General features: G+C 43.7%; 1 protein-coding gene across 1 annotated transcript; it reads right to left on the bottom strand.

Annotated features, from left to right (window-relative positions):
* Positions 1-35,739: 35,739 nt before the first annotated feature.
* PLB1 (phospholipase B1) lies at positions 35,740-112,802 on the bottom strand. The gene is made up of 40 exons (XM_035111500.3): positions 112,773-112,802; positions 111,841-111,914; positions 109,070-109,113; positions 107,237-107,345; positions 102,055-102,106; positions 99,501-99,581; positions 97,291-97,356; positions 96,404-96,504; positions 94,175-94,256; positions 91,323-91,427; positions 90,231-90,326; positions 88,652-88,723; positions 87,742-87,865; positions 84,393-84,451; positions 82,720-82,793; positions 82,125-82,168; positions 81,402-81,510; positions 79,273-79,324; positions 79,042-79,122; positions 77,697-77,762; positions 75,812-75,912; positions 74,488-74,569; positions 73,965-74,069; positions 72,562-72,657; positions 71,603-71,674; positions 70,156-70,233; positions 68,120-68,180; positions 67,217-67,275; positions 66,397-66,464; positions 64,171-64,214; positions 62,980-63,079; positions 58,234-58,285; positions 52,530-52,610; positions 52,140-52,205; positions 49,205-49,299; positions 47,801-47,882; positions 45,672-45,776; positions 43,484-43,579; positions 38,450-38,524; positions 35,740-36,462 (listed from the first exon to the last, which is right to left on the bottom strand). Exons 5-40 carry the CDS (start codon positions 102,067-102,069, stop codon positions 36,241-36,243), a joined length of 2,967 nt encoding a protein of 988 aa, XP_034967391.2. The 5' UTR covers positions 102,070-102,106; positions 107,237-107,345; positions 109,070-109,113; positions 111,841-111,914; positions 112,773-112,802; the 3' UTR covers positions 35,740-36,240.
* Between the last annotated feature and the right edge of the window lie 7,121 nt (positions 112,803-119,923).

Raw genomic sequence — 119,923 nt, 5'->3', positions numbered from 1 at the left:
CTGGATCTTGCCATCCAGAGAATTCTCTTTTTTATCACATACCAGTGTATTTTTTCTTTAACCAAAAATACAAAAACCAACAACCTCCACTTCTTAACATTTTATCCCCAGCATCATATTAAAATGTTTTAGGCACAAGCAGATGCAAGGAAGAAAAAGCTGATTATGTGAAGAGTATTATTATTTTTTGCATTTGTAATATGCTCTGTTTTGTGTGCAGTAGAAAAGAAAGGCATTATCCCTGTAATCCCCTGTTTCTCTTTGTCTTCACTAAAATCTAGGCTTTGCATGAAGCTCTGCCCTAGGAAAGCCATGAGCAAGCATGGAACAATTTGTGTTTCTTTGTTAGCCTTTCAATAACCCATTTCCATTTAGTGCCTGCCTGCCTCTCTCGCTCTCTCTGATACAAAACCATTCTAAATAGCATAATGAAACCCATCAACCCACTGCCAAAGGCTTTCCTAGGGAGATTAATAGTAATATTATAATTGTTGTTAATTGTATTATTTATAAAACTATTTCAACAGCAAGGGCATAGTGTGTATCTCCTTTTCTTAAAAAAAAATTAAGTGACAAAGCTTATTTAAATTTTACTGGATTCTTTTTACACTATTGATAACACACTGTAGGGTTTTTCTTTAATTGCAATACATAAATTATGACTCTGGGTAGTATGACAAAGTTAAGTACCTTGAGTTCCACTGAAATCAATGAGATTCATAAACAAGATATACCTTTGAGTTCAGTAGGGCTCAATCCCAGAAATGTGCAGCCTTAGAACAGCACCATAAATAAATCCCACCAGTTTCAATGATAAGGTTAAACTCGCATTTGAACAGCTCACACTCAAATCATAGGGACTTAAAGGGGTTTAACTTTAGCCAGGTTATATTTAAAATTATTTGGCCCAGGACAGAACAAAACAAATGGCATTCTAAACACAGGCAACTGTTTCACACCAAATCAGGCAATTGGACAATCTAGCTCTGTTTCCAGCACATCGTGTCCTCCCTCAAAGAAGGCATGTGTTGCGGTGCGACCTGGCAACCAAACCCTGTGTTGTGGGTGGGCACGATTGGATAGCCACAACACCCTATTGCTAGGTCCCTTGATGCTGGGTTGAATCAGGCCAACGGGACGCTAGCCAAACCAATCAAGGGACCTATATATGCCCATGCACGTGGCTCAGAGCTTCCTCTTCTGGTCAGTGCATCGGAACACCCGCCCACCTCTCCCTGCTTTTAAGGCTTGTGTGCTTGACCTTGCTATGCCATCGTGTGTCGTCTGTCATTGGGACAGGGGCATGGCAGGAATTTCCCCCACTTGGCTAATTGGCTGGTGCCACTTGGGTTTCGCCTGCCGCGTAGCAAATCATCACAACTTGTAAGGTTGCAGATAGGCTCTGGTTCAGGTGATAGGAATGGGGGAACGCTCCATCCCTATGTGAAGGGTATTCCGTTAAAGAAATTCAGGGACTCAATGGTTTGGTCAACCCTGAGAGGGGTTGTGCCCGTGCCTGAGTCCAGGGGGACACCTGGGTGGTGGACATAGCATGTCCCCGGCTTTCCGCCATTCCAGATGTTCACCCTTGGCTGACCTATGTTGGTGCCCTGGGTCAGCGCTACCTGCAATGATGCAGGGAGCTAGTCAAACCAGAGCCTATGCAACCACTCACTTGATGTAATCAATAAAGTTGTGGCCTAAATTCTGCCAAAAACCAAACCAAAATTTGAGTCTTGTCTGAATTTATTCATAGGGGGAGGTTTAAAGGTCTAAACACGCAAGCATCAGTTTCTGAAAATGCTAAGGAGTGCAGACTACTGGAGACATTGTTATTTGGATTTATTCGTAACTTGTTACCTGAAAGGTATTCAAGTGACTTACAATTAAAAACATAAGCATATACCCATTATACAATGGGGGGGGCAGTAACCATATAAATTATAAACATTTTCATACAAAACCTACAATTCATATATATGCACATAAATCTTCTTCTTTGGCGATCACTCGTAGCCGAGTAAGATTGTCTTCCATGAACACAGTCTTAACAGTGAGTCCGTAAGTGACTGTGGAGGCCAATTCTGGATCCACACGTCCTTCCACAGTGAGGACATAGATTTCTGGGCGGGAGTTGATCACGGTGAGCGTTTGCCAAGTGTGCCTTCCTCTTAGCACGTTTCTCCCTTTTGTCCTGAGTTCTAGTATCTTCAAAGCCCACGACACCTTGGGTAAAGGCTGTTCTCCAATTGGAGTGCTCTCAGGCAAGTGTTTCCCAGTTGTCTTATATTTTGGAAATGTACATCTAGTTTTTTTTCCTTTTACATTTTTTTGCCCCCCCCCCCCGAGAGTGGGGCCCTAAACTATAGCTTGTTTAGCTTATACATAAATCTGGCACTGCCCCGGGAGACTGTCCCAAGTGTCATAGGATACATCAGATCTCTCTCTGCCTCTCTGACATTGAAGAGGGAGCTCCTGGGTTGGATCCCACCTCCCTATCACTGACTCAGACCTCAGATCCTACCAAGAGTGCAGTGCCAATTATCTTCAGAGGGGGCCTTGATGGCCGTATAAGCAGGTGGCAGATTATCGCCTCCTGATACCACAAAAAGCAGGTCTTATCTGTGGTGGCACTACGACTCATGAAAGGTTGCTTGTTCTGCCAAGCTCTTAATTTTCTGATCAAATGTTCCGTATTTCTGCTTTAATGTTTTGTTGCATTTTGATATCTTGCAGTTAGTTTTTGGCTTGTGATTTTATTACAGCAGTTTGTGTCAGCTGCCTAGGAACACTGTTACCAAACCACTGCCACCCAGGTCAGAAAAGAATGGCGGTATGTAAGAGCTGTGTGTACTTGAAATGTATGGTTTTGTGTCTATCTTCCTGAAGCGATTAAAATATTTACTTTACTTAAGAAAACTGCTTTCTCCATTAGGATTGCCACCGCTTTCTTCTGGCATTCAACATCCTAATGGCAAGCTGAAACTGAACAAGTACAGCTTTTCCAGCATGTTTGGACATTCTGTCCCTCACACAATTATTAAATTACCCAGGATATCTACCGGAAGGAAAGGAGTAAAGACCCTTTTCAGAAAAGAAAGTTGGAATTTTAATTATTTTAACAACACGCATGTGCAGCTTCCTACCTGCCTGCATGGAGTCACCCGCTTTTCAGATTAAAAATAAAATAAAATCTATCACATTGTTAGTTCTGCAATCTGCATGCATTGCTTATTTAAAGTCCATTTTGCTAGGCTACTGTGGGACAAAGCAACATATATCAATCGGTATTACAGTGGGACAATTCCCTCCTTTTTTGTGCCCATGAGTTCTTGCCACCATAGCAGAAATACTTTTCTCTCTCCCTCCCTCTCCTACCCGTCTCATAAAGAGACAGAGGGATATGTTTTGTAATTTTCAATAATACATCTTTTTCATAATAACCTATTTCTCTGGATTTCACTGCAACAGAAGCTTCTAAAACAGCAACCACACAAGATTAGAGCAACAGCTATTTGAGAACAGCTTGAATCTTATAAAAAAAAAGGTTTATAAAGGCACAGGGCACTAACAGTGCATATCAACCCACAGCATTCATTTCCACTAGTCGAATATTTGTCCATCCAACCAACAAAGGATGCATACACTGACCCCTTAGATAATAGTCATTTAATGGTGCTTGTTTCATTATTTTTTCTTGCTTTTCTTCCTGGAAACCACATTTTGATTATATTAGCATTAACATTTGGAAATGTTAGTTGCCAAGATCAAAGGTGTATAATATATAGATAGATAGATAGATAGATAGATATTGTTGATTTACATTTCATTTGGGTTTAATTTTAATTGGGCATCCATTAATTTTTGCTATTGTGTAAAACAGGAAAAACTGCTCCCTATTTTCTTTTCTTTTCGGATTATAAGCCTGACGAACCTGCACAATATAATACATCTGAAGTGTGATAATTACTGTAATTAGAATATGAAACTCAGGGTGTATGACACAGATAATAATTATAGTAATGATCATTATTACTACTTTTGTCATGAATACCCTTAGTCCCATGTTCTATGGTCTCTGAATCTTTTCAGCTTACCGATATTTGAGTACAGTAGGCATTGTCTGTATACCACATTATTTTTAATAATTCATAGTTTTTATCTTTGGAAATGAAAGTGTATTCCCACATCTATAATTGTCACACTTTTTGCTCTTTGGTAGATCAGAACATAATTAATTGTAATGTCGAAAGTATTCTTATTTAACTGTATGCATACCACCATTAGACTTGAAAAGCCTTATTATATTATGGAATGAATTTTTATATAAATGTTTGATTTTATAATCCAATGGAGATGTTGTTTATAGAAACTGTGGTGTTCAATAAATCATCCCTATCCCCAATAAGGAGCTGTATATGTCATTAAAATATTTCTGGTATAATTCCTCTGTGTATTCTTGCCACCTCTTCTTGATATCTTCTGCTTCTGTTAGGTCCTTTTCACTTTTGTCCTTTGTTATGGTAATCTTTGTACGAAATGTTCCTTTCATATCTCTAATTTTCTTGAACAGATCTCTGGTTTTTCCCATTCTGTTGTTTTCCTCTATTTCTTTGCATCTCTCCCTCGCTATTTGTAAGGCCTCATTGGACAGCCACTTTGCTTTCTTGCATTTCCTTTTCATTGGGAACGTTTTCATTGCTGCCTCCTGTATAATGTTACGAGCCTCCATCCATAGTTCTTCAGGCACTCTGTCCACCAAATCTAAATCCTTAAACCTCTTCCTCACTTCCACTGTGTATTCATAAGGGATTTGATTTGGATTGTGTCTTACTAGCATCATATAACTAGCACAATAACTAGGTTGTTGGTTCCTTCAGTAGCACCTTAAAGACCAACTAAGTTTATATTTTGGTATGAGCTTTCGTGTGCGTGCACACTTCTTCAGATACACACATTTTTTAATTTTGCTTCGACTCAGACCAACACGGCTACCTACCTGTAACTAGGTTGTTGGTGAAAGAGGAGAGAACATTAAGCGTTCTCCAATATCACTTTGACACGTTGCTAATCACAGCAGTATTTTTTCCTTTTCATTCTGCATAGCAGTGGAAATTGCTGCAATTAATTAAATGCAATTAAAAGTTAGAATGTATAGGTGATTTAGTAAAGGCATGATCCGATAGTCTTTGGATCGCTACACTCATTCAAAATATGCAAATATAAAAAGCAGCGGACAGTGGAGGCCATGACCGCAGCACACATTGATGGCAAGGGGGCAGGGCTGTGGTGGCGGGGGAAAACGTAGCCCTGCCAGCCCCCGCTGTCCTAAAAATTTGTCCAACACACAGAGGGGTGTCTGTGAGAATCTCACTAATGCTGATATTGAAAGGCCTTCCTCAGTAGAATAAATAGGAAAGCATAGGGGAAATTAGGTGAAATTAGCCTGTATGCAGTATGTTGAAATGTTTTATTATTCGTTTATTCCTATACCGCCTACTACCTTTGTCCTGAGATGGTGTGCAAAAATTTAAACAACACCAATATTAAAACCACCACACTGAATAAAATACAGCTAATAACCCGATCAGAGTTAAAAGGAAAGGAAATGTTTCTTTATGAAATGGTGCAAACATCATTCAGTTCTCCATATGGCACATATCTATCTATATATTACATTTATCAGTTTATTAATACCCCGCCTTTCTCTTCAAGGCCGGATACATGGTTCTCCCTGTCCCACAAACTTTTATCTTCACAACAGTCCTGTGGCGGTGGTTAGCCTAAGAAGATATGACTAGCCACCCAGTGAGCAACATGGCTGAACTTAGATCTGAACATGGGCCTCCCCAGTCTATGTATTGCTGAATGTCAAGAGGCAGGAAAAGGAAAGGTCAACTTAGCCTTTTGTACATGATTATGCTACATTATAGATAAGGCAAAGATCCATTCAAAGTGAGGGAAATGTTATAACTGTTGATCATTAATTTCATATCCTGTAACAATGAAACTTGCAGCTGAAGATAACCACATGCCTGAGTAAGAAAATAAAGTATTTGTTTATCTAAAGGTAAAGGGACCCTGACCATTAGGTCCAGTCGCGGATGACTCTGGGGTTGTGTTCAAACAAAATAAAATTGTTTTGTTCCATCAGGCTAAGCCCTGCATAGTCTTGAATTGTCAGGGGAAAGCATAATTGTTGGACAGGTGTATCTCTGAGTTAAAATAGAGTTCATAATGGGAAGAAGCATATAAGTGAGTTCCTGTAACAATGCAACATCTCCAGGACTAAGTCAGAAAACACTCCATGAGAACTAGGAAAAGGAAGCTGCAGTATACTGTTTATATTTATTTTATTCTCCAACCTTTCCAACAACACATATATGCACAGTTGTCCTCACAGCACCCCTGTAAATTGGAAACAAATTATTCCCATTTTACAGGTGAGGAACATGACACCTGAGACCACCCTGTTAACAGGTGGCCCACTGGACTACACTACGTTCCTGGGGATATCACCTTTTGACCCAGAATGAAACTCCCTCATTTCAACTTCAGATTTAGTTACATTGTGAAATGGTAAATCAAAGGTTGCAGCCTCCTTGCCGTATGTCATTGGGTCAGGTTGCCCAACCTGCCAGCATTCTGACACAATTTTGAGGTGGTATTATTGTCTTGATGAAATAGTAGGCCACACATTGTAGTCAAGCTCCGTTGAGAGGAAGAGCAGGATTTGAGTTGTTGAAAAATACATATTCCAGAAGAACTGGATTTAATCTTACCCAATCAACACAGCGGGGTGAGGTTGCTAGAGATTCAGGGAAGGGAATGAATGTCAGGTAACCTATTAAGATCAAAATTATGTAACCTTGACAGTGTTGCATCAATTATTGAAGGAAAAATGTTGGGCTGGTTCAAACTCAAATTTTACTGTTGACCTCTGCTTCCTGAGCTGAATTTTAGTATGGCTCCTCTTTCTCATTTCACTGCTGTGAAAATTTGCAGGGAAAGATGACCAGTCCTCAGAAAAACAGATTTTTACCAAGGAAAGATCTGTGAATACAAAGCCACCAACTGTCCCACCAGATAATTATCTCAAGTTGGGGTCATATCAGAAGAAATGGCATGAGATACATGGTAGCAACTGGATCCTGAAAGTCTGAAGTCCTATTTGGATATTATAATGCCCCATATTGTTAGAAGTGCATGAGGATGAATATGCTAGCTTCACCCCTCCAGAGCCAGCTCAAGACATTTTACAGCCTGAGTTGAAGGACAATATGGCTTCCCACCATATGGATGGCAACCCTACCTGTATTGCTAAGCTAGCCTCCATTATTTCCCCACCAGCACAATGCGCCAGTGCAGGGTTTCTCAGAAGTCATTCTGTTCCACCTAACTAGTGTGACTTGAGGATGGGATCACTATGTTAATTGTTTGTTTATCTGCCCAAGAAAGAAAAGAAAACTGCGGGAGCATCACTCATTTTGAGAGGAACATTGACATTCTAAGTCTCAGATTTGCATCTACCGACCACTTCCCTACATGTGTGTTGGGAGAATGAGTGGTAGAAGTGACTTTTATCTTCAATTAGTATCCAGCTTCTTTCAAATATTACAGGCAGTACCTAGATTAGATGAAAAAGAGAAACAGAACTGACTTTTGTAAGTGTACATATCCTGGTTGCACAGAAAGAAATGTGCTTTCCTGTTATAGTGGGTGGCAAGCTTAGCTTTTCCCCCCCCCCCCCAATGCTTTTCAGTGCCCACAGAAAATAATAACAAAACCTTGCTTGTTCCAGTTCCCAAAGGTGGGTTAAAATTAGACTCTGGCCAAACTGAGCTCTGAAGAACGTTAGCTTCTTGTGAGTACAGGATTTGCTGCTGATACAAAGCCATACCACTGAGTAAAATCAATAGTTTGTTCCTAGAAGAAACAGTGATCTCCAAAAGCACATCACAGTCTTTACTGTCTTGGAGAGTAAAGACAGTGAAACAAAAATCTCACAGTGTCTTAGCTTTTTCACTGCAGAATAGTGTGCCAAGCAGCATTTGACATATTTCTTTTAATAAACTAGTTGGCTCAATTATGCAGAACTTGGAATGGGTGAATCTGTCAATTTTGGTTTCTGTGCATTTCTCATTCTTCCAATCTTAAGTTCAGTTCCACATCACTGTGCAATATCATTTCATTTTTATAAAAAGAAAACTCACCAGCATTTTTGTGTGAATTTCTGCAAGTACCTATACACTTCTGCAAGTATATATTTTGCATAATATGCCCATGTTTGAAAAACAAATTTCCCCTAAGATGATGAAGTTTGGTATGTTATCTTCACTGTTATGTGCATTTTTATACACACTTTGGTCCAGTGCATGCATTTCTATACAAACTACTTAGCTGGAGAACAGCACTGCAAAATTCAGAGCAGTGAAATGTCAAAGGATGGCTGTGTTTCGGCTCACGTATAGTTTAACAAAATGCAAATTAGTTAGGGCTGCCTTTGAATGTGAACTGAATTTAATTTCTCCCCCTTCCTTCTGCACAATCAGTTCTCTTTTGCACCTTTCAGTGAGGCATTGAGCTCTCTACAGCAGAGTTCTGGGCAAATAAGCTGTCCTAAATTTGTGTGAAATATCCATCTTCATGCCACTCTTCTGATGCTAAATGAATATGCCTACCCAACACTGAAAGTGAATCATATGCTAAGACTTTGGCTTGCTGCTCCCATTCTGACTGTAGGAGGGTGGCTGGCTGCATGTCTGAATGCTCTAACGTTTGTGGCGGGCAGAGAGGAGCACACACACCATCTTTGTAAAGGCTGCTTCTGGCTGCGAGGTTCCTAGTGCTAATGATAATTGCTCTTCCACAAGTGGAATTGCAAAGGACTTTCTACACTGTTGGAGATACTGTACTTTTTCCATATGTAAGTTCCCACTACGTTTAACCCAGTGGGTGTGACATATATAGCCACTGTCCTTGGGGAAGGAGAAGCTCCATTTCACTTAAGCCGTCTGAAGCTCAACATGCATGTATGGTGGGGACCATTTCATCACGTGCGCCCCCCACTTACTTTTAAACAAATTTATACTTAAAGTCAGGGGTAGTTAATCTGTGACCCTCCAGATGTTTCTGAATGACAGCTCTCATCCTCCTCTCATCATTCCTGACTTGGGCCATGCTGACTGGAACTGATGGAAGCCCAACGGCACCTGCAGGGTGTGTCACATTTTAGGTAGTGCTAAAATGTGCTTCTGGCAATAATATTTAAAATAAAAGAATGTTGTAGCACTATAACCGTATGTGTTAATTTTTTTTGGGGGGGGGGACTGTTGGAAGCAAACCCATCCCAGTCATGGCCCTTAACCACATTGTTAAAATGACAGTGATCAAAATGATTTGAGTGTGATGTCATCCCTACTCTTTCTGTGGTATGGGAAAAGAGGAGAACCACAGAGAAAATACAAATGACAGTAACTCGATGACAGTGTCATGCAGATGATCCATGAAACGTGAAGGAATGGAACAATTCACAATCCAACTGAAATATACTCAGAGTCGAGAGTGAATTTCATGCTGTTTATTTAGCTTGTAGTAGCCTTGTCGCAATAGAGGAAGAAGAGAAGAACCGCTCTTTCCCGAAAAACGTCTGCTTATATACATTATTTACACAATGGGCCTTGCGTGATTGGCTACTCCAACCTGTGGGCCAATCAGGTTGCGGATTGACTTCTGCCAGCAGCCTGATTGGCTGCTCCTGTAGGCCAATCAGGTTGCGGATTGACTTCTGCCAGCAGCCTGATTGGTTGCTCCTGCATTGGCTCAGACTGCTGCATTCTGGATCCTATTGTTCTAGGATTCAGCTCAGTACATAACACCAACACGTTTCATCTGGGAGCACCTTCAAGTTCTTTTCTTGGTTTTTTTAAATGTGCAGTAAAGTGGGGTTTGTTTCTTTGTTTTTGTATGGGGAAGCACCCAAGTCTTGAACCCCCAGCATTAGCAGCCTAAACCAGAGATGGAATTTGGGCTCTCAAATTTCTGTGGCTTCCTATGTGATGCTAAAATTTGGTGCCCCCCCAACCTCTCGTGCTCTGTTCTTCAGCTTTGTTTTGGCTCCCCAAACCGCTACCCTAAAACCGCCCCTGACTAAACCTCTGCAGTTCAAGAACATAGGGAGCTGCCTGGCTCAGTAGCGCCTACAATGACCGACAGCACTTTTCCAGCTTGGAGATTCTGGCAATTGAACCTGAGACCTTTTGCATGCAAAGCAACATATCTACCTACATGCAATTATCTATCTACATGTAATTTGCATTTCATTTAAACTAGCTGTATTTCTTGCAGGCACTCATTGTGTTGAATGCAGTACTAGCCCTTAGCACAAAATTATACAAAGCAATCTCTATTAGTAAAACAACAGGAACAATAAAATCTGGTTCGGTTGCCTGTTTTCCTTTGTCCCTTGCCTGTTTTCCAGCCTTGATGAATGCTTCTCATGTCCTCAATAAATGTTCCCAGCAACATTTTCTGAAACGGTCTTGAGTATAGCGTTTCTCCTTTTCTGGAATGTTTATCTTGGGTAACCAGGCTGGGGTGATTTTCACAGATGCCAAGTATTCTTAACTCCGTCGAATGAGACAAATGCATTTATTAAGTTCTGAGGCAGAGTGCCAGGCAAAAGGAAGCTGGGGAAGATGCTAAGGCAAGGACGGTCTACCCTGCACTGAAGCAGAAAGAAATAATAAATAGGAGAATGGAGAGAGGCCGTATACCAAGCCATGTTTGGTAGAGACTGTTGTAACTTGATGCGAGTTGCTCCTGTTCATGCACTGTTTACATGAGCATTTGCTGGTCACAATTATAAAATGGTACTTGTTACTGATGTTAAGTATGTGCTGAGATTCCATACCATGTTGCATTGCAAATGCGGTCTCTTCAGAAGACACCTTTTTCTTGACAGACCCCTACAACCCTTTGCATTTCGTGGTCTTTTGGCCTTACTGCTCAGAAACCCTTCCCCTTCCCTCTCCCAGGGAAGGGTGTATAAAAGGAGTGGGGGGACCATTTTCAGTTGGAGGACTGAGTCTCCTTCCTTGCAACCTTCAGAGGACCACATGCCCCGGGTGGGTGGGTTGTAAGGCCAGAGGCAAAAGAGCAAAGACCGTAAAGCAAGCCATATAAAGCAATGGCCTTCAAGTTTAGGGTAATGTGTACAACGTTTACAATGTATAGCCCTATATATTTACTAGAGAAGCTTTAAAAATGTTTAATCCATTAAGCGGCTTTCCTGTGGCCCACATTTAGAGGTCACATATTACAGCCTACAATATGATCAGGGGTCCTCTGCATTTTTCAGAAGCAGCACACAGCTCTTCTCCATACCTGAAGTTGCACACTCTCCTGTGAAAGGTTCCAGAAGCAGAATCTGGGTAAGGATTCCTTCAGATGAGAGAACAACATGGAATATTTATACTATTTCTTTTATTTGCATCGTTAAGAGGCTAACAGCCACTCCTACAAAGCAGGATCCTTCAGAGAACAACTTTAGCCAGGCTGTAGCCCAGTTTTAGCTAGTTTCAACTAGAAGGATCTGCTTTCTCACATCTGTCTGCCTGTGTCGCTTTCAAAAGTGTTAAGCCCTCTCTCTTTCTTCTGCCCCAACCTCTTTTACACACATGCTTGCCTTCTTCCGTCCCTTTAGCAGAGAGTTACTACTTTCATTGAACTCTGACGAGTAGCTCATTTTAAAAACACAGAAAGATTCTCCACAACCAGGAGATCTCTGCTACCAGGAATTAAGTATTAGCATCTATCAACGAAGGACAGCCAGCCATTAATTTGGGATAATTACCCAGCGATCTGCCTCACAAATAAATAGTCACTCAGCTCCCACAAAATTATAGAGCTTTTTGACCCTAGAGCAAAGTATAGCTCCTGTTGAACTCAGAAAAGCAATACACTGTACCACAGGTATCAAAACTCAAAAACATTGCTCCAAACGGTTGTAGCTCAGCACCTGAGACTGATCTTAATCAGAAGCAGCCCAATACATTTTGCTGCCTGAGATGAAGGACAAGTTCATGCCTCTCTATTCCATGTACAGTAGCTAACCAGACTGGCTGTGGAACCTTCCTTAAATGTTGGGGAAGAGTTCACACCACTACACCTGGGGGAAGTAGGATCTCTTAAGGGCTGGTCATCAAACACAGAGATCTTTCCTCCTCCACCATGCTACTGCCTCAACCTCCTTTTACCTAATGCCCGAGGCTACTGCCAGATTATAGGGCAGGCCTTGAAATAGTTCCCTTTTTATAGGGCAATTCAGTTTTGCTCAGGAAGGAGAGCTGCCTACTCTTGTCCTTGAGCCCTTCTGATCTAAAGGGCAGGAACTAATTCTGTATGGAAGTGAGAGCTGGACCATAAAGAAGGCTGATCACCGAAGAATTGATGCTTTTGAATTATGGTGCTGGAGGAGACTCTTGAGAGTCCCATGGACTGCTAGAAGATCAAACCTATCCATTCTTAAGGAAATCAGCCCTGAGTGCTCCCTGGAAGGACAGATCGTGAAGCTGAGGCTCCAATACTTTGGCCACCTCATGAGAAGAGAAGAATCCTTGGAAAAGACCCTGATGTTGGGAAAGATTGAGGGCACTAGGAGAAGGGGACGACAGAGGACAAGATGGTTGGACAGTGTTCTCGAAGCTACGAACATGAGTTTGACCAAACTGCGGGAGGCAGTGCAAGACAGGAGTGCCTGGCGTGCTATGGTCCATGGGGTCACGAAGAGTCGGACATGACTAAACGACTAAACAACAACAACAAATAACCAAGGCTGAAATTGCCAGGTTTTTGTGGGAGAGGGCTTAGTGATGGCATGGCTGGAAGATGGCAGCACACCATAGAAACTAAGAGAATATCTCAGAGAAAACCATACTGGGTTTTCTGACACCTGTGGCACAAAAGGGGTTCAACATATCAGAAACTGTTCACCTGGCCTCTTACTAGACAAGGGCCTGTGTCAAATACAAAACAAAATGGAGGCACTAGTTCTCATCAACAGGACCCGGCAGCTGATCTGGGCCCCGACATGTGCATGAGATTACCTGAAATTTTCAGCCAAGTTCTATGCTATACTTGGGTAGCAAACCCCCAAATATGCAGAGCTCAAACAAGCATGGGCATAAGGACTCCTGCCTAACAGGGGCTTCCAACCTTAATGTTATATTATCCAGCCAATGATACAACATATTTGTTCTTTTCATGCTGCCGGCAGATCCATGCAATATCATATTGCTATCAATCTCCATTGTGCAGTCTGACAAAAAAACAGAGCAGGTTCCAAAGCCAACCTGTATTTCTTTTTTTCATAGCATCTGCAGCTTGTTCATATGCCTCAGGGTTATATCGTGCTACCATTTCTCACAATGAGTAATAACTGACTTCATATATTGTGCCACTGAAATCAATAAGCATAGTAAGGTAGGAAATTAATGGTAGGAGAATCTGAGCATTAACACTCAGGCCTTTATTTATTGTTGGCATCCTGCACATTGCAAAACAGGGTTGTAATGGCATGTGCTGCTTCGTGAGAAAAGCAAGGCTAGATTTTGTAGGGAGTGGGTAAGTGGTGAGAGACTGGGGAGAGTCAAATAGGGGTACCCTTGAGTAGGAGTGAGTAAACCTTTCAATGTCAGTTTCTCTCGGTTTCTCATTTTTCCAAATTTAAGTTCAGTTCTCCACCTTTCCACAGCAGTTTGAGATGAACTTTTATGAAGTCTTTTAATTAATTAATACATCAGTTCATCAGCAATTTTTTCCTAATATATCGAGACAATTTTGCACAATATACACATTTTAAGCTATTTCCCTAATACGGTGTATTTTAATGTTGTTTTTATTAATATATTATGAACAGCTTACCTTAGTATATGCATGTTTATACAGACTGGCTGGAGAACTGCATTGCAAAATTCAAAGAAGTGTGAATTTTGATGGATAGATGTCTTTTGGTTCATGCATTATTTCAGAAAGTGGAAATTGGACTGGTTCACCTTTAAAGGTGAACTGAATCAAATTTCTCCCCTATCCTGAAGCTTGAGGCATGAACCAGCATCATTCAGCATTTAGCCCATACAGATAATGTTGCCTCCAAACTGACTCAGAAGTCAGTTAACCTGGGTGAGCCACAGGGCCAGCCCAAAACATTTTTCTGTCTGAGGCAAAGCATAAGATGCCCCCTGCCCCCTCATTCCACACACTGTATCCAACCGGAGTGGATCCAACTGGCAATGGACAACATCTGCCACTGCACCTGAGTCAACAAGGTAGCTTAGGAGGAGCAGGGCAGTGTAGCTTGGGTGGGAAAGATTGAGGGACTGTAGCTGTTATCCGCCTCCCCACCCCCAAACATCTTCAGTCTGAGGCAGCTGCCTCACTCTGTCTAATAGTAGGGCCAGCCCTGGTGAACTATAGGCATTAAGATCACACTAATTTTGAAGTGTAATTTTGATTGTAATTATTCCGGAACCTAAGTGCTTGAATCAGAAAAGCTGTCCAACTGGTTCCTCATTGTGAGTGCAGGGATTTCCTGGGAGTGGCGGGAGCATCCCTACATATTTTTCCCTTTCCAATTTGTCATCTCCTCCCACCATGGTAGCTGAATGGCAGTGCGGAAAAACCTTTAGGCGTGCCCCATTCCATAGTACGGTTCTATAGCAAGCAAAGGATCCTGTTGCAAACCGAGAGCAGCCAGACCAAAGTTGCAGCTGTTTGAAAGCAACTTATATCTTTGGATAGGGTGACTTGGGGTTAGAGGATGCCATCGGATGAGCCACTAGCTCCACTTTTCTTAGAGGTGATAACAGTGAGGCTGTTGGGGAAGGCCTTTGGGGCAGGAGGCCCATTCAGCAGATTGAGCAGGAAGGCTGCCAAATGCAGTAGGGGATACACATTACCATCTAAAAGCTGCCCTGCCAAGCCAGAGTCTAAAATTGCCTCATTGCGCAAATGGGTCGTGCAGGTTGTCATGAGCATGACCATGCTGGATATTATTGTTATTCTGCTAGCCTACAGGTCTCTTAAAGATAAGCAGTGGATTTCTATGCATCTGCATGCAGCAGCCACTCAACGGCTCCTGGTCTGAATGCTGAATGTACTCAGCAAGAAATTGTTTTTTCAAAGTTGATGGCAAGTTGAAAGTCATGTATGTTTTCCATCTAACCTTTTGAAGTGATTCATTCTCTGGTCCATTTGATCCCAATGAGAAAATATAATCCTTAGGGGTTTTTTCTTTTTTCTTTTGTTACGCTGTTCAGATTTTGGGGAGCTGGACCTTGGATGATTGATTTTATTAGAACAATAAATGAAGAGAAAGCACCAAGTCATTTCTCTTTCAGCAATGTTTCTTCTTGAGGTGACAGGACAGCAGATTACAGGCATATGGTAAATTCCTAAACGCAACCAGCCAGCTTCGTATACTTGGAACATAGCACTGTTTCAGAGGTTGCTAATAAACTAAAGGCATACTTGCTTGGAAGAAAGCTTCGTGAAAATCACCCCAAAATGTCTTAAGTTCAAGGTGGTAATCAATGAAGGTGTGTGTATGTGGAAAGTTTAGCTATTCCTGATACAGTGGGCGCAGATCCATTAACACAAATGGAACACTATTCCAATTTCAGGCAGCCTTTAACCAGAAGCATGCACACAAAAAGCTGCCCTTCTTGCTCACAACCAGTTTAGGGGGTGCCATTGGTTGCAATCTTCCTACTCCTTAGCCTCGGTAGAACTTCAACAGGGAGGAGGATGGAGACAAAATGAGAACTGGTTGGTTCTACTTGCCATTCCCACTGGCTCCGCCTACCATTTGTCTCCTGCCTTCTGCCCAATGAGTACCGGCCACCCCTGTCCTGATACCAGAATTGTTGTTGTTTAGTCGTTTAGTCGTGTCCAACTAAACCATAGCTTTAACTATACGGACCTTTGTCGGCAAGGTGATGTCTCTGCTTTTTAAGATGCTGTCTAGGTTTGTCATTGCTTTTCTCCCAAGAAGCAGGCGTCTTTTAATTTCGTGACTGATGTCACCATCTGCAGTGATCAAGGAGCCCAAGAAAGTAAAATCTCTCACTGCCTCCATTTCTTCCCCTTCTATTTGCCAGGAGGTGATGGGACCAGTGGCCATGATCTTGGTTTTTTTGATGTTGAGCTTCAGACCATATTTTGCGCTCTCCTCTTTCACCCTCATTAAAAGGTTCTTTAATTCCTCCTCACTTTCTGCCATCAAGGTTGTGTCATCTGCATATCTGAGGTTGTTGATATTTCTTCCGGCAATCTTAATTCCAGTTTGGGATTCATCTAGTCCAGCCTTTCGCATGATGAATTCTGCATATAAGTTAAATAAGCAGGGAGACAATATACAACCTTGTCGTACTTGTCGTACTCCTTATTTAGTGTCGTACTCCTTATTTAACTCCTTATTTAGTGTCGTACTCCTTATTTAGTGAAGGCTCAAAAACTGGACATGGGGATTTTTTGGGGCATATGATAGCTGTGATGATCCTGCTATACTGGTAGATCCTGCCCTAAAATTTGGATCAGCACTGGCAACCTCCAGGTGGCTTTCAAATTTGACAGTGTTTCCCGATAGGTGTTTATTATGGGATGGGTACACTTCATGCATGCCAGCTTTTTTTCAGCATCCATGATGTCCTTCTGGATCTTTGAGTAGCATCCACGAGATGTCAAAATGACAGCCCATATTTCCCCCATCCTGGCTCTCCGCATCTGGTGAGGAATGGAACTCACAACTCAGCTTCTGGCAGAAGCTTTTGTTTTAAGATTAGTGTGGTATATAAGACAAGTCAGAGGTTGCAAGGTTCAGAGGCTACATGAGCTAAGCATGAGCTAAGACATAGCAACATGCTCCCTGCACGTTCCTTTTGAAGGATGGGAGTAGGCACACTATTAAGCATGGCAAATGGCTGGAGTCCTGAGACTGGGCATGCAAACAAGCACTCCTTCTGGTGGGCTGGCTGTCCACTAGTGCTGGTGTCCACATGGCTTAGGAGGTAGGACTCAGCATCACATCTACTCCCAGCTGCCTCCCCTGAACAGGGAGGATATTGTGCAGCAAGGGAGGGCACCAGAGGTACCTCCTAGATTGGAGATGAAGAGAGTACCATGTCTGGAAGGGAGGTAGCAGGAGGCACATCTTAGAGTTTTCCTGAGCATGAAGCTGCTTTAATGGAAGGGAGAAGAATACAAAGAGCAACGTAACAGCTGCTCACTTTGCCCTCCAAGTAAAGAAAAGCCTAGAAAGCTATTTCAAAGTTTGAAGGCATATTGAAACTCTAAATATTGCTGGTTATTAACAGGTGCCACTTATTCTTTTCTCAGCCAGCGCTGGAACAAAGAGTGCTTTTCTTTAATCCCCTGACAAATATTTAGATTCATGCTCGATATGTTTGAGAACTTCCTCATTTGTCTCAGCTGAAGTGTTTCCTGGAGAACTCAGCTTTGGCATTCAAATTAACACCACGTTTATAGCAAACCAAAATGGGGGCCTCCAGATAAGCACTTTACATTGTAGGCTGCTCATGGGCTACAGTTTTCTTTTCAGTTCATCAGATTTCCCCTGGGTCATGTAAATCCAGATTAAATGGTGCTGGGGGATGGAATACAGGCTGACATTTTGATGTCGGTGTTGTTGCATGTATGCTGCAGAAATCTTGGATGCATCTAGAGCCCCAATCCCACAGCACACACCAACCTGGGAAACATACAGTGATGATTCATTTTTTGTTTATGGTAGAGGCCTCTGTACAGCTGCAGGACAGGCAGGTATTCAGTAAGGGCAGACACTTCTCAGCATTTATTGTTTATTATATCTATATCTGTCTGTCTATCTATCTTCATATATAAATTTGCCTTGTTTGGATATTACTCTTGCAAGGCACCTTACAGCAATGAATAAATGCAATATACAAAAACAACAAAAACTTCAAAATCAAGCCAGTAAACCAAACAACTTTTATTTATTTAATTTAATTTAATGTAATTATTACATTTCTAAGCTGCTCATCCTCCAAGCAGCTCAGGGTGGGTAACATGGCCCTCCCCATGACAGAGACCCTGTAAAGTAGGCTGAGCAACAGTGACGGGCCCAAGGTCACCCAGTTTTGTCTGAGAAGGGAACTAAAATAGTAGTGACTCAAACATGAAGCCAGCATAAAACCACCAATACAATGGAAAGAGGAAGAAAAAAAGTTTTCGAAAGCTACCAATGGGGTGTGTGTGTTTGTGTGTGTGTGTGTGTGTGTGTGTGTGAATACTTATTTCCTGAGGAAGCAAATTTAAAATATGTGGGACTACTACTGACAAGGTGTGGAACCTGTCTGCATTTCTCAGCGAAAACCTGTTGGAGTTTTCGCTGCCCATCATTCCATTTATCTCTTCCCCTTCAAGTCTTCCCCACTTTTTTACTTTCTCCCCTTCCCTGCCTTTTTATACTACCTTCCTCCTTCTCCCCCCACCCCCAGTTGAACTTCCAGTGCCTAGTGAAGACCTTTTCATTTCAACAGGCATTTTAAGGCATTTCTGATTTTTTCGTTGATTTAACCTCTATTGTATTTATTAAGCTCATTGTGCACTGCTTAGAGACAATTTGACAACATGAATTGCCAAAATAACAAATGAATGAGCAAAAAACTGCTTGACTGTAGTTTCTCCCACCTATGAGTTTGCAACCCGGTCTTATGAGTGATGATCCTGATGTCATCACGGTTTCCCACTTCCTTTGGAAATGGTAAGGATTTGTCAAGCACCGAAACCATCGGCCTTTGCTTGAGCTGTGTCTTTCTGGTGCCCTGTGGCTGTCCACAAGCTGCTGTGTTACTTGAGGTTCAATGTCTCATGGAACGAGCAATGAATTATTAAGCATTTCTGTACCACTGTCTCCCAAGACAATAGGTAAAGTAATCTCGGGTGTTTATCTCGGTCACAGAGCACTGCCCCTCCCAACACAACAGCAGCAGAACCACTGGAGCACAGCGTTTCCCTGTAGTATCATGCCAGCTGTGCCATAGCAGCACTTAACTTGGGATTGAGACATTGCATATCAAGGACCTATGAGCAATGCACTGTTTTCTACTATGGAAGGCTGGGTCAACTCAAGGCAAAAGGGAAGAAGGCACAGACCTCGCCCATCCCCATTCCACATACCAAAGCCGACCAAACAGGAAGTTAAACTTCCTTCAACACTGATAGCATCTTCCTACTGAATCTGTGGCTAACAGACTAGCTTAGGGGGGCAGGTCAGGACAGGGATGGTGAACTTTTCTCAGCCCGAGGGCCATCTTCCCTAAACGTCTTCAATTAAACATCAGGAAGAACTTTATGATGGTAAGAGCTGTTCAACAGTGGAACAGACTCCCTCAGGACTCTCCTTCAATGGAGGGATTTAAGCAGAGGTTGGATGACCATCTGTCACGGGTGTTTTAGTTGAGGTTCCTGCACTGCAGGGGGTTGGACCAGTTGATCCTCAGGATCCCTTCCAACTCTACGATTCTGTGATTCTATGATTCCATTCTGGAGATCCTTACAAAGGCCAGAGGTGTGCAGGACCAGAAGCGAAAGTGGGCAGATCAATAACTGTGAATTTTCTGGTTGCAGAATCTGTGCTAAATTTTCTGCAGAATTCTTGACCAACTGATGTATAAACGGTGTAATTAACTGACCAACACCAGCATATATAACATTCTATCTATTACACCCTCTCCCATATTCCACCCCTCATCTGTCTTATTTCAGGTCAATAAATAAAAAAAAAGGAGCTCAGCTTTCATATTGGCTTATTGGCATATTGGCTTGCTCCCAAGACTTTTCTGTTGAGACAAAAGATAAGAAGTGTAAATTTGGATTATGACAAAGGTGTGATCCACTGAACAAGCAACAAGGGCCCTGCAGTCCATTTTCCTCCCTGTGCGACAACCTTGTCTCAGAGCAAAGAGAGAACATTTTGTTCTTGCTTTTCATGATGGAAATAGAACATTAACGAGCTGGAGGCAAGCTGCCATGGATGAGCGCTTGAGTTCTAATTGTTTCTGTGTCCATCTTTGAAGGACCATTTCCATTTTACTCCCCTTACATCAACCTTATGAACCATTTGATGTATTCTATCCCATTAGCATTATAAAGAGCCATCAGATCAATCCCAGAGTGCCAGAAGTACTAAGGGATTTAGAATGCTGGAGACATGCAAGTTTCTCCAGGTTCTTGCAGATGTTGACTACTTGTGATGTTTCCAGATGTGAGTGATTTAGCTGCAACTCTTGCAAACTTACCTTCCAAGTTCCGGACTGCAGAATCCGGGACCGGCAGCCATTTGACACCGGAAGTTGCGTCGATGTAACTTCCGGTGTCGCTTTGCCCTTCTATGGGCACCCAAAATGGCCGCCGCCAGCTTCGAAAATCGCTTGTGTGCATGTCAGGAAGTGCTCCAACGCAACTTCCGGTGTCGCTCCGCCCATCTATGGGCACCAAAATGGCCGCCGCCAACACCAGAAGTGATGTCTATGCACTTCCGGACATGCGTAGATGCGGCTTTTGAAGTTGGCGGTGGCCATTTTGGGTGCCCATAGAAGGGCAAATCGGGGGGGAAAAATGGCCGCCAGCAGGAGAAAATAACGGAGAAAAACGGGAGACGAATTGATACGGGGGACCACCGGGAAAAGGTAAGTAAAAAAGGGGTTTTCCCGGGGAAAACGGGAGACTTGGCAGCTATGCTTGCAAATCAAGTTGCCTTGCACCCACAGCTGGCCAACCTTTATCTCCTTAGGAGTAAAAATGCAACAAGAATGCATTTAAAATAACACATTAACACTTTGCTAACCTTTCATGACGCCATTAACCAACTGCCTGAACAGCCACCTCACTTTAACTCATGGGTTGGGAACCCCTGGCTAGCAGGCAACATCCTCAGGGAAGCAAAAGGTTTTGGATATTGTGAAATATGTTCAGTTTCAGAACTTTTCTTTGCCAGATGGATCTCTTGGAAGAAGATTAGAGCCGAGGGGGAAATGTCTCGGTAGAGTTGTGTTCCTTGCAAATATGCAACAAATACTTAGTCTGCATTTTTGCAGAGGTGTGCATGAAACTTTCGGGATGCTTTGCGTTTTGAAGCTTTAAATAGTTTGTAAAGCAAGGTTTGCAGTTCCAACTGTGCATTGATCTCATTTGCATTCTTCTGCTGGGATCACTCGGTTCTTTTTGCCTGTTGCACAGTCAAGACAGATAAAGGATGTAGGAGAGGATTATTATTATTATTATTATTAGTAGTAGTAGTAGTAGTAGTACCGGTAATTGTCCAGTTTTTCACATCAATCAGTGTCACAAAATAGGTACTGGTGCTGCAGTTTAGGTAATTTTAGACTCTGGACTTAATGGTATTAAGTGGGTGGGAGCATCAAGGTAATGTAAATTCCCTTCAGCTATTTTAAAATGTGGTAAGCCAGCCCTGCTGTGCTGTGGGCCATTCTGCTTATTTTGCTATGTGGGCCACTGGACATTTGTCCTAAAGTCTTGCCCTGATGACATAGCTGAACTAGAGTGGTCATATGCCACTCTAGGAAATGTATAACCATGAAAGCAAACACTAGGTAGTATGCAACTAAGTTTTACACAGAATGCACCCACTGAAATCAATAAACATGACTAAGTTATGTTTATCCTTTTTACTGCATTTATAAATTTGTAAAACTGCAAATTTAGACATACTATAATTCAAATAAATGTCTGCAGACCACAAGGAAAGAGCTGAACCCAGAGCTGAAGACAACTGTCTCAATTCATGCTAAAAGCATTTCAGTTGAGTATATTTTATATGAAATATAACCATATCACTTGTAATTTTTGCCACATGCTTTCCTTAAGTTCTCTCTGCTTTATAGCAGCAAGGAGCAACCAATGGCCCTTCAAATAGTGTTGGATTACAACTCCCATTGGGACCCAGGTGGTGCTGTGGTTAAACCACTGAGCCTAGGGCTTGCTGATCAGAAGGTCGGGGGTTCGAATCCCTGTGACGGGGTGAGCTCCCGTTGCTTGGTCCCAGCTCCTGCCAACCTAGCAGTTCAAAAGCACGTCAAAATGCAAGTAGATAAATAGGAACCGCTACAGCGGGAAGGTAAACGGCGTTTCCATGTGCTGCTCTGGTTTGCCAGAAGCGGCTTTGTCATGCTGGCCACATGACCTGGAAGCTATATGCCGGCTCCCTCGGCCAATAATGCGAGATGAGCGCGCAACCCCAGAGTCGGTCACGACTGGACCTAATGGTCAGGGGTCCCTTTACCTTTACCTTTACAACTCCCATCATCCCTCACTGTTGGCCATTATGACCAGGGCTGTTGGGAGTCCAATAACAGCTGGAGGTCATCACATGTTCCCCATCTCTTTTCACAAGTAAGTTTACTGCAGTAATCCTCTGCACACTTGACTGAGAGAATAAGCCCCATTGAACATGGTGAGAATTAATTCACAGTTAACACAGAAAGTTTGTGCTGTTAGTATCTCTTGGCTGCCATCAAACCCAGGGCCACTCCAGTTGTATATTGAGATCAGGTGGCTGCCCAAGGCCTCACAGTTTCAGAACTGCCTTCTCCTTCCCCTCTCACAAATTACCCAGCAGACAAAGCTTTCAGGACCAATTCTAGGGCCTTTGTATTTATTTAGTCTATTTGGGGCATCTGGAGCACCATATTGTAGATCAGCTAACATTAATTAGACGCCTTTCTGAAGCCTGCAAAAAGGTGTGCACTCAATAATTCACCCAGGGCAGCAAAATCAGAAAACCTTGAGCTGACCCTGATTAAACCAAATCTTTCTCTCCCCACTGACCAGTGGATCACTCACAAAATATCTAGCCCTAGTCAGCTCAGTGCCTTTTAAATTTGATCCAATTAGAAGAGATCACCAGAAAGGAATTAACACTTTAAAGCTTTGCAGAGAAGCTCAGATAGTAATTAGTTTTCCATTCTTCTTGCTTTTCTTTAGCAGCAAGAGATGTAGAGGCTGGTGGTCCCTGGAGAATGAATGAATGATTCCCCATTTCTGTGGAAGAGGTGAATCACTGTGTGTTCTCCCTCCTTCATATTGATAGGGCAGGTGCTTTAGGTTCACTGACTAAGCAAGGTGTCCCAGGCTTTGCGGATGAGCAAAACCTGCAATTTATGTTGGGGAGTGCACAGTTTTGTAAGCATTTAAATTGAAATGTTGCATGTGGGGGGTGCACTAAGGGAAGGATAGGGAAGCTGTGGCCCTTCAGATGCTGTTGGACTCCAACTCTGATCAGTCCCAGGAAGCACTGTGATGGTCTTCATGGGACATAGCTACAAATTATCATTGCTCTATGCAGCATTCCTAAGAATTAGTGTTTGAGGGGGAGACTTGGAATCCTCTGTTAAAAGGCCCCAAACACCCCTTATTATTATTATTATTATTATTATTATTATTATTATTATTATTATTATTGGTGTACACAGGGAGGGGCAGGGGGGGCAGCTGCCCCCCAGAAGCAAATAATAATAATACTGTATTTTACGTACCATAACCCACACTTTTCCCCTCCAAAAACTGAAGGGGGAAAGTAGCTGTGGGTTATGGAAATTGGGCTGTTTCCGCCCCCTCCGCGGCTGCAGCCAGAGACAAGAATGTGGGAGGGGGGAGGAGCAGCCTGAGCTGGGGGGGGGGCGGCGGACGGGAGCTCCATCCTTCCATCCATCCTTCCTTCCACCCTCTTTCTTTCTTCCTTTTTCTCTCTCCCTTCCCCTCCCTTCTCTCTCTCTCTCTCTCCCCCTCCCTCCCTCCCTTCTCTCTCTCTCTCACCCCTTCCTTCCCTCTCTCTTGCCTCCCCCTAGTTTTGATGCTGGGTTTGATGCTGATTATTAATAATAATAATAATAATAATAATAATAATAATAATAATTTTATTGGCCAAGTACCAACATACTTGGAATATTGCTGCGGCTACATTGCAATGGAAATGTACCTTATACAAACACTTTCCCACATACAATACAATAGCACAGCAAAGGAACCCGCCCATAACTGGCTTACCCTTCTGCTACACAACTACAAATCTAATAATTTGAAGGCACAAGGGAAAAAACTGTTCCTGTGCCTAGCCGTTTTTGTGTATAGAGTCCTATAGCAACATTCAGATGGAAGTAAATCAAACAGATGATGACCGGGATGCAAAGGATCTGCGACAATTCGCTCTGCTCTCTTTCTAGCTCGGATAGCATAAAGTGTCTCTATGGAATGCAAACTAGCACCAGTTACCCTTTCTGCAATTCTTACTGCTCATTGGAGCCTTTTCTTGTCCATCTTTGAGGCTGTGCCATACCAGGCAGTAATAGAATTACAGAGAACAGTTTCAATGATACTTCTATAAAATTGAATCAACATTTCCTGGGGCAAATTAAATTTTCTTAGTTGATGCAAGAAATACAACCTCTGGTGGGCCTTTTTAATAATACTATTGATGTTGCCTGACTAATTTAAGTTTAGAGAATATAGTTTTCAAGGTTCCCTTGGGGGAGGGAATTACTCTTAAGCCGGTTTCAGATCAGAGTGGAAAAAGATGAGCAAAAGATATGGCTGGCCCTATCATTAGAAAGCATGAGGTGGTTGACCCCAGTAGGAAATGGATAGTTCATTTTGTTGTTGTTGTCATCATTTTATCTTCTCTCTCAAGGAGAGGCACTGTGAGCATTTTTGCCACATGTGGCTACTCTTAGATACTATGTGCCTTCTAACACCTATCAGACACAGGAATTTAGGGGAATCTGGCACTCACAACTCATAATATTTTTTGGTTGGAGTTACCGCACCACAAAACTCAGAGAAGTGCTGATTTCAAAAAAACTGTGTTCCAGTTCATGTGGAGTTTTTTTGTTTCCTCCCAGAGGTGCAAATTTCTTCCTCGGTCTCCTTTGGGAGGTTATGGACTCTCCTTCCTTGGAGGTATTTAAGCAGAGGTTGGATGGCCATTTGAAATTCCTGCATTGTGGGGGGTTGGACTAGGTGACCCTTGGGATCCCTTCTACGGTTTTCTCCTATCCCAAGCAATAGAAGCAACTACAAAGAAGGGACGAATATGAAACTGTGGTGAATCTGCTTTGTAATCCTTCTTTAATTACACCACCTGCCACAAAGAAGGCATGAATGCTGACATAGTTCTTTGTTGCGATCTGCCTCAGCCCCCTCTGTGAGGGAAATGGCAGCAACTGATGATGAAATGGCAGTGTACTGTGGTCCAGGGAAAACATTATGCTGAGGTAGCAGTAGAGGAGGCACTTCCATTTTGTACGCCAAGCTCCCTTACCAGAGCAGCTGTCAGGTTCAACTGACAGCATTTACATCAGCTGTAGTCCGCTTGTAATTACTATCATTTTTATTATTGATTTCCCTGTCTTCTCTCTCCCTGGTGCGCTTCGGAGTGTGTGCAGCGAGGCAATCTCTTGGCACTGTAGAGAATTAAATTCATCTTTCACTTGCTCCACCAAGTCCTAGCCTCAGAGTCTGCCCATTCTGTAGCCATCGCACTCAGCCGCACACAATTGCTTTTTTCTTTTTTTTAACCCAAGGGCACAGCCATTGCACACAGCCTGAGAGCGTTCCTCATATGTTCCTTTTTTTAAAAAAGAGGGAAATGGAAAAACAAACAAACAATGTGGCAAGGGATTAAATCTGAAAGAGAACTGCCTGACCCAACTCGCAATAGTTCCTGGTTATTTCTGCGTTACCTTTTAAAGCTGAAAACAATAACTTTCGAAAGGAATCCATAACTCCCTGAAAAGCATTTGGCGGATAAAAATTGTGCAAGTGAGCAAATTCAGATTTTTATTTTTAAACTAGCTGACCCGGCCACGCGTTGCTGTGGTTCTTTTCTGTGATCCCCCCCACCCTGTCCCGATCATAGCTGCCAAGTTTTCCCTTTTCTCGTGAGGAAGCCTATTCAGCATAAGGGAAAATCCCTTTAAAAAAGGGATAACTTGGCAGCTATGGTCCCGATCCATGATGTATCCTGCCCCTCCTCCCTCCACCCCGGCTCATCCCTGTGTTTCGGTAGGATACCCTTTCCTCTGTTGTCCCTGGGGAGTGTTGGCCCCTCCCCCCTGTATCTCCATACCTTGGCCCCCACCCTTCGAGAAGGAACTGTCAGATTCTAGGTTCTATTTCTCAGCATGCACTTTTGTCTGAGCCTTCTGTTGTCCCTGGGGAGTGTTGGCCCCTCCCCCATGTATCTCCATACCTTGGCCCCCACCCTTGGAGAAGGAACTGTTAGGTTCTGGGTTCTATTTCCCAGCATGCACTTTTGTCTGAGCCCTCTGTTGTCCCTGGGGAGTGTTGGCTCCTACCCCTGGTATCTTCCTACATTGGCCCCCATCCTTGGAGAAGGAGCTGTCAGTTTCTGGGTTCCATTTCCCAGTATTTACTTTTGTCTGAGCCCTCTGTTGTCCCCTCTCCCCTGTATCTCCATTCATTGGCCCCTGCGCATGCATCGTGAACATTTCTATATATTTAGATTAAGGATCGGGGGTGATGATGTGCCCTGGGACCCAGAGAACTAGTTAAAGAATCCCAACCCGGGGAGGGGGGGGGTCAAATAGCGAAGCCCCGTAGCAACAGACAGGCCCAGACAGAAGGAGGGGGGTCATATGGGGCACTTGGCGCGGGCCTCCGAATCTAAAGGGGGCCTCGGTCAGCATATTCACAATCATGAAAATGAAAAAAAGTAGCAAAAGGGTTAAAAACAGGGCCACATTATCTACCTGGCCCGGGCCCTGTAAGGGCCTGGCAACAGAAGGCGCATTCTGAAGTACCTGAGTTGTTCAGTTCCATAAAAAACCCAGGAAGTGGCAAGGGGAAGGTAGGGAATTGTAATTGGGGTGGGGGGTGTGCACTGCAAATATCTGAGGACTTAAACTGGGGAGAGAAAGTGAATGGTTGTTGTTTTTTATAAAAAAAAAGACACAGAGGCTTACAATCAGTTGTTTCTCCTAAAATAAGACATACCCATAAAATAAGACATATTTATTTTTGTCTTGTGGATTTTTTGGGGGTAGTGGTGCTAAATTGTAAAGTAAAAACCCCTTGCAGTGTAGGGGCCTACATAAATCAATGGCCGTGCTGTGTCCTGTGGCACCCCCCCCCCCCCGGGGCAGGCCCCGACCTCCACTTGGCAATGTTGGTTTTTTGGTGGGGGTTTTTTTGGGTAGGGGTAGTGTTGCTAAATGGTAAAGTAAAACCCCTTGCCGTGCAGGGGCCTACATAAATCAAAGGCTGTGCTGCGGCCTGTGGCAACCCCCCCCCCAGGCAGGTCCCAACCTCCACTTGGCAATGTTGGTTCTTTGGTGGGGTTTTTTTGGGGGGTAGTGGTGCTAAATGGTAAAGTAAAAACCCCTTGCCGTGCCCCAAGTGCGTTGCTGTGGGTCGTCCCCCCCCCCGGGGCTGTCAGGAGCCTAAAACAAAGGCCTAGAACATGGCCGCCTTGGTGTGTTTAAGTTGCTTGGTTGATGATGATGTCATTTGGTTTGTGGGTGTGGCTTAGATTTCACAGGAAGGGATGGGGTGTACTGTGGGAGGAATTCCACTTGAGGGCGCTGTTTGAGTTGGTGGAAAACCAGGTCTGTACCTGCGCAGGTGTGCGATTTGAGGGATTTTTGCCCCCAACAACGCACGGGGAATGGCCTGGATCGTTGTGTCAAAATTTCAGGACGATCGGTCAAGCGGTTATGGAGAAAAGTGGAACCTGGATTTTCACGATTTTTACATTTTTATATATATAGATGGTTTAAGTGATTTGCCTAAGGCCATGTCTCCAAAATGGTGTCTGTGAGCACAACAGATCCCTCAGGTGCTTACATAAGCAAGGAAATGTCCAGAGATTCCTCCTGGAATGGAGCATGTTTTGATTCCCGGCAGATTATGTCATCCAACTGTGTTTGTGATTGCTCTCAGAAAGAAAATCTGAGGGTGTTTCCCAAGAAATATATTGGGAAGTAAACAAATATGGGGTACCTGTTGGAGCTAACCTGCCCTTTCATCTGTGCTCAATCTGAATCCCATCAAACCACTTTAGCAGGATTTGAAAGATGGCATCACATAAACCAGGTGGAGCACACCACCAGCGTCTTGCCCCTGATATTGGGGTGGAGAGACTGCCTGCATGATCCTGCTGGTGACATGTGTTTTCATCCCTCTGCCAGACTTTATTGGAACAGCATGAAATCCAGCCTCAGGGAAGTCACATGGCAGTCATGCCACTCGTAGGGCACGTGTTTTGAACGCAGAAGGGCATAGGTTCAATCCTTGGCAAGGCTGGGATTCAGGAAAGACCCATGCTTGGAATCTTGAAGAGCTGCTGCCTGTCAGTGTGGACAAAAGCGACCTAGGGGGGGGGGGCTGATTCGGTTTCAGCTGTGTTTTAAAATGTGCATGTCTGAATGGTTTAGAAAGGACTCTTGTGTCTTTAAGTGCAGCTTTGCCAGCTAGCAGGTGCTAATGCTTATCTCCATGTCATGAAAAGCAACACTGCTTTTGTGGATCAGACTTTTGCTGAGGGCGCAGAAGGTTAGGAGAGGCTGGTGTATTGTCATCCCCCCTGGTCTCCCCTGGGCAATTTCTATCCTTAGCCATGGCCACTTCTTCAGAATTTTGTCAATTTGTAACCGAACAGCACAGTCCTAACCATGTCTATTCAGATCAGAGGAAAATCCTATTGGATTCAATGGGACTTATTCACAGGTAAGTGGGGTTAAGATTGCAGCCTCATTCAGGGCCCCTCCTTTCCCCTTTGGGGGTCAGCTTGTGACCACAGTTAGCTGCGCCCATAAACACAGGATGAACCTTTTAAGGCTGATCTGCCAGCAAGACTGCGCATTTCAAGAGAACACAGGTTACTATTGCAGTTTTGATGAAAAAGGCATTAAAACCGCAACTAGCTCGTCTGTTTTCTCTCCCATGAACTCTAACACTGGAGTACCGAAAATGTCTAAGTAAGGGTAGAGGGCTGAAAAATCTTTGTGCGATGATTAAAGTGCTGGTTCATAGAAGCTGACGTCAGCACATGCTCCTAGGGTGACAGAAGGCTTCATCCATCCTCTCCTTCTTTGTGTTCCATCTGGATGTATTCCAGGCAGGAGGGAGGGAGGGAGGGAGGAGAGGAGAGGAGCTAATGCCTTTCCAATAGCTTTTGGACACCCCTGGCTTTATGCAAGCAAACAGTCCAGAGTGACCTAACTTTCAATTACCCGGTTCAATTTTGAAAAGGGAACTAAAGGCAGCCTGCGCTTGCAGTCAAGCTAAACTATAATTAGAATCTCATAATGAATGGGAATAGTGGTACAGCTCCAGAAAATGACTGCATGAAAGGACTCTGGCTCATAAGGGAAGCGTGACGATTTAATAATTTACACAAGTAGCGATGGCTCCGGTGATCTAGATCCCACGTGACCAATGAAGCACAGCAGGTGACTCTTCCCCTCCAGAAGAGTATTTTCTGTTAAGTATTTGGTTTCTACAAGTAGGGGCCTGCAACAAAATGTTGCAGTGTGATTTGCAGCCATTCAAGGTTCCAGGAAACTACGGTCCATTCTCCCTGCCCCACAACAGTTTTCGAGATCTCCCCATACCCCTCAATTTATTCATTTTAAACTTGCTAAAGGGTTCCCTCCCCCCTGTATATTTGTAAAAGTTGCAGCTTGCCAATTCTGATGGGTGATGCTGTTTTGGCCCCATAAGGACCCACTTGGAGAATGAGTTCACTGTCAGTATATAGACTGAAGCATACTGCTGGCGGGATATTAGAGGATGCAGAGGCAGGAGTCCTAACTAAATCTCAGCCAGAGGTCAAAGGACACCTTGGGTCAGCAATGATAGGAAGTGACTTTTCCCCAATGCAGCAAGTAGTTAAAGTTTCTGGCATCCTTGCAGGATGAGGGATTATCTTCCGGTGACACCTCTAAGTAGGTCATCTCAAGCAGCTTTTCAGTAGAGCTCAGAGTGCCTAATAAGATACGGATAGGCTGGATGTGGGACATGTAGGGCTATAATTCTATACACATTTGCCCCTGAGAAAGTCCCGCTGAACTTGGTGAAACTTACTTTTGAGTAGACATGTATAGGATTACGCTCTTCAGTGTCCTTTGGTGCTGCTGAGAAATCCAAATTTTCCAGCATTATAGGTACACCCTTCCAGTCTCTCTGTTCATGGCAGATTAGAAGTGTCAATTCCATGGTACACTTCCACTAGGATGGCAACTCAGTTATTCAAATATTAATCCATCCATCATTCAAGGTTTAATCAATTAATATTGTGATTAAATTTGCATCAACGTGTATAAAAACAATGTTTCTGAAGCAAGATAATGCACACATATGTCATAGCAGGCATCTTTTGAATTGGTGCGCCGTCTTTGTATTTTAGACACGGTAATGCTGCTATAAGAATTTGCATTTCATTATGTATTCCCTATAATTACTGAATTTATATAATTGTTTTGATTTTTTAAATATTGTATAGATGTATCACGTCACAACCTTTGTATTGTATGTTGCAAACTGCTCTGTGGTCTTCTGGTGAAGGGATGTCATATAAATTTAATAAATCACCGTTTTCTTCTTAGAAGAGGCATTCCAGAGAGAGAGAGAGGAAGGGAGGGAAGACAGAATCCCAAAATAAACTGGAAGTCAGGGACGAAAACCGCCAACAGCCACCTGCAGTTTTTATAAGTGCAATCACAATGCATTCAAACAGCAACTTTATATATATATATAAAACCTTCACTACACCTTTTTAATTGATGAAAAGTGTAAAATTAATTAACTGAACTGAGTAATTGATTAAACATTGTAGCCCTGATTTCCACAAGTGATGCTAGCAATTTAACGTCTGAAGTGGCAACACGTCTTGGTTTCACGGCGTTTCTTACACTTGGTGAGAAGACTGAAGCCATGACTAGCAGCAGCGTCCTGGAGGGCAAGTTGCTTGCAGTGAAGCAGATGTTTGTGCAACTCTGACGTCGCATGTACCGTGCACACAATACTCAAGCATTTGATCAAATCCCCTCTGTTCTGCCGCACTGTGAGGCTGCTGCGTTGAGAGTCTCTCAAGGCTTTGAGAGCTTTGATGGCTTGGCGAGGGAAATGGTACTGGCAAAGGAACTGCTTGGATGTGTGTGTGTGTGTGTGTGTGTGTGTGTGTGTGTGTGTGTGATACAATTGAGGCTGTCAACAGGTGGCTGCTATCCCCTCACCCTGCTTAGTGATCATTGCAGTGGATCTGGATCCAAACCAGACCATGATCAGATGACAAGTTTCTGGCAGTGTGGCAGGAACATTAGCAGCAGCAGGAGGTTCTGTGGGCAGTATGGTTGACTACACTGGGGTCACCCCCAAAGGATGTCATCACTTTGAGTTGTCGCTTGGGCAGAGGTACCTCTCACTCAATATATGGAATTGTAGGCCAGGCACTGTGGAAGACAGGCCTGTGACCTTCACCTGGGGGGAAAGCCTGGTAGAGGGGAAATTTGGTTTGTGGGGTCCCCCCTAAGTGAGTGGCAGGGAAGAGAAGAGTTTAAGTGGACTCACCATCTTTCTCATGACATGTGAGATGTCCCTACCACTGGGCATTAGCATATTATCTCTGGCCCTAATCCCCTCGCTGTATATGGTGATACCGGGTATTGTTGCTAAAATGTGTCTGGCTGGGCAGATAGCACGGATTTGCAAAGGGTCTGTCCCAATTTCATTTGTGGTGGGCAGGGGAAGTTACTGTTGTTGACCACCATCTGAAGCGGAGGCCTAGATGTTTGATCTCTGTTCCTTGTTCCAGTCGTTCCATTTCTCTAGAAGGAACCAGTAGCAATTCTTCCCTATCCTCTCGTTTGGTGGCACTGTTATTGAAGGCATCTGTCCATAATAAGACCATGCTTATCCATGACTTATCCATGACTTGATCATGGGTGAACAAGCTGATCCGGCTTTCATTACTGAGACCTGCAAGAACCAAAACCTATGCCATAGGCCTTGCCAGTGCAGTTTGGCCATTTAGCTGTTCTCCCAGCCATCTGAGATTTACTCAGGCAAACACCACCTCATGGCTGAGAGAAAGGACACTTCACACACAAAACAAAAGCAGCCATGGTCTGCTATACTCTGTGGATGTTGATAGGAACATTGCTCTTTCCTTGCCATCTAAGCTTGGCATTAGCATTTAGAAAGGTGGCCAGTTCAATTCAGTAGCAGAAATGTCAATAGGGACTTCATTGGGACTGTATTTCCTTGGGTGTCTCTGTCCTGCTCAACGCAGAAGGAATTCATTCATCTTTAGAGCAGAGGAGGACTGTGGTATATCATCTCATGATTAAGTAGGGTATGTGTTCTAGCCACATAAACAGTCCGTGAACTATAAAGGAGTGAAGCATGTCCACCCAAACATTCCCTTTCCTTCTGAAGAGTATTGTGCCATTTGTTTTGCTTAGGTTAGGGATCATCAACATGGTGCCCACTGGCACCAGTGCACCCACAAATACCTTCTATGACACCCATGGAAAGTCTCCATAACAAAGAGCCACAATACCCGAGAGATTGTTTACTCTTCCTGCGCAGTTCCTGTTGTACTGGCTCGGCTTCTCCTAAATCAAACACACACCCTTAAACACGCCTAGATCTCATTGAATGTCAGGGGTAGACACCTGCCCTCTGTTCCATTCTGGACAGATGGAAGGTAGAAATAGTTTCTTCTCTGTACAATGGTGGCTTATGTGGGCGCCTTTTTTCCATTGATGAGGGGCATGCTTGCACCGTGTTGTGTTCCTATCTCTTTTTCTACTCTTTTAGATGCGACAGCCATTTTTGGTTTTGCCACCCTCCCGCGGCAGCCATTTTGTGTTCTGGCAACCATTTTGTGGTGCCCCCACAGCATTTCCTCAAAACTCCAAGTGTGCTTACTGGCCCGTAATGGTTTGCGACACTGGGCTTAGGAGAACTTAGCTTCTGTATTAGAGTAAATTCCATAGTGATTCCACAGCAGGCAGTAAGGGTTTTAAACTGCCACAGATTCCTCAGCGCATCCCTTTGCCTTTGTTTGAATGCAACAGACAATGCCAATCCACTCTGTAGGGTGTTGAGAAATGTCAGGGAAATGTCAACAACATTTGCAAAGTGTTTTTGAGATTCTCTCGACAAAGGCTGGAAAGAAGAGCAAAGTGTTATTACATTGTTAATTGTTTAATGTAAACAAGAGGCAGCCTAAGGAATGTGGCTCAGCTACACAGCCTAATTGCCAGGCTGACTCATTTCATTATTTTGCAAGAACGATTACTGCCAGCCTCACAGAGGGAGGGTATCGCACGTGGCTTTGAACTAATAGGGGAAAGCAGCTCGGTGGCCACAGTAGGGAGAGCAGCAACAATTCAGCTCGTGCCACAGAGGTTGGGAAAATTGGATGTTAACTGGATCTTGCTAGAGGCTGATAGGCTCCTGGAGGAGAGCCATATGGTATGGCCTGGCTGGACAGCTGAGCCTGTCGCCTGAGGAGAGCATCACTAGCGGCCCTTGTGATCAGCTGAATTGTGCGTTCTGCTGTCTCACACTAAACCAAAAGACAAAGGAAAATATCAACGGCACTGTTTTTAACTCGTGCCATTTGAGGGCAATCGTGGGGTTTGAACATTCATCCTTTTGTGCTAGAGCTGTCAACCAGGCATAATTTTATAGGCCTGGTCAGAGTCAGGGCTTCCTGGATGGTTGGACAGAGTTGGAGACTGCAGAACCAGTGGTGTGTGGAATCCCAATGGACTGTTTTTGTTGCTATTGCTCAGGCATGAATGCATACGGATGGCATCACACTGGAGAACTGCATTTGTAATGTAGCGCACATATCTATGCTACGAATGAAAAGGGCCGGCATTCTTGTACAGCACATTTGCATGCAAAATGTACCAAGTTCTTCCATTGCTAGTACCACCAGGTAGGAAAGTTGGGAAAGGTTATTGTCTGTAGCCTTGGAGAGCTGCAGGGGTGGGGAACCTCTTTGCCCTGCTGGGCCAGATCTTCATCTCCCCCACCCCAGGAAACCAACCATGACAGGTGGGCAGGAACACCTGCTAGCCATCTGACATCATAATGGCCATCTTCAGAAATCTGATCTGTAGGTTCCCCGCCAGTTCCCTGTACTAAGCAGGACTGAACTCCCTGCACACCGGCAGATGCATTGAGAGTTCAACTCTGCTTCCTGCAGCTCTCTATCTGCTCAACGTCCTTTTGGTGCCAGTGTGCACATTTGGAATTTGAGAAAGTGCAATGGGAGCCAGTCACAAAATGGCTGCCATGGAGTGTGTGTAAGAGAAGGTGACCCAGTGCAAAGAACTGAGTAGTGAGAGCAGAGAGTCTTTTGGGCTTTGTGGATTTTTGAGGGGTTATTTACTGAGATCTTTTGCCAGCACCATAGCAAGGTACTGGTGGGTGGACTGTTGCCCATTGGAATCATGGTGGCAACTGCTGATTGGTTGGATTCAGGCCTTGACACGGTCCCCTCTAGGGGCTCTCTCCTGTCCCCCTCCCCATGGTGCTACTTGGAACATGCTAGGTAACTGCCCCTCCTGTTGGCTCCAGGTAGCCACCATTTAAAAATCCCTTCAGAGCCCTTGTTGCTGCAGAGCATTGTGGGAAATTGTAAACATGGTTTGCAGCTGCCTGCGAAAGGGAACCAAGGGTGGGTCCACTACCAATGGGTCCACTACCAATGGGTCCTGCTGGACTACTAAGGCCCAAGCGGCTGCTTGAGGGTGTCTGCTGCTGATCCTGGTACTGATATAGGCTGCGTACAAACCACATTTTATTTAAAAAGCAATGAAGTTTTTCCCCCCTCTGTAGTTCACACACAATCTAGAACAGGCATCCCCAAACTGCAGCCCTCCAGATGTTTTGGCCTACAACTCCCATGATCCCTAGCTAACAGGACCAGTGGTCAGGGATGATGGGAATTGTAGGCCAAAACATCTGGAGGGCCGAAGTTTGGGGATGCCTGATCTAGAACTATTGCAGTTTTTTTTTGCCCCTAAAAAGCCCTTCTTAAGAAACTGGTTTCATTTCAAGAATAAAAGTTCATTGCAGATTGATTCTGCATTATGCCACAGTGTATTCATCTGAAAACAAATGTAGGTAGTCCTAGCTATTGTGTGTGTGTGCACCTGCCCATTGATGTTGTGGGTGGGCATACAGCAAGATTGCAATCACCATTTCTTTCTCCATTCATGGGGTGGGGAGTCTGTGCAGAGAACAAAAACCTAATTAAGGGGAGGGTTTTCAAATGTGTAACAAGTAACCACACACACCTTCATGGATGGCAGGATCTAGAATCATTCTGGATTAAAAAGCAGCATGTTGAGGACAAGCATGAATAATTCTGGGTTGATGAAACTACATTTTTGTGTGATAGAAGCAGATTACTGCACATGCAGCCTTAGAGCCTCAAGCTGGGCATGTGCTGATGCAATCCCGTGTCTATGCTGAACACTGCACATATCAATTCAATCCATTCTCTCATCATATCAAAACAGACATATTAATTGGCTTAACCTTTTTATCTTCCTCTTGGAAGCTAGCTCTCCTATATATTTTCCTGTGAGAATTTTAACCTAAGACATTCTATCTCCGCCTATACAAATAAACAGGCAAAAGTTGGCTTCTTGAAAGGCTTTTATTTGGCTCACTCTTCAGCCAGGATGGCAGCTCTAGAATTGATAGCTCTTCATTTGTAACACTGTTGATTATTGTATTCACTAAATGCTCCCAGATGCCATTTAAGAGGCCAGGATTAAGAGAGCAAACCTGACATTTGCGGATGAATCTTCAGTGGGAATGCAAAATGCACCGTATAGAAGCATTCTTTATCTTGGCGTTTCCATTACAATAACAAATATCCTATTTAAAATCAGGGAAGGCTGATATATTTGGGATGCATTTGCTTTAATAAGCTCTCCCTATGTATCTCATCTTCTAAGCCCTGGTCTGCAAACAGTTACCATGATGTCTGAGCCGGTATTTCTTCTCCCACTTTTAGATGGAAATTTTTTTGGTTTAAAAATAGTATGTGAAAAGCTGCTGCTAAGCTCCCATACTGCTTTCCTCATGTTACTGGAGGTAGATGTTGTGTTAGATCTCCTTGGTGCAGGTGCAAATTCAAAATGTTGTTACTTTCTCTCCAGTCACTGTGTTTCCTGAACATGGGCGTTTGCTGGCTCTCTGAGTGGTGATCAGCCAGGCAATGAGGGATCCTGCCAAGATTCCAGCTGTTGCTGCCACAATCGCAGCCCAGTAGGGCACCTTGCCTCCATTGTTCTCTGCATCGATCTCTGAACTCTGCGCTTTGCTGTTGCTTGAGGTGAAAATAAAGGGATTTTCCTGCAGCAGAAAGGCACAGTTTACAGAACAGTAGTCAGTCCTTACACCACCTAAAGATGTGGTGTAAGGACCGCCCATGAAATACAGAAGCAACAAAATAATATTTTCTCATCTGCTATAGCAGAAAGATTTACCATCTTAACCTTTTCCTGAACTATAAACTAACATGTTCTCTTGAAGCCTCTGCATTGGGCCTCCGGTGGATCAACACTGCTTTTAGCACATTTATTTTAAACCTCCAGCTGGGGATATGCAACTCTAACAAACCCTGGTGAAATAAAACTTCTTCTTATTTTTAATGAAGAGGCTGAAAAGTTTAGGGATTAAATCCAGGTTAACATATTTTTTCCTAAATGCACCTACTATTTCAGTTTAATAAACCCATTTAGGAACAAGAGCTCTATTTGTCACCTGTCTTATAAATAACAGCAGCAGGTTTCAGGGCTTGTCACACACTTAAAAAGCATGGGTCCAAGTGGTTTCCCACTTGTTCTGCAACTTCTAGGCTTGGGTCTGAGTAGTTTTGCCCTTGTCCCACCACTTTCTCCCTAGGGAAGGGGCTCTTTTGCAATAAAGCGGAACAAATGTTTGTCTGGAGAAAGCCCGACTGATGTTTGCTCCGATTCAGCAGGAAAGATTGAGTTTCCCCAAGGGAAAGTAGCAGGGCAAAAGCAAGTCCTCCCTCTTTCTTTTCACCCATCTGGCCTGATTTGTGTTCTGCTTACAAGCAAAATCCACCGCAAGCTCTAATTGCCAGGCTCTTTAATCCTTGGTATAGCTGGGAAAGAGCTGGGTCTTGCTTCCGACCAGTGTTAACAAGACTGAGTTAGAAGGACCAGTGGCACAATGAGGTAGCTTCCTAAATTCCTCCACACTTGCCCAGGGGTGGGTTAACCATTAAGCAAAAAAGCATGGGCTTAGGGCATCAAGGGAAGAGGGGCACCACAGAATGTTTCATTGCCAGATTTACCATGGACCATATGGCGCTGGCTCCCACAATAAAAGAAAAAAAATACATGGATATATATGTAATAATAATAATAATAATAATAATAATAATAATAATAATAATTGTAATAATAACATAGTAATAATAGAGATTAATAATACACAGTTAATCATTGTTTATATTTTGAATTAGATATATATGAGGGCACCAAAACACTTAGGGCCTCTAAAAGTCTTAATCTAGCCATTAGCATCCTTAGCAGCAGCATCAGGACTGGTGCAATTCTGAATCCCAAAGAATCTCACTTCACTCTTGCCTGAATCCCAAAGAATCTCACTTCACTCTTGCCTCTTTTACTATCTAGTTCTGTTTGGGCAACCAGATTGCTTTCATGCTCCATAAAGCCTGTACCTTTCCACAAGGTTACCTTTCCACAATCGTCTTCCAAAGCAACTACTCTATTCCGAACTTAAAAATGGAAAGCGTAATGCTGGTGGTCAACAAAAGAGGTTTAAAGACTGTCTCGAGGCAAATCTTTAAAAATGTAGTATAAACACTGACAACTGGGAAACCCTGGCCTGCGAGTGCTCCAGTTGGAGAACAGCCCTTACCAAAGGTGTCATGGGCTTTGAAGACACTCAATCTCAGGACGGAAGGGAGAAACGTGCTAAGAGGAAGGCACGCTTGGCAAATCCACACCGTGATCAACTCCCGCCCGGAAACCAATGTCCCCACTGTGGAAGCATGTGTGGATCCAGAATTGGCCTCCACAGTCACTTACGGACCCATTGTTAAAACAGTGTTTATGGATGACAATCTTACTCGGCTACGAGTGATCGCCAAAGAAGAAGAAAAGCCTGTAAAGGGGGAAGGCACATTTAAAGCCATTTTAAAGTTATTTCAGAAGGAGTGCAATGAATCAAAAGTGAGAAGAGCTTATTTTGTTGTGGGGAAACCAGATGTGGGATTGCATAGGCCTTGTCTCTTCCTATGTCAGTGCTATGGGGCTAGGTGTTTCTGCAGACCTTTGTTACTTACCGAGGTTGGGCACTTGAGTTTCAGCCTTTCATATGTGAAGTTATTGTATGACTGTTTATGACCAACTGGCTCCAGCTGAAAGAATGGAGGACAAATAACTCGCCCTTGAATCGTAATTCTATATTTTCATGGAACTGGGTATGTTATAATACACCACAAAAACCACACTAATAAAATATCACCATTAAATTGCAGTGCTCAATCATTATACCTACTTCATTATTATAGTATTGTATATATTACTGCTCTGTATTCTGCTATATTATACAATTATAGCTTGGAAAGTGTCAGCTTCTTTCTACAGGTACAGAATAAGATTTTTTTTAATGTTAAGCATTCTGTCTTAAGGTCATGACAGCAGGCTATAAAAACCCTGTGGAAATGTAATCTATGTCTTACGTTCCAATGCATAAAAGCAGCCTTTTATAGCTTCTATAGAGTTCAAGGGAAGTGGCAAATTAATAGGATGAAATATCAAATGTATAGTGAAGGGCCTCAATATGTGGAGTCCTCTGGAAGGGAATTTTATGCAGGTGAAACCTAATGGACTCCAGAGGGATGAGAACAGATTAGATCTGTGCAACCTGATTCTCATTTCAATGGGATTTGCTTCCAGGCAAGGATTGTAGTGTTATTCCTAGCCTTTCAGAGCTGACTAGAAATGTGTGTGGGGGTGTGCTGGCTGTTATCCAGAAGGTTATTCTGGATAGATCTGTGATCCAGAAGTTACACACTTATGCTGTGTGCAAGCCATAATGTTTGGATAGCCTGTCCAACAGGGTTGCAGTGTAAATGGGAGATTAAATTAACCATGCCAAGCAGGCGATATAGCCAGCTTTATCTGCCCTTTTTAGGGTGCAGTTCTAGTTGCCTGAACACACAGAGTACTCCCAGGCACATAGGAAATGCATTGCAAGAACCCTAGTCGGGAGGCCAGCTTCCCACCCACCTATTTGCTTCTTCCTCTCCAAGAACCATTTAGCACGTTTTCATTGGAGCCCTGTGGACTTGACTTGAAGCCTGGCTGCACTGTACTATAAGAAGTTGCACAGCAGGGTAGAGTTTTTGCTCCTCTTCCAAGTTGCTCTACCTCTGGGATGGACAACCAGTGGTCCCTAAGATATTGTTGGACTCCAACTCCCATCAGCCCTATCTAGCCCCGTGAGTCAGAGATGATGATAGTTGTAGTCCAGCAATGCCTGGAGGGCCCACTCAAGTTGCCCACCCTTGCTCTAGACCAATAGGTCTAGACTACTCAGTGATTTCTTAGGTGAACAGAGACTTGGTCACTTACAGGCAACACACATCCGTACTGATTTCTTTGGAGGATTTATTGCACAGCATTGCATCAAGCAATTGTTGTCACTCATTTCCCTATCGCTTTCCATATTTAAAAAACCCACTTTTTTAAAAAGCAGCTTTGTCAAGTGAGAGTGCCAAATCCACATTAATTGCACAACCTGAATTTTCCAGTATGTGATTTGATCCCACCTGCAAAATAGTGGCAGTTTGAAAGTGCCTTAGCTCAATAGTTCAGTACAGTTGTACCTTGGAAGTCGAACGGAATCCATTCCAAAAGTCTGTTCGACATCCAAAATGTTCAAAAACCAAAATGCGGCTTCTGATTGGCTGCAGGAAGCTCCTGCAGCCAACCAGAAGCTGCTGAAGCCCCATCAGATGTTTGGCTTCCAAAAATAGTTCGCAAACCAGAACACTCACTTCTGGGTTTGCGACATTCAGGAGCCAGAACGTTCGGGAACTAAGCTGTTCAACTTCCAAGGTATGACTATATAGAATTCATGCTTTGCACGGGAAAATGTCCATGGCCAATCTACGAGATCTCCAGGCAGAACTAGGATGATGCCCGTTTGAAACTCCGGAGAGCTGCTTCCAGTCACTGTATAAAATACTGAGCTAATATATTGAAACAAATGGACCAATATCCTGACTCAATATAAAGTAGCTTCCTACTTCAGATTTCCCTGCCTCTGCATCCATTAGATCACAGTAGGTCTCATCTTTATTTTGAACGTTGCTGAGCAAAACAGACTGGCATGCACACCCTGTGTTTTTTTGGCATAGAGGACTCCTGCAGGCACAAACCCTTCCCAGGAGAGACGACGTGGTACATTGACAGAGAACAGAACAGCTTAAAAATCCTGGGAAGGCCAGAAAAGTGGCTGGCTGGAGCAGCTGAGAATGCGCTGATTTGGCACTCTCCCTTTGCAGCCTTTGCTGGCAGGGCGATGGCAAGAATTCCACTGGAGACTCCAACATTCTCTGACCCAGAAAAACCTCAGGCGAGAAGGCCGATAAATTAAAAACGCTCTGAGCTCTCATTCCTCTACTCCATCAAAGAAAAAGGTCGTCGCTAGTCTAGGAAAGTGAACCACGCTGGTAAATCAAGAAAGTTAAAAAACAAGAACCCTGAAACAGGAAGGAGATCAGCACAACTCTTCTGACCTAAGGTCAGAACTTTATGAGATTGCTAGGCGTGAGGCAATTCTAAAACCCAGGAACTAGGAATATGACTTTGCTATTCCACATCTGGTTGGAAAACACACTCCGTTTCTGGTAGGCGGCTTCCTCAAAAAGCAAATAAAAAAATTCTGCTTATAGATCTTTTTTACAGCAGGGGTGGGGAACCTGCGGTCATCCAGAAGGTGTTGGATCCCAGCTTCCACCCGCCCCAGCCAGCATGGCCAAAAGGCAGGGATGGTGGGAGTTGTAGTCCAACAACATCTGGAAGGAACAAGTTTGGCAAAGGCCGAGGTGACATAACAACCAGATTTGCTTGAGGGGCAATTTGTCCTCAAGTGCTGGTTAAAGGGGCCACTCACCATTCTCCTCCTGTTCAAGGTAACACTTTCCACTAGTCATGCTTGGAATGAAGCTTGCTGGAGAGTCATGACATTGCTCTTGCTATGGTCTTCTGCTAGGCCATCTCTTAATTTTAAAAAATGAGGGTAACGCTCTGGCCGCTTCTTTATAGGCAATGGAGGAAATAACTTGCCAGGGGCTATCGCTCTGTCATATGACATTCCTAGACTAAGGTACTCTGGTCCCAAGTTGTTTGGGGTTTGTAGGAGAAAAACAGCACCGTTACCTCATCCCTAAGGACCATTTATAGGGATTTGTAACTGCAAAACCATTGCAAGCGTTCGGTTTAGCCTTACTGCATTTTGCCACCTAGTGGCAGGTAAGGAGAATGGGTGTCTTTCCTGGGACCACCTTCATCTCCAAAGCCCCACCTCCTAAGCTGAATAAGTATTTTGGATATTATGGGTGGTGGGGAGCTGTTCACGAGTACCAGAAGAAACTGCAGCAAAAACCTCCAGGAAGTCATGGAGCAGGCTGGGTTATGATGTTGGATGTGAGTTTGGGCTGATCTCTCTCTCTCTCTCTGTCTCGGGTTCAGCATTGTAGAGCAGGCTTTCCCTAACTCGGTTCTCCAGTTGGATTACAACTCCCATCACCCCTGACCACTGGGTCCTGCTAGCTAGGGATGATGGGAGTTGTAGTCCAAAACCAGTTGGGGAGCCAAGTTTGGGAAACCCTGTTCTAGAGTAACGTTTGTTATTGCTGCTATTGTTGTTGTAGTGGAGTAAGTGCCAAGGAGGGTGTAAGTGTTGGGAATTAGACTCCTCCCACGCTGCAGATATGTGGGATTGCTACATGTCACATGTCTGTTTACATTCCAGCACAGATTGCTGGAGTCCTGTGAGCGGAACATCCGCTCTGTATTGCTTTTGTCTTTCTCTCTCTCTGAGAAGGAGAGAGACCATGTTTTTCTTTGTCCTGATCTATGTATAATAAATGTGCAGCTTAGTATAGTATCCACGCCTTGAGCCTGATCTGTTGTGTGTTTACACTGCTGAAGAAAGGTGTGCTCCTGCTAAATCGCTAAATAGCAGATGCAAGTCGGAGGAGGATGACTGATAGATCTCTGCAGCGGCAAGTCTGAGAAGGGAGATGCTCCGGCTGGGGCCAGGCCAGCTGGCTTTCCATCTGACAGCAAGGTGTTGCCACCTCCTGGAGAGGCTGAGGGTCAAACCATACCTGCTCCCCCTCCAACCTGAAATAGGCCATGTTGGCTGGAGCTGGTGGCAGTAGCAGTTCAAAACATCTGGAGGCACCAGGCTGGGGAAGCCTCAGCTACACACTGTGCTTATTGTATAGTGTGCAGCTCCATCTATACAGCTGCTGTTACTGGGATCGCAGCAAGCACAGAAACAACAAACCAACCCTGGGATGGAACTGCTTCAGGTTCTAGTAGGCTAGAACTCATAGGGAAACATGAAGAGGACTTCTAAACATTACATCACCTCAGCAAGAAGGCATCAACATTCTATTTCCAGGATTATGAATGGTGCCTTGAGACAAATCACACAGGAAAGTGGGTGCTTGTTGACGAAGCAACAGTGATAAGTGTTTTATAAATGTTAAAGGATGAATGTGAGCTGAACAGCAGCCACTGAACTTGTTCCGAATAATAAACTTGATTATAAAATCATAATAATCTTTAAACTCTGCACAATCCTGCAAGCATGTGCAGAATGTATTCTGTTATCAGTCAGTAACTACAGCTAATTGCCATCTCTAGGATAGAGGAGAAATTAATCCAGACTGCTTTTTAAAGCAAACTGCTGCCCTTGGAGGTTCTGGGACCTTTTTGGTTCCACAAAACGTGGACAAAAAATTGCATTGTAAGGGAAAATGCATTGAGGAAAATACACAAATGTGTATTTTAGGAAGGAAAATGCTTGCAAGTGTGGCTGGGGCAACTCAGCCAGATGGGCGTGGTATAAATAATAAAATTATTATTGTTGTTATTACAAAATCTGCATAATTTACATGCAGTTTTTCCCATGTGTGTTTTTAAATCTTTAGTAAAACAGGACAGAATGGTCCTATGACTATGAGCCCGTGTGAAACTGATTGGGAAAGGAAATAGGCTGTTCGTCCATCCACACCCCCATATATGAGGTTTCTGTACCATCTAGTATGTTTGAATTTACACAGCCACCCTCTTACCATATTATTCCAGAGTGCTATGGCCATCTCTGCATGGCCTCTCTCCGAGAAATGAAAGCAATCCACTGCAAAGAAACTCAGGTCTGGCTTCCCATCCTGTGATTTAGTACAAAATACAATTATTAATCTTCAGAATAGATTTTATCGCTCACTAGTTAGGCTCTGGCATTTCATATGTATTTTTTGGCCCATTGTCTCCTGGCGCTGAGCCAATCAACAGTCAAATCCTGCCTCTCAAAAGAAGTCACATGGTTTGTTTTTGTGTTTAATACACTCCTGCAGCAACCACCAGCTAGGTATAGATTATTATTATTTTTGGCATAATGTGTAAAAATCGACTAAGTCAACTATCAACAGGGATGTTGGTGCATGCTTTCTACAACTTTAAATGCTGTTAGATTGAAAGGGCAGTATAATAAGCCTTTTCCCAAGTGGTATTTATGATAAATGGTTACTTTTATTCCTCATATAAGCAGCAATCAGCAATATCAACGGAGCATCTCGCCTCCAGGTCCCTTCAACATACTGATGCCCTTGGGAGGAGGACACAGTGACTCTGATGCAAGGACATAATTCTCCAACCTGCAAATAAGCTATTTGTTTTAGTGAATGGGCATAATCCTTTGCTGCAAACAGAGAGGCGTGCAAAAGCAGTAATTACAGTACATGGACTGAGCGCACTGTGACATACACAAGAGTTCTAGACTGGAGAGTGAAGGAGCCTCTTCCTTAGAATGGGAAACATTATCAAATGATGTTATAGATTTTTTGGAAGCACAAGCCATAACGGTTAGTTCACACGTACATGTGACCAAAGAAGAGATGGAGGAAAGGCACCTATACAGAAATGAAAAGATGGAGAGACTTCAGGGGTGTACATATAGAAACCAGTTAAGCAGCGCTCAATGCTTTTCAAGCCCATGGTTTCTTCTGCAGGAGAAGCTAAACCAGTTTCTTCAGACAAACTGCTTAGTCTTATATGCTTCTTCAGAAGTGGACTCTGATGGTGGACTCCAGTCTACAGAAGCTTATACAGTAAATATAGTAATATTTATTGGGCCACACGACTCTTCATTGTTTTATCTGGTTAAGTATCCTCGGGCCCCAATAAACTGGTGCGTGTGCACTTTTGAAATCTCCTTTCCCCCTTCATCTCTCAATGCTTGCAGCCTCGAGCGAAGACTAGCATGCAAAATGGTGTGCGGAATCACAGATTAATCACCAAAGCAGAGCTTTCATAACATTTGCTGTCTCCTCAAATTTTAGAGGCTGTTCACATTTTCAGCTCTGATTCATCGGTTGATAGATTATGCGGCAAGGAGATGTGGAGATAGAGATGCATATAGGAAGCAGTCCTAAGACAATGTCAGTGCTGCAACAATTTCAAAAGGTTACTTTAGGTACGTGCCCACCTATCATTTCTCTGGACTTGGCACCAACCTTTTACACAGGTCTCCTTTCCCTTTCCCCCTAAAGGCCTTTTCTGTTTTGAACAATTAGAGCAGGGGTCAGCAAACATTTTCAGCAGGGGGCTGGTCCACTGTCCCTCAGACCTTATGGGGGCCTGGACTATATTTTTGGGGGGAAGGAATAAATGAATTCCTATGCCCCACAAATAACCCAGAGATGCATTTTGAGTATAAGGACACATTCTACTCATGAAAAACACTCTGACTCCCTGACCGTCTCCAGGCCGGATTTAGAAGGCAATTGGGTTGGATCTGGCCCGTGGGCCTTGATTTGCCTACCCATGAATTAGAGGAAAGGTTTATTTGTTTCTGCTTGCCTGCCTGATTTGTATGAATAGTCAGATGTGGACGTGTGGCATGTATCATATCAGTTACCTGTATATGGGAGTGACAAATGTCCTTTAGACACCCGGGGGCCTGGATCTGGTGCCAGTTCTTGTATGCATTTTGAAAACCAGAAGTGGTCCAATTCATTTATTGATATATGTTCTGGGGGCCTGTAATCCTATCAACAGCATTGGCTCCCAGTTGCCTCTAGGATCATACACAGAGCCAGAACGGTGGGAACTGACTGTTCTATCTCTCTGTCTATTTTTCAGTTTCCCTTGCAACGCTACATGGTTGTAAGGATGATGTAATCCTCAGCCTGTATATCTTGTCATCTAGAAGAAATCCTGGAACATTGCTTTGAATGCTTCAGGTAGCAAGCAGTGACTCACACTGTCTAGTGGCATGATGGTGTTTCGGAAAAACGGCTGCACAACGACGGCAAAATCCTCCCGCTCTGCATAGCGACCGCAGTTGACCATCCTTGCGCTTCTCTCCTGTTTGGGAAGTACACAACGGCAAGGTCAGCAATGACACGGGGACTCCCTTAGCTCTTTCCCCTCCAGTTTACAAGTACTGACTCAGACCAGATGGACTAAAAGGGACGAGTGCCAAGTGCAGGGGTGGTGTCATAGGAGAAGAAGTGACAAACTACAGTAAGGGCAAGACAGCGACCCCATTAAAGGTCATTGTGGAAGTCACACTAGCTGAGCTTATGTCCCGAGACAGTCAGATGGCAGGAATACCCACTTCATGGAGCTCTTGCAAGGATAAAGAAGAAAAGGAGATAGATCCTTACAAATCATAGGGTAGGCTTAGAAACCCAACTTGCTATTATCGCCACCATTCCTCAAATCTCTATACAGTACTGGTTCCCAGCAAGCCTCCTGATAGAAATTAAAGCTATCAATGGCTATCAGCCACAATGGCTATGTACTACCCCCCCAAAAAACCCACATTATGAGTATGAGTCTGAAATACTCCTGGGAATTACAAGTGAGGGGAGTGATGTTGCACTCAGGTCCTGTTTTCAGGCTTCCCACAGGCCACTGTAAGAACAGGATACTGGACCAGATAGGCCTTTTTGATTGAGCAGACTCTGTTATGTTCTTAATTTACAACAACAAAAACCATTAAAAATAATAAAGCCATGCTTATAAAACTACATAACCGCAGCACTGTCAACGAGTAAAACAATCAAGAGAAATAAGTTGGCAGGGAGTAAAGCAGCTCCAGTTCAGCTCAGGAGCCGTCTCCAGCTGTAACCAGGAATGCCAGATGGCTCCCGAGAAAGAACTGCCCAGAAAAGAACTCCTAAAAATGGAAAAGCAGAGAGGCCGAGGCTGAGTTTCCCTGAGCAGGGATTCCTATTAGGAGGGTGCGAGCATCAAGAAGGCTAAAAGACTTCACTGCTTCCCACTGTGCCTCAGACAGTGGGGGGGGGGGAACACATAGCAGATAAACACACAACACAAATAAATACATAAGACAGAAGAGGTGAAGAAGAGGCAAGCATGAGTCACCGAGCTCCAGGCACAACGTGAAATGCAAGAGAGTGGATTTATGTGGGAAAACAGATGACATCACCAACGCCAGCTGAAACAAGAAATCGCTCTCAAGTACTCTCAGCACCAAATCAAGCCAACAAAATGTGGCAGCGCAGAGCCTTCCTCTTCGGGGTTCCAGTCAGCTTTGCCATTTTCTCAGGGGAGGCTGGTCTGTTAGGCCCCACCAACTCTCAGCCTGCCTTCAGGCAGCTCTCCACCTGCCCTGCCTTCTGCCTTGCATCTAGTCCAGGGAGTGGCATTTCCTGTCAGCTCCCTCCTCCTTCGTCTTTGTGTTGCCCTTGTAAAAAAAAACTCTGCAGGGAGGAGGACGGGACAAAACTAGACCTAGCTGGCTTGGCCTGTTGTTGACCCTGGCTCCACCTACTGATGGTCTCCCTCCTTTCTGCCCTACTAATTCAAATGGGCATCAGTCAACCACTGCATTTTCCGCTCCACCCAACCTCAAATAGCCAGCCAACGTTCTGTAGCATCTGAACACACTTGGTCCTCATTGGGCTGTTTCAGGTTCCTTCCCTTGGAGTGTTTGTGTGTGTGATAGTTCTGCCGACCTTGGGGTTTCTCCAAGCCTGCTGACACCTTTTTCTTACTTGTGTGTGATGCTGATTTAGCTACATATGGATCCACACCCAGAGAATGAGTTCGCTATTAATATATAGGCTTGACTTCTACAGGAGGGGTGCAAGGATCTCGAGTGGGATTGAGCTAAGGAGTCTTGTCAGTGGAAGCCCTGCACGGAGATTGCTACTTGTGCACTGGTGCTTCCCTTGCTCTCCCAAAATTGGGTTGGGGTGGGTTGGGAGAAACCCTTGGAAAAGTGGGGGGGGGGAGGGAGAGGAGGGATCATTCTGTCCGGCAAGCCAAAATGCTTGCAAGGGCTGGCAGAATGATTGGAAGAGAGCATGATGTTAAATTCCTCCCCTTGAAATCAGTAAGAAAGGAAGTGCTTGCTTTACCTGAAAATCTCTGTTAATTCTTTTCATTTCCTGTAGTTCAGGGGAGTTTTCCTGGGGGTTTAGAAAACACGGGCAAAGGCTCCTGAAAGAGAGGGATGCTAAAATAAACACAGATCCTACCGTAGATAGCACAGGTCCTAGTCCAACCCCCTGCAATAGTGCAGGCAACAAGATGGTTTGATTTAAAATAGCTTAAGAAAGAATGTAAAGTATTAGATTAGGTCTTGGGAAATTCCAAATGTTGTTGGACTATGATTCCCATCATCCTTGACCATTGGCCATACTGGCTGTGGGTACAAGAAGGAACTGGAGTCCAAAAACATCTGGATTGATGGGTGATTATGTTTGTGGAACCACAGAATACAAAAGCCTATGCGTTGGATTTAAAAAATACATTTCTTCCATGAACTAATAATGGACACATCAGAATAATGTGTTTAAGCCTGTGGTCCTATATACGTGCATACACACAGGTGCACATGGCTTACCCAAAATAATTATGGGAGCTGTAGTTTGCTAAGGGTGCTGGGAATTGTAGCTCTCTTAGGCATAAGCTACAGTTTCCAGGATTCTTTCTCAAAGGCTGTTAAGGTGTCGTATAAATGTCCTTTATATGTATGATGTCAATGTGGCCTTACGTTCTAATCCCACTGCTGCTCAGGACTTTTGCCTCACTTGTTGGTTTACAGAAACCTCCCCCAGCCTGGAGCCCTCCAGAATTTTTAGACTGCAGCCCTAGCCAGCATTGGCCATGATGGCAGGGGCTGATGGAAACTGTAGCCCAAAACATCTGGAGGGCACCAAGTTGGGGAAGGCTGGCCTAGAGGCATGATTCTTATTTGGGATATAAGAGCTCCTGGATTCAACAGTTTGGACCTTTGGATTCTGGCGTTCCAAACCCTCTTTATAGTTGGGTAGACAATGACACTGGCCAGATGGGAAAGACACCCACACTTCCATACAGTGGAAAGGGATGAGCTTTTTTTTTTAGCACACACAAATTTTTGAAGAAATGGAAGATAGCTTAGCTAGGTCTCCAGGTTAACACACGTCTCAAATAGGCTTAACACCAGAGATCCAGGCATCAGCCAGACTTTGTGAATCATTGTCTACCTTGTTATAAATATCTGTGCAGAAAACAAGAAGCCCAAAGCTACTATCTTAAATGGCTGCAGCTCTAATGGAAATCAATGAAGATTGCTCTCATGTGAGTAAAGGGAAAAACCAGCCCAAATATCCTCATTATAATTAGAGCATCTGCTGCCTCACAGCTCCCAGGTCCAATAGCATCTTGCAGGGCACAGGTTTTTTAAGCTCTTTGCGGTTGCTTTATGAATAACAAAAGTATAGATCGGCCCTAAAAATAGCATACAATACAGATTGCTGTGCAATCCGCTCACTTACGCCCCTGAAAGAACACATCCGGATGCTTCCCTTTCAATCTGACGCAGTCCAGCGAGTTCCATTATCTCCACCATGTTGACAAAAGCCCGAGGGAGCTGCAGGGATTACAGTAACCAGGTATATTGATGCACAGAGCACAAGGCAGAGCCAAACAGCAACACAAAGAGGTTATGCACAGATCAGTAGTCGTGAGAGCATCTGGTTTTCATGCAATAGGAAAGGAAATGTACAGAGGGACAGTGGCAATGAACCAAAATTATAATGTCGGTGCGATAAACTTTATAGCTACAGTGGTACCTCGGTTTGCGAACGCAATCTGTTCCACAGAAGCATTTGCTCGCCGAGGCATTCGCTCGCCGAAGGCACGCTTCTGCGCACGTGCACGCTGCGCCGATCACTTCTGCGCATACGCAAGCTGCGCAGATCGCGCCTGCGCATCCCACGCTGTGGAACCTGGATGTAAACACTTCCTGGTCCGCGGCGTTCATAAACGGAGGTTTTCGTAAACGGAGGTAGGTGTAAACCGAGGTTCCACTGTAAAACTGCAGGCTGGCACCATTAGCCAGCTTGATGCAACGTCTAGCTAGATGCAATGGTGTTTGTGCAGTAATTGTTTATGGCAAGCAAAGAAATGTGCATGACTTTGCCACAAGCCTCTACCACAGGTGGGAAATCAACAGCCTGCAGACCACAGAAGTTCTGTGTGGTCCACCGGAGTGCTGTCACCTCTGCCACTACTAAAATCACCTTGTGTCTTGTGCTTCCTTCAGACCACCAGACAGCTGTTTGGGAGGCTGCAGGGGGCACAATTTACAAGAAGTGGGGGTTTGGAGATGATGGGTTTGGTACACCTTCCCTCCCCCCATGTAAATTATGCCATCCTCAGCCCACTTAACAGCTGCTTGGCAGGTGATAGTCTGCACCATCCTGCTTCCAATGGGCCTTTTATCCCCCTAAAAGTTAAGCTCTTGAGGGCTCTTCTGAGAGCAAGAACCACACTGGTGACAGCCACCTTGCCCTGATTTCAAAGGGTGGGTTTGCATATATTTGTTTGCATATATATGTGTATGCCCAGACCGCTGGCATGCGGCCCACAAGCACTTACCCACTGCTCCTTGTGGGCCTCAGGGGCAAAAACAGTTGCTCACCTTTGCTCCAGAGCAGCCTTATCTAACCTTGAACCCCTCCAGATGCTTTGGACTACAGCTCCCATGAGCCTTTGCCAGCTGCTGTGGAACTAACCCTCAAGTGCGCTTCTTGAAGCGAGATTAGGTCGGCAGGCCTGAGAGACAGCGGTGGCACTCCTCCTGTTGCGAAATAGGATTGGCGCCCTTCTTGTTCTCTTAAAACAATATTTCTGAAGGTGTAGATTAGGTGTCTGCTTTACTCTCTGTTGGGTGGCTGAAGTGTACGTCACCATTTAATTCTTCCTGCTTATCACAGCATAGTGTTTTATTGTATGGCTTTAGCTTCTTTGATAAGACTTGCATGCCCCCTTCGGAAACTGCTTCATTTTGACAGGCAGCAAACCGATTTATTAAATAAAAAATGAATAAAATGCCCAGGAGACTCTGGGCCACCAATTTCAATAACTAGCTGAGGTTACTTAACAGCGCAGACCAGTGGAGGCTTTTTCATTTGGGCAATGGGGCACTGCTGTGTCAACTTCAGCCTGCCCTCAGCCAGCCCCCACATGCCCCCTGCCTGCTTACTCACAACTAGTTCAGGGGGTGGGACTGCCTGCCACCTTCCTTCCCCTTAGCCTCAGTGTTGCCCTTGTAGAACTCAGCAGAAAGGAGGGTGGGAGGACAAAAGTAGAATTAGTTGCCTCTGCTTGCATTGGTTCCACCTGCTGCCTTCTGCCCTCCCAGCCCCCACGGGTGCAAATGGTCTTGTTTCTTTTATTCTTCCTTTCCCCTTTCATTTATTTTATCTTCATCCTCCATCTCAAGAAAGCTTCATAATTTGAGAGCCAGGGTTTGACTGCATACTTGTGGCAACCCGTGGATCTTTATTCCAAACTTTGACGCTACACACTGTGCCCGAGGCAATGTAAGGGGAAACAGAGCAAATTCACTCTGTAGCAACTCACGGTTAAGCTGGGAGTTGCCCCTCCCAGACTGAAAATCTGTGATTTTGCTCAGCATGAACCAACCCGGACCGTGCAATCATCACCTGAAGCTCTTTTTCATGTGCCCCTTCCATGAAAAGTCCAGAGGGCGCCATGGAGCAGCTCCCCATTTGTGGAATGCTCTACCCAGGGAGGCCCGCCTGGCACCTTCATTGCCTATCTTTAGGTGCCAGGCAAAAAGTTTCCCCTATAACCAGTCTTTTAGCCATTAACTACATGTTGCTTTTTAGAAGTGGGTGAGATGTTTTTAATGTGTTGCTTTTCCTCCTTGGTATTAATGTATCTACATGCGGGGGTGTGTGTGGTTTGTTTGTAAGTTGCTTTGGGTTGTCCTGGGCAAAATAAAGTGACTAACAAATTTAAGAAAGAAAGAAAGAAAGAAGTTGGGAGTGTTGCAGCACCAGGCAAACTTGTTATCATGTTTCTCCACCCATCTCCTTTCCTCCTCTGCTGCACAAATATCCCTAAGTCAGGGCGAATAAAGAATTGGGGAGGCTGGACAGTACATCCATCAGCATGGTAGACAAAGCTGCTGCCTGCTGTTGAGGGCTTTAGGGGCCAGCTCCACATTGAGAAAAGTGAAGGAAACCTTATAAAATGCAACCACATTCACCATAGTAGAATCTCACTGCTTTCCTGGCCATTAGCTATCAAGGTCATTGGATTACCCTTCAACTATGACTGTACCAGCTATCTGAAAGAAGGTCCTGAATGAAACATGATCATGGAAACTCTGCGAGGGGTGAGAAATGTTTAAGTGCAGTTGCCAAGAACTCAGCCTTCTAGAGTGTCTTAAGGTCTTACCTCCTTGTAAAGGATATCAAGGGTGTCCTGGAGGTGTTCTACATATTTGTCCACTGAATAGGTCTCCTGAAGAAAATGAAACACTCAGTTATCCATTTTCAGTATTACATTAAAAGGTGCAGATAAATCCATCCCCACACACCCAAAACCAGAAAGGTCTATGGAATAGCTTGACTTGCAGGAGACTGGTACGAGGATATAATTTGTGCTAGCAAAGTCTTGATATATTTAGAAGGAAGTATTGCAGAATTGTTTCCCAGTTGCAACACGCATTGGACAATCACCAGCTTTGAGGACTGGGGCTGCAATAAGGACAAAAATGCTCATTTCAAACAAAAAGTGACAGGAAATACTATCGTTTTCAAACCAGGCCAGCTGCAGCTTTCATACCTTGTCTAAGCAATAGTTACAAAGGTCATTGCCTCCAATGAAAATGGTGACTAGCTTCCAGTCCTCCTTATAGTTGATGCTCTGGTGAGAAACAAAAACACCACAATATTAGAGTAGTCCACGGATGCTCGGAGGAGCAAAGAGAGTAATGAGTGATGTGACTTGCTCAGGATCCCGTCGATTCCACTCTCCGGAACTGCTGGAATCGTCTGCCTGCTCACCTGCTGCGAATTGTTACAGACATTCCTTGGGGTTGCAGAAAGCCAGGCCAAAGCACGTACACACTCAGTCCATCTCCACGGGAAAAGGCCATTTGAGAGTAAATTCACAATCCCATATTTCTCATGTCACACATAGCAATTGCAGTGGCATGCTATCCTCATTGTTTGAAATGCCACCATGCCTATGCTGTCGTTGTGACAGCTTTTATCAAGGACATGAAAGTATTGCATGCCCAACGGCATAATAGGTATTTGAGCTGAACTTGTTGCATTATCATTGCCACATGAAAGGGTTTGTCTAATAGGACAGATACTAGAGAATAGCAGCAATCTCCCCCCCCCCCCACAGTCCCCCTTTTCTGCTTTCATTCGTGGGTCAGACTGAATAACAGGGAGAGTAGCGAGGGGGGGGGGAGAGAAAAAAGCCAGGGGAGAAATTGAGGGGAGAAATTGGCAGCTCCCCTGGAGTGTGATCATCTAAGCTGCATCTGGGCTTCTTTGACACAGGAGGCTTTCTATTCCTAATGGACTTTGGAGGTGAGGGGTGTAACCGGCACCACAAGCCTTTGGCACTTGTACAGAGGCAAGCATGAGAGAGAAAGACCATTTCCCACAATGATGCACCGAATGCTAGTTGTCAGTAGCTGGAGACACTGAGAATCCCTGACAGCGACACGTTACCAGGCATGCTGAGGAAGGGAATGCCCAGAAGAGTGGACATTTGGATAGAGAGAAGGAGCCCTCAGATAGGTGACTTCGCTGTGCTTAGCCAAGGCCGGCAGCTGCTTCAACCTACGTCATTGCCAGCCAACAATAGGGGCTGCTGAGAGCTGTAACTCAGTGGAAAACATTCTGTAACATGCAGTACAAAGAAAGGAATGGATGGTGGCTATTTTTAGAGCAGCACGTTTACATAACAAGCATTGGTGAATGTGTCCTAAGGAAACCAAAGGCCTGGGAATCACTAGCAGGGCTGAATTCTCTTCATTAATAGGATTTGTTTTCCTGGCCCTTGACTTCAGTTCACGTTTGCTTCAAAGAGGTGCCCAGGGGTGTTCGACTCGACATCATTCCCTCTCTGATTTCAGAAGGCCAGGATCACGGTCTCTGAAGCCTAGGAGCTGCTCTGACTTTTGCCTTTGCTTAAACGCCAGCGCTTCCACTCTGGTGTGTGTTTGTGATGTGTAAGAAAGAGAGAGAGAGAGCAGGAAAAATGCAGAAAAGCAGAGAGGAAATGGATTCTCCTTTCTGTTTATCACAGTATGCAGCTAATAAGAACATGCAACTAAATGCAACTAATAAGAACAGAAAAACTGACAGAAAAGTCAGCTCTCACTCAGCACCTGTCACACAGGCCTAGGTTTGGGAAAGCAGTGGTTTTTGTTTGTCTTCCAGCCCACACAAAACGATCCATCAATAGTTTGATGGCAATGGCTCCTCTCCCAAAGCCAAAGGACTCAGGTTGGTAATAACACAGTTAATACACCCTGGTTGCATTTTCCCTCTGCTTCTGAGCTCAGCCATCAAAAGCTAACTTCAATAACATAAAAAGGTTTTGCAATGCTTCCAAAAGACACTCGGGAAGACCTACAGGGAGAACAAGTTCCAGAAATGTGGGGCAGCCACCGAGAACACCTGTCTTCACATGCATTTCATGCCCTTCCTTGGCGCACAGATCATACCGGTATTAAGAAGGTGTTTTTTTGTCTGTCCAAGAAGGTTTAATGCCACATAAGGACAAAGGCAACCTCACAGGTATATTAAGCCCCTAACCAGAAAGGGCTTGCCTGGTCATATCCACTTAACTTGAATTGCACCCAGATGAGGCACAAAGGCACTTGGTAAAAACATTTCCTCAATGTGCTCTTGGAAGCCGACTCTCCTCCAGAGGGGAGCCATCTCATTTTGCATGTCTTGAAGCTACTGAATACTCATCACAGTACAGGTCTGCATTCTCTGCTCCACTCAAGGGCGTACCCACCATGCGGCAAGTTAGGGCAGCTGCCCTACTCTAGAAGCAGGGCTGGTGGGCAGAGGCGGAGCACAGCCCGGCGGAGCGCGAGTTCGCCATTCCCGCCGCACCGCGCCGCACCCTCCCTCCAGCTCCCCGGCGCGCCCTCAGGCAAGGCCAAGCGCGGCGGGGAACCAGGGAGCGCGGCGCGGTGGGCGGGAACGCCGAACTCGCGCTCCGCTGGGCTGGGCTCCGCCTCCGCCCACCAGCCCTGCTGCTAGGGAGGGGCACAGCCCGGCGGAGCGCGAGTTCGCCGTTCCCGCCCGCCGCGCTGCGCCCTCCCTCCAGCTCCCCGCCGCGCCCTCTGGCAAGGCCAAGCGCGGTGGGGAACCAGAGAGCGCGGCGCGGCGGGCGGGAACGCTGAACTCGCGCTCCGCTGGGCTGGGCTCCGCCTCCGCCCACCAGCCCTGCTTCTAGGGAGGGGCACAGCCCGGCGGAGCGCGAGTTCGCTGTTCCCGCCCACTTTGTGGCCCCTCCCCTTCCGTGCCTTGGCCCCTCCCCTTGCCCCCCCTAGTTTTGATCCTGGGTACGCCCATGGCTCCACTGTTATTCTATTTACTTATTTAGCAAAAATGCATATACTGCTGGATTGAAAACAAGCAAACAACCCAAAGCTCTTTGCAACAATATAAAACAAAATATTAACATTACATAGAGAGAGAGAGTTAAAACGGGTATTAAGATATTGTAAAAGATTAAAATCAACACTAGCTGTCTCAGGAGGTTTGCCTAAGCAAAATTGTTTTAAGCAGGCACCAAGAGGAAGACAGTGAAGGTTCCTGCCTGCCTGATGTCAACAGGCAAGGAGTTCCAAAGCACAGTTTGCTGCTGCACTGAAAGATGGATTTCTTACAAATGTGGAAACGGTGTTATGCGGTACCTGCAAAGGTGGCAGTTCCACAGATTGAAGCTGTCAAGTGGGTATATATGGGGTAAAGCGAACCCCCCCCCCCAAAAAAACTGGTCCCAAGTTGTTAAGGGCTTTATATACTAATAAGCAACAGCTTGAACATGGGCTGGTAGCAAATAGGCAACCAGTGTAGATAGCTGAGCAAAGGTGGCTTTAAAAAAATTAATAAATTAAAAAGTCCACATGAAAATTCATCAGCATTTTGGTGCAAAGTTCTCCTCCTAGACACATTTTTGTATGCCACTATGCCTAAAATACAGATTTCCCAAAGCTATTTCCCCTAATATACTGGACATTTGTACACATTACTTGTCTGAAGAACAAGATTGCAAAATGTGGGAAAGTGTGAATTTTGAAGGACGGATGCATTTTGGTTCATTCTTTGGAAAGCATGACTTAGGTAAGTTTGCCTGATGCCAACGCAATCAGATTTCCCTCCCATCCCTAGCTGCAGAAGGTATGAGTGCCTTCCATTCATGTGGCAGGATGCCTGGATCCAGCCCCTGGCACTGCACTGAAGGCATAATGGATGGGCTCAGAGGTGCCAACTTGAATAAAATATTGGGGGCAGGATGGCGCAGGTAAGTCCCATCCTGCGAAATCAATCACATGGCATGGTGCATGCACACCATTTGAATGGCAACGCCCATCAATTTGGAGGGGGGCAGCCTCCTCAAATATTTTATTGGGGGGGGGCAAAGCCCTCTTGGCCCCTAGGAGTTGGCTCCTATGAATGGGCTTTACTCTCATTCAGAGACTGCTTGATCTTGGCATTTTGTATCTGAAACAAGGAATAAGGAATAATTTATTGGCCAAGTACCAAACATACTTGGAATTTTGCTTCGACTACATTGCAATGGAAACGTACCTTATACAAACACTGTTCCACTCACAATACAATAGCACAGCAAAGGAACCCCAGCCACAACTGGCCTCCCCTTCCGCCACACAACTACGAATTTAACAATTTGATGGCACAAGGAAAAAAAAACTGTTCCTGTGCCTAGCCGTTTTTGTGTACAGTCCTGTAGCGACGTCCAGATGGAAGTAAATCAAACAGATGATGACCAGGATGCAAAGGATCTGCGACAATTCCCTCTGCTCTCTTCCTAGCTCAGACAGCATAGAGTGTCTCTATTGAAGGCAAACTAAAACCAATTACCCTTTCTGCAATTCTTACTGCTCATTGGAGCCTTTTCTTGTCCATCTTGGAGGCTGTGCCATACCAGGCAGTAATAGAATTACAGAGAACAGTTTCAATGGTACCTCTGTAAAATTGGATCAACACTTCTTGGGGCAAATTAAATTTTCTTAGTTGACGCAAGAAATACAACCTCTGGTAGGACTTTTTAATAATACTATTGATGTTTGCATAGAAACTTCCCTTGTGTCACACCAGGAAGAAGAAGAAGAAGAAGAAGAAGAAGAAGAAGAAGAAGAAGAAGAAGAAGAAGAAGAAGAAGAAGAAGAAGAAGAAGAAGAAGAAGAAGAAGAAGAAGAGAGGAGGAGTAGTAGTAGTTTGGATTTGATATCCCGCTTTATCACTACCCAAAGGAGTCTCAAAGCGGCTAACATTCTCCTTTCCCTTCCTCTCCCACAACAAACACTCTGTGAGGTGAGTGGGGCTGAGAGACTTCAAAGAAGTGTGACTAGCCCAAGGTCATCCAGCAGCTGCATGTGGAGGAGCGGAGACGCGATCCTGGATCACCAGATTACGAGACTACCGCTCTTAACCACTATACCACACTGGCTCCCAATCAGGGGATGGCTTTGCATGACCTGCTATCATGCAACTTGGATCATTTTGCTGGACTCGGCATGAGCTACTTGCTCTGTGGGCATTTTGCAGCAGTGCTATAATCTCTGATTGTGGTACCATTGCATGGGTTGTATACAATGTCTTGTGATGGGAAGATTTGGCTCCCTGTCCTTGGGCATGGTGGGGGCAGTTCACAAGGCTAAATAATTTTAGCAAGAAGATGAAACCTATCCATTCTTAAGGAAATCAACCCTGAGTGCTCACTGGAAGGACAGATCCTGAAGCTGAGACTCCAATACATTGGCCACCTCATGAGAAGAGAAGACTCCCTGGAAAAGAAAAGACCCTGAAGTTGGGAAAGATGGAGGGCACAAGGAGAAGGGGACAACAGAGGACAAGATGGTTGGACAGTGTTCTTGAAACCACCAACATGAGTCTGACCAAACTGCGGGAGGCAGTGGAAGACAGGAGTGCCTGGCGTGCTCTGGTCCATGGGGTCACGAAGAGTTGGACACGACTAAACGACTAAACAACAACATTTTAAAATAGCACAAATAGCATAAGTTGGTTTAGGTGGCTAGAGGATGAAATTTATTCATGCCTACCCCCACTGCTTAAACACATATATTGCAATACATTAACAAAGAGAGGATGGCTGGTTTTTTATATATATATAATGATCCAACATCTTAAACACAACTATTGCATTATTGCATTCAGCAATATTATGGGTATCTTCCTTACCCAGCGGTTTCTACGAGCTGCCAGATTTTTCATTCATTTTCTGTAATGCAGATACTTACTGGGCTGTTTTTCATTCGTGCTAGCAATTCTCTTGCTTGGGCTGGAAGATTCCTATGGAAAGAGAAAAGGAGAGCATTCAAACATGGCAAGCTCAGTGGAGTCAACGAACAGAAGGAGCATCATTGCGGGACGTAACTAAGATTTGAGAGTCCTTGGTTGATGTTCACTCTGTGACCTAGAGAGTTATTTCTGATCAGTCACCAGTTGCCAGGTAGGACGAAACAACTGAGCAAAAAACACCCTCTCATGCAACCCATTTACTCTCATGAGCCACGTAGCTGAGGAACCACAAATATTGTGTCAGCTCTTCCATGAAACGAAACACTGCAGGTCGCTATTTTTCTTTCAGAAAAATATGAGCTGTGATTTTGCAAGAGTTCTCCATTTTAACATTGCACTCTTCATGTAAGCAGACCACTTGCGTGAGTCTTTTTCATTGCACTTGTCCATTAAGGTAAAGGTAAAGGGACCCCTGACCATTAGGTCCAGTTGTGACCGACTCTGGGGTTGCACGCTCATCTCGCATTATTGGCCGAGGGAGCCGGCGTATAGCTTCCAGGTCATGTGGCCAGCATGACAAAGCCGCTTCTGGCAAACCAGAGCAGCACATGGAAACGCCGTTTACCTTCCCACTGTAGCGGTTCCTATTTATCTACTTGCATTTTGACGTGCTTTCGAACTGCTAGGTTGGCAGGAGCTGGGACCAAGCAACAGGAGCTCACCCCGTCACAGGGATTCGAACCGCTGACCTTCTGATCAGCAAGCCCTAGGCTCAGTGGTTTAACCACAGCACCACCTGGGTCCATTGCCAGCATGCAATCAAAACTTACTCTGAGCTCTTATGCAAAATTCAGGTAAGCTCTCAGATTCCCTACTGTTAAGTATACATATGTGTCACAGTGGCCGGAGCGGACTACTTCAGAGTAACGACACTACGCAGCTCTGCATTTTTATTCTTTTATTGGTGCTGCGTATTTACAGTGCTGAAGTCATTGCTATTTACACGGAGTGATGTGGTCAGTCGGTTTCAGAACCTCCGAATGACTTTTGGCGCGTCTTTCTCCAACACAAAAGCTTTGGCAGACCCATCCTCTTGCCCCTCCTCTTCCTGCGTAATTCTGGAGTTGGGGGGATGGGTCTTCCCCCCTTACTTGCCCCTTCCTGTCCCACCTGGGACCCTGGCTCCTCTACCTTGCCTGAGCCTCGGACACGACTTCCTGCTTCCCCACTGGAATCGGAACTCTCCCTGCTTTCCCCTTTGCTCGGGGATGGGCTTGAACTCAGGAGGGGAGGGACTTCGCGATATCCCCTGTCCCTCACAATATGTATTTATTTATCCTGCACTTCCTCAAGGACCCCAGGGTGGTGGGTATGCTTTATTTAACCCTGACTTATCTTCACAGAAGCTCCAGGAAGTAGACTAGGCTGAGAGATACTGTAATGACTGGCCCTCCACTGAACTTAATGCCTGAGTGGTGATTTGAACCTAGGGCAACTGCACTGCCCTGGCTCTCGGTTTGAAAAGGAGCATCAGTAATAGCTGTACTCCTAAAGGTAGCACCCTAGCCCACTAGGCAATTGTGCCATTGTATTTGGAAGTCGAGGGTTAGATATGCAAGACAGATCTGAGTCATTTCCATGTGGTTTTTATGCTACGTACATAAAGCTGCAATGTTTACGAATAAATTTTCCATAAACATACATTTGCAATTATCTGTATTAATACATGTTTAAATGTGCAGTTTCTCCCAAAATACATATTTGAATGAATGTTTTGATATCTTTAAGCTGCTGAGAACTCTATCACAGCATCTGGGGAAGGGCAAAAATCTAGTGGATAGCTAGATCAGGTAATGTCATCTCGGAATTTGCAAAGTCTGATTTCCTCAAGCATCCTTAACTTAAGACTTGGAATTGGGAGGCGTCTCTCCCTATCTCACTTTATAAAATGCTACTTCATGACCAATAAGAGCTGCACAAGGAAAGGAATAATCAAGAACAGCAAATGCAGTATAACACTGAGTCCACAGTGTGCATTTAAAGCTATCCCCCCAGGAATCCTGGGAACTGTAGTTGACTTCTCACTGGAGCCACAATTTCTAGCACTCTTAACAAACTACAGTTCCCAGGATTATTGGAGGGGGACGATGCGCTTTAATTGTATGGTGTGTACACAGCCTAAGTTCCCTTAAAAAATGTCTGCACAGGTGACTACCACAAACTTCAAGACACTACCAGCCAACTTGCCTGCCAACCAGTTAGCATGCGAGCCAAACAGCAGAGAAGTTCAGATCAATTATTTTTGTTGAAGGATTGGCTCTGACAGAGTGCATTCGGAGCTAAAGCTCTAAATTTTCAAGGCTGCGCTTGGAGCTCTGCACTTTTTCACAGCCACGCCACCTGACCTCTAACTCCCTCTGCAGTTAATTTAGTGCTTGGCGAAAGGTGATTGATTGAGGACCTCAGAGGCTAGAGTTGCTAAATGTATTTAGACACATACAATATTGCAAAAAGATTTTTATAGCAAGACTTTATCCTTGGATTCGCCAGCGCCGATCGGCGGGGTTTCGTCTCGTCTCCGAGACGGCCCGTCCCTGCTAGGAGTGGGGAGGGCAGCGAGAGCGACGCTGCGCCCCTTAGAACCTCGGGAAGGGCGTCCCGGGGGCAAATTTGCTCGGCACAGCCCCAATCCGGACTCCCCAACTCTTCGGCTAGCTCTAATAAGAGCTCCGGAGCGAGGAGGGTAGAAGTCGCGGGGGCCATTTTGAGCGGCAACGTTATTCTAGCAGGGAGAAGCTTCAAGCCGAAGGCGGAGAGCGCTGGATTCTTCCGAAAATAAAACGATTGGAAAAGACTGTAAGTAACCTCACGATTTGGATTATAAAACAATTTGGATCTGGGAGAGAGGGGAGAAAAGAGGAAGCCACCCCCCCCCCACGGCAACAAAAGAGACAGTAAATAGAAACCCGAAGCCGTAAACAGAAGATTTGCAATTCAAAAGGATCCCTCAAAGGCATCAAAGAGAATCTCCCCTTTGATGCAGGGTGAAAGGGGAGAGAGACTGTGGTTTATGACTGCCCTGCAGCAAGAGGTAAAGACTAAGAAAAACCTTTCTTTTCCTCGGGAGCCGGCAGCCCAGACAACCCAGTGAGTTGATCAGGATTTATAAGTCAATTTTTATTTCACTTTGTATTTCTGGACTTTGTGGAATTTCTTTTTTGGTTTAAATGTTTGTGAAATGTGAGTTCGAACTTTATTGTTAATAAGACTTGAAGAATGCAGCCAGCTTGTTAAAATGGAGTCGAGAAAATAAACTGTGATCATATTCCACCCCACGTGACAAGTTTTGACCTTGGCAGGATTGAATTATGTCAACAAAAAAGTGTTCCCCTGAGTTCCAGCGGTCTGTTTTGACCTTAATGTGGGAAACAAGAATAGAGCTATGTCAAGAGGAGACACGACGGCAAGAGTTACGGCAAAAATTTCAGATGGTGATGGCAGAATATGATTTTTTAGAAGATGAAGCTTTTGACACTGAAAAAGATGAATGTGAGAATGACAATGATGGTGACTGTGATTTGGAAGGAAAAGATGAAGATGAGGACTGTGATGATTCAACACAAAATGAAGCACACCACGAAAAAAATGATGACTTTACTCTACAAAAAGTTGGATGGAGTGCCCTGCCTTTGAGGGGGGCACGATTGGTATTATTGGAACTCCAGAACGCCCACAGGGAAGAAGGAAAAAATATGCAGAGAAGAGAAGAAATTCAGGGGTCCTGTATGGTGGCGTGGATGGCAAAAGACTGTAAACAGGGGGTGGGGTGAAGGGAAAGTGATGTTGTGATTATAAGGATGGATTAACAGGTGTATAACTGGTCTGCTGATTATGGAATTTGCTGGATTGGGGGGGTGGAGCCGGTAATCGGGGATGTAAGGTTAAATTGAGAATAGTTATAGTTTTAAAAGTGAATGGATTTTGGAAAATGTGAAAATATGGAGGCTTATAGAGGGAGAAAAAATTAGGCACGGGAAGATAAAATGGGAGTTTGATTTTTCAGTGATTTGAATATTAGATGAAAATGTTAACAATTGATTTATAAGTTGTATAAGATATAAAGGTGTATTTTTATAAAGTAAGAAACTGTTGCAGATGATAAAAAAGGGATGAAAACCGGGGAAGGGGGGGGAGGGGAAGCCCACAAAATATGGTTTTACAATTATGAATGTAAGAAAAAAAATTTTGTTTTGTATTTTTTTTTTCTCTTTTTTTGCCCTTTCTTTTTTCTCTTTTTTCCTATTTCTATTTTTCTCTTTTTTTGGTATGACAATAGATGGTTGGATGGATGGCCTCCTGCGTACTGCCCTGGTTTGCTGGAGCTCCCTGGTGGCAGGGGGGGGGGCTTTGGGGTCAGGGGAGGGGGGGGAGGACAGAAATCCAAGCATAAAATGGACCATCTCTGACTGTTCACATACATGGGATACTTCTGTGGCAGGGGAGGACCCATGTGGGTGGGTAGGAAGGAGGTGGAAAAGGTGTTTATGTATGTACCGTTTTTTTTGTTTTTTTGTACTTTGTAAAATTAATAAAAAGTATGTTTAAAAAAAAAAGACTTTATCCTTGGATTCTTAACCAGATTTAAACCCCAGAAGAGGATGAGGTGAAAAGCAGGCAAAACCCCTACGCTTTGGGGCAAAAGTTCAGGCTTAACGCAGAGGTTTTTCCTTGTCCCAGTGTCTTACTGTGCGGTGGCTCCTCCTACTGCTACGTTGAATCCGGCCGCTTCATTCTGGGTGCCAGTAGAGAAGCCAGAGAGGTTTGGATTGAACATTTTCAAAATATCTGGCAGAGAAGGAAAAAAATGCAAGGTTTGGTGAGCAAGAGCCACTGCTGACTCCCAAATGCCATGCTGCGGTTGGGCTAAATCGGTAAGAACCACCCCACATTTCATGAATGCTCCCGAAATTACAACCGGCTAACTAGCATAGGGGAAACTGTAGGAAAGAGAGCCAAGTCTTCCCCATCAAGTTTTTTTGGCTCTATTACCCCCAACAGAGCTGTTGTTGCCGTTCTAAATGTCTGTGCTGAACACTGGAAGTACTTTATGCAGAGTGAGACCAGAGGCTCATCTGGCTCAGGTGTGGGGGCCAAGCGAAGACTCTCCCCCAGCCCACACCCCCTCACCAGGGGGCTCTTTAGGTCTACCCTGAGTTAAACTGAGTCGAAACCACCCCAGTAGTTTAGCTATCACCCTATCATTCTCTATATGAGTAGATCAGCCTGCCAATTTACTGGACATCATCACTAACCGATTAGTATCTCTGTTTCGCTTTAAGTCATGTACTGGGAAAGTGGAAATTTCAGGGTGTACAGGCAAGGACTCTTTCTCAAAGCTATTTACACAATTAAGGCACACAGCCCTGGGATTTTTAGACCCAGGTGGCTGCCTGGTTTTCCTCTGTCGCTGTTCTTGCTCTGTTCAGTGTGTGATTTCTTAATCACTTCGATACAAGATCAGACAGGCTTTGACTGCGTTTGTATTTTGAGCAAGCGCTGTGCCTGTGTGCCTCCTCTCCTCTCATGTAGGGCTTCATTCATTGCATTCTGTTGGCATCAAACCAGTTTGCCCTGACATCCAAGCTGGCAAACGGTGGCTTAAGTCATCTCTCCAAATCAGGATTGCAACACAGGATGAAAACATGGGGGGGGGGGAGCGGTTGGCGGGATCACTCAAACAATGGTTTGCCAATCTGGACATCATCACAAACTATGGTTTCATTCAAGCGGCAAGTGAGGAATTAAGGCCCACATGTAAGAGGGGAAAGTATGTAAACACAGTGCTTGTTCACAAACCTTCAAATTATGGCTTTGAGAGGATTAATATCATTATGAACATTCCTCTTTCATGCCATGGTATGTCAAAAGACACTCACTAGATAAGGTTGTGTGAGTCTCCAAGGTTTCATCACCTCCAGCACTAGAAAAAAGGATAATAACAAATCAGTCACTGGCATTAACAGTGCCAAAGGGCATCTACCATCTGTCCTAGAAACACAGCTGTATTAGCAAGGAGTAGGGTAGAAATGAATTAGGAACAAAAGTCCCTCAAAATGCCACAAAACTTTAGGGGGGGAGGGAGCCATCCAGCCTTTAAGGATAAAAGGATAGGAACAAGTGTGAAGGAAGGGGAAGTTTTCAAATCAAGTAAAATAGGTCTGCAGCTAAAACAGATGTAAGTCTCTAGCAAGAACACACAGCTAAGAATTTAGAAATGCTCCCCTTTATGTTGATATATTTAGTACATATTGAGATCTGACCTCCTTTAATCTGATCTTGCTGATAATAAACTAGATTTGTTAACATTTGTTCACTGAGAGACCAGACTGTGTTGATGCCCAATAGATATCTGGGGTTCTAAAGTTTTAGGAGAATGTGTTAAATGTCAGGGCACACTTGCTCATTAAACCTTTTAGTGCACTTCAGTGCACTACTGTACCGTGTTTCTCATATTTTAAGGCATCCCCAAAAAATAAGCCATGACAGGATTTCAAAGGGTTGGTGAAAAATAAGACATACCCCGAAAATAAGCACTATCGCAAAGCCCCGACCGAGCGAGAGGCGAAGGCGCGGGACCCAGCAGGAGCTCCCTGCCTGCTTCCCCGAGCCGTAGCGCATCGGGGGACAGAGCCGAAGATCGGCGGGCGCTCCTTGCTGGGCTTGACAAGCCCGGGAAACAGCGCCCGCCGATCTTCGGCCCTGTGCTGTGTGACAGGCGGGGGTGGGGGGGGAAGCGGAGATCGTTCTCCGCTCTCCCCCCACCCCCGCCTGTCACCGAAGATCGGCGGGCGCTGTTTGCTGGGCTTGACAAGCCCGGCAAACAGCGCCCGCCGATCTTCGGACCTGTGCTGTGTGACAGGCGGGGGTGGGGGGGAAGCGGAGATCGTTCTCCGCTCTCCCCCCACCCCCGCCTGTCACCGAAGATCGGCAGGCGCTGTTTGCTGGGCTTGACAAGCCCAGCAAACAGCGCCCGCCGATCTTCGGACCTGTGCTGTGTGACAGGCGGGGGTGGGGGGGGAAGCGGAGATCGTTCTCCGCTCTCCCCCCACCCCCGCCTGTCACCAAAGATCAGCGGGCCCTCCTTGCTGGGCTTGACAAGCCCGGCAAACAGCGCCCGCCGATCTTCGGCCCTGTGCTGTGTGACGGGCGGGGGTGGGGGGGAAGCGGAGATCGTTCTCCGCTCTCCGCCCACCCCCGCCTGTCACCGAAGATCGGCGGGCGCTGTTTGCTGGGCTTGACAAGCCCGGCAAACAGCGCCCGCGTGCACTTTATTAAAAAATAAGACATCCCTTGAAAATAAGCCATGTCGTGTTTTTTTGAGGAAAAAATTAATATAAGGCATGTCTTATAATATGAGAAACACGGTATGTGGTTGCACACACATTTAGTTTTCCTTTCTATATACCGGTAATCCCATATTGATCCAAGATCTAATAGAAGCAGATTACCCTGATTTCTGGAAAAGCAAGGTAGCCTCAAAATTCACCTTTCAGACATGTTCATTTCTGTGCATTCATTGCATACAGGGCAAGATGACAACTGAGCAATTGTCAGAAGTTTCCAGATAATGTGTGATAATTGCCATCTTATTCTTCTTCCACATTTTTGTGCAAGAACGACCACTGTCTTTTTTTTTAGTAAAATGTCCATTCTTGCACAAAAATCTGTGTAAGGAAGGAAATCTGCACCAGGTGACTGAGTTGAACAGATCCAAATCAATGTACATAAGCATGAAGCAAGCTGTGTGTTGCTTTTTCATAACCTCCCACTCCATTGTGCCACTCCTAGTGGAAGCTTGTTCACTTGGGAGTAATCTCAAACCTTGATCAGTTCAGAAATTATTTGTTGAAGTACAGCTTGGGAAGAAGTGCAATATGCAGCCTGCAAGATTGCTTGATGGCAGCGTATTGTTATAAGGCTTCTGGTTATTGGGAAAAGAATAGACTGCATGTCTGGGCATGAGGATATGCTCAGACATGTAACTGTCACATACACTTTCTTTTCTCATTTTCATCTACCAGTATATAATGGCGCTCTTCAAAAAGGTGCATGAAATTCTTTACTCCAGCAGAATTTGGGATAAATTCTAGCAAATGTTCTACCTCCAAGAAAGCCCTCTCCAAGCTGTGGTTACATCATCCAAACCAGTTGATTTGGCTCCTACAGCAGCCTGAAAATGAAATATATATAAATTATATACATCGCAAGGGATGATATGATGAGAAAGGAGTGGAGTAGGAAAATCTCTGTTGTCTCCCCGAAAAGGTTGACTGTTTTAAAGATTGCTGCTGGTTTATGAGGCCATGAATAATGTTAAGCAGAATTAGCCAAGGGGTTCATGCAATCTGAAATATGAATCTCTCTCTCTCTCTCTCTCTCTCTCTTTCTGGAAATTGTAGCTCTCTGGGGGAAACTACAGTTTCCATGTTTCTAGCGAAAGCCCATGCAAAGACTTCTGCTAGCACATTGGGGCTTCCCCTTTCTCCCACCCTCTGCAGCCACCCCCCCCCCCAAATTGGCTCAGTGGGTGGGGATAACCCCCAGAACAATGTGCAGGAGAGGAGAGAGGGAATCGTTCTGTCTGGCAAGCTGATGGAACAACTGTCATGGCGTTCGGTTGAATGCACCCAACGTGCTTTAAATGTATGGTACAGGTATGATCTTTATGACTTGCATCAGACTTCCACAATGGCTAAACCCACTCCCAGAGTTCTTTTCATAATAGGAACCCTGCTGCAGCCTGAAATGTCAGGCTAAGCATACAATATTCCAAAGCGTTTAGATGATACCTTTTATTGGACCAAGTGTGCTGGGCATGAATTCTCCTTTGCTAAGTTTAACCTTATTGCTGGGTGTCGATTGATACCACAGCATCCTTGTGGAGAGCAGAATTTCCCCATGTGCTGCATCCCGTAGACCTACCGTCAAAGAATCACCGAGGGCAGCTATCACTTTGATGTCAGAAGGTTGTAGCCTGTGGACTAGATAAGGGGGTGGTGGAAGGAGGAAATCATAGGGGAAGGGTATCACTGGTATGGTTTTGTTTGTTTGTTAAGATATTCATGAACCGCTTGATACAAATACAATTAAACTAAGTCCAATCAAGCAATCAGTAAGGATACTTAAAATTCTACATGGACCAGAAATGATATGCTGAATGGGCTGAACTTGGAATCTAAAGAGATGGAAGCTACTTTTAAGTTGCAATCCTATGTACGCTTACCTGGGAACAAGCTTTATTAAACCCATTTGGGGCTTTCTTCTAAGTAAACATGCATAGGATTGTAACAAGCAGATCAACAATGCTAAACATTAAGAAATTCTCACTAAGCAATGGCACAAATATTCCTTATGGGACACATTTTCCAAATCCTGAATTATCTTGGTTGCCATATTCTGAGTTTAATTCTCTCTTTGGGGGGCAATCCTGCAAGCAGTTAGGAAGCTTAAATTCCACTGAAGTGAACAGAATATTCATTGCGTACAGCATTTCCATCCTTATCTATACCCACAGCAGCCCTAAAGGTACTTATGGTTGTGATAAGAGAGTCTTTTCGGAGCTCTGAGAATACTGGTTTTAATTTCAAAACAAGTCTACAGCCTTCACAGATGCAGAATTTGCAAGTGCAGAAAAGTGCAATGGACCAAAATGCTAGAATCTTAGAAATAAATAAAAATGAAAAAGAAGACCACATTTATCTACCAGTTTTCCCCTCCCCCCAGGTAATGTCGCAGTAACACCCCCCTGAGACTTTAAAAAATGCAAAAGAAAGAGATAGCAAAACTCTGCATTATGTGTTCTTTCTGTATCTCCTTATTTCTCACCTGATGTTGGGGCTTTTTGGGATGCAGCCTGTCCAGGGCATGACAGATCACTACCCCAGCTCTTGAAGACAAATGCAGTGAACACATCATTAGAAGCTTTTCAAATGAAATGAAAATATATAGAACATGCAAGAATTTCAAGTCATGGTTCAGAAGCCCAAGAAAGCCCCACTTCCAAGCTTTGGGGGTCTATACTAATCAGCCTCCATTTATTGCCCTCATCCTCAGGCTTCATTCTAGAGACAGCATGCTATTATGTACCGGTAGTTCTAGGTTTACATCGCTTTTTGGGCGACCAGTCAACTCTTTGCGCCATTTCTTTAATTTTATTATGTTTTACAAGCTCACTAAATAATAGAACACACACAAAAAAACCAACCAACTTGATAGCAGTCACATAACGCACTGACAGATGTTCTCTCAGCTCCAATACATAACATCAATAGCTGAATCCTACTGCGACCTGATTGGATCATTGCCAAAACAAGATGACACCTAATTGGCTCTCCAAACACTCACACTCATTGGCTACATTCAAATGAAGGAAAGCTACTGCATATCAACCTAAGTAATGTGTGCTTCCCTTTTCTGGTTATTTGGCTATAACTTTTGACAAAATACAGAAAATTGAAAAAAACTTTGTTGCTTTACAGTCTTCATTCAATTATCATTCCATTGATATATAATTTTATGGTATTACTCCAAATAAAAGTGGTGTTATGAGCCATCAAACTTTTTCCAAAAGGTTTCCACAATTTTGGCCACTAAGTGTACTGTTACTTATAATTTATATCACACCTTTAGCATCTGCACATAGATTTACAATCTTCATTTTGTTTGGTCTTCAAACAGCTCATTGCAGGAGATGCTGGCTGCATTTGCGTGTTGAGGTACCAAGACATCCCCCCAATAATTCACACTTCACACAGAATTTAAGTTTAAGGTTTTTGGCATTAATTTGGCCACAACTTTATTTAAATACATTTAATGTGAGTGGTTGCTTAGGCATTGGTTCCCAGCCATCTGTCCCCCGCCTGGGACAGAACCAACTGACTCCCGCTTGCGTACTAGGGAAGCCAGTATAGGTGAGCACCCTCTGAGAGAGGACAGGGCAGGGGACCAAGCCCTTCACCTCTTCCTCAGATGCTCCCCGAGGCTCATGCATGGTCTTAGCCCCTACCGGGGATATGGACAAACATATGGAGCCCCAAGATTCCTTTAACGGAATACCCCTAAAGGCAGCAGCCATTTTGAGGGGCAGGCCCAGCCAAATCCTTACCCCTCCACCATCCAATTTTAACCAATGCCTAACCGCAACCTTACAAGTTGTGACAATTTGCTATGCGGTAGGCAAAAACCACCTGGCACCAGCCAATCAGCCAAGTGGACAAAATTCGTACCAGGTCCCTGATCCAAAACAGGCAACCCCATGACAGGCATAGCAATGTCAAGCGCAAAGAACCCCTAAAAATAGGGAGGGCGGGTGGGAGATCTGTTGCAAGCAGCAAAAGTGAAACTGCAAGCTGCTTGCTATGCCTATATAAGGCTGTGGCTGTCAATCAAATCACTTGCAACATACCAATTTCCCCAGCAACAGCAAACCATCAATCACTCATGTGGCCATCCAAACTGACCCGCCCAACAGACCCGGGAGTGTCTTGTTAACCCTTCCGCAACATGAGCTCTCCTTAAGGGGAGAACTTGCTTTTCACAATCAAATCCATAAGGCAGGATTCAAAAGTCAAGTTTATCTCTTGCAGGTGCATCCTTCTAAAGAGAGCTCACCTCCCTTAACAGTCACTGCAGGGTGCTTAAGTGAAGTGTGAAAAGATCTTGTAGACCAGGCATCCCCTCCAGATGTTTTGGACTACAATTCCCATCTTCCCCGACCACTGGTCCTGTTAGCTAGGGATCATGGGAGTTGTAGGCCAAAACTTCTGGAGGGCCACAGTTTGGGGATGCCTGCTGTAGACAATAGAAGTTCAGTACTATGTATGCTCACATGTATAAGGCACAGTAAATGAGAAAGGAATCACCTGGCTTGGTTTCTGTGTGGGCTCCAGAGGCGAATGTGTACCATTGCTGTTCTTGTAGGTTCCCAGGAATGGTTGTTGCTAAAAGAAAGGAAGTACATTTCAAGCTCCAAATGCTGCAGAATTTATGCCAGCGTCAGAAGGATGCATTTATTAGAGTTGAGGTCTGTGAGGCTTGCCAATATGAATTCAATTTAGTTCTGCAATCATGATTCTCACAAAGAAAGAAGAGTTTGGCTTCAGGAACTCATTAGAGAGAGAAGAGTAGACCAGGAAGTGGACCTAGCCCAGAATTTAAGCATGGAAAACCTTTACTCTGGAGGTAAACAAGGACATCAAATCAGGGTAGTATCACAGTTACTTTGGAAAACTGTTTCTATCTCTCCTATTAATTGAAATTTTATTGTTGCATTCTGCCATGTAGCATTCTGTACGTTTTTCAAATAAATACTAAAATATAATAAAATGTAAAAATCTAACTTTTGCACACAAGTGGGATGGACTTCTGCATAAATGTGCATATGCTTGTAAATAGACCTGCAAGTTTATGGAAGTGAGCCAAGTGAAATGTACTACTTCTGCTTGGAGAGATGAGAAGCACAAGGAACTGACAAGGCCAATAAGAAAACTGGAGGCATATAGTGAAAAGGTGAAGCTTTCTATTTGTTTTCTCTGCTATGTGGTTTAGTAACACCTGGGCCATAACAAATGTACATACTGTATAGATACATAGATGAACTCAGTGTTGTAGACTGGGACAGAAAGCTTCCATCTCTGACAGAGAAAGCTTATGTGTGTACAAGGGGAGGGGGGTAGTTTCTATGAAACTCCATACAGGTATACCCCCCCCCCCCACTTAGGCAGGGGTTGCATCCTGGGCCCCTGCACATGTAAGTGAAATCACGTAAAGTGGGGAGCATCCCCTAAACACCCTTTAAACACCCTCTCTGCTGCTGTCTCACCAATCCAACTAAAAATACTGCATCCAAAAATATCCAACAACTAGAACTGAAGCTCTGGGGCCAGCAGGAGGCTGGAGGAGGTGCAGGGAAACGGCCGCTGCTGCTGCGCTACTCCGCAAACCAGCTGTTAGGCAGGGAGGCTTAGCAGCATAAACAAAGCTGCACCTCTGGTCTCTTTAGGGTTTCTTCCACCCTCACTGATGTCCTCTTTAGGCTCTGGGGAGGGGTTTCTCGTGAGCCACGAAGACTCTCCAGCTCTCTCCTGCCATTTCTTGGTTTGAATTGAATCATTTAATTATTTCCCAGCACCGCGCACATAGAGTTGTGTGTGAGTCGGTTGTGCGTCGGTAGGGGGACACCTGTATTCTAAAAAGAGGGCTTCGTGGAAAAATAACTGATCACATAAGACAGTGGCTTATCCTTGGAGTGTTAGATTGCTGACACCCACATTTGACACCTTTTGCCCTGAAAGATGATGCTATATTTACCAGAGTTGGACAGCTCAGGGTCACATTATCTGTAAAGTTGAAGGAAATGGATTTCTTCCCTAAAGGTTGAAGCTGCAAAACAAAACACATGGTTATGTCACAGTGTTTCTTCTTTTCCCCCTAATAATTGTCTTTCAAAATAAAAACTAATAAATACTATAATGCATTTGTTCCATAATTTGATCCCCGAGGCACTTTGCCAACTCATTTTCTCAAGGGTTCTCGGTTTTATTGCCACTGAAATTTAACTAAAATTCTAAGTGAGTGATGCAGCAACTGTCTACAAGACAGGATATTTTCACAGCAGTGAGAGCAAGTATTATCTCACCTTTTCCTGGAAGCCTTTGGATCAGCCACCTAGTCCCTATGCTCTAATGGTAACTTATCCAAAACACATGCAATTGAAATAATCATATATTCTTCTCCTGCCTACCCTTATTTCCATATACACCTTCCTGTTGTTTCCTTGTGTCTCTTAAGTCTGTAAGCCCCCTGGGAATAATTGTTATGCCTGCTCCTTGGAAGGCCTCATGTACATAGCTGTTACTATATCTACTTTCTCTCTCTATATATATTAGAAGTTGTTTGTTCACTATGAATTTGAACACCCCTTAAAAAATTGCAACCAATTTTTATATGATGGTTCAGTGAACTTTGTCTATGTCTGGAAACGTTTGGCTACCATCTTGAATCAAAATGGTGGCCTAAACCTTTCAAAACTTCACTAGTTTTAAGTAATGTTTTCACAGTAGCACAGTTTTTGTTTAGCCTCTTAGAATTCCCGAGCAATGCCAGGTATGAGGCTGCTAGTAAACAAATAAATACATAATGTGAAGACAACAGGAGAAAATCTGAATATGCAAAATATACTTTAATGGCATAAAAGTCTTTGCTACCCAGGAGATATACACTGTCCAAATAAGAGTACATTAGCATAGTTATCAAATCCCATGCCCTACCATATTTTTCCAGAGGGCCCGAGAAAGCTGGGAATGCGACTTTTGACTGAGATGAAAACAATCAGGTGCAAAGAATGAGATGTCTGGACGCCCATCCTGAAAAGGTTGAAAACATTAGAGTTTTGAGAGGGGGTCAGGTTTAAAGAGACAATCCCAAAAATTCAATCCAGTGAAAAGGTTTGAGTGTTCGGGTTCTTTAGCGTCTAGTCTGAAACTATCAGAGACTGCCTGAATTCTCTAGTATCTAATACTCCATTCAAGTCAATAGCAGGGGGTGGAGGCATTACATTGTATGTGTCAATTGTGTAAGATTTAATGTGAGCTCTTTCAGGTCAATAACGCTCTTGCATTGCCAGAACAGATTTTCTTAACTTTTCTTGCAGCATGAGCTGCTTTTTAAAAATTTACTTCAAGCCTGAAAGAACTATGAAACATGAATTAAAAGGATGCACAACAGAATACAAAATGATAGGTCACGTTTATAAATTGCAAAATAGCAATTTATGAAAACTGACAAATTACAACTTGCTGCAACAAAAAAAAAGTAAAATGTTGAAATCAGTCAACATTTTCAAAGCTGATGTAACCTTGTTGGTGTTTCTTTAAGAGTGACAAATAAACCAACTGTCAGTCACAGTGGATACCATAGCTGTCAAGTTCTCCTTTTTTGAGGGAAATTCCCTTATGCTGAATAGGCTTCCTTGTGAGAAAAGGGAAAACTTGACAGCTATGGCGAATACTCAGCCTTCATCTATAGTTTTAACAAGCCCTGGTCATTTCAGTTCCACTTTCGAAAACAGTTGCACAGGATCTCAGTCTGCAAGGTTCTTTTATGGCAGGACAGGTTTTGTCCTTGCTGACAAAGCTTCTTATTTTTGCTTTGTATTGCGCTTTATATTTTGGTACAGGTATATACATTCCCAATTCCAGAGAAAATTAAGAATAGGTGATGCAGGTCTAAACTAAAGGGTACTGGGTCTTCATACTAATAACCTTAGCGCACAAACACTGCAAAGGAGCAGAAATGGAACTTATTACATATTTTAACTTCTGTGCGCAGTCTAATATGGAATACTAGGCCACTAGTCTGAGTGTTCTGTGAACCCACATGGAAGTGCTGGCTGCTGTGCAGGAAGTCCTTCTCATCACCTCCATATAGGTCAGTGTTCACAGACCACATGCTATGCTTAGTAAGGATCAGACACAGTCTAACTACTGCATGAGCAAGGCAGGATGAATGCCGAATAATCAAGCCGCCCCCAGAGTCCAAGACTCAATCCAAATTGCATCATAACACCCTTATGTCAAGATTTCAAGATCCCAAAGAATGTCCTGAAAGCTCTGCAGGCTTTCTTATAAGGTAAGCAACATCCACATCCACGTTCAATCCAGCCAAGACACACCTGTAGAAGAGGAAGTACGATGCTTTGGAGGAAAGGCTGCAGTACTACTGTAAAATCTTCTTGGGTGTCATACTTGCCAGTCTGCACTAGACTTTGCAGACTGCTCTGTGGAATAAAAATAAAAGGAGTTCCTCAAAAACAAACCATGGTTTCATATTATGATTTGCAAGATGTAAACAAACCACAGTTCAAGGCACACTAAACTATGGTATAATGTTGAACCATGATTTAGCAGAAAGTGTGGGCCAGGGTACTGTTAGGAAACTAATTTCTGTGCCAAAAGCAGCACAGAAACAGCACACATAATATACACGGTCCAGATTATAACAAATCATAAAATGTTGGCGGGGTTCTCTTGAGGCAGTTATCCAATTTTTGTCTGTAGAGTGGGGTAGTTTTAAATCATGTCGCAGGATGTTCCAGAAGAGCAATATATGGTTGCTCTTGGGTATAATGCAGCAACATTCATACAACGACAGTGGGTGACATGCAAAATGGCAATATTGATTCTTTGCAGATATACCTGATAGGTTTGGACTGCTTCCTTCATCCTCACCAGTTCTGGTGAGCCTTCTTGAACGGTGAGAACACACTCACAATTCTCTCTGCGTATGAAATTAAAGGGAGTGCAGGACAAAAACAACATATATAGATAATGCAGGAATGCCATATTTTGGAACTACGAGTAGTTATCATGGTCACTACCTGTTGGCTGTTTCAGGTTTTACTGATGTTTAAGAGGATAGATTATCTCATTGTTATCTGTGCTATAAAGTACACAATTTTCCCGTATTTTTGGGTTTCCCTTTTATTTTTTTTATTTTTAGGATGTTGTAAACTGCTTAGAGGTTGTATTTGAAATAAGAAGATTTATAATTACCCAAGATAGATAGATAGATAGATAGATAAAAAGATAGATAGATGATCGATAGATAGATAGATAGATAGATAGATAGATAGATAGGTGATAGATAGATAAGGAAATGTAGAAAGTAGAAAGTCACTGAAAATCAGAATGGTAAACGTAAAAGAAATCAGAATTATAGAAGTGATGGTGGGTGATTATACTGGATCTAAGGACTCAAATACAATTTTAATGTTTCACTTTTGCCATCGCAAGAAACCAAGGATTTCCAGAGAGATGACTACTACTCTTATTTGGCAAAAAAAAAAAAAGCAACCGAGAAACTTGTAGGACCTTAAAGACTAATTTAACATAGAATAAGATTTTTGAGGACTGCAGTCCACTTCATCAGATGCTAAGGAACGAAGGCAGGCTAAATATAATCTATTTATTCTACATCTGTGTTTTGTTTCCCAAGGAAATCTGCTAAATCGTGACTTGGTAGGGAAAACAGAACCTGCGCAATATGACATATTGAGGCTACCACACATGGCTTGTTATGACAGATCCTGCTGGCTTGTAATTAGCTATCTCAAAATGTCTAACACAAAGGCATTTCAGAAAGTTTTCTTATATTTGTTCCATCATGGGCTTTTGTCTCATTTTAGCCAATTAAGAATTTGCAGTCCAAGAGATGCTCCCATTCCAAGCCCTTCCTCTGTGCTAGAGTTAAGCCATCCCTAGACATACCATTATACTGGGATCTCACCTAACATCCAGTGAGCAGATCACTTGCTCACCATCCACCACTGTACTTATTTAAAGCACATGGCTTCTCCCAAAGAACGCTGGGAATTGCAGTTCTGTGAGGGGTAAACTACAGCTCCTAGGATTCACTGGGGGAAGCCATGTGTTTTAAGTACCTGGTGGTGTGGATGCCATGTAGAATGGCCCTAATATACTTGGATGGCATGGATACAAGAAGAGACCAAAGCTGGCTTACACTGCTAGATGGGCAGGGCAGGGCAATCTGCTATCCAGAAACAGTTGTCTCAGAGGAAGAAGGTCCATTGCATTCACCAGATTCACCAAAGCTTTAGGCACCTGGTGGGAAAGGAAGCACTAAGTTATAAGAGACAACAGCGTATGAAACACAGGGCTTGCGTCCTTTCTGACTCTATGCCAAAGCAGCTATTGAGCCTGATTCATTGCTCATCTTGTTTGACCCAGTTTCCCCCATATCCCTACCCCTCCACATGGAAGCTTTCCAGGAAGATGGTGAATAATGTTAATGTGAGTGTATCATGGTCACCTACAGAATATATTTGGTGACAGTAATTAGTGATATAGTGGCACAAGTCCACCCCCCCCCCCAGTCACATTATATTACTCATTCAGGCACTTGGCTCCCTAGTGGCTTTGCGATAATGCTTGTAGGATGTCATTCTATAGTCACTGAAACATCCCTTTGGAGAGTTTCATACTAAAGGCTTCCCTACACAATCAAGCAAAGAACACTCCAAGTGCATATTATCCCTGCTAGGATATTCACACATTTTCTAAATAAATCATGTGAAGACCTATGACCTTATTATTATCATTGCTACAGTGGTACCTCTATTTACGAATAACTCTACTTACGAATGTTTCTACTTACGAATGGAGCTCTGTCCGCCATCTTGGATGCGGTTTAGATAGGATCTTTTCTACTTACGAATTTTTAGATAGGGTTAGATAGACTTACGAATTTTTTCTCCCATTGCATTCCTATGGGATTTGACTTACAATTTTTTTCGACTTACGAATGTGCGTTCGGAACGCTTTAAATTCGTAAGTAGAGGTACCACTGTATTTGAATTTATATACCCCCCCATACCCAGGGGTCTCAGGGCAGTTCACAGAATAAATTCAATATATTCTGTGAATACAGAATACACAATAAAAATAAAAACATCAACCCAATAGCACCCCCCCAAGAGCACATTTTTAAAGGGCATATGATTTTAATCAGATCAACTAAAGGCATGCTTAAAAAGGAATGTATTTGCCTGATACCTAAAGGTGTATAATGAAGGCAGCAGGTGAACTTCCCTGGGGAGAGCATTCCACAGACGGGGAGCCACTACAGAGAAGGCCCATTCTTGTATTGCCACCCTCTGGACCTCTCGAGGAGGAGGCACATGAAGAAGGGCCTCAGAAGATTATCTCAGGGTCCTGGTAGGCAGTGGCGTAGCAAGGTCAGGTGGTACCCGGTGCGGAAAATTTCTTGTCACCCCCCATTGAATTATTATTATTATTATTTTTTTACCCGCAAAAGTGGTTTGACTGTTGAGCTTTTTTTGTGGAGATTGCATGCCTTGCGATGAGGCGTCTGAGGGAGAGCCGGTGGGCGGACCATTTTGGCACCTCGGAGGCAACACCCGGGGCAGACCGCACCTACCGCACCCACCCTTGCTCTGTCCCTGCTTGTAGGTTCATATGGAAAAAATGGGATAACATGGAATAGGCAGGGAGAAGAGGGAGGACTTTGCCACATATTACTAGACATATTCTATGTGCTATTTGAAGGGATCCCGTGACACCTATTTAACTGAATCCCACATACCAATAGTAGATTTGTATGTGCATCATTTCAGTCCATGTGTAGGAAGGGGAGAATTGCATTTCTCCGGCAACCAAGTAATACCACTTTAGTATTGAGAAATTGTATGGATGTGGTAGAATGTGACCTCACTTGAGGTTGGGTGGGCAGTATGAAATTGTAGTCAGCCTCAGACCATTTCACGTGATTGCTCTGAAAATCTCCTTTAAAAACAAACAACTGTGCGATTATGCAGCAACATCCTAAAATAAAATGAAAAGATGCTCTCCAGGCAGCAGCCACCTACCTCTGCATGAAGAAGGTCAAGTGCTTTTTGAACACGGCTTGAAAAGTTTACAGCTGAATAGTGATCCTGATACAAGCAGGAGACAGAAAGAGAGAGTTACTAGTCCTTAAAAAAAAAGGTAAAAGTGACCTTTGCACATCTTATGATTTATAAAGACACGAGATTAATCATGCAAGTTACTCCTTAACTAGGAAACATAACATGGAATTCAGGATGTAGCTAAACCAGAAAAACACACACACATGGATGCTAGTGAATTTGTGCATCCTAATTAAGAGTTACAATGAATGAATAAAACCTTCCAAAAATTATATTATTAATTAATTAATTAATTAATTAAATGTGTACGCCACTCTTCATCCATAGATCTCAGGGTGGTTCACAACATAAAAATACAAGATAAAAAACCACAAAATACAAGATGCTCTGAACCTGGCTGTCTTGATCATTGTGGACAGGACAATAATTATAGTATTTTTGCATAATCTGACATCTGCACAATCTTGGACCCCTGATGACTAGATGTTACATCTGGTATGTCACATCCTTCAGCTCTTGGGAGAGGGATAGAAATAACATACTGAATATTCTTAAGACAGCGAAGGAGTCAGAAAGTAGAGAATGAAATGGATGTTCAGTGGTCTACAAATTTCCAACATGATCTGTTTGTATAGCAAATGTACCATTAGGTCTTCAACGCTTTCTTTCATCTCAAAGAAACAAACCCTACAGGAAGGTCACATTTGGAACATCTTGTGGCTTGGGAAGTGAGGCAGACTGCCCTCTTTTCATAACCATCTTTAACCAAAACCAGCATCCCAAGAGTTGATTTGATACCTGAACTACACCTTCAACTTCAAAAAAGCTATGGGGACTCCCTAAAATTTGAACTTCCCTGGTCTAATAGTTCTGACACTTAGGTTGTGGGCAGTATTAGGCTGCTAAGGCTGTTCAGATATTTCCCCCCTGTGTGGTTAGTGTAGGGCTTTTGTAATATTAAGCAGCCAAAATGAACCACACAAAAGTGTGGAGTTTATCAACTTGTGTGCTTAGAAAACACTGCAAACCATGGCCAGAGCAAATAAGAGAGTCAATCTCCTTCCAGCTTCCACATAAAATCATGTTTTTAACCCAGAATGATCCTTTAGGCAGCACAACTACCTTTGCTCTGGTGCTACTAATAGCTAGAGCCTCCACCCAAGCAATCTAGGCTGCATTAGGGTCTCCAAGCCATGGGTTTTCGTCTTTTACTATCACAAAGGAAAGCCTTTACTGATTCCCTGCAAACCACCGTTTTGGCTTTCATCCAGCATCTCAGAGCTTTGAGAACATCCCCATAACTCACCATGTCTTTGCAATAGTTGCACAGATCATGGACTCCAATGAATACAGTTATGACCTTCCAGTCTGTGTCAAAATTGATTCTCTAAGCAAAGAAAAAGAATGCACGTGTTACCATTGCTGGCTTATTCACACAGGTATATAATGCATGGTTGCCAACCGAAATGAAGCAATTATCGGTGACCCTTCATATAATGCGACAAGTAAGCAAGTTTCTTGAATGTTGTCAACCTACCGAGTCGTTTTTCATTAATTTCACAAGGTGCTTTACTTGGTCTGGTAATTTCCTAGGAAAGAGGGGACACGGTAAAATGACACGGGGCACATATTTGATGCTTGACTATATCTGTAGACTCATCCTTAAAAACAGGTATGTACAATGAGAAGTGGCTATTCCCATTTTACCAAGAGAGGACTGCAGTCCCAGAAAGGGACACGACGTGCCCAATCTAACCTAGTAAACCAGGCATCCCCAAACTGCGGTCCTCCAGATGTTTTGGCCTACAACTCCCATGATCCTTAGCTAACAGGACCAGTGGTTGGGGAAGATGAGAAATGTAGTTCAAAACATCTGGACGGCCGAAGTTTGGGGATGCCTGTAGTAAACCATTGGCTAAAATGGAATTTGGGTTTCCTGAGACCTGGGGGGGGGGTACTTTAAGACTATATTGTCTTTGTTTACAACTGGATTGGGAAAACAGGACCAAGGAAAAATGAGTCATCCGTGAAAATGCCTGATGACTCATTTCTAACAGCAAGAAATTAGGCCTCTTGCAGTCCTGGAAGAGGAAGAAGGGAGAGCAGGAGCCTTGAAGGTGCTCATCAAGAGTTCTTTCTTTGCCCTCTTTTTTGTGCTATCTTTCCACCCTTTTGGTCCCCATAAGCAGAGATTCTGACTTCCGCTGGGGTACTTTAGTGAAAACACACAAAAGCAGAAAGAACATTTGAAATTCCCTTTCAAAACCTTAATCAAGACCAGGAATGAACTAGCGATGGTGGCCTCCAAGCGAAAACTGCTCCTTCTTTGAGTTACTTTTTTTCAACTCCTAGTTTTGCTCTATAGTCCCCGACTGAAACAAGTGCACGAAGAAGTAGTTTGCAAAAAACAACAACCCAGAAGACTAATGGAAACGTTAGGCTTTTAAGGAAGCTCCAGGGCTCGGAATGAGCTGAAACGCATTTCATTTCTTTCCCATGATTAGGATTGTGTGACATTTCAAATGCTACTTTAGGTTCTTGGTTTTGATTTACATTCTTCGACAATGAAAATGAAAATAAAAAATGGTTTCATATCAGCAGAGAGGAATAGTCGGATTAGGTAAGGTAATTCCTTTCTTTCTTTTGTTCTTGTATGGAAATCCAGGAACCATATCAAGTTTACTTTATCTCTGCCAGATAAGGCTGTAAATACTATGTGGTAGAAATGACTTCTAATATGTGTGTCTTTGACAGTTCAGGGACATCACCATAGTATCTGAGCACATAAAGACAACAAAAGAGACCATGGGAAAGGGGAGCACCTGCCTTCTCTCACTGTACTAAATATGAACCATATGGATAAATATCTATGAAAGCAACTTCCTTCATGTTTTCACAGAATGATTGCAAGTCAAAAAAGCTGGGTAATACTTAGGACCCACCTCCTTTCTATCAAGGCCTAGTTAGGCTGGGGTCACATCCACACTACATATTTAAAGCCACTTTAATTGGTACCACTTTAACAGATATGGTTTCCCTTGAGAGTCCTCATGGCGCTACAGTTCAAAAGCACGCCAGTGCAAGTAGATAAATAGGTACCTCTGCGGCGGGAAGCGTTTCTGTGTGCTCTGGCTCCCATCGTGGTGTTCCATTGTGCCATAATTGGTTTAGTCATGCTGGCCACATGACCCGGAAAGCCATCTGTGGACAAATGCTGGCTCCCTCAGCCTGAAAGCGAGATGAGCGCCGCAACCCCAGAGTCGCCTTTGACTGGACTTAACCGTCCAGGGGTACTTTACTTTTTTTACCTTTACAGTTCCCTTAGCAAATTATAGTACCCAGGATTCTGCAGAGGAAGCCATGGCTGTCAAAGTGATCTAAGTGAGTTAAACATGGGGTGTGGATGTGACCGGGGGGGCAGAGGGGCGGTAGCCCCAGGCACATTTGGGGGGGGGTGCGTGCTGCTCCTTGCCGCTCTGCGAGCCCTGTGCTGCTGCTCCGCTGCCCACCCACAGCCCTTGGCAGACACAACAAGCATGCCCTGCTAGCCCAGTGCCACTTTGCAATGCTGCAGGGGCTGCGTGAGGATGATGCGACGGGCATGCGCCACACTGCCCCTGCAAGCCAAACAATTTCCACATGACACTATGCCATGGATAGACATACTCAGCTGGTGCTCTTGGAACTGCTTGGTTGAGAAAGGCACTTGGCTTTCTTAAGTCTCCTGTGCCAGTCGAATATCCCGTGAGGTTAGCACTGAACTCACGGAGGATGTCTGAAAGAAAGAAAATAATAACTTTGGTGGTTTAAAAAACCCCTCTTGTTTTCTTGTTGTTCAAATTGTGTACTGGTTATCGTTTTACTGTTGTTTTAATGTTGTTACCACTTTGAGCACTACTCTCGTAAGCAGAAAGCGGGACATGTATTATTCTAGGAAATGAGCAAGTAACTTGGAAGTATATAGGTGAAATAATTGATGGGGAGTCAGGAACCTGAGAAGACCTTGGCTGGGTGGCTGGAGAAGACAATAGGATGACAAAGTAGGGGAAATGTTGGAGGATGTCAAGCCCTGGGGGAATGGCAGGATGGCACCAGGCAGAATGGATTTAGGCTGGAGCCTAACTCCATTCAGCTTAGTCATGTGACCTGGAAACCTGGTGGAACGTATGCCGGCAAAAAGGGAGATGTAAGTAAACTGCATTTTAAAAGCTTGTTTTCCCTCTGCCAGGCTTAGGCCAGGTCAGACACAGCAGTCCCACTCCTGAAAGGAGTTTGGAATAGGGGTAATTTGTGCATGTTTAATTTAAGACACCATAAATTCCACCAGCTTCCTGTTCTTTGGATTGCTTTGTAAATCTGGATCCAACCCCTTCCTTGACTTTTACTTACTGGGCAAAGTTGTTACATTCCTTAATGAAGCATCTCCTCCAATGCTGCAATAAGAGTCAGAGAGAGAGAGAGAGAGAGAGAGAGAGAGAGAGAGAGAGAGAGAGAGAGAAAGAGCCTCTTAGTCAAGTTTTAGCCAGTAAGAGGAACAATGACAAACACCAAAAGGTACATTTCATGCTTTTGCAAAGGAGATAATGTAGAGAGGTGCCTGTGGGATTTTCTGCTTCAAGGGCCAAAATATCTTGACTAACCTTGGCACTGAAGATTTTCAAAATTCAGCATTCACAAGCTAGTCTCCCTATTAGAATAATTGTAGAGTTTCCTTTTGTTTACTTCCTACCCCTTTAATTTAGGTGGGAGGCAGACTTCGGTCTTTCAAATTTCAGTGGCGCCCTGTGTGAGGCCCAAATTCGACACCCTCCCCACCTCTCGCCTTCCGTTCTGCTCAATTCACTACATCATAGATGTGCCGCCTTGCAGTGCCCCCTAGGCTCAGTGCCCAGTGTGGTGAAACCAGATACGATGCTCTAAAGCATATCCACAAATGCAAGTCAGTGGCTATTTGTGGAGCAAAATCACAAGGATAGTTACCTACCTCCAAGCCAGCCCCCAATACTGCGTATTCATATCCATCAGGTCATTTGGTTTTGATCCAATGCCATTACCAGCCTGCCTCAGAGAGACCAAAGAGATAGATGAAGTTGGCAACTCACGTATTTTGTTTTGTTGTTGTTCATAATGAAATGTGTACTTTTAAGGCTTTGGGCTCCTAGAACAAGGGCAGCTAACCCTTTTTGTCAGATCCTCCATGGCATTTTGAAAGCTCTAAAGCAGTTGCTATGTACACTGTGTTCCATCCACAGGATTTATGGCTGCATGAAGCAGGGTTTAGAAACATTATCAGCATGACTCGAGATAATTGGACAATAAATGGGGCAATTAATCGAGAAGTGGCACCAAATCAGGCCAATGAACTTTTACAACACCCTGTCCCATATTCACTCTGTACAGGATAATACAGAGTATATGAAATGGAGTTGGTGCATGTGCACAAATGACTAGCTGGATTAGATGATAATTTGGCATATGGGAGAAGAGTTTTGGCTATTTTTAGGTTTTTTTTGTCCTGCCTAATGATAATCAGAATATTATAGAACACATAATAAAATACAATAAAACAGCAATGATATCAAAGAACCCCCGGAAAATATCAGGTAGGAAAAACTTCAATAAGATCAATAAAAACACCAGCTAAAACTTATTTCAACACATTTACAACATAGGGGAATGGCCTATCTAAATAAAACTTTATTGGCCGGACAGTGAAAGGTCTTTAAAGATGAGACCAACTGGGTGCAGTCAGCCTTCATCTCCATCCTGGCTCCACCCCTCAGCTTGTGCCTGATAGGGCAATTTCAAAGTTTGTGATGGCGGCTGGCCAAAGAGGCGTTCCAATGGCTGGTCACCATGGTGAAGTCATTTCGCCCTCTGGAGTGTGAGGGGGTTCTGCACTGGGCTGCAACTGCTGCCCTTGATTGGTCTGCCAGAAAAAGGTATGTGAAGCTGGACCTCAATTGCCAAGGAGTTCTAGAGCCTTGGAACCAGGGCCGGATTTAGGTTTGATGAGGCCCTAAGCTACTGAAGGAAATGGGGCCTTTTATATGCCCAGCTGTCCTTTGTCAACAACAAATTGTCGCTGTTTTTTGTGTTGAATATATGCTATATGGTACCCTATATATAGAAATGAGCAAACCAGTGATATTTTAGGGAGCAGGCTAGCAGGCGGGGTCCATTACTTACATCATAGGAGCCTACACAACACAAAACACTGTTGCTGTATGTAGGTTTTATTTTATTTGTTTTTTATCTTATATTTTGGAAATGTACACCCACTTTTCTTTTCCTTTAAATTTTTGGGGGCCCCCAAGAGAGTGAGGCCCTAAGCTATAGCTTGTTTAGCTTATACATAAATCTGGCACTGCTTGGGAACCATCACCAAGAACTCTGGCTAGCTACGTGGATGATTGGGAATAAGGAAATCTATGTGTGGAGCAGTGCGTGCAGCCATCTTACGTATAATGTGGTGGCCACTATCTCCCGTCAGTGAGGACACACACCCTGGTTGCAGCAAATGTTCCACCTGCTTGGCATGCTAAAGTATTCTGCATGCCACAAGCCAGTATGTAAGCCAAATACCCTCTCCATCTAAGCAAGCAAACTGTGATGCAGCTCGCTTTGGGGGATGGCAAAAGGAGCAATGTTTCTTACAGTCAAGGAATCCCCCAGGGCAGCAATTACTTGCACGTCAGCTGGTTTCAAGCTATGCACTATAAGGAAAAAGAAAGAAAGAAAGAAAAAGATGTAGTTAATTTTGCAAAAGGAAGGAGAATTGTGTTAATCATAGGATGTGAATTAGTGAATGTTTATACTCCAGTGCTGAGAGACAACAAACGTGCTCCGATTCACAAAATTTAGCAGTTTTGTATAAAATAAAACAACGGCCGTGTAGGGCAAGATAGAAACATACTGATCAATCTATCAGTGAAGAGGCTGAATGCCTAAGCTCCCATTAAGGATTTTGATTATCAAAAGATCCAAAGGATAGGATCAGGCCGTTTAATTCTGTTTGGTACTGAATCTTTGCACAACAAAAGGAGTTGGTGTTCCATATATATCTGGCATCCCTGTGCATTGTTATATACCAGCTCTATTATACCAGCTCTATAAGTGGAATGATGTTAAAAATACTGCAGCACTGTAATATAATTCCAAAATGGTTAAGGATGCACCAAAGGGTTATTATGTTGATAGGGGTGCTCCAAACTTTTTCAAGTTGGTGAGAGGTTTAAGGGATATCCATTTAAAGTAGTGCTGGGACAGAGTATTCAGCCCATATGGATTTTAATTCTTTTGTGGGTGGGGTAACCAGAGCACCAAGACTGATATCACCCCCTGGTATAGGATAGGCAACTTGTTGCCCTCCAGATGTTGTGGAGTACAACTTCCACCAGAGCCAGCCAGCTCGGCCTATGGTCAGGAATGGTGGAAGTTCTCATCTTAAGGGTGCCATCTTGGCTAACTCTGAACTGCACTTATTCTTAATAATGATTTAGATTGAGGAGAGAAGTCTGAAGTGTTAACATCTGAAGGTACACAGATTTCTAGGAAAGAGTGGAAATGGGTTGGGTTTATTTTGCATCTGGTGCTCAAAACACAAGACTGGAAGTTTACCTCACAGGAGACCCATATTCCAACACAAAGAAAGCTAAGCTTCAAGATGATTGAACATATTTTAATTAGATTACTGTCATACCTCGGTTTAAGTACGCCTCGGTTTGAGTATTTTCAGTTTAAGTACTCCGCGGACCTGTCTGGAACGGATTACTCCACTTTCCATTACTTTCAATGGGAAAGTTCGCTTCAGGTTAAGTACGCTTCAGGTTAAGTACGGACTTCCGGAATCAATTACACTCATACCTTGGGTTAAGTACGCTTCAGGTTGAGTACTCCGCGGACCCGTCTGGAACAGATTAATCCACTTTCCATTACTTTCAATGGGAAAGTTCGCTTCAGGTTAAGTACACTTCAGGTTAAGTACTCCACGGACCGTCTGGAACAGATTAATCCACTTTCCATTACTTTCAATGGGAAAGTTTGCTTCCGGTTAAGTACGCTTCAGGTTAAGTATGGACTTCCGGAACCAATTGTGTTTGTAAACTGAGGCACCACTGTATTGTATTTTAATATTCTGTTGGAAGCCACCCAGAGTGGCTGGGGAAACCCAGCCAGATGGGCAGGGTATTAATAATTTATTATTATTATTATTATTATTATTATTATTATTATTATTATTATTATTATTATGTAGGATGAAACATTGGTTGTGAAACCCACTAACTCTTCCCAACATCAACCACACTGTGAGCTGGAGAGGATGCAACTTCTAATAGCATTTAAGGGGATGTCAAGCTTCATTTACTACCAGCAGCATTATAAAAGTATAGCCAAGTTCTGAAATGTATATGAGGCCTTGAAGTTGCAACGAATTATTTACAGCATGTCAGCCTGCAAATTACCTGAAAGGATGATTCCTTCTAACTAGCTGAGCAAGCATGCTGATGAACTAGCTGAGCAAGCGTCACATCATCATATTTCGGCAAGTTATGCAAACAAATTGCAGAAAGAGAAGAGCTGTTCTAACACACCGCAGGGTTAGAAAGACAAAGAGACCTGTGGCACCTTAAAGGTTAACGCAGGGATCACCACCGTAGGGCTCTTGTGGACTGTAAATCCCATCAGCTCTAGCCAGGTTGGCCAATGGTCAGGGATGGTAGGAATTGTAGTCCAAAACATCTGGAAGTTACAACACTGGCTACCCATCTGAACGCAGCCCTGTTTAGGGAGGCTTTTAATGTTTAATCAATTATTTTATTTTTCTGTTGGAAGCCGCCCAGAGTGGCTGGGGAAACCCAGCCAGATGGGCGGGGTATAAATAATAAATTATTATTATTATTATTATTATTATTATTATTATTATTATTATTACCCCTGTGCGGCAAATACCCTCATTGCAACAAATGCTTTTTTAGATAAGAACCTACTTCAGCAGCTGTGCAAATGAATGAAGTAGGATTTTTTAAAAAACTAATTTTTATTGGTTTTTAAACCAATATAAATACAATAACCATTAAACACTTATCCAGCAGTACAGCTAATGATGTTTGTTTTATCCGCTGTCTCGAGTCTAGACATACACTTACACATTCAACATTCAAACATATTACTTGACGTAACCCCTCCAGCTCTTGATTTGAGCTATTAACATAATTAAAAAATGGGGCCCACATTTCTTGGAAGGTGTCTCTATTCATTATGCCTTTAATTGCCCTCCTGTGTCTGGTGAGATGCTCAGACTTTGCTGTATCCCAGATATTACCTTCCTATAAGTTCAGGGGTATTTCAGTCTGGTTCTTCCATTGCTGAGCTATTTGCTAATCATTTTGCTTTCAAAAGCAAATAAATTAAGACTGCAATCCTATATGCACTTCTCTGGGAGCAAGTCCTATGGAACTTAGTGAAAGTTACTTCCACATAAGCACACAAAGATCAGGCTGGTTACTTTTAAGGCACAATTTTAGCCCTATTCACTATTCATATGAAGGGTACTCACTTGTAACTGGAGAAGTAGGGCCTGGGCTTCTAGCCCTGCCCATGACATTGCAGCTTCATCTCTATGTGTTGAGCACAGACCTGGAAAAGTAGCCCCTTGAACAAGCAGCTGCTCGCCTGTAGGGCTCCATTCAAGGAAGACACCCACAAATTTGGGTGTCCTGCTTATGTGGAGCCCCTGTGTGTGAGCAGCTGCTTGAGCGAAGGAAACCCTTTTCAGATCCATGTGCTCAACTCGCAAAGCTTGAGAGAGGCACGGCAAGAGAGATGTAACACCGGGGACAGAGTAGAAGCACAGTCCTACTCCTGGTGTAAATGCTTAAACAGGGCTCCTATCTTTTGTGCAAACCAAGTATTTCTCCTCGCCTTAAAGAACGCCATCCCACTGAACTCACGACAGTGATGGACTTTCCCTTGGCTGGCTTTGATGTCAAGCATCTTAGATTACCTGAAGTAGGGAAGTTGATGGAAGGAGCTCTATCCTCACACAGCATCTGGCTTCCATAATCTGCAGTGGTCTCACTGGTGTAGGTATAGTTGCTGTTTCGGTATGTCATTAAGTATGGCTGGGCCTATGAAACCGGGATAACGCAAGACAAAATAAAGACATTGCCTTAGAGAAGAACTGTGAAGGCAGCTCTTCCTGGACTCAAAATATTTTGGTCGCAGCTGTTGCAGCGAAGTGTGTGGCGTGGAAACCGATGCCCAGCTGCCACTGAGCGGACCAGGAGGCGCGTCCAGAGCGCAGTGGCCAAGAAGGTTCTGGCTTTGGGTGGGATGGTGATCCATTACCCGGGCATTACCTTCCGTGATGCGTCCCTTTACAGGCTTGATGGGGTTCATCTGTCTGTGATTGGGAATTATTTGTGGCTGACCGCCATGTCAGCGGGATTAAGGGATTGGTTACAGGTGTGAGTGGTTGGCAGCGAGCGCAGGTGCTCGTGTGGCGGATAGGCACTGGTCAGGTGATAGGGATGGGAGAATACTCTCGCCATCCCTAAGTGAAGGGTATTCTGTTAAAGGAATCCAGGGACTCAAATGGTCCCTGTGAAGGGGTTGTGCCCGTGCCTAAGTCCAGGGAGACATCTGGGTGGTGGACATAGCCTGTTCCCAGCTTTTCACCTATCCAGGTGTTTACCCTTGGCTGACCTATGCTGGTACCCTGGGTCAGCGCTTCCTGCAAGGGTGCCGGGAGCTAGTTGAACCAGAGCCTATGCAACCACTCACTTTCTGTAATCAATAAAGTTGTGGCCTAAATTCTGCCAAAACCAAACCAAAAATTTGAGTTAAGTGTGGATTTATTTAGGGGGTGTCTCTGGATCTGAACACGCAAATATTCCTGAGAAGATTCGCTTTACCTGATCTGGACATTTGAGGGTTATCACCATTTCAAGCACTTGCAGTTTTGACTTCTCCCCAAGGGGTTCCAGCTGTATCAAAGAAGAAGAAGAGTCAGCATGGTGTGAGGAATAAAACATGCAGGGAGTGGGGAGTCAGTCACTACAAGCTGCATAACCTTCAGGGGAATGAAGAAGCTGATGCATAATTGCAGATTCATTGTTACATTGCCTTCCGAACTAAAACACCATTTGATCCTGCTGCATCTTTCACTTTAGGATGCAAAAGATGCAAATTACAAGGGAGAGAAGAATGCAATAGACAGGACTTTGGCAAAGAGTCAACACACACACACACACAGAGAGAGAGAGAGAGAGACAGAGAGACACAGAGAGAGACAGACAGACAGAGAGAGACAGAGAGAGGCCATGTATCCTGCAGGTCAATTTGCTCGTTCATCAAATTCATCACATTTATAGAGCAGATTTGTTTCCAAGGCCCCACCTGCACCATATATTTCAAGCAGTATTATACCATGTTAAACACCTGCAGCTTACTGCCCCCCCCCCAAAAAAATAATCCTTGGAAATGTAGTTTGTTACGGGTGCTGAGAGATATCAGGAGACCCCCTACCCTTCACAGAGTTACACTTTTCAGAGTTCCTTGCAATTACAGTGGTATCTCTGGTTACGAACGCTTCAGGTTATGAACCCTTTGGGTTACGAACTCTGCTAACCCAGAAGTAGCTGCTCCTGGTTGCGAACTTTGCCCCAGGATGTGAACGGAAATCACGTGCTGGAGGCATGCGCGCAGCAGGAAGCCCCATTAGCGAAAGCGCCTCAAGATAAGAACAGTTTCAGCTTCAGTTCATAACCAGAGGTACCACTGTATGTAATTTCCCCCCTCCAAGTTGTAAGCTGCCTTGAGCATGGTTTTTAACTATGGAAAGGCAGCATACAAATAAAATGATGAAGGAAGGAAGGAAGACTGATTGGCTGTTAAACCATCCTGAGAATTATTGCTCTGTGAGGGCAACAAGGGTCTCCTAACAACCCTTAACAAAAAATAAAGTTCCCAGGTTTCTTTGGGGGAAGCCATGGGTGTTTAAAGTGGTATAATGCTGCTTTAAATGTATAGTACGGATGAGGCCTATGGTAGGTGTCTGCTTCTCTACCAGGTGAGTATAGCACCTTTTCCCCACATGCATTTGGATTATTATGAAGAAACTTGGTTCTCTTTGGGAATGTGTGACTGGATTACAGTCGAGAATGAGGAAATAAAAACTCAAGCAAATCTGATCTTTTGATTTAGAAGTAATGGAGTGAATACAAGTGGTAGAACCAATGCCATATTTGCGAGGTTTTTGCCTGTAGATATTCTAGCCCAGTGGTTCTCTGATGGCAGGAGAGGATGGCAAATGTGGCAAGAAGATTCCAGGACAACTAAAGAAATATTTAAACATTTCAGCCCTATTCTGCCAGGAGCGCCATTGAAGTTCATCCAAGTTGATGCAATTCTTGGGGTGTTCTTTTGGTGCAAATCACATTCACTGGAAGATTTTAGAGGTCTGATGATTGCATTGAGAGAGGTTTTTCTTACCATGTTATTCCACAGAGCCCGAGCACCTTGGGAATGACCCTTCTGGCTGAAGTGGAAGCAGTCTGGGGCAAAATAGGAGGAATCGGGCAACCCTTCCTAAGGAAAGAGACAACTACTTTATGATGGGGCTTTCAGAAGGTGACAGGAAGGTGGGAGAAACGAAGAGCCTTGTAGTACCTTAAAGACTAAAATTTCTGGTGGGTTAAGCTTTGGGTGATCAGAGTCCATGATGCATGAAGACCAAATGGCCAAGATGCACAATTCTGTGTAAAGCTTAGAGAATGGTCCAGCGGCCATTCACACCGGTTATAGTTTGAATAATATCAGAGATGCATGAATATACGGCATCATCCCACTGCTGTTCTCTATATACTTCCATTGTAGCAAGATGTGGGACAAGAACAATGATTGCCCATATGCAGGAATACAATGTTACCCTCACTCCATTTTCCAGATAAGTTCTAGGGGTGCAGCACTTATCCAGGCTTGTTTGTTTTTCCTTTGGAAGAAAACAGCTTAAACACTGCAATGGAAAGCCAATTGCAGTGCAGTCCAATGTGCAGAGAGAGGCAGCAGGTACCTGAAAATGCTATTAGCTTATGGCTCTGAATTCAGCTTTCTGTCTCTGTTGTGTCTCTGGTCCTTTCTTAGTCTTTGACTCAAATGGCAGTCCACTGTTCTTTACTCACAGCTAGCTAGCTGGCTCCCTTGCCCTGACTAGAGTGGGAAGTCAGAATGACTCATCTCCTCCGAAATAGTTTTATTGGGCCATCCAGTACAAAGGATGTGCCTCTGTTAGGAAACATTTGTAGGCATCCTGGGACCATTAACTTGGTCTTGTCCAAACCCCTCCCCATTTCACACAGGAGTGTGTGCGTGCGCGCCCAAATTCACCAAGCTAGTGTGAATACAAACAGTTCACAGACCAATGTTATGTGGTTAAAGGGTCCTATGACGCGTAGTCATGTGGAAATATGTACCCTGGCAACTTACCGGTATTCCTATTTAAATAAGCTATAAATGTTGGGAATGTGGACAGTAAATTAACAGTTTAAAGCAAAACACATGCATACATGCAATTTTGTACTTTACCGGCGTCTCAGGCATTCTCACTTCTTCAAAAAACGGTTGCACAACCACTGTGAAATCTTCCCTCGTGTCATATCTTCCACTCTCAACTAAGCCATGAATTCCCTCCTAGCAAAGCAAAACCCACAGTCATTGCACCACAGTAGGACTGCTAAACCAGAAATGGAAGTCAGACACCCCAATGAAGAAATACTGGGTAGAGAAAGGGTTTGTTGTACTGAGCCTCCATGTGGTGAGAAAACTCTGGGTGGCTACAGCAGCCAACATTCTGGCAGCTGCTAAAGCCACCATTGGACAGAGAGCCTCCTTCCAAGCCTCTCTGAGCAGTGCTTGGTTGTTTATTCTCTCTGAAGCAGAGCCTAGCTTCTTCTTAGATGCAGAGCAACAGGGAAGAACATCACAGCAGGAAGTAGAACTAGCTCCTAACCTTCACTCAGGGCCTTATTGAGATGTAAGCCTAATACACAGACTAGTGTGTGACAAAGACACGGCTTTAAAGATGGGATATAGCCAACGCAGGTGGGGATGGGGAACTCTGAGTGTATATATACTTTGTTGGTGAACTCAGTTCTTCAGACTTAGGGAGATACCAGTGTTTGCAGAAAGATACCCCCACCCCAAAGAAAAATATCTAGACACTGGTCAAGGAATGCATTCAGGGGCCAAGGAATGTTGGCTGACTGTTGCAGGGTGGGGAATGAAAAAACAGAGTGGCGTTCTGCACTAGCTGTGGCTTCTGGACCATCTTCAAGGGCAATCCCAGGTACAGCATATTACAGTAGTCCCCCCCCCCAAGAGCAGAGAGAGAGAGAGAGAGAGAGAGAGAGAGAGAGAGAGAGAGAGAGAGAGAGAGAAGGGACGTGGATGATCTGGGGGGGCGGGAGCCAGGCCACCATAGGTGACTTTTAGCTCATAACCAAGGTGGAAGATCTAATTACAGATTTCCTATACAGATTTCCTCAGGCTCACAGTTCACACTCTCAGCTACTGCACTATAGCAGCTCTCACTTATGGTATCAGAGTTCTCCCATTGAAATCCCTGCTAAAAAAAAGATTCCCTTTTCTTAATTGCAGACTGTTCCAATCCATTTTCTATTCTCCTGCGGCTACCCTCCCTTCCTCCACACTGCCTTTGTTCACTGTCCTACTAAACCACATTTCAAAGCCCCAAAACACATGTCCTTCCTGAATCCTTTGCTTAATCTTCATTTGCCTCTAACCAGGTCACCTAATACTTATTTGAGCACACAGCAGCTCCTCTGTCTTTTCAAGTCTATTTTTCCTTTCCACAGTATTTAGTAGAGAAGGTGACATATAATTCTTTTCAATATTATACCAGAGATTTTGTATTATGGGCACCCCAAGCTTAAGGTTTAGGAAGACTGTGGTAAGCAGCAAGATAACATGACAAAATATGGCAATAAGATGGCCTTAGAACATGGCTTGTGACTAAATATGTTGGGTTAACCTTCTAAAGAGGGGACGCAGGTGGCACTGTGGGTTAAACCACAGAGCCTAGGGCTTGCCGATCAAAAGGCCAGCGGTTTGAATCCCCGCAATGGGGTGAGCTCCCGTTGCTTGGTCCCAGCTCCTGCCAACCTAGCAGTTCGAAAGCACGTCAAAATGCAAGTAGATAAATAGGAACTGCTACAGCGGGAAGGTAAACGGCGTTTCCATGTGCTGCTCTGGTTTGCCAGAAGCAGCTTTGTCATGCTGGCCACATGACCTGGAAGCTGTACACCGGCTCCCTTGGCCAATAATGCGAGATGAGCGCGCAACCCCAGAGTCGTCCGCGACTGGACCTAATGGTCAGGGGTCCCTTTACCTTTACCTTTAATCTTCTAAAGATAGTTCTGTTGTGTTGTGAAAGATCTGATCACACCTGATAAAGAGGCAATAGACTTCCTTTCTCTAGTAGAGGTTGATTGGAACATGTGACACATCAGGGACGGATACTCAGCGAAGACTATGGGGTCAGTAACTGGGGCAAGTGTCAACCCAGAAAAGCTTACAAACCAAAAATTGATAAGGATCCTGCTGAAATATACCAACATGGTCAATATTCTATAGGCCTTAGTTACGATTCCACATGCTCGGTGGAAACTGATGCAAGACATTAAATGCTAGATCCTTTCTTACGTCTTGCTGTTGTTGTTATTTTCTATTGTAGTGCAACTGATAAGTCTCATTCATTGCCAAGTAACCAAACTTCCCTCAGCTGCTGCCACAAAGCTCTGTGATTGTATGCCCAATACTGCTGGGAAACACTAAAGTGAGGGAGAGGAAAGGAAAAGTGACATTTTAAAAATATTAAAATTGGGCAGGCAAGCATGCCTCATCTAGTTTCCACTGAAAAAGAAGGGGGGGAAGAATGCAACATAAAATTCAGGTATAAATTTATTCAGCAAATGTCACTGCATGGATAAATAATTCAGAACTCAGAAACTTCCACCGAGCAGAACTTTATGAAGGTCATTTACCTGCTGCTGCTATTCTACCTCGCTTAGATGTTTCTATAAAACCTGCTGTCAAAAGGTTATACAGAGTAGGTAAAACAACAACGATTGGCCCAAGTTTGAGTATTTGTACTACCATTGCCTATTGGGGCAGGAGCAGTTGGTGTGACCCGCCCCTGTCCTCCATACTGTCACTGATATCGCTACCAATTGCCTGCACAGTGGGGGCGGGGGGCAGAAAATGCTGTGGCCATGAGCTAAGATTGAATTGTGCGTAAGAGGTAACCTATTATGAAAGTTTCATCTATTTGATGCTTGCTTGCAACTATTACTTGAGGAGTTGGGTCTGGCAACCTGTTTCTAAATGTGATGAAAGGGGAGATTATTAAGTTTCCTTACCTGATATCTTTTGTTAAACAACTCCAGCATCTCAATTTCAGTAGAGTTATCACTGGGGTTCAAAACACAGGTACACAGAGATCTAGAAAGGAGGAAAATGGTACATGGCTCTTCAAACAGTAACACATCCCCTAAATATCTTAAGGGAAGTTGGAGCAAGCTTGTTTTCGCCTGCTCTGGAGGGTAGGAATCGAACCAATGGCTTCAAGTTACAAGAAAGGAGATTCCGACTAAACATCAGGAAAAGCCTTTTGACAGTAAGAGCAGCTCAGCAGTGAAACAGTGTGTTTGGGGAGGTTGTGGACTCTCCTTCCTTGGAGGTTTTCAAGCAGAGGTTAAATGACCATCTATCATGGATGCTTTAGCTGAGATTCCTGCATTGTAGGGGGTTGGATTAGATGACCCTTGGGGTCCCTTCCAACTCCACAATTCTGTGATTCTAAGTCAGAAGGCGTTATGTCCAGGAAAACCTGAGCAGCAGAACCTGTCATTTTAGAAAATTCATCCCTGAACTTGCTTCAGAGTTGCAGATTTCCAAACAACAGAGTGGTACCTCTACTTACGAATTTAATGCGTTCCGAACACACATTCATAAGTCAAAAAAAATTGTAAGTTGAATCCCATAGGAATGCATTGGGAGAAAAAAATCGTAAGTCGAAGCAACCCTATCTAAAAATTCATAAATAGAAAAAATCCTATTTAAACCACATCCAAGATGGCGGCCGGAGCTCCATTCATAAGTAGAAACATTCATAAGTAGAGTTATTCGTAAGTAGAGGTACCACTGTAGTCCTTTCCATATGGTAAGGTCCACAAAGCCTGAACATATAGAGTGGGAACAGGATTGTGTTGCTTGTTGCTACTCCTGATCTCCGTGTGTTGGCTCTGTGTACACATATGCCATGTATGTGGACACAGTGCTGATCAACACACGGAGGCTGAGAGTAGGGTTGGAGGCATGGGCATAGCCAAGGGGGGGGACAGGGAGGGGCAGCTGCTCCCCCTAAATCAATAAAAATCAATATAAATACATAGCTAACTGAGGTTCTCCCCCCCCCCAAAAAGGCCAACCCTCCCACAAAAATCCTGGCTATGCCCATGGGAGGGAGTGAACCCACTCACTTTCCACCGCTTCAGCCTACCTGGGCTTCTGATCATGTAAAAAGGAATTATAGTTTAAGTCAATCAGGGCATTTATTTGTCTCTCCACAAACACTGATCTCCCCTGTCTTTTCTGCAACTTTCACATCGGAGTGCTATCTGCATTCCCTTTTGATGAATGCAGGGCATTTCCTTGTTTCAGAAAGGCTGGATGCAATCTGTACTGCCTTTGTGTGTTTCCTTTACAGCTTCTCTTTAACAAATGTCATTTGCTGCAAGCACAGGCTTATCGCAAGATTCTAATAACTAGACAAGGACTGGGATGAGAGCCTAAGAGATTAAAGATGAGTTCCTCTGATCCCTTAGAAAAACGATTATCTGAAGATATCTGTGACCTTTTCTATCCTTCCCAAATGCCCTGATTCATTATGTGCAAGAATGCAGGGGTTAGGAAGGCAAGAAGAGTAATCAGGTTGGCTTCAAGCCAAGCACAAAGTGATTTATGTAGACTCCTTCTCGGTGGATACTAGCTTCACTGCCATTGCAATGCATTTCAATTTGCAAGGCAATAAAATTTCACATGTTTCTCAAACACTCTGAGCTGCAGAACTGTATTTGGCACTAACTACTTTCTCTGTACAGTGGTTGCTATTCATTATGAACAGTAATCTAGGATGTAAACTGATGGGCACGGTTCTTTATATCTGGAAGTCAAGATAATATTTTATATCTGTGTGTCTTTATATCTATAGTAGTAATTCCATGACTGCCAGTAACTCTAGAATATAGAACACACACCGATAGATAGACAGATAGATAGACAGATAGATAGACAGATAGACAGACACCACAGTTTCATGGATTTCAGTGTGGGATACACAAAAAATTTAAAATCTATAAAACAATATTAAAATAAGATAAAACATTAAGCAGCACTACGTTGACAATGGCCATCCAACCAAACTTGAAGGAAAATAATTAAAAGTGCCCCAAGAAGTAAAATAATAGTGTCGATTTACACATGTGTAATGCAGTTTGCCCACAGATGGAACGTGGAAACTAGGTGCTTCCATCAGATATATTGCAGGGTTTCCTGAACTGTAGGAAAATGAGAAGTCAATTCCCTACCTCATGAGGAGTCTCGGGCAGTAAACTCTCTTGTCTTGATACAATTTCCTCAAAGTTGTTATGTGAAGGATGGAGACCAGGTTCACAAATGTACGAGGGACCTGCCAAAAGGTAGGTGCAAAATGCAATATGTAGTACCAGCTTCTTAGTACATTTGGCCTTGTGATCAATAGAACACATTCATCGTCCACTGACCCAGTCTGCACAGTACACACTGAACTGATGAAATTATTGGCAGAACAGCTGCCCCCCCTGCCCCCATTCATTCAGGGATCCCTAATTCAGGCTGAAGAGCTCTTCCTTGGTATGTTAGTTCTTAAAAGCTTAAGTGCCACTGAAGTCATAGGGAGGAAGATTGTCAAAGCTAGGACCTTATCTGTAACGGAAGGGGCTGTACTATGCAATTCATAGACAACGGTCCTGCAGAGAGCAGTTTCCAAGCCAAGAATGAGAAGAGCTTCATTTCAGTGGTTTGAGGTTATTGTGTGTTACCAAGAATTAGATGGGCGCCTGGATGCATAAAACTGAGGTGTCATACACCACACTCTTGCAGTGGAGAAACATCCTTTACATGGTGTGTTCACAATGCACAATCACCTGGGTATCATTCAGCCTGTGGCAAAATGTCATTGCTTTAAGTAAGTTCTCTAACAATGTGTGACCCCCCCCCTAAAGCCAAATATAGCCCAACAGTCAAATTTGGCAGCCTCCTGGGGTCTTGAGAATCCTCCAGTTTTGAATTCCCATAGTAAATAAATAAAATAATTATAATTATTATAATTATGCCATTATAATTGCATATTCTAGAGTAACCTATTCAACTACTAGTAAATTAACTTCTCATTACTTCCCCCTGCCAGCCCCATTGGCAAAGCATCCTTTCATACCTCTTTATGGAGTATGTCCAAAGCAGCCTGTATATTGCTTACAAAATTTTCAGGGGAATAAAGTACCTATAGTGTGAAAGAAAAGGGGGGGGTAGAGGTGAGCTGTGTCATAGCCTGCTTCAGTTCTTTCCCAGTAACTTCACTATTCATTCATATTTGAAGGGGAAATGTATATGAGAGTGCCCACCTTTTAAAACTGAATTTTGAGAACAGGAACTTGAGGACAAAGCATCACGTGAGAAGCAGATGTAAGATTTGCTGCGCCGGCAAACTGAGCACGGGGCTGTTCAGGGCAAAGCAACCAAGGCATCAGCGCAACACTTGTGTTGCATTGCAAACATTTAGGATAAGGGTTCCAGGTAGGCATTTAGAACTAAACTTCAATCCACTCAGTCCTAAAGGTGGATAATGATTGGTTAATGGCAAACAGGCACGCAGAGCTCCATTTGCCAACTTTGCCACTTACTTTGCATGAACAATTGAATGAACAATGGAACATGTGTATGATGGAGCTGCCTTGGCCACAGAAATGAACAAGGAAGTTGCTGCTGCACATGTAGAGACTGGGTGCCCCAAGTCCGCATAGCAGCTCTTTCACGTGTAAATAGTCTGATAAGGTTGCAAATAACCTGCTTGCACTGATTATTCTTAAGGTGCCATCCACAGATGCAGCCCAAGCCGCCCTGAATATTTTGACAATATTTCTAAAGGTTGAGGTGCCCATAAGAGGGACGAGAGTTTCACAGCTGTGGAACAGCCACCCTCTTTCTCCCTGTGCTAACCTGGTATGCTAATCTGCCGCTCTTGGTTGACCTGAAAGATTGCAGCAGGGCTTAGAGGAGGTGGCAGATTTTCAGATTTGCTGGATCCATGGCATGATAAGTGTTCTATTATTAAATATCTATATATCTGTTATCTAAACCTTTTACTTTATCAAGAGAAGGTTATCCTTAAGATGAAGGCACAGCAATAAAGTTCTCAAAGATATGCTTTTGTGTGATATCATCTTCAGGTTGAATGACCTCTGGATCACATCACAGAGAAGGTGACATGACTAGATGCTTAAACCCATCTGACATTAACTCCACTATCACACGATGATAAGCCACACCAGCTCACAGTGTCCAATTGCTCCTCTTCAGTTAGCCACGAAGCTTTGGTTTGTCATGGCATCCCAACCTTGATCGTGTTTTGTTCTCCCTAACAAATCGTGATCAGCAAGTCAGCAACAAAATATGATTTCCCGTTGGCTAGTGATTGTAATTTGTTCGGGAGAAACAATCCCAGTTCACATGGCTTGTTGCTCTCACCTGCGCTGCGGAGGAAGCAAACCAGGAATGTTTGGGCAGAAGCTGAATAGACTAGCAAGTGGCAATCTTATTTCATTACTAGTTGTTGTTGTTTAGTCGTGTCCGACTCTTCGTGACCCCATGGACCATAGCACGCCAGACACTCCTGTCTTGCACTGCCTCCCGCAGTTTGGTCAAACTCATGTTCGTAGCTTCGAGAACACTGTCCAACCATCTCGTCCTCTGTCATCCCCTTCTCGTAGTGCCCTCCATCTTTCCCAACATCAGGGTCTTTTCCAGGGAGTCTTCTCTTCTCATGAGGTGGCCAAATATTGGAGCCTCAGCTTCACGATCTGTCCTTCCAGTGAGCACACAGGGCTGATTTCCTTCAGAATTCATTACTAGTACTGTAACTGAATAGAGTCCTCCACCCAACCTGACACAGTAGGCTCTTAGAGGTGTAGTACAAGCCATGTGGCATAACACAGCTCTGTCCTCAAACAGGGAGAAAGACCTGGGGAGCTCAGAAGGAGCAGCCAGAGGAGCTGCCACCACTTGCACCTAAACATCTGCCACCTGAGATGATAGCCTCACTCTGCCTAATGGTTGGACCGGACCTAAACCTGAACATTACTCAGTGGGACAGAGGATGTTGGGAGATTCATTCCCCATCTGCAGTCATAGGTTTATTGTCTGACATGCCGACAGAGACATCATGGAGTCATTCCAATATTATATTAAATAATGTGAAGGACAGATCCTGTGTAGATGTCCCTATATGTATCCCCAGGGCATCTGCACCATTACCACTTAGGAATATTTATGGATGAGCACTCAGATACACAAGTAAGATTTTCTTGCTGGGTGTTGTATGGGGTGAACAGAGAAAAACACTTTTAAAATAATGTCTTGGAAACTTACAGGATCTTTGCAATGGTCACACAAGTCATTCCCTCCTATGAAAAGTGTTACAAGTTTCCAGTCTTCTTGGAAATTTATTTTCTACATTGAAGACAAAGAAGATGAAACATAATGAAAAGCAAGAAGGAAAAATACTTGCGTCAACAGCCTAGAAAGGATTAATTAAATTGCTCTTTTAGGGGCACAGTCAGCTTATTCCTTTGGACTTTTACAGAACCTAGGAAACCAGGGCAGCAATCTTAAATTAGGTCTTTATGCGCCACACGGTTATATAAAACAAAAAAAATAAATCACAGGTTCACTATGCAGTGGCCTATTTCAAATCACTAATGCTACTATAGTGTCACCTACATGCCTAGTTGTATACTGTCACATTAGGAACTGGGCTCCAGATCTCCATTTTTAAGAAGCACAATTGCTCTTAGGGCAGAAGCATAGTAGGCACACCACTGACAAAGGGCTGCAAGCTCAGTAACAAGGGATATTGTCTGCATGTATAAAGTTTTAGGATCAATCTCCAGGGCTGCCAGCTAAAGGATCACAGGTTGCAAGGCCTTTGGAGAGCTACTAGTCACCAGGCTGACCTCCTGGGGCAACGGCATCATTGGTTACGCTTCAGTACCTTGTACTGTAGAAACAGAACATTGGAACAAAAAGAGAAATCTGTCCGCCCAATTTCTCTGCAGTGATTTAATGCAACCTCAGAAGGTTCAGGGGAGTTTGATGGGTTGCTTTTAAATTTTCCCATATATCTTATTAAATGCACAAATGATTTGCAGGCACACACCTGGCAGCTGCAACGCTGGACCGCAGTGATGCTTGGTCCTTCTTGAGCGGCCCAAACTGGCAACTATGTGAGTTACTTAACACATATAGTGAGATGAGCACAGCACCCCATAGTTGCCTTTGACTGGACTTAACCATCCAGGGGTCCTATATAGTACATATTTACATAATTAGTTTAGCGGCACTCCTTTTTTCCTGGGAGCTGTATGAATTCTAAGCTTCAGAACCAAGCTAAAATTCCCAGGGTTCTTTGCAGGATACTAGAATGGTTAAACTGGTACATAACTAATCTAAGTTTATATTTCTTGTTATATAGTTACATGTTGAAGCATCTGGCCTCCCATCTGTTTTAATAGCTGGTGTACTGTTTTTCCTGATGTGTACTGCTGAGCCACTAGGGACTCCACCAGACATCCTGTTTATCGAGCATTTATCCTGATTTGCATACACAACACTTAGGTGGCAGTTAGATTATGCCCTGTCTTCTTTTTATTTAGCAATCATTCTGATTTCTTTGTGGGGCAGTTATACAACAATGAGCATTCAGCCTGAACTGCTTGCAGGGTGTTTCCTGTTTACTGTTAATCATTTGCTCATCCCACATGCTTAAGGGCATTTCCCTGTCACTTTCCTAACTGCAAAAAGTCCCCTCTTTTTTGGTTTCTGATTTAAAACCCAAATTTGTCATGCTCGGGCAACAGAATGCTTTATTCACTGCAATAAACTATAGTTCTGGTATGCTCCTGAATTTCTCCCGCAAAATAGTGACATTCTGGGCATCCTCTTGAAGCAGTACTGTAGCAGCCCAAAGGCTGCTAATTCAGATATGTAAATCCGAAGATCCATATTCAAAAAGGGTTCAGAAATCTGACCACCACCAGCTCTTATCAGTCGTACCTGTCAAAGCTCTTCTCTCACTCCTGCCTGTCAGCCCACACCTTTGCCACTGCAGCTTCTGGCATTTTTGAACGACCAGCAGTATTAATGAACTGCATCTGCATTGGCAGACTTTTTTTTTAAGTCTACTCTATTTGGAAGACATTGTGGTGCTGCAGCAATGCGTGGCAGGCAGGCACAAAAAATAGCAAACCCTTCCTAGATTATATTTTCATACATCATATCTTAATGACTAAAATAATAGTTTTATTACTTTATGGAAATTTTACAATGAATGACAATAATTTTAAAGGGGTGGGGAAGCATATTTTCTATGTTTTTAAATCAGGGATAGAGATTCTGTGGCCCTCCAGATTTCCCATCATTCTTGACCATCACCCACGCCAAATAGAGATAATGGGTGTTCGAGTTCAATCATGTCTGGAAGACCATAGGTTTGCCATCCCAGTTTTAGATGGTGGCTGCATATATCACAGCAGGCACCATAGGTGTTTTAAAAAAATAAAAATTAAAATTAAAAAAGCATTCTCTTTTGTGTGAGAGTGGGAGGGGGTGCCTCTTCTATGAATATAGCTTTTATCTGCAGTTTTTCTGGGTATTTATATTCAAATCAGCTTCTTTTAAAAAACAAGGAAAGAAATGTCTTACACAATTAGTCAAGGATCCCTTGTGAGCCATTTCTATGTGTTGTTCATTTCTCTTTGATTAAAAATTGAACCCTTCATTCCATCCTTAAGACCTTTGTTACCTTAAACTCCCCTTCCCATCCCCTGCGAAATTGCGTAAGATAATGCAACCCATTAAGAAAAGAAAAGAAAAGAAAAGAAAAGAAAAGAAAAGAAAAGAAAGGCTCGCATTAACAGAAACTCACAGAATCAGTCTTCATCAAGTCTATTAGCTTTCTAGCTTGAGATGGGAGGCCTCTAAATATAAAGAACATAAGGCAAGTGATTAGAATTTTGTGATCAGTACAGCCATTGGGAGTGTCGTTCCAAGGAATATGGTACCAGGAAAACTAATTCAAATGGTACTGGCCTATGTCCATAAATTCCCCCCACAAAAAGAGCCACTTCATTCAACAGACAGTGCACAAAGAACTCTGATACAAAAACATCTTTAAACTTGCTTTAATGTTCAAATAGCCAGTCTCCGGCAGACAGGTCATGACTACTATACCCATTTCTGCATATGGAACTCCTTGCACAGGCAAGATCGCATCAACAGCTCTGGCCTGTCGATTTGTGCAATGCTAATCTTTCTGAGAATGACCCCACATGTGTTGGCACACAAGGAATGCCGAGCCGTGGAACTGCTCTGCTTTTCTGTGTGCAGTAGGAGTCCCACAATGGGATATGCCCATGGAATAGCAGCTCTATCCGTGCATGCAATTCCCTGCCATATCAAAAGTGGATCGGTGGCCTGGGGCCAGGAACAGAAAACAGACGTCTCTAACCCAAGCATCAGCTTCTATCAGGATGAATTCAGCGTTTCATGATATCAGCTGTAGGCATGAAATATTATCCCCAGCTATTATCATCTAACTGAGCTGGGAGAGATGATAACGGTAATCTAACGGCACAATTAAATCCACTGTCTTGCCCGCAACACTTCCGTTCGTGCTGTCAAAAATGGCCTTTGCCTCGCTTACAGCAATGCTGCACTGATGACTCAGAGTTGATTTTTGCAGCCACCACTGGCATGAACCACTCCTGCAGCTGACCTCCAGCTGAAATAGCCATTGCTATGCACAGAGGCCGTCCTGGGTGGGCTGACACAACCCACAGAGCTTTGGATCACTCCATGTCGAGCTGTTCTGAGCATGCAAAAAGTAAATGTGACCCTATGCATTGTGTTACTGGCTCAGATGTGGGAATCTGCCCAGCATAGCCTCACTGTGCTTCTCAGCAGCATTAGAGGCTAACCCAGGGGTACCTAACCTTTGACCTTCCCACTGTTGGGCTACAGTTCCCATCATCCTCACCATTGGCCATGCTGGCTGAGGCTGATGGGAGCTGGAGATCAACAATACCTAGAGGACATCATGTTTCATGCTCCCTGTCCTAGCCAACCCACTTTGACCATGCCCATTTTAAATTTATGCATTTGGTTAGTTTTCCCTAATTTGCAATACATCACACTTTTGGAAAAAGAAACAGGTTAAATCTTATGTGTACTTTTGCAAACAACTAGTGCTCCAATTTATCAAGGACATTTTGAATTTTCATCCTGTCCCCTGTGGTATTTGGAGACCTAGTTTTCTCTAATGTGCAAATCTAATGATCTTTATACCAACTCCTTCCTCCTTCTTGTCAGAGGGAGCAGCAGCTAAGCTAAGCTTGTAGCATCCCGAGATACTGTGCCTCTTTCAATAACAGTTCTGGGGTAGCAGCAGCCACACAGGGAATGCTTCTTCCGGCAGAGTTTCAAGAAGGCATGCAGGTCACTAACTCTGTGGTACAAGTCAGTTTTGCCTGGTTCTCAAACTAGCATCCTGTTTGCTACCCTGTTTCTCATATTTTAAGACATACCCATAAAATAAACCATAGCAGGATTTTTAAGCATTCAAGGAATATAAGCCATACCCCGAAAATAAGACATAGTGATAGGCGCAGCAGCAATGCCGGCCGCGGCAGGAGGAGGAGGGAAAAAATAAGACACCCCCTGAAAATAAGCCATAGTGTTTTGTTTTTTTGAAGAAAAATAAATATAAGACGGTGTCTTATTTTTGGAGAAACGCGGTAATCTTTGAAATATGTGGCATACTCACCATGTTGTGGGGGTTGAACATCTAAACATTTTTGTTTAGACAAGTCCTCCCAGATATGCAGAAAGATGGTGTGTGTTTTAAACTGCTTTCAGTTTATCACTGGTTTTATTTTATTTTTGAATGTTTCAAATAACTTTTAACGGTTTTCACCAATAATTCTATGATTTAATTCTTTTTGTAAACTGCTTTGGTGTGTGTATTATTATTATTATTATTAAAAGCAATTGAGTGGTGCCTAAATTTTATGAAATAAATGAAGAATTTTGTCCCAGGGTCCTGATCTCCAGCTGGCACAAAGCCAGCCAAGACAGTCCTTGTTTGGACTGTTGCCTCTTCTCCAGGATACAGATCACTATGCTTCAGGACAGCTGCCAAGGCTGCAGCTCCATGAAAGGAGCCACTGGTGACCTGCTGCTGCTAGGGAGGAAAAGTGGCAGCCCCATCCACCTGCCCTCTCACGGGGCATCAAGCTTAACCACTCACAGGAGGACTGGGTCCTTTCTGCAGCACTGGGCCAGTTGCAGCAGTATCTGTTCGTGGGTTTCTTTGGGCACCATCTTACCAAGGGCTCTCCCCCGAACCTGGAGCTGGCCCTTGTAATGGATAACCCATTAGCAAGTTGTCAGTTTTTGCTATGTTTGCCACAGTGCAAAGTTGCACTGGATGCCTTAGTTGAGATTCCTGCGTCGCAGGTGGTTGGATTAGATGACCCTTGGAGTCCCTTCCGACTCTATGATTCTATCCTGAAGGGTTGCAATGAAGCAGGTCAAGGGAAGGGAGTGTGCAGCCTGTTGAGGACGAACAGCTTTGTTACTTAATAATCTCCCTTCACAGGGAGGGAGGGAGGGAGGGAGCTAAACCTTTGATGCCTGAATGATATTGTGTGCCAGTGGAACAGATAACTGCAAGGATTCTGCCGGCAGAGATAATGACTTTCAAAAAGCAACGGTGGTGGTGATAACTGCTGGAGTGATCAGCTCTGCGCTCTGTTATTGTGTGCTATCACCTCGGTGAAATTACTATTATCAATGCATATGGTACAAACTGTGACTGACACACAAGGAATCACTGTTTCTCCAAGGTGGGAGGGGGCTCTTATTTCTCATGGATGGAAGTACTAGAGAAGAGCCAAGCACCTTGTCAGAAAGAAACCAAACTGTGCATGAGTACATACATTTAGAAACACTCGAGGCAAATCAACCTAGGGCTAGTTCAAATGCTGCCACCCCTAGATAATATTTAAATGTGCAGAAAAAAGAGCATCTCTGTGCAGAAGGTGCAAGTGGCTGCGGGGAGGGGGGGAATTAGCAGAAGTGGGGAGGTCCACTTCTGACATGAAGGGCCACATTCATGCAGGTGATGTGCAAATCTACAAGCAGGGGCCTTTTCCCCCCTAAGGCTAATTGATATGGGGATGAGTCAGAGCTGCCGGTGCCCCAGAAATCACACACTCCCAATGATTTTTAACCCATTAATATTAATTAATATCTATTAAATTAAGATCTATTAATTAAATCTGCAGATGAGGAAAATATCATTGTTCGAAAGTGGGGAAAGCATGTATCCCTTGTTTTTGATGATATGCACGTGTGTTACTGCAGTTGTCCTGCAGGAGGAAATAAGTAGATGCACTAGTGATGCACTAGTGCAAGGGTTTCCGTTTGCACAACAGAACTTCCCCTTCCTCTCCTTTCCCCCCCCCATGCCCCTCCCCAAATCAACTCAGAAGGGTTGGGGGGCGGGGAACCCACAACAGATTTAGGAAGGCGTGAGGAGGGCAGATTCACTCCATTGGGTATCACCAAAATGCTTCTTCTAAAGTGCTACTTGCCATTGCAGTTTTTTAAAGCACTTGAATTGAATGTAAGATGTGCTTTACAATCTGCTGTCTGGTTAAATCCGGGCAACTTTTTTTTGATGGGGAGGATAAAATTAAAATGTTTTCATCAGTTGCTCTCACCAATTAATCAGCTAAGCACTGCAGCTCTAAGAGAAACACGTCACATTTTCATTTCCAGTTGGATATCTACTCAACAAACATTGTTGAAGATGCAACTTTCAGTGAGAAAACTGAAACAGAATACTTCAGCTCAGCCAGAGTTTTTCAGCTGTTCATTCCCATTTGCGAGTGTTTTGTGCACAGCTGAGGTCCTGAAGGGGAAAACTCTTTGATAGAGCTTCTGTTTCTGTTCACACTGGAGTTGGGATGTGGTCAAAGAGCCTTTGCCAGCATCCTGGGGAAAGTGCCTAAATGATGTGTGATTATTTGCTCCATTTACTCCAGTCACCCAATAACCAAGGAGGACAACCTTGCTGAAACCTCTTCCCCCTTTTTTTTTTGACAGGAGGAGGACAAGATAAATAATCAGAGACTTGTGGAGAAGTGAGGGTTCACCCACACTGTCATTTTGTTTTCTTTATTTCTTTGATGTATTTATAGCCCACCTTTCTCCCAAGTTGGGATTCAAGGCAGTTTAATATGGATAGTAAGCTTCTTGTATAAGCTTCTTGAAATCACGTTGGTGGCGCTGTGGGTTAAACCACAGAGCCTAGGGCTTGCTGTTCAGAAGGTCGGCGGTTCAAATCCCCACGACGGGGTGAGCTGCTGTTGCTCCTGCCAACCTAGCAGTTCGAAAGCACATCAAAGTGCAAGTAGATAAATAGGTAGCGCTACAGCGGGAAGGTCTTTGTCATGCTGGCCACATGACCTGGAAGCTGTACGCCGGCTCCCTTGGTCAATAATGCGAGATGAGCACCGCAAACCCAGAGTCGGTCACGATTGGACCTAATGGTCAGCGGTCCCTTTACCTTTAAGCTTCTTGTACCACACCCATTTCTCTGTTGTCCATATGACATTCTCTAAATCACTGCCTTCCCATACTTTGCCCTCCCTCAATCTGGATTTCCTCATACCCTCTCCTTTCCTGAGAAACCCTGGTGTGTGAAAACCTGGACTGAAGGAGGGAAACACGTGAGAAAGGAGCAATTTATAGGATAATACCATATGGACAATAGAGAATCAGTGGAGGTGCAGGAAGCTGTACCACGTTAAATGACAGGATGGATGAGGCCTTAGAATGTGGAGGCAATGCTCTTTCAGTCATTGATCAACTTCTCTCAAAACAGGACTTAACATCTCAGAGTAAAAGGATAGTGCATTTTTCTTTCTTTCTTCCCAATTCTGATACTGCAACAGTACCATTACAGAGAAATGCCAAAAAGGCTTAACACATCTGCAACAAACAGGTCTGCACAGACAAACAAACATGCCAACATCTGTTCTTACTCTGCACGGGCTCCTGCCACAGCCTGGTTCAGGTAGGCATTAGATGTGCTCTGGCTTCCTTTGCCACTGGAATAGCCTAACAGAGAAGGATTGAACTCACGAAGAATATCTGAAAAATAAAAGTGGGATATCATAGAGAAGGATGAATGAATAGCATAGATATTTCTGTTTTCTAATATTGGTCCCCTTCTAGAACCAAGAGTTAGCAATGAAATGGATTGGCAGCTGGTTCAAGACAAACCAAAGGCAACACCTTTTCACCTGACAGCATTGATTTAGGGTGACCTTAGATGGTCATAAAAGGGATGAGACAAATACATAGCATAGCCATTAGCCACGACAGCAAAATGGAACACCTGTGGCTCTGTGGATGAATTTAGACATCCAAGCAACGTGTTGGGAAAGGTACATGTTGGAGGAATGAGGTTTCATGTATGAATAGATGAATGGATGGATGGATGTAATAACAACAACTATAAACTTCACCCTCAATGTCTCTTTTGCACTGCCCTGAACTTCCCTTCTAAGCATGTTTGGACGAACACTGTTGTAAGTCTCTACACCTTTAAAACTTTAATACCCAATCAGATGGGAAGGGGTATTAGTAAATGGTAGTAGTAGTAGTAGTAGTAGTAGTAGTAGTAGTAGTAGTGATAGTTAATGCAGGACTACTGATCTTGTGGAGGCTTCTAACAGCTGAACATGGTTTGAAGCCCCATTGCAGGCTTCCCAGAGGCACCTGGTGTGAGAACGGAGACTGGACTAAAAGGTAAAGGGGCCCCTGACCATCAGGTCCAGTCGTGTCCGACTGGGGTTGCGGTGCTCATCTTGCTCTATAGGCCGAGGGAGCCGGCGTTTGTCCGCAGACAGCTTCCGGGTCATGTGGCCAGCATGACAAAGCTGCTTCTGGCGAACCAGAGCAGCGCGCAGAAACGCCGTTTACCTTCCCGCCAGAGCGGTCCCTATTTATCTACTTGCACTTTGATGTGCTTTCGAATTGCTAGGTGGGCAGGAGCTGGGACCGAGCAACGGGAGCTCACCCCATTGCAGGGATTCGAACCGCCGACCTTCTGATCAGCAAGCCCTAGACTCTGCTTTAACCCACAGCGCCACCTGGGTCCCATAAAAGGGGCCTTTTATGTTCTTTTACGTTTTATGTCTCCTCTTATGTTCTTAACATTAAAAAAATATGTTTAAAAGCAATGTGAATGTCAGGTGTTGGGGTAAACAATGGGAGATGGCTGTCATCATAGCACCCTGTTTTAGTTTCCAGAGGCATCTGCATCTCCACTGTCAAAAGCATCAGTGAGATTCGGAAAAAGGCCATTGTGGAGGGAGGGGGAGTATGGGTGCCCCCTGCCTTTCATTCTCTTCTCTAAGTGCCCCCCCCCAACTAAAGTAGCTGCTTGGTTCCATGAGCTGCCTGTGGCTTGGGTGTCTGCTGGTTGCCTGTAAAAGAGTTCCAAGACACCTTTCTTTTCCCCATAAAAACTTGCACAAGGAGCCTTGCTTATTTGCTTAATGCATTCCAAGATCGTATGGAGCTGAATAATAATTATGCTTTTTAAAAATAAAATTAAAAAGTCACAGAGACTTTCAAAGCAACTAAGACCCTGGGAAATTATAAAACACACACTGTTAAGTCATGCACAGCAAATTACAGTGTTGGCTGTGAGAAGGCTTTCCCCTCCCCTCCTCCACCCCCATCAGTCTGGGATGCTGAATACAAAGAGGTTTAAGTCTGTCAAGCCTGCTGAAGCTTTCCTCAAGTTTGCTCCATAAATTATGAAAGGGCTTCACAAATGCACTAACCTTAGGGAAATGGGCACTTACTTGCTAATGTTGTGACTGTGCTTATGTTTTCATTTCCACCAACACTGCAGAATTTGGAGGGGAGGGAGGAGAAAGCAAATAAAAGTTAGAGAAGATTTGCTTGGAACAAGTCACAGAGTGCCCCCTGGTGATGTTTCCGATCCTCAGATATCCCTTACTTCAACTGCTGGTTTGAATGCTTGTTCCCTCGCTGCGAGAAGCCAAGTTACAGGGAACCAGGCAGAGGGCCTTCTCGGTAGTGGCACCCGCCCTGTGGAACGCCCTCCCACCAGATGTCAAAAAGAAAAATAACTACTAGACTTTTAGAGGACATCTGAAGGCATCCCTGTTTAGGGAGGCTTTTAATGTTTAATCGATTATTTTATTTTATTTTTCTGTTGGAAGCCACCCAGAGTGGCTGGGGAAACCCAGCCAGATGGTCAGGGGTATAAATAAATTATTATTAGACGCTAATAATACATTTGCTCTGTAGCACTTTGAATACTCCTCTGGTGGTTCCCTCACTATGAGAAGCCAAGTTACAGGGAACCAGGCAGAGGGCCTTCTCGGTAGTGGCACCCACCCTGTGGAATGCCCTCCCACCAGAGGTCAAAGAGAACAACAATTACCAGACCTTTAGAAGGCATTTCAAGGCAGCCTTGTTTAGGGAAGCTTTTAATGTTTGATGGATTTCAGTATTTTAATATTTTGTTGGAAGCCGCCCAGAGTGGCTGGGGGAAACCGGCCAGATGGGCGAGGTATAAATAATAAATTATTATTATTATTATTATTTATTTAACTTGTATCATGCATTGAAATGGGGCTCCCAATGGTATTATATGGGGCTATCTATCTATCTATCTATCTATCTAAGGCAGTAATCACTAGCTGTCTACCTTCCAAGTCTTAGTAATGCTTCCACTCCATTCACAGGATCCTTCTCAAGGCTATGGTTAATAACTCAGGTTGCAGAGCCTATGATATGGTAGAGGCTTCATTGCTAATGACATGCCCACACACCACACTGTTGCCTTTGTTCATAGGAATTGTGGGGTTTTTATAACAGCTCCATATGCCTGTGAAACTTGTGTTAACTATATAATGAGCAGAGTCCTTATGATAGTACAGTGGTGCCTCGCTAGACGAATTTAATTCGTTCCACGGGTCTTTTCTTATAACGAAAAATTCGTCTAGCGAATCACATAGGAATGCATTGAATTTTTTTGATATTTTTTTTTTGCCCATAGGAACACATTAATTGAATTTCAATGCATTCCTATGGGAAACCGCAATTCGCTAGATGAATTTTTCATAAAACAAATTCGTCTAGCGAGGCAACCTCCGCTCGAAAAATCCTCTCGTTAAGCGGAAATTTCATTAAGCAGGGCATTCGTTAAGCGAGGCACCACTGTACATGTCCTGGTTTTGCGGCCAGCCTAGAACTGCAAAATGCCAACAGGGGTATCAAGCAGCTCAAAAACAACAACACATGGTTGATGTGCTATGTTTCGATTTCTGTTATAGACTTGCAATTTAATAAATGGGGAGGGGGTAGTTTCCCTAGAGTGAGTTATAATTTGGCCTGTGAATATTCCTCTTGAAGACTCTATGCATTAGTTTCATTTACGTACATGCACCAGTAAGCAATAATCAAATATATCCATATATGTCTGAATCCAATTGAAGTCAGAAGCTTTCACTGTAACAGTGACAAATGAGCAGGACTGCCCTTAGTCTGTCATTTCTGATTTTTGACTGTATGATATATATTAGTATAGGGTTGCCATATTTCAAAAAGTAAAAACCAGGACACCCCGAAAGATCCAAGACAAAGTGCCGCCTTTCAGAAATTCCTCCCGGATGTCAATTCCACCTCTGAAATCACAGTAATGTCCAGGAAAATCCAGACATATAGCAAACCTATATTAGTATATGTTACAAATGTTGGCGCCTACTGATTTAGCAGCAGTTAAAAGCAACACTAGGAGAATAAAATTATATATGCAGCAAAAATAGCAAAATAAAACATGAGCAAAAGAGAAAAATAATAACTCTTCACAACTCATTTAAAAGTCATCAGTGGAGGAACCTTATGCACTGATCTAGGAAAAGAGTTCTATAGGCATGGGGCCACCACTAAAAAGGCCCTGTTTCTTGTGCTTGCCAGTCAAATACTTATTGGTAGTAGGTAATGCATGCTACAGGCAAATTGAGCTAGCATGTTTAATAGAACCAGTAAATTGATTCTTACTTTCACCATTCACTGAAATGCCCCAGTTTTGGACAGGGGAGAAAGGAACTGCTATCTGCTTGTGATTGATATCATGTAAGAACACAGAAAATCTAGAGACACAAGCTTTATCATGCTTATATCCTATTTCCAGTCCCCCTCATCGCACTCCATTTGAACGCTGCTTTCAAGTACTTGCCCTCATCGTAGCGAAAAATGAATGAGGTGGGAATATGAAAAGTCAGAACGTTTGTAGAAAATGGTACTTTTGTTAATTTGAAGAAATAGATAAGTCAATCCACAGGAACTTGAAAAAGGACGAAGCCATGCGTAAACAAGAGTATGGCTCCTACATCATCAGAGAAGCCTGAGGCCACATCTGCCAGAGCCATGAATCTAGTTACAGCTTGTGCAAGTTTTAAGAGTGCCAACCTCAAGATGGCTCTGAAGTAGCAATTGAGGTCAGCAAGGAGGAGACTGGAATTGGTTTCAAAAGCCAGCAAGAAGAAAAGAATAAGAACAGACTGCAGAATATCTAAAGATTTTGATTTGTGGCACTCACCTCCATGAAAGGCCTCGATACTGTGTCAGAACATCTAGGACATTGTTTGGTGAAGAACCCGCTCCATTTCCTGCCTGATATCAAAGAGGACACAGGGGTTTGGGAAAGTCCTTTTAGAATAAGTTGCTCGCCTATTTTGGAATGGGATGGTTGGAAAGAGGCCACTTTAGATGACTCCCCCTGGAAATATCCCCCACTCTTGCTCTGAGGAACCTGGAGCGTATTTTAGTTCTGCCTAAAAATAGCATTGGCATCCTGTCTTACCTTATCATGGGGATTAGCAAGCAGTGGAGGAATGTCATTGGCCAGGGCTAAATTTACAAGCCTACTTAGAATAAAATCCATAAACTGATGGTTGCTGATCAAAGAATAATAAACCGATAATTGCCCTTCCATTAATACCGTACTTGTTTCAAGAATACCGATGGGTACAGAAGCATTAAATAACAAAGCATATTGCAACAAAGCAACATAGGGTTATGAAGGGGGGATATAAATAACATTATTTTCTTATTGCTGTTGACTGAGTTATACATTGCTAGCACGTAGGCACTGCAAATGTGGTAAGATCCCCCTCCCCCCCAAAAAATTATAGCCCCTTCATATAGCTTCCACAAGCAAGGGATTTTCAGGTTAGAAGTGGCATGTTTAAACTGGCCTTTAGTCAAGTTCTCCTCTGCAAAGAAATGTCTACATGTGGTAGGAAAATGTTTGAAATATATATACACATTTGTATTGATTAGCATTTGCAAATGCACTATGGCTCAAGGAGGTGGCATTCCCAGCCTGAAGCAGATTAAGACTGCAGCATAATGGGAACAAAGCAGAAGAAAGCATGGGAAATTCAGTTTGCCATGAAGATCCATCCTTTTTCAGATCAGAATTCGGAAACACTCATTTTAATGGAGCACATTTTGGTGATCTGCACTTACAGTTATTGAGTCCCCAAGGGCGCCTATAACTTTAATGTCTGCTGGCCTCAAGTTATGAACTATAAAAAAAGAAAGAGAGAGAGTGTGTGTGATGGGACTCTTAAGAAGATCTTTGACATTCGGAACATATTTCTTCAGAAGAAGTTGAAAGAACTTGAGATCTTATTTAAAACTCATATTCTGCCAAATTGCCGTAACTCTCGTTAGTCCCCGGAGGCAAATACATGATACTTACCAGAATACCTAATTCCCCTGCAACTGTTCTCCCTAGAAGCTAGGATTTTTCTCCCACAAAATTATTATGCTGAAATAAAATCCAAGGAACTAGTATCTGACAATCTTCAGTCGGCGGTGGGAAATCATTTTCACCCAGAGAGGGCCACATTTCTTTCTGAGCAAGCTTCTGAGGGCCACATGCCGGTGGTGGGTGGAGCGAGAGGCAACAACAGTCAGAGACTGTTTTTTTCCCTTTGTACAGTGTGCTGTTTCTACATACACTCACACAGCCCTCTCTGTTCTCCATCCAGACAAGCTTTAGAAGAATTCAAGGCCACATTTCAGCCAGGCAAAAATGTTTGGGGTGCAATGCAGGGCTAGTAAGCAGCCTGGCCTGAAGAGAATTTCAAAGGCCAGATAGAGAGGTCTGGGGGCTTAGAAAGGGTTAAGTTGACAGGGAGGGAAACGGCCAATGGGAGCTCTCCAGGCAGAAGCAGGGATATATAAGGGGAAGCAGGCAGACAGGAGGGTGAGAGAAAAGGGGAGTTGGAGATAAGAGGAGTTGAAGGGAGTGGTGTTGAGTTAGGAGTTGGTGGGTTATTTGCAGAGAGAGTGCTGGTTTTAATATATTGAGGAGGAAAATAGGTGGTGATTTTAGTCAGACAGGATACAGAGTTGAGAGATTATTTACAAATATTTATTTAGTTGACTTTAGCGGTAATAGGCCGGTAATTTATAATTAGAGGTAATAGGCCGGTATAGGAACCATCTGAAATTTGGAACAACCTAAGATTTGTACTGCAACCATTAAGCTTATGAACACACAATAAAGCAACTTCATTTTATTTTACCTTATCCTGGTCTGTGGTGTTTTGAGGAGGTATTTATTTTGTCGTTGGCACATCACCAATAGACCGTCAAACGTCCGGGGGTGATGTGCAGGTCAGAGTGACCGCAACACCCACATTTGGCCCACAGGCCTAAGGGTTCCCATTCCCAACCGTGGTCTAATATTGTTTGCAGAATGCCTTGAGCACCTGCATTCCTATGTGCTTGTCATCCTTTCTTTGGTTAGCAATACTCATCTGAAGCATTGCGAAAGAACTTGTTGGGGTTTTTTTTAAGTCAGCTATGCTAGTGCTTTGATGTTACAAGAAGGAAACTTTTATTCCCCCAAAGATGCACACTTTGTAGTTTTGAAAAACTGGGCTTTAGCTAAATTGGGTTTGTATGTGGGCAGGGAGAAAACTCTTAATACCAAGCCAATAATTCACACTGAAAAGCACTTAAGTCAACTGGAGAATGAATGGAGGAGCACATACCAGTGTCCCTGGAATCACCATTGTACAGCTTTTAGACTATTCAGAAATTAGATTGCAGATTCTATACTGGCTGTGGATTATCTCTGAACAGGACTGTAAGCAAGGTTATTTGAGGAAGGGCTATAGTTCATTGGCTGCATGCAGAAGGTTCCTCCAGGTAAGGTTGGGAAATGCACCTGCTTGAAATCCCAGCGAGCCACAGCCAAGCAGTTTAGATAATACTGAACTAGAGTACCACAGCTTCCTAAATTCACATGCCCACATGTTCCCAGTCCCTAGCCATGATGGAGGAGCCATTAATCAGTGACAGACCACCAGGTTTTCATGTAGAAGGTCCAGTGGGTTCAATCCCCGATATCTAAGGTAGCTTCTGCCTGGAATCTTGCAGAATATACCTCCCAAGGCTTACTACGCCATCATTTTCTCCCACTCATCCCAGAGGTGTTCCCACTTCTAAATGAAATTAACAACCTTGACTAATTAAAAATGAATAAATCACAGTCATCTTCCACTTTCCCCAATGAGTGTAAGGCAGGCATTGGAGGGGTGTTATCATATTATCTCCTTGCAACAGTCATCTGAAGTAACTAGGAGGGCCCAATATATTTTGCTGCCTGAGGCAAAAGACAAGCCAGCAGAATCGAACCAAACTACGAGCTGAATCTTATTCCAACATTGGCAATGAACCAGCTATTAGCTACGTAAGACAGGACCTGTGATGACTGAGCAAATCCAGAGATAAAAATCTGTACCTGAGGCAGGAATTGTATCTGAGGGGTTGCGGTCAGTACATGGAATGTCCGTCCCAAAGCTCCTTTGCTGACAAAAGACAGAGAACAAGGCATTACAAATGGCCTTTAGCAGTTCCAGTAGAAAGAAATGCATACTTCTTCAACAGACTAGAGGAAGATCATGGCCCCCTAGAAAATAACCGCAAGGGATATACAATGTTCTTATGTCAAATACCCATTCTTCTCTACCCAAAGGCAAGCAATAATAAAATATTATGCAGTTGGAGCTTTCCCTACTTGAGACATTGTTTTGGTTCGTGACTCCACAGGAAAAGATGAGTAGTTGCTGTTCTTGAACGTGAAGAAGTATGGGTTCTCCTGCAGAGACAAGGTAATGAAAGCAATTAGGGCAGGGAGGAGAAGCATCTTTTCGCACCATGGTTGAAGTCAGAAGGGCAGATTCAGCAACCAGAGTTAATCATTTCAAATTCTGGATTTAAAGGGACCATTCTAATCTCCAGAGGCCATGGCCTGCTTATGGACTGCCAGACTCTAAGACAGGTAGGGTGAACCTTTGGCCCTCCAGTTGTTGCTGAACCTCAGCTCCCATGATTCCTGGCCATTGGGACTTATATAATTCAGCAACATCTAGAGAACCAAAAGTTCCCCACACCTGCCCTATGAAGAAGGGCACATGTGCTTTAGCATGCCCAAGACAGATAGAAACTTTCACCAACCTGGTGCCTTCCAGATGTTTTGGACTACAGCTGGCTGAGGCTGATAGTTGCTGTACAAAACATCTGGAGAGCACCTGGATGGTGAAGGCTTGTCTAATATTTTATTTTGTTTGTTTGTTTTATATACTGACCTTCATCTGAAGATCTCAGGGCAATTCACAAGATAAAAATACAAGATAGAATCACAAAATAAATAGTTAAAACAAAAACAAAACAGCCCCCCAAAAGACATTTAAAAGGCCATAGAACATTAAATAGCAAAACAAAAACAAAAACCTTTCTCTGTGTGTATCTATCTATCTATCTATCTAGGAAAAAGAAATTATTTTAGCAGATAAAACTCAGGTAAAGCCATCTTACCCACACAATAAATTCCCCACCCACCCCTTATGAGTGAAACTGGATGAAATTTCTTTGCCATAACTTGGTTAAAATTCAGAAGTGTCAGCACTAATTTTTAATAAATATCACATTGATTTGTGTGCTGCCAGATGATCTAAACAACAGGGGGTTTGTTTGTTTGTTTGTTTGTTTGTAAATGATCATTGTGCAGGTTTGATATCCTGCAACATTCCCTTTGTCTTCTCCAATTTCACCCAGTCCAGACAAGTTTAGCCAGAATTCTCTTGAGTACCCACACAATGATAAAGGCAGATATCAAGGGCAATTTTCAACTAAATAATTTGCCTCTCCAAATTTGCTCTGAAGAGTTGGGGGGAACCCAGAACAGAGTTAAAGAATGTAGGGATTGAGTGGGGGGGGGATGTTCCATGCACAGGGAGAAATCCTTGCACTGATGGAATAATTATTTAGTTAACACTGCTTTGAATACAACACTATGTGTGAATGGGTGGTCACTGATAAATTGCCATGATGTCTGGTAATTCTCTGAGTGGGAAGGCCTCTTGCGAGCTCGTGCCTTCCCTTCTATGTCTTGCATCTTGATTTATGTATAGCACATTGTTAGAGCAGGCATTCTAGAAATAAATCATAAAGAGCAATAATTATAAATGCAAATGAGCAATGATGGCATTTTTCTTTTCTGGGAGAAATGGCATCTCTAAAGCCATTTTGACAAATGACCTTTGAATCTCTTTTTTCATTTCCCCTTTCTGAACAACATTAAATGAAAAATTTACATTGGCTGAAAAGTACATTTGATTTCGAAATGTCTCTCTCTTCTCGTTACCAGTACAGCATGAACATGATTCAGGATTGATGCAGTGCAGACAAGCAAAATGTCTTGAGTACTACTAATGTGAAGGCACTCAGGCTACTCTTGAGGAATGCCTTTAACAGCCCTGTTCATCTCCTGTAAAGGTGCTCATAAAGGAAGCTTTTTTTAATGAACTAAAATTATCTCCAGCTAGGCAACTGAAGTTTCTGCCCTTGCAATACTAACCATTTGTCCAAGGTTCAATGCTCTCATCTCGCAGAACTAAGTTTCCTGTCCCTCTCCTGAGTCATTCGGTTCCACAACACACAGAATGGTCAGAACTTCAAACCTCAAAGCATTGAGCCATTTCATATTGTATTGTTTAATTAATGTTTTGTAGTTATTTTAAATTTATGTGGAGTGCCTTATCTGAGTGGATGGAGCAGCCGAGTAATTTCGTTGTTCCCGCAGGGGGGCAATGACAATAAAGATTATCTATCTTATTGTGGCATAGTCTTCTCGCCAGGTTCAGAAAAACATCAGAAGAACTTCGCTGGATCAGATCAAAGTGTCATGAAATTCTACTCAATATTGATCCAGAGCAGATTCCAATATACAGTTAGCAGAGTAAAAACTTAAAACATGTTGCAGGATTCCCAAAAAAATAGACCAGAGGCAATTGTATTTCATCCAGCAGAGCTTTACTGCTACTGAAGGCAAAGGAGCATAATGGTCACAAATCCAATACATTCAGAATTGGCACTGTCCATAAGAAATCCAGTTGCAGCAGACTTAACTTAAACTTACAATACTTATAACAAGTCTAAACCTTAACACTATATACAGAACACTACACCAGAAGGAAAAGAGATAGAAAGAGAGAGTGAAACCCAGGCTCCTTCTAGCCTATTTTTATAGTCAGCATGACCTTGAGAGAAAGAGATAAGAGAAGGAATAACCCAAACATCAAGAACCTTCTGCTTGTTTCTTTTGCACAGAGAAGCTTCCAGAACCCTCTTGAATTGAATAGAATAGGAAAGATCTCTACACATCAGATCAATACTTTCTGCACTAAGAAATGCAAACTGACACAAAAGTCTGCCGATTATAGGTCCATCCTGCTCCCACAGTGGACAACCAACTGCTTCAAGAACCCACCAACCTGCAACCAGGGGATTAAGGGAATAGCGCTCTCCGGCTGTTGCCATCCAGTGATTGGCATTCCGTATTATACTGCCTCTGAAAGTGGAGTGTCATCATGCAGCCATCATGACAAATAGCCACAGTTTATTAGCTGTGCCTCTACTGCACTGATATTAAAATACGTCGGTCAAATGGGCATTTTGGAGGTAGGAAGTCTGTGATTCTGCAATATTTAGAAATGGTTGAGAAGACTTGAGAAGGGGATTGCATTTGCTTAGAGAAAAAGGTCCCTTGGGAATGGGGGGGGGAGAGAGAGAGAAAATGCAAAACTGCATGTATAAAAGAAAGCTGCTCCTACCTGAGAAGGACATCGCACCTCGGGCATCTCTACAAGATAATAGGACTGTTTCTGTCCATCTGGTAACAGCTGGAAGACAAGATGTGAGCAATGTGAGACTCGGGTAGCAGATCAGTTCAAAGGGTGCATTTTAGCCTCTTGTAGGCTGCAAATTCTAATTCAAGGAAATTAGTACCACATCTGATGAGGAGGTAAACCTGTTGCTTGACTAAAGCCCTTGAGGCTGTCGATGACAGCTCATGCAGGCAACAAAATGTCCCTCCTTCACTAAAAAAAAAAAAACCAGCCACATCCTTGCATTTAGAAAACTAGCATGTCAGTCAGAGGGCAAAACCAGACAAAGAACAGATCATTTCCAGCAAGTGATGACCATTCGAAGTGGCCCTAAGAGTTTTGCTTGCCAACTTTTTTCAACTTTTTGTCTTTGATTGGAGGAAGCTAATGTCACGGAGCTGTGAGGAGCGTTTTAGATTTAGGCAACCGATTGGTTAACAAAGTGAAAAGGGCATGCTTGGCTGGCACACAAAATAATGATTGAGAATAGAACAGGGATATAATGAAGAAAAACTGAAAATTGAGAAATAAGACCTCCTGGGCAAATGGAAATTTCATGAAACTGGAAATGAATGGATAACCAATTAAAATAACGCATTCGCAAGCTGTTAATACTGGCCGTCGTTTCCACAGGTTTAAGATTAAAACTACTGTACTATAGACAAGCCTCAGATACTTACTGTAAATAATTAAGGAACAAAGATTCATCCACACCAGAGAAAACCTTTTTCCTTTTAAAACAAAAGCATAGGCCAGTTTTCCTGATAATTTCTAAAAGGGGCTTGCAAAAAAACAACAACCAACGAATCATGTCTTGTTGGTCACTAAAGCTTTTTCCATCTCCCTTTGAGATATGAGTAGCGCTGGGCACCATCTGGCAGGGGCGTGTTTGTAGCGTAGATGAAATCTTAACTATATTAGATGGGGGCACATCCAGAGGGAAAATGTCTTTACAGCCAGGTACAGAAAACATCTCAAAACCCTGCTGGGATGACTGGTATCTAAATTGCTTAGGCCAAGAGAAAAGCGACCACTAAGCACTTCCATACCAGCCACAACCAGCTCAAACTATAATGCTGCCCACATGCAAAAATGCATCTTGCTATTGTTGCTTGCTGGAGGGTGGTGCTATCAGCCCAGTGCTTTGCTTGATTGCAGGCCCTTCCACGTGCCCTGTAAGAGAACAAAGCCAGGGGAAGGGGCTGCGGCTGGGGAAATATGAGTTGTGGGGCACTGGTTGCCCCAATGTTCTGAAATGGAGGGTGGTACTTTGAGGATCTTCTAGAGAATAGTGCCTCCCTGGTGCCATATTGGCAGGACTATGGGGCAGATCGTGAAGCTGAGGCTCCAATACTTTGGCCACCTCATGAGAAAAGAAGATTCCCTAGAAAAGACCCTGATGTTGGGAAAGATTGAGGGCACTAGGAGAAGGGG

The sequence above is a fragment of the Zootoca vivipara genome, chromosome 3 (genome assembly GCF_965207765.1).
Source record: "Zootoca vivipara chromosome 3, rZooViv2.hap1.1, whole genome shotgun sequence".
Taxonomy (NCBI): Eukaryota; Metazoa; Chordata; class Lepidosauria; order Squamata; family Lacertidae; genus Zootoca; species Zootoca vivipara.
The sequence above is the reverse complement of the archived record's forward strand: the minus strand, read 5'-3'. Positions and strand labels throughout refer to the sequence as shown.

Coding starts and splice junctions, on each gene's coding strand:
- PLB1 (XM_035111500.3), bottom strand. Junction 66,465..67,216: donor CCCTCGGTGATTCTTTGACG/GTAGGTCTACGG, acceptor TTTCATTTTCAG/GCTGCTGTAGGAGCCAAATC. Junction 63,080..64,170: donor GACTCACACAACCTTATCTA/GTGAGTGTCTTT, acceptor CTTCTCTGCCAG/ATATTTTGAAAATGTTCAAT.